Genomic DNA, 144179 nt, shown 5'->3' on the forward strand with positions numbered 1-144179 from the left:
CTCATCTGACTCAGAATTTAACCAAGTTTAGCCTAGGCTAAAATTTTCCATAGTTACTTTGGCCCAAATTCCTTTCCCATTGCCTATCTATAACAAGGGGACAGGTCATTACAATTCCTTAGTTTATTTCATAAGTTTGAGTAATTCCTTATACTTAGTCTGTCAAACCTACTTAGTCCATGTGGATTGTACTCACCCTTACTTTTGTGTAACTTTTGATCTAGATTCTAGTCAATCCACAAGAAGGCAAGAAAATGCGTTCTTTCAATATCTTCGTTAGAGCTAGGGAAGTCCTTATGGAAGTTGATCACATATAGCTGACAAGCTTTTTCGCATTGGTGGTGAGATCTTGTGTTCCAGATCACTAATAGTTCCATTTTCTATTTCAGTCATTATTATTATTCAGATACTTGTGATGTGCCCATACTCCAAAGTTGTATTAGATACTCCTTATACTTAGGACACCAGGTTTTGAGAAATTTTTAGTTATAATTCTTTTCCTTTCATTTGTGGACTGACTTCCCGTTTGAAAGTCTCATATGTATTTTATTGTCCATCCTATACATCAGGTTGAGTTTTTGGATTTGTGCCATTATGACCTCAATATTTGGGTCATGACAAGGTTTGTACTATAGACTTCCTTACCAAGCCTCCACCTCAAGTCCTCCCGGTGCTAAGTGAAATCCTAACTGAATAAATAAAACATATCATTAGGAAATAAAATATTCATATACCAATCTCTGTTCATAAAATCATATAAGAGTAGCTCCTTAAATCATCATTCATAACATAATTCAAATAAACACTTACCTTTCTAACACCTAAATTATAATTTTATTCATATTGGGAGAAAATATTTCACAATTCACTAATACATGCTTGAAAACATCCTTGAAACATAACTTATAGCTTTAGTAAAAGATTCATAAATTCTTGGCCAAACCCATAGGTGACCCCTTAAAGTTGGCACCAAGTTTCACTTAGAAAACTTAAGTGGGCGATATTCACTTTAGACACCTCATGTAGGGTCCCACTGTATCATTTTAACATTTTTTGCTAACATGGAAAAGATGTGATGCAGTCAACAATAGCTCGTGAAAGGCTTTATTCAATCATTTTTTATTTTATTTTATCTTCTTCTTCTCCATTTCTCAAGCCACCATCTACCATTGTATTGCTTTTCTAAATCTACCATCACCTCCCTCCACTTTTTTCGCTGGAAAAATAGACACCAACACCCATATTTTATATTTCTTATATCTTTATTTCTTCTTCTCACTCTTTTTTTCTCACCATCGCGATTAATTTTATCACTATCGTAAGAATTTTTTATTTTTTTTCCAGATTTGAAAATCGCATCCACTATCATCTTTTTCTCCTTTTTTTTCTTTAGATCCAATAATTATAATTATGAAAAACAAGTAAAAATCTAAATCTAATGAAAATTCTAAAATTAAAATAAAGCAGAGAAGATATTGGGGGTTCAGGGAGGCGCTGGAAAAGTTTGAGAAGAAAGCAGGAATGAGGGGTGGGGTAGTTGTGGTGGGGTTTAGAAATATGTATTTTTATTATTATTATTTATGGCTTAAATTTATTTTTTCCCTATAATGTATTCTTTAAATATTATTTTGCACTCAAATTCTACATGTTCTTTTTAAATTAGTCGTAGTGACAGGTTATTTGCGAGTATGTTACACACACTGTGTAATTTTAGCTGATTGTTAAAAACATGTCAAAATGGCACAATGATACCCTACATAAGTTATCTAAAGTAAACATCACCCAGTTAAGGTGTCTAACTGAAACTTAGTACCAACTTTAAGAGGCCACCGATGGGTTTGGCCTAAATTCTTTATAAAGTTCATGATCATAATTTCATATTTCATAGAGAAAATCATAGACATAATGCATGGATCCATATGAAATCAATTGAAAATCATGTATTATGGTAAATTCATGCATAATAATATAAAACAACATCAATTGAATAGAGGTAGAAAGGACCCATGAAGAATTGATATGAAACCCTCATAGAATTAGGTGAAACTAAAATTGAAAGTTGAGATTCTTTTGGGACCAATGGATAAAAGGAATTTATTGGTGAATTCACACACGATTATATATCAAAGCCTTAAAGAGAAATGGAGATTAAAGGTCTTGAACTTTGTATAATGAATCTGAAGTTCATTTTTGGATTCTTTTATAAAATAACCATTTTACTCCTTCCTTTAGTTATCTCGAGTCATTTCTGGTTGGTTCTGGGTGTTGGTTTTAGAAAATCATATGAAAAGTTGAGTCTTTGGAAATTTTAAGTTTTCATAAGTTTTAAGTATTCAAAACTGGTATTTAGGATCAACTAGAGCTATGTGTATCAGAATGGAATTTCATCAATTCTAGCAACTCTGAAATGTGGAAATTGGCCTAGGAGGTCTTGAGTTGGGAATTTGAGAAAGTTTAGGCCAAGGTTTGACTTTGGTCAACTTTTGGGTTTTGATACTTAGAATGGAATTTTGATGAACCTATTGAATTTGGGGGATTTTTTTGGTCTACAAGAAGTACTGATTGAATTTTTAGAGGTACCGAGCACATTTTGGTATTTTGTAGGCCTAAGTTGGTTTAGTTGCAACTTTTTGAATTTCGGATCAAGAAGACCTTGAATTCAAATTTTTATGGCTCCATCAGCTTTGGAATGGCCAAATTAGACTAGAAGCATGGTCAACATGAGTATCGAAGCAATCAATACGAGTTTGGCTTTGAAAGTTAGCTTGTGGTTGACTTTGATCAACATTCTTAGAAAATGCACTCGGATAACAATTCTGAAAGTGTGGTTAGTTCTAAAATGTCGAGTTTTGTCTAAGATGACCCTTGTTCACTTCTCGGGGTTTCAAGTCTAATTTCGATGCCCATTTTAGAATTTGGCTTAAAATGAAATTTGGGTGTGGGACCCACTTTTTGTTAAAATGACCTCGTATGGGAATTTAAAATGTGTCATTGAGTTTGCAAATTCAAATTTTGTGGGGTAGCATATCTCGTTCGCATGCACGAGGTTTGTAATGAATTCCAAACACCCCGTCAAAGATTTTGGACTTTTCCAAAATTAGATATTGCAGCAAGGTGCTGGTGCAACTTTAAAATCCCCTTTTTGGGTGTTTCTCTCTACTTTAAAACCCCATAAACTTGAGTTCTAGAGATCTGAATTGGGTGATTCAAAAGGAAAACTTGTCAGTTTTTTAGGAGAACTCATTGGGGAGCTCAAGAACTGAATTTGGGCATTCGATTGAGGTAAAATTTTGATTCTAGTTGCTACAATGTCCATTTTTGGAGTGCAGTTTTGAAGAACTTTGAGAATTTATTTATTGGTCTATATAAACCCGATTTTGGTGATTCAAGGGTCTAAGTTCAAGAGAATTTCATGGGGAATTAGTTGGTGATTCAGAAACTTGAGGGGAGGCTTCGTGTGAGGTAAAATTATGAAACTAGTTGATGCCTTTAGTTATTTTTGGATTTAATTTCTATTGAATTTTGGAGGATTGTATATTGGCAATTTTAGCTCCATTTTAAGTGATTTTTGAGGCTAGTCATGGGGTTTTTCACAAGGAACATTGTAGTATATTTGGTTTGACTTGTAGGGGTTTTGTTTGTGAGAAATAACTAATCAAAGATGCTTCCATATTCATCTTTTCAACTTAAAATTTGGGAATTTATTGCGTGACCAATTCATGTTGTTTTCCAACCTCGGGTTGTGTTCAAATTCGATTGTTCAACCTCAGGTTCTGTTTTGGACTAGTTTTTGGGTCAATTCTAGAATTCCAACTGTGGGTCCCACATTTTCTATTTTAAACCCCCAAATTGGTCCGTGAACGAATATTGTAGAATTAACGTCTAAATGACTATATTGACATTATAATTCTATTTTTGATAGAGTGGAAGAGTTCCGAGGTGGTTCAAAAAGGAAATGATCCGGCATAGAGATTTGGAGCGCACGTGTTCAGCCTACAGGTAGACTACGACTTTCCTTCCTTCAGATTGAGCTGAAATGCGTGAAAGCATGTTGAGATTGCTAGATTTAGGTTGGGTAGATTATTTTTATATCTTAGGTGTTAGAAATCATATTTTAGGCTTACATTGGATTTTTTGGGTAATTGGATGTACGTGATCCTTTTCTTTATTTGTTAGTATTGTAAGTGGAGTTGAATGCATATGATGATGATATTGTGGAGAAGTTTGCCTTAGTATAAATCGTAAACTGGTGTTAGTTGCTCCTGCATCGCTCCGACATGTTTAGATCCTTGTAGAATTATATAGCAAGCTAGTGCCTGGTTGTTTGGCCTTACCTAGGCAGTAACCTTGCTCTTATGAATTCCTTTACTCATACCTCGACAAAATTATAAATTGAGATGCATTGGTGATACTAGACCTTGTGATCATTCTATTTTGGCTTTGATTCAAGCTTTGGTGGTTTATCGTTTTGATTCATTGGGGAGGAGATTCTTGGAACTTTTAGCATATAGTTGGAAAGAAGAATATTAGGAACCATAGAATAAAATATCTTTGAGCCTCCAGGTACCTAGTCCCAGCCTCTATTCTAAAATTCCATTGGGGAGCCTCTAGGTACTCAACCTCTGCCTTAGCATTGCTGATTCTTGGCATCTAGCCTCGTTAGGTGTAGCTATTTTGTGTACCTGATAGGCTTATAGGGGTTTATTTAGGTTTTTACTTAAATTTGTGCAAGAGTGTCCTAGATTGGATTATGAGGGACAGTAAGGTTAGTTGGTTGTAGTCTCTTAGATAGTACCCTATTCACTTTAGATGCTTACTACGACTCCTAGTTAGGTTTATTCCTATTTTTCATATTGTTATCACCTTTCCTGCTTAGTCGACCTATGATTCCTACTGAATACCTGTTGTCTTGGTACTCATACTCTACACTGCATCTATTTTTGTAATACAAGATCGAGTACTAGGCGCGGATATATCGAGCTTGTTGTAGTTATCTTTGAAGACTAGGGTGAGCGTTTGATGTTTTGGCATCATTTCGGTCTCTTTCAATATGAATGGCCCATCTTTTGCCTTTATAAGACTAGCCAGTTGTTGTTTATATTTTTGATCCACTTTTGAGACTTGTACTCATCTTTTATTTTATAACAGCTCTATACTTGTGACTACTAGGTTCTAAGAGGGATCTTTAGTAGTACATATCATATTTTGGTTTTGCTTCTACTTATTTATTCTATGTAGGTCAGTATTTTCCATTCATGGTTAATTTTTTCCATCAAACCCATTACTTGTTGTTTTGGTTTTATTGGTTGGCTTACCTACTTATGGGTTATAGTTGGTGATATCATGCCTGATAAATTGAGTTGTGACAAGTTAGTATCAGAGCCCAGGTTCACTAGTCTCACATATATGGAGCTAACATCTAGTAAAGTCCTACGGATCAGTGTGAAGACATCTATGGTTTATCTTTTAGAGGTTACAAGATATCTTTAGGAACGTGTCTCTTTTGTATCATTATCGTGCAGAGTGTGTCTTATCAGTTTCTAAAAATCTCACTTTACTTATTCTTATATATCTATATATTGTGGCCCTTGCCTGAGTTTGAGTCAAGAGACCTCAGTTGAGTTGTTGCGTGTTTCGACCTCAATAGGAGATTCTTTAGAATGGATCAGGTCTTTAGATCATGTGTAGTGACTATTCAGTGGCAAGGCACTAGGGTTGATCTCATTTTTCTTGATATGGTGGATTTTGACTTGATTATGGGCATGGACTGGTTTTCCCCTCACCGTGTGATCTTCTATTGCTATGCCAAGACCGTTACCTTAGCCATGCTAGGTATTTTATCGGTAGTATGGTAGGGATTTTGCAGTTGCACACCAATTGGGGTGATCTCCTTTATTTGAACTCGGAGGTTAGTGGCTGGCAGATGTTTGGCATACTTGGCTTGTGTTAGGGATGTGAGTAGGGAGGGCCATATGGTTGATTCAGTACTTATAGTCTGAGAGTTTACAGATGTCTTTCCTACCGACCTGCCTGGTATTTCTTTGGATTAAGATATTGGCTTCGCCATTAATTTAGAGCCCGTTACTCATCCTATTTCTATCCCACTGTACCATATAGCCTGTTAGAGCTCATAGAGCTTAGTATTCTGCTTCAGGATCTCTTGGATAAGGGATTCATTCAGCCTAGTATTTCTCCTTGGGATGCCCTAGTCTCATTTCTTAAGAAGAAGGACGGTACTCTGTGGATATGTATTGATTACAGGAAGTTGAACAAGGTGACGATAAAGAACCGTTACCCCATGCCTACAATTGATGACCTATTCAACTAGCTTTAGGGTGTTGCCTGATTTTCTTGTTTTTCTTTATATTGCAAATTTTGTGTGGTTTTGGGGTTTTCATACCCATACGTGTCTATTTGGCTTGTTAGTTACCTCGTGACTATTATGACTGCCTTATCTGGACTCATGTTCATGTGTCTTAACTCTGTAGCTAATTTCTTTTAGTAGTGGATCAACAATGTCGATTTCTAGTTTTGAGTTATGGTAGTTGAGGAACTCCACATGCCTTATCTTAGGGGTTTTGTTCTGAGTTTGTAGCCGGGATATCTAGCTTCCCCTTTTGTCTACATTACCATTGATTTTGCGGTGGTGTTGTTCCTTGTTAGATAGGTGGCTAGACCTACTTTATTTGGTGCTAAGAGTTGTGGTGCTGATGATTTTGGTTAGATTAGAAGGTTGCCGTAGTTAGAGGTTGTCCTATTGGGTTAGTGGTTGAATGGTTCTTCATACAATTATGCTTAACTAACTTTGATTTGATTAGTAACCACCCCCCCTCTGTCGTACTTTTCTTAGCTTAGACAGTTGTCCTCATAACTTTGCATCGATTGGTTTGTAGTTGAAAGATTGGTTGTCAAAGTAGTATGTGATGGAGGTGTAGCATCTTTAGAGTTATGAGAGATTTTGCTTGTTGATTCCTCTTTATGCCTTATTGGTATTTCCATTCCTTAGACTGTGGAGTTAAGGTTTACTCTCGTTTACCTACCTGGTGTGGAAGTTGGTTGGAAATCTCATAAATAGGATGTGGTCAAGGTAATTTGTAGAGCATGGGATTTTGAATTTGTTCAGGATGGAAAGCTTAATTTTGGCATATTCAGTAGATTTTGGTGTTTGTGAGTGGGAGTAGACGCCGTTGGACTATTACTGATTGGTTGTCCATGCTTGTGTGTCGCCTACAATCTTGGTTTCCCTTGGGCTAGGATAATTAGCTCAAACTTAAGGCGGTAGAGTATTTTGTGGGCACATAATGCTAATTTTTCATAAGTTTCTATGGTAGAAGTGATTCACTTGGGTTGAAATCAGTGCGGTCATGTCATTCACGGTACCATCGTCCTTTCAAGCAGAGTGTTAAGTTCTAGAAGGTGAGTTTTAGCTTGAGTTCTTGGATTTTCTAGTTGACATTGCGAATTTATGCTTTGCCTGGGGTGTTTCTTTATTTTGGTTGCTTTCATCCTTTGATGTTTACATAGAGTATGTAACTCCTTTGAGGCTGGTGTTTTATGGTCGGTAGGTAATTTTACGATGGCGTTAAAGGTTTTTAGGATAGCTAAGGACTAGCAGAATGCCCTTAGTGGCTTAGAGAAAAGTATTTGGAAGCATAGGACAAGTATTTAGAATTTTGAGTGAGTTGTATCTTTCATGGTCCTGTATTACTCATTTTGGTGGTTTTGGATTAGTTTGGTCAGCCTCAGTTGAAATCCGATGTTTTTGATCAAGTTCGGGCTAAGTAAGCGAGAGTTGGAGCACAAGAAAGGACTAGAGGAGTTTTTGGAGTTGGAAGTGAATTTGAAGATATTCCTCTCAGCCTGAGTCTAGTAATGGTGTTTTTCAACTCGAGAGGGTGTCCGAGGTTCTGGCAAAGCATGTGAGCCCAAAACCCTTGTCCTTTAGTGCCTCCAGGCTATGACTGTACTTTTACTTTCACGGATAAAAGTTCTTTTAGTAGTGGATGTTGTAATGACCCTGAAGATTATTTTTGGAATTATTAATAAAATGACCAGTTTACCCCTTTCTTTGGTTGTTTCGATTCATTTCTGATTGGTATCGGGTGTTGGTTATAACATAATCCTATAAAAAGTTGAATCTTTGAAATTTTTAGTTTTCATGAGCTTTAAGTTTTCAAAAGTGGTATTTGGGGTCAACCAAAACTACGGGGCTCGAAATTGAATTTCATCAATTCTAGAAGCTCCGAAATGTGGAAATTCACCTAGGAGAGTTTACAGAATAAGTGTTGGAGTTGTAATGAAGATTTGAGGTCTTGAGTTGGGAATTTGAGGAATTTTAGGCTAAGGTTTGACTTTGGTCATCTTTTGGAGTTTCGATACTTGGAATGGAATTCTGATGACTCCATTGCATTTGGGGGATGGTTTTTGGTATAGAAGAAGTGTTGGTTGAATTTTTAGAGGTCCTGAGCCTGTTTTGTAATTTTGAAGGACTAAGTTGGTTTAGTTATGACTTTTTGAGTTTCGGGTCAAGGACATCTTAAATTCAAATTCTAATTGTTCCATCAGCTCTGAAATGGCCAAATTAGTCTATAATCATGCTCGGCGTGAGTATCGAGGAAATCGATACTACTTTGGAGACATTTGGCTCTTTTGACTTTAAAGGTTAGCCTATAATTGACTTTGATTAACATTCTTGAAAAATGCGCTCGGATAAAAATTATGATAGCGTGGTTAGTTCTGAAATATTGAGTTTGGTTTAGGGCGACCCTTGGTTTGCTTCCCCAGGCTTCCAGTCTAATCTTGAGGCCTGTTGTGGAATTTTGCTTAAAATGATACTTGGGTGTGGGACCCACTTTTTATTAAAATCACCTGGTATGGGAATTTCAAATGCAACACTATATCTGGAACGTCGGATTTTATGGGGTAGCATATCTCGTTTGCATGCATGGGGTTCCGAATGAATTCCAAGCACCCTGTCAGAGATTTTAGACTTTTCCAAAATCAGATGTTGCAGCAAGGTGCTGGTGAAACTTTAAAATACCCTTTTTGGGTGTTTCTCTCTACTTTAAAACCCCATAACTTGAGTTCTAGAGCTCTAAATTGGGTGATTCAAAAGACAAACTTGTGCGATTTTTTGAGGAGAATGCATTGGGGAGCGTGAAAACTAAATTGGGGCAGTTGAGGAAGGTAAAATCTTGATTCTAGTTGCTGCAATATCTATTTTTGGAGAACTTTGATAATTTATTTCTTGGTTTATATAAACCCAATTTTGGTGATTTCAAAAACTTGAGGGGAGGCTTCGTCTAAGGTAAATTTATGAAACTCGTTGTTGCTTTTAGTTATTTTTTGATTTAATTTCTGTTGAATTTTGGAGGATTGTATCTTGGCCATTTTAGCTCCTTTTTTAGTGATGGTTGAGGCTAAGTTGTGGTTTTTTTGTAAGTAACATCATAGTATGTTTGGTTTGAGCCGTAGGGGTTTCGTTTGTGAGAAATCATTGATCAAATATGCTGCCATATTAATCTTTTTAGCTTAAAATTTGGGAATTTATTACATGACCAATTCGTGTCATTTTCCAACCCCGGGTTGTGTTCAAATTCAATTGTTCAGCTTTGGGTGCTATTTTGGACTAGTTTTTGGGTCAATTCTAGAATTTCAAATGCGGGTCCTACATTTTTCATTTTAGACCCTGAAATTGATCCGTCTCCAAAAATTATAAAATTAGCATCTATACAACCATATCGATGTTGGGATTTTGTTTTTGATAGTGTAGCAGCGTTCTGAGGACGTTCGAAAGGGAAAAGCTATGACACAGTGATTTACAACATGTATGTTCAGCATTCAAGTAGGCTATGACTTTTCTTCCTTTAGAATAAGCTGGAATGTGTTAAAGAATGTTGAAATTATTGGAATTTGCATTAGGTAGATTATTTTTATATATTAGGTGTTAAAAATCATGTTTTAGGATTTCATTGGGTTTTTCGGGTAATTGGAAGTACGTGATCCTTTTCGTTATCTGTTAGTATTGTAAGTGGAGTTGAATGCATATGATGTTGATATTGTGGAGCATGTTTTCCTTAGTGTTGGTGGTAAACTGGTATTAGTTGCTCCGGCATCGCTCCGGCGGGTTTAGATACTTGTAGAATTGTGAAGCAGGCTAGTGCTTGGTTGTTTGGCGTAAGCTAGGAGGTAACCTTGTTCTTATGAATACCCTTACTCATACCTCGACATAATTGTGAATTGAGATGCATTGGTGATACTAGACCTTGTGATCGTTCTATTTCATCTCTAGTTCAAGCTTTGGTGGTTTAACGTTTGATTCATTAGGGAGGAAATTCTCAAAACTATTAATATCTAGTTGGAAAGAAGAATATTAGGCACCATCAGATAAAATATCTGAGAGCCTCTGGATACCCATTCCCGGCCTCCATTCTAAAATTCCATCTGAGAGCATCTAGGTACTCAGTCCTGACCTCTACCGACTTGCTAGTATGGCGAGCACATAGGTATGCAGTCTCGACCTCGACCGTACTAATATATTACGATAAGCATCTGCTTTCCCATCCCCAGTCTCGACCTTACTGATGTATTATGGCAAGCATTCAGGTACTCAGTCCTCGCCTAGGCCACATTGAATATTTGGGTGAGCATCGGGGTCCCAGTCCCGGCCTCGACCACTAGATCACTCCTAGTTCGATGGTTCTTGGAGATTTTTGGCTCCTATCCTCGCTAATTGTAGCTATTATGTATACCCAGTGAGCTTATAGGGGTTCGTCCAAGTTTTTATTTAAACTTGCGCACGAGTTTCCTAGCTGGGATTATGGGGGTCCAGTTGGGTTAGTTAGCTATTGTCTCTTAGATAGTACCCTTTTCACTTAAGATGTTTACTATGATTCCTATTTAGGCTTATTTCTCTTTTTCATATTTTTGTCACCTTTCCTTCTACGTCGGCCTATGATGCCTACTGGGTACCAGTTGTCTTGGTACTCATACTAAACTTTGAATCAATTTTTGTGATGCAGAATCGAGCATTAGCTGCCGCCGCGGATAGATCGAGCCTTATGCATTTAGCTTCGGAGACTAGGGTGAGTGATTGAAATTTTTGGATCATTTTTGTCTCCTTCATTATGGATGACCCTTCTTTTGCCTTTTTAAGACTAGCCAGTTGTTGCCTATATTTCCAGTCCACTTTTGGGACTAGTACTCGTCTTTTATTTTATAGTAGATCTGTACTTGTGACTTTCAGGTTCTGGAAGGAATCCTTAGTTGTACATACCATGTTTTGGTTTTGCTTCCACTTATTTATTTTGTGTAGGTTAGGATTTTGCAATCATGGTTAGTTTCTTCCCTCAAACCCATTACTTGTCATTTTGGGTTTATGAGTTGGCTTACCTACTGATGGGTTATGATAGGTGTCATCATCACCTGAGAAATTGGGTCGTGACTCTTTGGAAACCCTAGCCTTGAATTGAAAACGAAACCTTGATGCCTTAGATGAATTTTGGAATAATAATAATAATAATAATATCAACAACAATAATAACAACAACATTAACAATAACAAAAATAATAATAACAAATAATAATAACAACAAACAACAACAACAACACCAGCAACAATAACAACAACAATAATAACAACAATAACAATAATAACAAATAATAATAATAATAATAATAATAATAATAATAATAATAATAATAATAAAAATAATAAAAATAATAATACTAAGGGAAAAGACTCAAATATGCCAGCAAACTTTGAGAAAAGGCTCTTTATTCCATTCATTAAAAGTTTGGCTAATCTATGCTATTATATTTTTACTCCAATTTTCCAAAACCACTCAAACAACTTTTAACACTTTTCTATTGGAGTTTTGAATCAAATATACTTTTTTTCTTTTTCTTCTTCAAGAACACTAAGAACATATTAAGAACTCCAAATTTCTAATTTCTTCAACATTTTATGAAATCACCTCCAATTTCAATAGTAGCATCCCTTCGAACTAGATATCAAAATCTAATATCTCTTTAGTTCAAATTTAACCAAACCCAACAAGATACACGTAAAATTTCTTCGAAGTTTCAAAACTCTAACCTCCTTTAATGATGGAATTTTTACCAAAACTCTAAATTACTTGAAATTTTGAAGACAGACTCAAAACAAATATGTTCAAGTTCACTATTTCTATGTTCAAAATTTCAAGTGATTTGGAGTTGTGGAGAAAATTCTACCATTAAAAGAGGTTAAAACTTTGAAACATTAAACAATTTTAAGTGTGTCTTGTTGAGTTAGGTTGAATTCGAGCTCAAAAGACATTGGACTTTGATATCTTGCTCGAAGGGATGTTACTATTGAAATTTGAGGTGATTTTGTGAAAAATTGAAGAAGTTGGAAATTTAGAGTTCTTGGTGTTCTTCATGTTTTCTTGAAGAAGAAGAAGAAAAAACAGTATAATTATTTCAGAACTTCAATATAAAAGTGTTAAAAGTTGTTTAAGTGGTTTTACAAAACTGTAGTTAAAAAATAATGGCATAGATGAGCCTTTTTCTTCAAACGGCAATGACATAGATGAACCAATTTTTTAACGGATGGCATAAATGAGCCTTCTATCAAAGTTCAATGATATAATTGACTCTTTTTCCTAACAACAACAACAACAATAATAATAATAATAACAACAACAACAATAACTTTTCTCTTTTCTTTATCATGCGAGATAGGGAAAGCTTTTTTTGGGTTATATTATCAGGGTAATGATGCATGAATCTGCTAGTGGTTTTTATAAGACTTATTTAAACTAAATATTCAAAATAAAAAATTTCAAACAACAACAATAACAACAACAATAATAATAATAACAATAATAACAAATAATAATATATAACGACCTATTTCCATCATTATGGGTAAGCCAATGAAGAAGAAAATTGAGCCAAAAAACTTTCAGGTATTTACTTCAAAATATGGAGATTAAGCTAGACTCTAACGCAATTTGAGTCAGGTGAGGTTTAGAGTAATCTGATAATGGATAGGGAATTAAATTGTTAGTTCAATTATTTGAGTTGAAAGCCAAGATGATACGGAGTCTGTACATCTTTACGGGATCGTATTTGGGTGATTACAACTCTCAAAATTGAGCTTGACATGAAGAGTAGATGTTACAATATCATGGGATAAGGGTGTGTTGCCAAATGGGAAGCTTGGGACTCAAACACTAACATTCTGTCTCTGTGCATCTTGCCATATCGGGTTATTCCTCCTAGGGCACAAATGCTTTAGAGGGATGGTCCCGCTGCGGCGGGACAATCGGGAATTAATACGGAAAAAAGTTCTGAAATTATTTTTAATCATCCCACTTCGTTCTTAAGAAACCAAAAGCGACCTAGACAGTTAACCTATGTATATGTATTGGTATTGTTTATGAGATGATAGGTGGTAAGGTACTCTGTATATGTGTATTTACTATGTTGTAGTTACTTGTTCATATCTCACTTATCTAAATAGCCCTTCATCCTACTAGTTGACCGTTGTTTTATGTACTAATAATGCACTTGCTCTTTTTTTGTTTAGTACAAAGCATCTTCATGTAGCTGTTGAGAGATCTCAATTAGGAGACCGCTGATTACTAAACACAAGGGTGAGTCGGCTCTTTCAGGCTACCATGATTTCCTCTCTATCTTGGTCCCTTCTTTCCTAACTTAGATTTTTAGAAACTATTTGTTTATGACTTTTCGGGGTTGTATCCCCTATCCTTTATATTTGTTATTTCACCAGAGTTTTGATACAATGACTTTAAGCTTCTAGGGATATTTCTGCATGTTTTATTTGAACTGGCTGAGTTTATGGGGACTGAACACCTTTTTCTATATTTAACCTGTTTCCACATATTAAATTTCTTATCATTTCTTTTTGCTGCTTAGTCTGGGCTGTAATAGTGGTTCTCCCAATAGTGGGTTATAGTGGGTGTCATTCATAACAGGTCAAGATCGCGAAAAAGTTGGTACCAGAGCCCTAGGTTTGTTGATCGTGTTATACAAAAATGAGTCTAGTAGAGTCTTATGGAATGGTACGGAGACGTCTGTACTTTTCTTTCAGAGGTTACACGACTTTAGGAAAAAATTCTCTATCTTCTCTTTTGTCGTGCTATAAGTTGATTCCAATTAGCATCTGGTGATCCAAATTGGCATCTAACCTCTTTCACTCTCTTGTCTCAGATGGTTAACACTCTCTAAAATGGTGTATGTCCCATAGCTACAATCGAGCCCAAAGAGGAGCTAGCTATAAAAGGATGCGATTGAGGTAGGGGTAGGATAAAGGGATGCGATAGAGGTCGGGGAAGGGCAGCACTTACTAGGGGTAAAGCTTCAATTGAGGAAATAGTGAGAGAAGATGCCCCTTCCGCACCCCAAGGTGCGATAGAGAGGAATGTAGAGGTTGAAGAAGAAGAAGAAGATGTTAAATAGGTGGAAGACGCCAAAATGGGGATTCTGGGTCAACCCCTTTTGGACCCGCTTTTAGCTCAGAAGATCATGAACTTTTTGATTGGGTTGGAAAATGCTGGAGACATTCCTACAATGCCCACAATACCATCTTCAGTTGCTCTCCTAGTTGCTGCTAAAATTCCTCGGGCAGATGGAGTGTTAGGCACCGATGCCTTCTTCTATCTACTTATAGGCTCAGTGATGACCGATACTGAGCATGATATGCTGTCTAACTTTCTGAAGCTTAAGCCTCTAGTTTTCCATAGTTCTACGAGTGAGGATGCTTATGAGTTCATCCTTTATTGTTATGAGAGGTGTCAAAAGTTGGGTATAGTCCACAAGCACGAGGATGAGTTTGTGACCTTTCAGCTGCAAGGTGAATCCAAGAAGTGGTGGAGGTTCTATATGGAGTGCCACTAACCAGTTTTACCCCTACTTACTTGGGTTCAGTTCCATCCTCTATTTATGGAAAACTATATACCCTGGACCTTAAAGGATTGTAAGAAGGATGAGTTCATGGCCTTAGAACTGGGGGTATAACTATTGTTGCATATGACTCTAAGTGCCATGCACTATCCATGTATGCTACTAAGCTGGTGACCATAGAGGAGGAGAGGATCCGACTGTTTATGAAGGTATTAAATCTCGAGTTACAGATGTTGTTTGTCCATATGAAATCTTCAGGTAAGACATTTAATGAAGTGATATACATATAAAAAATATAGAAGGTGTACGATGGTATGGGCAGGAAAATGCTTTGGCTAAGAAGCCATAAAACACAGGTAACTTTCAGGGATATTATTCTAAGAGATCATGCAAGACGACAATTTTAGCCCAGCTAATTCAGTCAACTATACCCGCTTCTACTGGTAGTTTCTTAGGTACTCCACAGCAGAATCCTGCCCAAGAGGGTCAGGGAGCATCTTTCATTCAGGAAGCAAGCCATCCTTTGAGCATAGCTATTTTAATTTTGGGGAACTGGTATGTATGAAGATAGAGTGTCCTCACCCTCATGGGAATGATTCCATGCTACAGCAAACCTAAGTAGTGGTACCGATGGGTAAAGGTAGTAATGGTGGAGGATGCCACAAACTAGGCTAGGAGGAAATATGAGAGGTTATGGAGACTGAGGTAATGGTAATGCAGGTCGAAGAACAGTGCAGCCAGGCGTAGAGGTGGCCCATCAGGATGACAAGGCTCAATTTTATGCCTTTCCGAGCAAGACCGAGGTTAAGGTGTCAGATGCAGTGATCAAAAATATGATTCTTGTCTGCGACTGGATGGCTACTATTTTGTTTGATCTTGGTTCTACTTATTCATATGTGTCGGTTTAGTTTACCTTGGGTTTTGATGCGATTTGTGATGTACTTAATGCCCCCATCCATGTTTCTACCCCTATTGGAGAGTCTGTCATAGTCACCCATGTATTTCATGGTTGTCCTGATATGTTTATGGTTTTGTAAACATAGGCTAACTTGGTAATCTTAGATATGGTTGATTTTGATGTGATCTTAGGCATACTTAGTTGTCCCCCTATTATGATGTGCTTAACTGTAATTCTAAGACCATGGCTCTAGAGATCCCAGGTAAAGAAAGGTTAAAGTGGGAAGGGGTGTACAAGCCTAAGTCATCTAAGGTCATATCCTTTCTCCAGGCTAGAAAAATAGTGGGTCGGGGTTGTTTGGCATATTTGGCTTATGTTCAGGATGTTGATTCTGGGTTTCTCTCTCTTGAGTCTATTCCAATAGTGTTTGAGTTCAAAGAAGTGTTTTCTACGGATTTTCCTAGCATGCCTCCTGATAGAGATATAAATTTATGCATTGATATGGAGAAATCTCTATTCCTCCTTACCACATGGCTCCAGCGGAATTGATAGATCTTAAGGCTCAAATCCAAGAACTTCTTGATAAATGTTTTGTCTGTCCTAGTTCTTCCTTGTGGGGTTCTCTAGTCTTGTTTTTAATGAAAAAGGGTGGGAGCATGAGAATATGTATAGACTATCAACAACTGAATAGGGTCACCATCCAAAATAAGTGTCACACCCAAGAAGGTACCCTAGGCATGGCCGGTACTTAGAGACTATTACTAGTCCCAAAGCAAATCACTTGACCTGTTCACACATTCATTCAATCACAATCTATCAGTAGAAGACTTAACTCATCCAGAAAAATAACTCATAAGATAAGTCCAAAGGCCAGCATTCTTTCTAATCAATTAAATCAACAAGACCAATATGAGTGAAACTAGCCAAAATGGCAAAACCAATAGACCACATCAACATCTAGTCTATGAAGCCTCTATAGTTTGTCTAAGTGGTGCCAACAAAAATTTAATGTCTACCTCAAATCAAAAGAAGAAAACTTAACTCAACTATATAGAAAGATAAATATGGTATCCTCCGAAAGCTGGGAGGACTCACCAATCAGCTGAATACGGATCGATCTTTAATGATACACCTATTAATGATCTCTAGTACATATCACTAAATCATAAAATGATACAAGTCCAAATGAATGTCAGTGCATGGAATGTACGAGTATGTAAAATAGTAAAATGAAATATACATCAAGGTAAAATCAAATTAGTTCAAAGATCTCAAAATAAAAGGAGAACAACTCAAATAAGATATCCTAAGTCTAAACAAAAATAATATTTAGACAGTGACCACTCATATACAATCCAATCCAATCCAATCTAATCTAATCATAGTACCATCAAGACCTATATGAGAGTTTCTCTTGTCCGAAAACCATCACTTATGAGCAAGTGATAGTATAACAAGACAAAGTTTTTGCCACATCCATTCAATACCTTGCAAGGGTAATAATAAATCAACCAATCATTGATCTAGAACTAATCAAGTCCTATCATGTCAGGACAATAAAATTAGAAAACATCCAACTTAACAGTTCAATCCTCTCATATGTTGAGCTACGTAGTTATTAGGTTTGAGTTATTACTTACTCTTACCCAATTCTGTACTCGATACTCCACCCAAGACTCAAAGCTCATAATACAATCAATCCAATCAAACCAGATCAATAAGTCTCAAAATAGACTACTATCAGTTCATCAATTCTATCAAACCTAATCCTTTCAACAAATCAATTTCCCAATCATTCACAATTATTTATTTAAGAGAAGTTTAGACAATCATTTGTGATAACCTTCGGTTGAGAACATTCACTTGGGTTAAATTACAAAAATATAAAGGAATATCAAGTTCATCAACACTATCAGCATGCTCGCATCTCAATAACAATCATACATTCACAAATTCAGGGCACTACACTCAATCCTTAACATATATATTAATCACCCATCAACCGTCTATTAGGGTCTATGAAACAAGTAAGTCAAATCATTTCTTCAAGAAACTAATTCATAGAAAAGAATGAATTTATCAATAATCAGTAAAAATATGTTAATTTTAAGAAAGAAATTCTCAAAAAACACAATTATAGGGAATCTATCCATATACAATCAATCTATCATAATCATGGGAAAGTGGAGGAACAAAATCCATATTTTAGTTCATCCTTATGTACTTAGAAGTTAGAGGAAACAATCGAACTCGAAGGGATTGCTCGAAGAACTTGAACCCTTGTATTTTTTGTTTTCTCCAATTGCTTCTATCAAGAACGTACTAGTGTAAATGAGAGAAAATACTTTTTTGGGCATGATAAAGGACTGATTGTTTTAGTACCTCAATGTACAGGGTTCAATTTGGAAAAGGTGGAAAAAAACAAAATACCCTTCATTAAAACTGGGTGGGTACACTTCACGGAAGGGCATCATGGATTGTCAAGATCACCATGGTCTGTGGTATTTTCAGGATCCTGAATTTGAGCATGGATTAGGAGGAGTTGACCTTTATGGAGGCCACCACGGTCCATTATGTCCATCATATTCCGTGTTGGCTATCATGGTCATAGACTCAGACTGGCTTGGGGGAGGTGGCCACCACGTATACCACTATGGCTCATCTTGGGCACCACGAGGCGTGGTCTTCTCTTGTGGTCCATGCATGTATCAAAGGTCCAGGGGGTCGATCTCACAGAGGGCTTCATAGACTATGATAAGCACCATGGGTTGTAGAGCCTTTTTTAGTACCTTCCTTGCCCTATGTACTACTTTCCAGGCCTCTTCACAAGCACTTTTCACAGGTTGTGAAGATCAATACGGCCTATGATGGGTCTCATGGCCAGCCTCTAATGAAATTTTTAGATCATTTAGTGTTAGTACATGCTAAGGACTTTGGGGATGTTATAATATCTCCCCCTTGGGATTATTCATCCTCGAATGACAGCCAAGCTAGGAATTCACTCATGGCATGAATGCAATCATAATTCAAATACTTAATCAATCAAACAATAACTATTCTGACTTAATAATGCATATCAAATACTTAAACTTGGGATGAACGTCAACTAAAAGACTAGAGAAAGAAACATTACCTTCAATATCATCATTATGAGGCACGAATAGATATGGGTATGTAGCTTTGATATCTTCTTCAGCTTTCTATGTGGATTTTTCAACAAATTAGTTTCGTCATAGAACTTTGATGTATGCTACTTCTTTAGTTCTCAATTTGTGAACCTGATGATTAAGAATCTGTATTCGAACCTCCTCATAAGTAAAACTCTCTTTCACTCCAATGCTCTTAGTTGGAACAACAAGTGGAGGGTCTCCCAAAAATTTCTTAAGCATAGAGATGTGAAACACGGGATGAATATTTATTAACTCTAAGAGTAACTCCAATTCATAGGTAATATTACCAACCCTCTTCATAATATGATAAGGACCAATATATAAGGGACTAATCTTCCTTTTCTTTCCAAATCTCATCACACTCTTCATGGGTGAAACTTTCAAATATATCCAATCATGCACTTCTAACTCCAAATCTCTCTCCCTAATAGTAGTGCAAGATTTCTGGCGACTCTGAGCTTTCTCAACCTCTGTTTGATAGAACTAAGGTGTCCAACAACTTTTACTGACCTGGCCCCAACAATTAGAAATCCAAACAAGTCACTAAACAACCCCTCCTTTTTGATAACACCAACCAAAACCCCTAAAATAACCAATTTCCCAACTTCAAGAAGGACCTAGTCCCTCAACCTGCTCCTTACACTGTTATCCAAACTTTTTCTACCAAACTTAGATACAACTAAGGAAAAAAATGAGGTCCCTATGGAACTATCTACACCTACGTTCACTGCCAAACAAGGACTACCTATTGTGATCTTTAAGAAAGAGGACTTTATGTTCAAGTTGGCTACAAGATATAAATACAACTTGGTAGGCTAGTTCAGTAACACTGTGCCAAAGGTGGAATTAATGAGGAGGAGCTTTATTCTTCAGACTCAGTTGTCAAGGGGGGTTAAAATTACTCATTTCAATATTAGACATGTCGACATTGACTTGGATAATAAGATGGATTACATCACAGTATGGACTAAACAGAAGATGAACATAGAATGTCAACTCATAAGGATACAAACCTGGACATCGGACTTCCAGTCTAAAGAAGAAATATCAATTGTTCCAATTAGGGTAGCTTTAGAAGCATTACCTTGGCACTTCTATAATAAGGAGTTTGTGACTGCTCTCTTCTCTCCTATAGGAAAGGTGCTATACTTGGATACTACTTCTATCCAAAAGACAAGGGACAATATAGCTAAAGTAAGAGTACAATTGGATATCACTAAGGAAAGGCCCTTTCATGTGTGGATGGGCTTTAATGAGGAAGATATCACCTTAGGGAGATGGCAACTAATTCACTATGAAAATATGCCTAAGTATTGCCTTTGTTGTAAACATCAAGGACACAAGATGCATGTTTTTACTCTCAAGAAGAGGGATGAGGAGCAAAACAAAAGAAAAGAACAAGAAACAGCAAAGAAGAATAAGAACAAGGAGGTGCTGGAAACAAAGAATCACAAAGAAACTCAACATGCTGAAACTCAAAAGAAGAAAGAGGAACCTACTATTGATGGAAATGTTCAGGTACATATTGCTAATGCTATAACCAAAATAAAGACGTGTGGAAAACTCAAAAAGAGAAACACTTCAAGGAACAAAATACTACACAACAAAAAAAAGACTCTAGATCTACTTCACCAAAAGAAAAGGTCAAAAATAACCAAAAACAGCAAAAAAAGAAGCAGACAGTTATGTACATTAGCCCCTCTATTAATTCTGATAATTATTTTCATCTTGTTACACAAGATCATCCCACTATCCAAGATGTAGGTGAACCAAATAGCAAATGATCTCCTCTCTTAGGAGATCATCAACAGATTAGGATAACAACACCTTCCAAAGATTAGGTATGACTTAATGCTCCCAAAGACCCATTCCCTTTATCAAATGGACAGGTACTACTATAAATAGTAACACTGATATGAGCAAAGTAACAAGGAGCTCAGGTATTGAATAAATGCTCCCAATACCCCTGACCCCCCTTTATATTTCTAATGTTGTTGGTTCAAAAGTTGATGGAGGTATGGAAGGAAAGGTACAAGAGAAACTCACTAACCTTCAAGATGGGGGTGTCCAAAGTGGTGAGGATTTGCCTCGTGTTTTGCATGAGAATCAAAACACTGACCCTAGGTGTGACCACAGAGCCCATGCTACCATTGAACACAATGATTAGAACAGTAAGGAAATTTTAGTAACTGCAGAGAAAAATGGAACCTTATAGAATCAGAATGATACCATGAGGAATAAGCACCTCAAGGACAACCATACTTCTCATAGAGGTTTTAGTGATCCTATTAATAGACACGTGAATCATAGAAATAAGACAATTGAGCATGCAGATATTGATAGACCTGATCATACCCTATAGACCAACAAAGGTTCAATAGCAAAAGATATGGGGTCTATGGCAAGTACTAGTGCCAAGGGTTCTACTTCTAAAAAGAATAAGTTGAGCAAGAAAAGGAGAGATACAATCAGAAAAAATTTGAAGAGAAGAAATATGCTGATAAAGATCAAACTCCTAGGGTGATAGACCGTGTGACAAAGCAACAAACTGATCCTAGATACCAATAATTTATTTTCAAAGATGATCAAGTGGGCATAGATATCACTCCCCTCTAAGTTGATTACTATCACACACCTCCTAGGAAATCAGCAGGCAAAACTTCTGAGAATCTCAAAAACAATTCTAATCCCAAATGTACTCATAACACCAACATAGAGGTCCCTCTAGAACAAGATTAATATGCAGTGATTGACTCTAAAAATGAGCTCAACAATGATGATCAACCTTTGAAGGATCAGGATGAGGATGATATTGTTTGTGAGAAGCTAATTAGAGCTTTCAGTCTATCCAACGATAAGCTTATAATGATGCGATCCAATAAGTTACTAACTCTCAGGGTTTATCTCTCATAGGTGTAAAGAAAACCAGATTTAGAATCAAACCAAGTATGTCTACTAACTCTACTCCCACAGCCAGACCAAACACTGGCTCTTTACTTCCAACATCTCCCAATGATTAGTACTCTCAGCTGAATTGTAAGGGATATTAATACCCAAAGAGTCATGGAAAGAATTAAGTCTCTAAAAATTATCCATTTGATTACCCTTATAGCTATTTTGGAGACCTTTTCTGGTAATTCTCAACTTCAGAAGTTCAGAAATCAGCTCAATATAGACTATGCTATCCATAATCCAAATGGTAAGATTTAGATCTTTTGGACCAAAGATGTGGACTGCAAAATTTTAGAGAATGATAAGTAATTAATCACTTGGGAAATTAATCATGTGATGATTCCCAATAAGTTCATCATTACCTTTGTCTATGCAAAATGCAAGGATCATCTAAGAATACCTTTATGGGATAGCTTATTACACCAGTCAAACACCCCTCTCCCTTGGTGCACTTTAGGTGATTTCAATATCATAAAGGACCCTGAAGAAAAACTTGGTGGTGTAACTTATAATATGAGAAAGAGTTTAGAATTTATCTGTATCATTGAAGCTTCTAGTTTATAGGATCTTGGTTTTAGTGGTCAAAAATGCACCTGGTCAAATTTGAAGGGTATATTTTTCAGAATCTAGAAGAGATTAGATAGGGGAATGGTCAATGAAAAATGCTTAGAAACTATTCCCCATACTTCCTTTACACACTTGCCTTCTGTGGGTTCTGATCGTTGTACTTTGCTCTTGGAAATGGTGGTACAACATCATACCCCTATCAAATCTTTAGGTTCCTAAATTGTTGGGATGAACAACACTCATTTATGGACACTGTTAACAATTGTTAGACTAGGCACATGGATGGTGTCATCAAAACATGAAGAGGTTGGCAAGAACTCTTAGTAATTGGCCCACATTGCAGTTTGGTGATATCTTTGACAAAGGGAAATAATATGAAGAGAAGTCTAGACAAGTTGAGAAAGATCTAATTAGCATGAATTCTGGTAAGAACAGGACCAAACTACATGCTATCAAAGCAGAATATATTAGATACTTGAAAATGAAGGAATCTATGCTCAAGCAAAAGACTCAACTCCATTAGTTCAAAGATGGTGATATGAATTCCAATTATTTCCATGTTATGATCAGAGGAAGGAGAAGAAAGCTCTACATTCATAAGATCCAAAATAAGGAAGTCTCATGGGTGCAAGGTAATGATGATATAGCCAAGGTTGTTTGTGAAGACTTCCTACAAATTTTTATAGGGGAGGAAAAAAACATTCAAGATCATGTGCACCATTTTATTCCAAGAATGGTTACTATTGTTAACAATAGAGACCTGCAATCGATGCCTTACTATGGAGGAATTGAAAACTGTTATTTTTTCAATGAATCCTAATCAGCAGCGGGCCTTGATGGGATGAATGGTAAGTTTTTTCAAGTATGATGGGATACCATAAAAGCTAACCTCCTTAAGGTGGTCCTTTCTATCTTTTGTGTCCAAACCATGCCTAAGTATTTCACTCATGCCTGTTTGGTTCTACTCCCAAAAGTGAACCATTATAATAAATTATCTGAGTTCAGATCAATTAGCCTTAGCAACTTCACCAACAAGATTATTTCCAAACTTTTGTGCCTCAGACTTGCCCCTATTTTACCTGAACTTATATCCCTTAACCAGTCTAGTTTTGTCAAAACAAGAAGCATTTATGAAAACATCATGTTAACCCAAGAAATTATCCACCAAATTAAGAAGCCTAATGTTGGGGTAAATGTTGTGATTAAGATTGATATGGAAAAAGCGTATGATAGGGTCTCTTGGTCCTATATTTACCTTATTTTGGGAAAAATGGGATTTGGTGAACAATTCATTGACATGGTTTAGATCATTATGTCTAATAAATGGTACTTTTTCATAATTAATGGATCAAGACATGGGTTTTTTCTATTCCACAAGGGGACTCAAACAGGGTGACCCTCTTTCCCCTGCCTTATTCATGGTACCTTCTTGTGATTTTAATTTTATTGTGCTTAGAATCAAGAAGATTAGAAGTTTTAATCGAAAGAGAAGTTCTCTCACTTACTTGGGTTGTCCACTATATACTAGCGGAAAAAGAGTTATATACTACTCAGATCTTATTGCTAAAGTAGTAGCTAGAATAGTTGGTTGGCAAGCCAAAATTCTTAGCTATGGAGGAAGAGTTACTCCGGTGAAATATTTTAGTCAAGCTCTATCTATTCATCTTCTTTCAGCTAGCTCTCCTCCTTCTACTACCATTAAAAAAATACAAAGTATCACAGCCAACTTTTTCTGGGGATGGTAGAATAACAAGTGGAAGTATCAATGGTCCTCTTGGAAGAATTTGATTATCCTTATGATGAAGGTTGCATATTAGTAAGGAAAATTGCAAATGTAACACTCTCATTTGAATATAAAAATGGTGGATATTTAGATCTATGAATACCTTATAGGGGAGTTCCTAAAAGATAAATATTGCAAGAGAGCCAATCCTATCACCAAAAAATGGCACACAAGTCAATCTTTAGTGTGGAGGCACATGATGAAGAACAAACACAAGATTGAGCCTAATATCCTCTGGAAAATTCACTTAGGTTATTGTTTATTTTGGTGGGACAATTGGTTGGGAACTGGTCCTTTGGCAAATTTCAGATCTGAGAGCAGTAGACTAAACAACACCAAAGTGTCCTCATTCCTTAAAAATAGAAACTAGAATGTGTACATGATTATACAGGAAGTTCTTCCTTAGTTTGTTCCAGTCATCCTTTATACTCACATTCAATACCAACCTCTCAACCTTTATCAACCTTGCTGGAAGCTAAATTAAAATGGGGAGTTCAGTTGTTCTTCAGCCTGGAACTAATTAGAAACAAAATGATCAAGACAATTATTAACTCCTATACTTGGTATAAATCCATCCCTTTTAAATTCTCCTTTCACTTGTGGAGAACATTTGGCGGAAAACTACCTATTAATAAAAAGCTCATCAGTTTAGGTCAAAATCTCTCTGAGTGTTCTTGCTGTTATAGACCATGCCAAGACATCACTGATCATATATTTGTTGCTGGTCACTTTGTGAGGAATATATGGAGTGAATTTGCAACTTATCTGGGCATTAGCAGGGGTTACACTCTCCTTAAAAACCTGATCATGAGATGGTGGACAGTAAAGTACAAAGATGATGCCCATAAACTCATCTTAAAGTCTACTACCATCTTAATTTGTTGGAATTTATGGAAAAATAAGTGTGCCTGCAAGTATGGAGGGAAACAAGCCAATCTCTCAAAAGGTAAATTTTCAATTTTTAAGGCCACGACCAACCTCCTCAACACTGCATTTCATTGCATTAAATGGCCAGTTAGTTGGAAGGAACTGGTCCTTATGTTAGACAATTGCTCTCATGTGATGAAGATCACTAAAGTGTATTGAATCAAACCACCAGTACATATGGTGAAATTAAATATTGATGGTAGTGCCTTGGACAACCCCAGGAAGATAGTTGTTGGTCAGATACTCTAAAATACCTAGGGTGATCTTATTTTTACTTATGAGGCCCCTATGGGAGAAGGAACTAATAACTAGGCAGAGGTGGAGGCTGCAATTTTTGGGTCATCATGGTATCTTCATTTGGGTTACAAAAGATTTATATTAGAAGTTGATTCAGAATAGCTAAGTGGATAAAATAGGAGGCTAAAACTCCTTGGTCAGCGATTCACCTATTAGATAAACTCAGCATCATCACTGATCAGTTTTTTGTTTTAAAGTGTAATCACACATTCAGATAAACCAATTGTCTAGTAGATGTTTTCTCCAAATACAGTCATAAGTGTACTTCTCCTGGGATTTACTTCACTATGCAGCAGCTTCCCAAAGAAGTTAAAGCTCACTGAGAACTTGACAAGATGGAAATGGCCAAATTTAGAAAGAAAAAACTCAAGAAAATTAAAAATCCACCATGAGGTTTTCCCTATGCTAGTCCTATTTTTTGGTGCTACTATATTTTCCTCAATATGGATGTCTCTTTTATTAGTTATAGCTTTTTTTGAAGAATTTTCTAGTTAGGATTTTGGTGTAAAGGAGAGAGTCTCCCTTGTTTATTGCTTTCCTAGTTTCTTTGTATTGAGAGGAGTCCTCTTATTAGGTGCTTAGTTTTTATGTTTTTTTCTTTATATTATTGGGGATGATTTTGTTATCCTTAGTAGGACGACTGACTTATGAACCACCATAGGACAGGAGGTAACGTTTATGACCCCCACCTTGTACTTTTGTGTTTTATTTATGTTAAGCCTTGGGGGTGTGACTCAACTCCTGACTCCACGAGGGATGAGATCCTTAGGTTAGGTCTGTTTTATTAAAAAACCTCTCTTGGGTGATCTTAACCTTTTCCATAGGATGATGAATCATGTCTGGTGCAATCAACTCAGCTTCACCAACTTCGAACTACCCAATTGGTGATTTACATCTCTTACGATACAAAGCTTCATAAGAAGCCATTTGAATGATAGAATGTAAGCTATTATTTTATGCAAACTCAATAAGAAGAAAATGATATCCCAATTACCTTTGAAGTCGATGACATAGGTTCTCAACATATCATTCAAAGTCTGAATTGTAAGCTCTACCTGGCCATCTGTCTATGGGTGGAAAGTAGTCCTAAGGTTCACTCTTGAACCCAAAGCTCTCGGGAATGACTTCCAAAACTGGGTAATGAAATAAGCTCTCCTATTTGAAATGATAGACAAGGGAACTCTATACAGTCTAACAATCTCTAAAAGATATAGTCTGGCATAATCCTATATAGTGTCCGTAGTCTTAACTGGCAAGAAATGTGCTGACTTAGTCATCCTTTATACAATCATCTAAATAGAGTCATGATGTTTGCGGGATCATAGTAAACCTATTATGAAGTCCATGTTGATCATCTCCCACTTCTATTATAGAATTTCTATGATCTGAGCCAATCCATAAGGCCTTTGGTGCTCAACTTTAACTTATTGGAAGTCTAGTCACTTAGACACAAACATACTTTTCTCAAGTCATGGTACATCTTTATAGAAATTGGATGGAGGGAGTACCTGGAGTTATCGGATTTTGCCATGATCCTCTCTTGAATACTATCAATGCTTAAAACACACAAGCTCCCTTGATACCTCAACACTCCATCTCCTTTTTTGGCAAAAGCCATAACCTTTTGCTTATGAACATCATCTTTTAGTTGGAGGAGAATGGGATTTCGATCTTTCTTTTATTTCACCTATGCAACTAGAGAGAATTTAGCCCCATTCCGAACAATGGTACCTATCATTACTTGAGTCAATAAGTTGTACTCTTAAGCATGCAAGCCTATGCACCTCTTTGGGAAAAAACTTCTTTTATTTATCTACATGGGTAGTGCTCCCCATAGATAACAGGCTAAGAGCTTCAATAACAACTTAAGCTTTACTTGGGTGATAGAGTATGCTCATGTCATAGTTCTTGAGAAGTTCAAGCCATCTCCTCTACTTTAGGTTCAACTCTTTCTGAGTGAACACATATTGCAGGCTTTTGTGGTTTGTGAATATTTCCATATACATGCTATAGAGATAATGACGCCACATCTTGAGAGCGAATACTACAGCTACTAACTCCAGGTTGTGAGTTGGCTAATTTCTCTCATGAGCCTTAAGTTGTCTGGAAGCATATGCAATAACCTTGCCCTTCTGAATTAACACAAAACCCAATCTAACTCTGGATGCATCTCAATAAATAATAAAACCATTTGTTCACTCGGGTAGGGATAGCACTTGAGCAGTAGTCAACCTTGTTTTCAATTCTTGAAAACTCTTCTCGCAATCATCTGACCATTGGAACATAGTATTATTTTGAGTTATCTTATTCAATGGTGAAGAAATGTATGAGAACCCTTTAACAAATCTACGGTCGTAGATGGCCAAACCCAAGAAACTTCTTATGTCAGTCGGGGATGTTGGCCCTGGCCAGTTCTTAACAAATTTAATATTTTGATAATCAACTCGTATGCCCTCGGCGGACACAACATGGCCTAAAAATGGCATAGAAGCAACCCAAAATTCACATTTCAAAAACTTAGCATACAACTCTCTATCTTTGAGAGTCTGGAGAATAATTCTTAGATGATTAGCATGCTCCTCCTCATTCCTCAAATAGATTAGTATGTCATCTATAAATACAATCACAAATATGTCCAAATACTGTTTGAACACTCGATTTATCAAGTTCATAAATGGTGCAGGAGCGTTGGTCAAACCAAAGGACATAACAAGAAAGTCAAAGTAACCATACTAGGTCCAGAAGACAATCTTTGGGATGTCACATTCTCTCACTTTCAACTAGTGGTAACCTGATCTGAGGTTTGTCCTTGAGAAGAAAGTGGCACCCCGAAGCTGGTCAAACAAATCATCTATCCTAAGAAGGAGATACTTATTCTTTATGATGACCTTGATTAGTTGACGATAGTTGATGCACATTCTCAATGACCCATCTTTGTTTTGCACGAATAGGATAGGAGCGCCCGAAGGTGAGACACTCAGCCTAATGAATCCCTTATCTAGAATAGAAATAGTCTTCGTATCAGGAAGGGCATTAATCCTAAAGCCAATCTTCCTACTAGAAGGGACTCCGGGAAGATCCTCAGGAAACACTTTAGGAAACTTATTTACAATTGAGATTGACTCAACAGGAGGGTACTCAACACTATCATCCTTAACTCTAACGATGTGATAGATACATCCTTTGGAGATCAACTTTCTATCCCTAAGGTAAGAGATAAACTTACCCTTAAGCACAACAAGAAAACCTTTCCATTCTATGAAAGGCTAATTCAGGAAACTGAACTTAACAATCCGAGTCCTACAATCAATAACAAGCATATAGCTAGTCCATGCCAAAAACCACATCAAAATCAACCATGTCCAACTCAACTAAGTCAGCCATAGTTTCCTTGTGATAGATAGACACATTACAAGCTCTATAGATCCTCTTATGTATGATAGAGTCACCTACAGGAGTATACACACTGAAAGGATAAAGAATACACTCAGGAATTTTATCAAACTACTAGCCACATAAGGAGATGCAAATGATAACGTGGCACCCAATTTTATAAAAACATAATAGTCAAGATTAAAGAATCGAATCATACCCATCACATCATTTGGAGAGTTCCCCTGATCTTGGAAACTACCCATGGTATATAAGTGGTTTGTACCTCTGCCCATACCTAAAATGGTACTTCTCTGATTACCTCTAGCCAGTAGTGTTGTGATAGAAGACTGGGCTCTGTTGCCCCATTTCATACACTCCCTCATAAAATGGCCTACTTGACCATATTTATAATAACCATTCTTTCCCTCTCTGCACTCTCCCAAATGGAGCTTACCACACTTGCCACAAGGTGGATTTTCTTTCAAACCTTCAGCCAAAATAGCCTAGGACGGAGAACCTGGTGACTCTGTACCTACTAATCATACCTATTATGTAGCACAGGTGCACTTACCGCTGATGGAGAAATGTTGGAAGATTTTTTTTTGGAAGAAGGGCTTGGTGCCTTTACTCTGCCTCTGCTCATTCTAATGCCCAGTTGATTTTGCCTTCTTGCTCAAATGCTCTTCCTTATTTTTCCTCTTATCATCCTCTACCGGCTGAGCATATAGCATCAACCAAGAAATATCCATGTTAGAATTTAGTAGTGATGCTTTGCACTCCTTCTTCACATATCTTCCTAATTCAGAGACAAACTTCCTCATCTTAGACTACATATCTGGGAGCATCTCCGGAGCATATCTAGAAAGCTATATAATTTAAGGTTGTTCTCCTTTACTATCAGGACCTCTTGCTTCAAATTTACGAACTCTTAGAATTTTGCTTACCTTAATTATTTGAGAAAGAAGTGATCAAGGAATGCTCTTTTGAACTCATCCCAAATAGTAGTCTCAACATCCTCACCTATACCTTCTTCCCACTGGTTATACCACACATTAGTGGCATCCTTGAGTTGATAGAAAACCAACTCAACCCCCTCAATCTCAGTGGCATACATTGCCTTCAGTATTTTCCATAATTCATCGATGAAGTTATGGGGTCCTCGTCAACCTTAGAACCCATGAAAATTAGTGGGTTCATCCTTAAGAATTCTCGAATACTCATTGAAGCTATAAGTTCTTGAGAGCTAGAGCTGGGAGATAGTGAACTCTGGTTACCCCTCTAGCTACCTATCAGTTGGGTGAGCATGGTGGTAGCACCTCTGAATTCACTTCTTTGGGGTGCCTCCATAGACCTTGTAGATCATCCCCTAATCCTCACTCTAGATGGTAGAGGTATATCAGTCTGTGGTACTTCAATATTGGCAGTGTTTGTCTAACTAGTGGTGCATTTAGGAGGCATTATTTGCCAGTGTGTAATGCATGAATTAGGAAGAAACTTTTAGAGTTAAACATTTTTGCACGAACTCAGAGTGTGATGAAGTAAAACAATTTCCTAATGTCCTATAGCCTTCTAATTATAAGTGTGGTGCACAATACACCCATAAACAAGACTCTACTAGACATACGGCTTCATAGACTCCCTAGAAATCTTGAATTCTATGCTCTGATACTTAGTTTGTCATGCTCCATAAAAATTAGTGAGTTCATCCAATTATATTCTATCAGTGGAAGACTTAACTCATCCAAATTAATAACTCATAAGATAAGGCATTGGCCAACATTATCTTTAATCAATCAAATCAACTAGACCAGTATGAATGAAACTAGCCAAAAAGGAAAAACCAATTGACTACATCAACAATCTAGTTTATGAAGCCTCTATCAACTGTCTAACTGGTGCTAATGACAACTTTATGACTACCTTAAATCAAATAAAGAAAACTAAACTCAAAAAGCTAGAAAGATAAATATGGTATCCTCTGAAAGTAGGGAGGACTCACCAATTAGCTGAATACGGATAGATCCTCAGCGATGCACCTGTTGATGATCTCTAGTACATTTTTCTACATCATAAAATGATGCAGGCCCAAATGAACATTAGTACATGGAATGTATGAGTATGTAGAATAGCAAAATAAAATATGCATCAAGGTAGAATCAAATAAATTCAGAGATCTCAAACCAGAGGGTGAACAACTAAAGCATGATGTCATAAGTCAAAAGAATAATATTTAGATAGTTACAAATCATAAACAATCCAAACAAATCCAATCAGAGTACCATCAAGACCTATATGAGAGTTTCTCTTATCCGACAACCATCACTTATAAATAGTGATAGTAAAACAAGATGACATTATTGCCACGTCCATTCAATACCTTATCAGGGTAAGAACGAATCAACAAATCATGGATCTAGAACCAATCAAGTCATATCATGCCAGGACAACAAAATTAGGAATCATCCGACTTAATGGTTCAATTCTCTCCTACGTTTGGCAACGTAGTTATTGGGTTTTAGTTATTACGTTATTACTTACTCTTACCCAATTCGGTGCTCGATACTTCTCCTAAGACTCAAAGTTTATAACACAATCAATCCAATCAAACAACATCAATAAATCTCAAAATGGACTCCTATCAGTTCATCAATTCTATCAAACCAATCATTTCAATAAATCAATTTTCCAATCATTTATTTAAGAGAAGTTTAGACAATCATTTATGACAACCTTTAATTGAGTTCATTCACTTGGGTTAAATTATGAAAATATAAAGGACTATCAAGTTTATCAACACTATCATCATACTCACATATCAATCACAATCATGCATTCCCAAATTCAATGATCTAGACTCCATCCGTAACATATACATTCAACATTCATTAAATGGCTATTAGGGTTTATAAAAAAGTAGTTCAAATCATTTGTTCAAGAAATTAATTCATAGAAAAGCATGAATTTATTAATAATCGGTAAAAAATGTTAATTTTAAGAAAGAAATTCTCAAAAAAACACAATCATGGGGACTCAATCCATTCACAATCAATCTATCACAATCATGGGCCCATGGAGGAACAAATTCCATATTTTAGTTCAGCCTTACATATCTAGAAGTTAGAGGGAATGATCGAAAATCAAAGGGATTGATCAAAGACCTTGAACACTAGCTTTCTTTCTTTTACTCCATTCGCTTCTCTAAAGAACGTACAAGTGTGAATGAGAGAAAATCCATTTTTTCATGATAAAAGACTAATTTTTTTAGTCCCTGATCGTTCAAGGTTCAATTAGGAAAAGGTGAGAAAAGACCAGAATGCCCTTAATTAAAATTAGGTGGGCACAGTTCACAGAAGGCCACCACGGTCCATGGTGGGTGTCGTGATCCTGGACTTGAGCCTTGGTCAGAAGGGGTTAACCTTTATGGAGGCCACCATGGTCCCTTATGCCCACCACGGTCCGTGGTTCATGTCGTGGTCATGGACTCAAGCTATCTTGGGGAGGCAGCCACCATGGAGACCACCACAGCTCATGGTGGTCACCATAGGGCGTGGTCCTCTCCTGTGGTCCTCGCATGTCTCAAGGGTCTAGGGGGCCAGGCTCGCGGAGGACTTCACGAACCGTGATAAACACCACGGGCCGTAGAGCCTTCTGTGGTCCCTTTATTACCCTATCTCCTACTTGTCAGGCCTCTGTACGGGCACTCTTTATGGATTATGAAGATCAATACAGCTCGTAAAGGGTCTCATAGCCAGTATCTATTAAAATTTTTAGATCATTTAGTTTTAGTCTAGGCTAAGGACTTTGGGGGTGTTATAAGAAGTACTTTTTGCCTCACATAGATGACCTCTTAGATTAGTTACAAGGTGCATAGGTCTTTTAAAAACTTGATCTCAAGTCTTGGTACCATCAACTGAATATTATACCTTAGCAGGTTCCCAAAACAGCTTTTAGAACTAAGTATAGGCATTGTGAGTTATGTGTAATGTCATTTGGGCTGACCAATGCAGCTGCAGCTTTCAAGAGTTTAATAAATGGGTTATTAATTCCATTCTTGGATTCATTCACGATCGTATTCATAGATGATATTCTATCTTACTTAAAGAGTAAGGAAGAATATGAAGACTATCTTCTTATTATTCTGGGTAACCTGGGGAAACATAAACTATATGCAAAATTCTATTAGTGTGAACTCTAGCTTACTTTGGTTTCCTATTTGGGGCATGTGGTTTCAAAATAAGTGATAATGGTACATCCCCAAAAGATTGAAGCAATCAAAAACTGGGGTTGGCCTAGCTTTGTGACTAAAGTTAGGTGTTTTGTGGGACTCACTAGTTATTATCACTGGTTCATGGGGAACTTGTAATGACCCTCCAGGTCATTTCCTTCATCTTCCGATCTTTTCAGGTTTTAGATCTTTTCTATAGTGAACCCAAGTCATTTATGACTTGTTAGCACTAACTTTTTGGTTGCTTGGTCGTTCGTTTGGGTTTTAAGCCCGTTTCCCTTTTTTGAGCTTTATAACTTAAAAAATTGACTTCGGTCATAACTTTAGGTAAATGATCTAAGAATGGGATTCTGACAGTTCCATTAACTTTAAAATGGCTTAATTCGGCTAGTATCATAGTTGACATGAGTATCGAGGCAATCGGTATATGTTTGGGGCTATTTGGAGATTTTGCCTTCGAAATTTGGCCCATGGTTGACTTTGGTTGACATTTTTTTAAAATGCACTTGTTTCATCAGTGTGGTTAGTTCTGAAATGTTAAGTTTGGTCTAAAACGACCCTTCGTTCACTTCCTAAGACTTTTAATCTATTTTGATGCTCATTGTGGAATTTATCTCAAAATGACACCTGATTTGGGACACATTTTTTGTTAAAATGACCTCGTATGGAAATTTTGAATGCTTCATGAGTTTGGAATGTTGAATTTAGTGGGGTAGCATATCTTGTTTTCACACACGGGGTTTTGAACAAATTTTGAGTACCTTGTCCGAGAATTAGACATGCTAAATTCATATTTGCACTAGCTTAGTCTACTACCATTGCTAAAGTGACCCATGGTTAGTAAAGCGACTACTGCTGAAGCAAGCAGGCACTTGGGGGTGAGGGTCACTAAAGCGATAGGTCACTTAAGTGACCTTAGATCTCTTAAGCGACCTTAGGTCTCTTAAGCGATGTCCATTTCTTGGTGGGTGTTGCTTAAGCGACCATCAAGTGTTTGTTTTTGTGACACCTGAGGCCTATTTCGGGTTCAAGATTTCAATTATTTCTTATAACTTTAAAATTTGATTACTTTCTAAAAAAATCAGTTGATTTGGGTAGTTCCAAGGCTATTTCACATGGTTTTTAGTGGGGAATCAGATGGTATGCTTAGAAGTTAGTGTAAAATAATCATTGGAGGTAATTTCTTCTGATTTCCTATGGCATTTCTTATTTTTCAGCCAAATTAAGAGTGTTGATCCATGTTGGTGTTGTGGATGTCTTGAGTAGTGAATGTGTTCCTTTTTTTAACACAATCTTGGGATAGCATTGAGGACCTATTCTTAGAGTCAATTTTGTAAATTACGGAGCGAGTCCCACAATTCCCAATTTTGACTCCGAAGTAGGCCTGTCCTTGAATTCAATAATTTTTGTCATCAAAATGATTGTATAGATGAGGTGATTAACATTTTGGTTGATGGCGGCAATTAGAGGTGATTCGGAGGTCGAGAGCTTTATCTTGGTGGATTCGAAGCAAGCATGTTCGGCTTCGAGGTAGGCTATGGTCTTCCCTTTTGATTAAGTTCTACTAGATATCGTTTAGCATGAATTGCATATAATTTAGGTTGGTATTGGCCGGGTTTAGGGCCTTCCTCCTGTTATCTCATTTCCTTTACTCTGGTTGGACCTTAGACTAGCATAGTCTCTTGAGATCTTTATTTTATGCTTGTAGTTTTGGTTTCATTATGGTTAGGTGAGATTATCCTTCTTAGGATTGGAACTGATGATGGATTTAGGCAAAGTTGGAGCCTTAGATGCTTTAGTATGTGTTCTAGTGCCCTTGTAGCTAGGTGTAGCTTTTAGTAGGGCTTGTGATGGTCGATGTGACTTAGTGCTAGTGTCGAAGACTCTTGGGGCTCATCATAGTTGTAGGTTGGGCATAGCTGTGCTTGTTGGGAGCTGAGATGCATATTTAGGAGTAAGGCATCATTCCTAGAGATATTTCTTCCCTTATTTTATACTAAGACATATCTTGATTATTTTTCTTTTGTTAAGCAGTAGGCCTATAATACCTCTATATCTATTATCTATTGATTGGGCTCGAGGCCATGGTCTAAGAGCGATTAGATCCCAAGTTAGTACCTTTTTGCCATGATAATGTGGTTTAGCTCGATGTTACTGTGGATTATTTGTTTCATGTTTGGATGCTGGTGATGGCATGCTTGCATTGATTGAGCATATTCACTCATTTTTTGGTACGATCTTGGTATTTCATTAGATTTTAACTATTATTTTTAAGAAGGATTTCTCACACTTTTACTACTTTTAAATTAGTTTTAAAGGGAGACGTACCACCTAGAATATTAGATACTATTTTTGAGATCTACGAGTCATCGAGGATGTACTTCTTTTATACTGACAATTTTAGAGACATCGAGGATGTGCTCAGTCTTTATTAATATCCAGTGCAGCATGGCCTTTTTATACTTTCGATGTATCCTGGATACCTTTAGCCTATACTTGATTATCTAGCGTGGCGTCATCCTTTTATACATCATCTTGGCCACTCACTCTCCGGTACCATGATAGAGATACTATGTCTATGTAAGACCTGGTTCGGCCCCAGGGAATGTATATAGACTTTCTGCATCCCCTACCAGTACACCACTGAACTGGATAAGAGAGTCGTATGGGTTTAATTTGGCAAGCCGAGGACCTGGGTTGGTCTATACACTTGTTGTTGTTGTTGATCTCTGAGAACCACTAATGATGTCACTGGTTTTTACTACAGACTTGTATTTATCGGTATCGCCCATCACTAGTATGGGGGTCGAGGGTCCCCTGGTTTTTACTACAGACTTATTGTTTGGTCCCCTGGTTTTATGGGGGCCGAAGTTATGTTTGTCATTATTTGTACCTTTTGGTGTATGGGCGTCTGGTCAGTCATTATTGGATCTTACTTGTTCTTACCTTTGGTTGTATTTGTAGTTGGTTTACATAGTATTTGAGTTAGATTTTTGTTGGTACTTCCTGGTAGGTTCAATCAGATAGTTCCTAGGTAATTACGTGGTTAACATTGCCTGTTAGCACTATATTCTCATTTAGTAGACTCCTATGATGCCTTCTTCTTATAATAGGTTGTTAGATTTTGTTTTAGGTTTGTTCTTTGACTCTGTTCCTTGATCTATGTCACCAGTCGCTTCATATTATTTTTTTAATTATTGTGATAATTTCTGATTAGTTACTTGTGTAGTATTTACCTGATTATATGCTATTTATACATTCTTTATCTATGGAGCTCAGTCGGCCTATGCCTAATGAGTACCATTCATTTGTTACTCATACTACACTTCTAACCCAAGCGGATCATAGTATGAGTTTTTGCCGTTGATTTGGACTGGTACAGAGCAGTTTCTGGTTTGGAGATTTGGTGAGCTCCTGGCATTCAAAGTTGCTGATTTCCATCTATGACTAGCTAGGACTACTCTTTACTTGATTTTGAAGACCTTCTGTAGTTATTTTGTATTTCAAAAAGCCTTGTGTTCGTACTTTGATTTAGATGCTCGATTAACGACTAATGCCAGGTATTGGGGGTGGTTACTTGTGGTTGATTATAGTTGTTCTCCCTTTTCGTATTATTATTTATTCTCCACTTTATTATTCATGTTCCGCTTGATAGCCTGTTGCCTCTAGTTCCGTACTATGGGTTACTGGTTAGGCTTACTGTTGGTTGGTGTTAGTAGGTACAATTACAGCCCAAGAAATTAGGTTGTGACAGGAACTTTACTTCTATCGCCGCCCATTTAACCAGGCTGACTCAGAAGGAGGTACCATTTAAGTGGACTGATAAATATGAAAAGAGCATCCAAGAGATCAAGACTCTTATGACCACGACATCTATTCTGACCCTGCTAGTTGAAGGTAAAGATTTCATTGTTTATTGTAATTCTTCACATTCAAGTTTAGCTGTTGTGTTGATACAAAATAAGAATTTTATAACTTATGCCTCACTGCAATTGAAGCTACAAGAGAGGAACTACACAACTCATGACTTGGAGTTGGTAGAAGTAGTGTTTTCTCTAATGATATGGCGGCATTATCTCTATGGTTTCAAGTGTGAAGTGTTTACTGACCATCGCCGCCTACATTATGTTTTCACTCAGAAAGGCTAAAACATGAGATAGTGAAGGTGGATGGAGTTATAATCAAGGATTATGATGTTACCATCTAGTATCATCTAGGTAAGGTTAATGTGGTGGCAGATGCATTAAATGGAAAGTTGGTTAGTATGGGCAGTCTAGCTTGTTCAGGACCCTTTAAGTTGCCCTTGACCAGAGAGATTCAGATCTTCTAGGCTAAATTTATGAGGCTAGGCATCTGAGAAAAAGTGGGGTGCTGGCTAGTGTTGAGCTAAGGTCTACTTTTATTGAAGAAATTAAGGCAAAGAAAATTGATGATACAAACTTGAATGAGATTAGAGAAAATACCTTTTTGGGAAAGGCCAAGGATGCGGTCCTTGATACAAGTGGGGTTCTAAGTTTTAGGAGGAGTATTTGTGTTCCTCGGGTATATTGTCTAATTCAGAAGGTGTTCTTCGAGTCTCATGGTTTGCGGTACTCTATTCATCAAGGTGTGACCAAGATGTACTAAGATTTAAAATGACTTCATTGGTGGCCAAGCATAAAGAAATATATATTCAAGTAAATGGCTAAGTGTCAAAACTATTAGTATGTAAAGTATGAGCACCCACTTCAGAGAATTCCCATTCTTGAATGGAAATAGGAAAGAAAAGCCATGGATGTTATGGTGGGTCTTCCCAAAACTATGGGAATTGGGGTTGACAGATTGACGAAGTCAGCCTATTTCATTCTAATCAGAGTGAACTACAATGGGCAACAGTTAATAAAGATATATGTAAAGGAGATAGTGAGGTTGCATGGGGTACCCCTTTCTACCATGTCAGACCGCGGAATGTAGTTCACATCCAAATTTTAGGGAAAGATGCATGAGAAGTTGGGCATTAAACTCACTATCAGCACAACTTTTCATCCATAGACTGATGGGAAGTCAATGAGGAACATTCAGGTGTTGGAAGACATATTGAGAGCATGTGTGATTGATTTGGGGGGATATTGGGATAAATTCCTACCCTTGTGTTAGTTCTCCTGCAATAATAGCTATCACTCTAGTATTGATATGGCACCATTTGAAGCCTTCTGTGGAAGGGGATATATGTCTCCCATAGGGTGGTTTGAGACCAGAGATGTGAAGCCCTTGGAGGTTGATTTCGTAAGACATGCTCAGGATAAGGTAAGAAGCATCCAGGCTAACCTTCTAGCAGCTCAGAGTTAAGAAAATGAGTATACTGACCGTAAGGTAATGGATATTACATTTCAAGTCAGTGAGCAAGTCCTTTTAAAAGTATTACCCATAAAAGGAGTGATGAGATTTGGTAAGAAGGGCAAGCTTAGTCCTGGCTACATTGGCCCTTTAACTGTGTAGGGCCAGTAGCTTATAGGTTTGGTTTTCTTCCTAGTCTACAAGGAGTCCATATAGTGTTCCATATGTCCATGCTGAAGAAGTATCATGGGGATTGAGATTATATCATCAAGAGGGACTCAGTCTTGTTAGACAAAAATCTTCAACATAAGGAAGAGTTAGTTGTGATTCTATATGGTAATTTTTAAAAGATAAGGACCAAGGAAATTAAATCCGTGGAGTATATGTGGAAGCATCTTAATCAAAGTCAATGTATAAGTCTCCTTTTAGGCATAAAACATGAAAATATCATATTTATATATAGGTTCCCTTAAAAAATAAGCTTCGTCCAAAAAGTGTAATCCTCGCCTCACCTTCTTTCTATTTCCAAAAGTCAAGTCAAGCCACTCACACGGGTAAATCGCACGAATGCAATCCATCAACCAAAACACAGTCCACAAGACATAGACATCACAATAGGCAGGCAAAGACCAGTCATATAGTAGCGATACTATTCTGGGACTCCCGTGAGTCCAAGCTTAAGGCCTGGGGCCCAACAATTATAACCAAACAATCCAAACACGCAAGGACTAAATTTCATACACCCTAATATCATACTAAGGAGATAAATATATAATTAAGGCAAGAATCAACCTAATTTAAGGCTAAACGGCTAAAAACTAGCTAAAATACAAGGACATGACTATTACATTAACAAGAATCATGAGAGTCCTAAAATAATAAGCTATAATCCTTCCTAACGATCAAGTACTCTTATAAATATACATAAGCTAACCATGCCAACTCTAAAAGAGAAACCATAATCTACCTCAAGAACGAAACCACACCCGAACCTCTATTCCGGAGCTTTTTCTTTCTACAGAGCCTCTGATTGGTGCCACACCATAAACTTAGCAAAGAAAATATCAAAACAAGACAATTGATACCATATTGAAATTTACAAATTCGAATTAGAAGCATGTTAAAATTTCACATTGGAACTACACAAGAAATTTAAAAACTAACTTCGTCATAAGGTCCCAAATAGCTCATGGAACATTTGTTTTCCCCAAAAATAGGCACAATCCGAGAAAGGATCAACCCAAAATAGCCCCACCACCACAAGAACCCAAAAGTGATCAAAAACTGAGTTTTAAGGGAAATTAATGAGAATTACAAAGACAAATAGAACATTCAACATGCCCAGAATGTGTCTACATGAATTTGGTCTTACATTTCTCTCAAAATAGGGTTTTCTCTAAGGATGGAATGATATTTTGCATTTTGGAAACGGGTCTTAAAGCTTTAAAATAAAGTTTGGACAGCCCCTTTTCGGGTAGAAATTACCTCCACATGATGCTTCCCGCACTTCCTTGAATACTCCAACATGTAGCCAAGCTAATTTCGGACAAACTATACTTCGAATCACCTTAATTAGAACTCCAAAGATCGAGAAAGTGTATTTTGAATATTGAAAAAAGGAGTTGATTGCATTCATGGACCAGTGAACTACCTTTCGTGAACATGGGACCTGGTCCGTGAACGTTAAAAGAAGAACATTCCTTTTGTGCGAGCGCAGAGACCTGGTCTATGAACGTGGAGGGAAATATAATTCTTCTTCGTGAACACAGGAACCTAGTCCGCAAATATGGAGGGAAATCTCCCCTTTCTCCGCGAGCACGGGACCAGGTTTGCAAATGCGGAAGGAAACACATTCCTACTTTACGAATGCGGTGAACTCTGTGAAAATAGAGGATAACATAATCCTTCTACGTGAACGCATGGACCTAGTCCGCAACTATGAAGGGAATCCTCCCCATTATCCGCAAAAATAGGGACTTGGTTCGCAATCATGGAGAGCAACAATCTCCTTCTTTGTGAACTCGGAGACCAAACCAAGATACACCAATAGGGTCCTCATCAACTGAACTTTAGGAGTTCAAATTACTTTGGTGGGGTGCTCGAGGTTTGTTCAAAACCCTGTGTATGCTAATGAACTATGCTACCCCACTAAATTTGACATTAATGGCTCAATGATGCATTTGAAATTTTCTTTTGATGTCATTTCCTAAAGAATTGGGTCCCACACCCAAGCGTCATTTTAAGTCAAAATCCACAAGGACACTCAGAACAAAAGCAAAAGCCTTGGGAACCACATGAAAGTTCATTCCGAAGCTAACCAGCTGATAGAATGTCAATCTGAGCATGTTTATCAAGACTATTGATCAAAGTCAAACTTTGGGTAAATATTAAAGACTAAAATGCCTAATGACTCAAACTTGCCCAAAAAGCCTTGGGACTCGAGCCAAACATGCTACTAGCCTAAAATGATCATTTCAGAACTGATGAAACTATTAGAATTCCATTTTGAGGTCTTTCTTGGAATTTCGACTGAAATCAACCATTTAAACTCCAAGGACTCCAAAACACATAAACGGACATAAAATCCAAACGAACGACCAGGGATCCAATTAGTGTCAGCAAGTCATAAATGACTTGAAACCCTTACAAAAAGACTCTAAACGCTGAAAAGATTTGAAAATAGCAGAAATGACCAGGAGGGTCATTACAATAAAGCATGCAATATAGGATATAAACAATGCTTTACAAAAATATAGATAATAAATGCAACTCAATATGTAAAACTTTAATATTTTACTCTTGCGGAGTTTCTATAACCGACAACCATCACTATGAATCTCATGATAATACAATGTTCTATCCAAGTTGCCAAAGCAATGATATACCTTGCTAGGGCGTAATACAATGACTCAACTATGGACCCATCTAAAAGTCCTCTTTTGGGACAGTGAGGAGTCACTCGAATGAATGGCATGATCCTATCTACGCTGACGGTGTAGGTTATGGGGTTGGAGTTATCTAAAGTTGTACCTAAATCGACGATCGATACTACTCCAAAAAATATCTTTACTCTGCTCATATTTTAAGTGAGTGTATTTAATCAATTAATTCATTGTCTCTTTTTAACATAACTCAAAATTCGAATTTTCTCAACTTATCTCTTCCCTTTAAGATAAATTTAATCTCGACTAAATAATGCATTTTAAGCATAATTTAACTTCTCAACTCAATCTGAAAATAGATGTTTAAATCTAATAATATTCAACTCATTTATACTAAAATTACTTATGCTCAAAATAATAAATAAGAGACTTCTAAAATATAACTCATGCTTAGGCTCTTTCTCATTTAAAGATAAAAATAAATCATACATTAAGCTCAATTAGGGTTCATGTGAATGTAGAGATGAACGTAAATCAAAAGAAATGAACTCATGAAAACCATCAAAGTATATTTACATATATACAAGAACTTAGATAACTCAAATATTCACTTTATCAGAAATTGAAACTCAAAACACAACTTTACTTGACTGTATAAAGATGTAGGGTACGAGGAAGAACTTAGTCCAACGTTATTATAGCCTTACATACCTGATTATGAAAAATTGGACTGAAAAGTTTGGTGGAGACTTGATTTCCCTTGAGCCTAAGCAAGAACACTAGCTTTCTTTGAGGAAATCTTTGATATTGGAATCTTGGTGCTTGATATTGAAAAAAAAACTCTTTTATGGAGTTCTTAGAGTGGAAGAACATGGGAAAACCTTGAATGGAAGTGCTTCCCTCACTTTTTTGAACACTCCAACACATAACCATGCTGTTTCCGGACAAACCACACTTCGAATCACCTTAATCAGAGCTCCCAAGAATGAGAAATTGAATTTTGAATATTGAAAGAAGAAGCCGATCAAGTCCCTGGTCAAACTTTAAAGACCAGTGAATTGCCTTTCGCGAACATGGGACCTGGTCCACGAACGCGGAAGGAATCACATTCATTCTCTGCGAACGTGGGGACCTGGTCTGTGAATATGGAGGAAACATAATCTTTCTCCACGAACATGGGCCTTTGGCTGGAATATGGGTCATAGCCCAATAAACTCCCCCTCCAGCCAAGGAGCCAAATGGACTTCAAGTAGAGGAACTCTTGACAGGCTTCATGCCTGCCGCTGTTCTACAAAACTCCTGTTTTTCTGTGATCACCACTTTAGTAAGCATATCTGAAGGATTTTCATGAGTGTGTATCTTCTCAACCTCAAATAATTTCTCTTCCACGGCCATTCTAATCCAATGATACTTTCTACTAATATGCTTGGAGTTACAATGAAAGGTGGAGTGCTTGGTGAGATAAATAGCACTCTGATTATCACAGAATAGGACGAACCTTGACTGTTCAAAGTCAAGATCTTTCATAAATTCCTTTATCCAAAGTAATTCTTTGGCACCTTCAGTGATAGCAATATATTTGGCTTCTGTGGTGGATAGAGTTATGCACTTATGTAGTCTAGATTGCCAGGAAATAGCTCCCCCTGCAAAAGTGATCAAATAACCAGAAATGGATTTTGAATTGTCAAGATTGCCTCCCAAATCAAAGTATGTGTCGCATACAAGTTCAGGCTTGCCACTACCAAAGCACAACTCCATATCTGAAGTTCCCTTCAAATATCTTAGAATCTATTTCACTGCATTCCAGTGTTGTTTTCCAGGATTAGAAAGAAATCTGCTAATAGTACCAACAGCATATGCAATATCTGGTCTAGTGCAAACCATAGCATACATCAGACTACCAACTGCAGAAGAGTATGGAATACATGACATCTCCTTCTTCTCTTCATTAGTAGATGGACTCTGGATCGTACTCAACTTAAAATGTTTAGCAAGAGGAGTACTAACCACTTTTGCTTCTGTCATATTGAATCTCTTGAGTACTTTCTCAATGTACTGCTTTTGGGATAATGATAACTCCTTCTTCTTTCTGTCTCGATGAATTTGTATGCCTAAAATTTTCTTTGCTGGCCCCAAGTCCTTCATTGCAAATGATTTGCTCTACTCCTTCTTAAGGAATACAAGTCTATATTTATTTCTGCCAACAATTAGCATATCATCCACATAAAGTAGTAAGATAATAAAATCATCATCAGAGAACTTCTGAAAGAATACACAATGATCTGAAGAAGTTTTCTTGTATCCTTGATTTTCGATGACAGATTCAAACTTTAAGTACCACTGCCTTGGAGCTTATTTCAAGCCGTACAAGCTCTTTCTTAATTTGCATACATAGTTTTCTTTTCCTTTAACCACGAAACCTTCAGGCTGCTCCATATAAATTTCTTCTTCTAAATCACCATGAAGAAAAGTAGTCTTGACATCCATCTGCTCAACCTCTAAATCTAGACTTGCATCTAAGCCTAGAACCATGCGAATAGAAGACATTTTCACAACAGGAGAGAAAATTTCATCAAAGTCAATACCCTTTCTTTGGCCAAAACCTTTGACAACTAACCTCACTTTATATCTAGGTGCAGATGTATGTTGCTCTTGCTTTACTCTGAAGATCCATTTATTTGTCAAAGCTTTCTTATCTTTCGGTAACTCCACTAACTCATATGTGTCATTCTCATGAAGTGACTTCATCTCATCTTCCATGGCTTCTATCCACTTATGTCTATGAGTATCTAGCATGACTTCATCATAATCTTCAGGTTCTCTCATATCAGTCAAAAGTTTGTACTCATTAGGAGAATAACGTGTTGACTTTTGCTTCTCCCTAGTAGATCTTCTACAAGAGGTTTCTGGAGCATCTGGAGTAGTCATTTGAACATGAGTTAGTGAATGATCAATCATAACATCATTACTAGGAGCATCTTCAAGTTCTACACTCTGATGATCATTCTGATCTTGATCCCCATCGACATTTGTATCTTGGATTTATTTATGTGCAAAACATGTGTCAGTACTAGGAACTGGATCAGTATCAACGAAGCTCTCATCAATTTGAGAATCTATTTTCTCAGTTTTGTTAATATTTTCAATTGTTTGGTCTTCAAAGAACACAGCATCACGACTTCTGATAAGCTTCTTATCAATCGGATCATAAAAGCGATATCCAAACTCATCTTGACCATAACCAATGAAGATGCACTGCTTTATTTTAACGTTCAGTTTTGATCTCTCATCTTTTGGAACATGCACACAAGCTTTACACCCAAAGACTTTCAAGTGATCATAGGAGACATCCTTTGCAAACCAAACTCTATTTGGAACATCACCATCCAAAACAACAGTGGGAGACAAATTGATAACATAAGCAACAGTATTAAGAGCTTCCGCCCAAAAGGAATTTGGAAGTTTAGCCTCTGAAACCATACATCTAACTCTCTCAACAAGAGTTCTATTCATTCTTTCTGCCAAGCCATTCAATTGAGGCGTCTTGGGAGGATTCTTCTGATGACGAATTCCTTGCGCTTTGCAGTAATTGTCAAAGGGACCAATATACTCACCACCATTGTCAGTGCGAATACATTTTAATTTCTTTCCAGTTTGTCTCTCAGATAAGGCTTGAAACTCCTTAAACACATCAAGTACTTGATCTTTAGATTTTAAAGGATATACCCACAACTTGCGAGAATGATCATCAATAAAAGTTGCAAAGTAAAGTGCACCACCTTTTGATTTTACTTTAAAAGGACCACACAGAACAGAGTGTACTAGCTCTAGTAGTTCAGACTTTCTTGAAGGAGGATGACTGTGAAAAGAAACTATTTTCTGTTTTCCAGCTAAGCAATGAACACATCTTTTCACCTTTGCTTGTTTCACACCAGCAAGCAAATTCTTCTTAGCCAAACATGTGATCCCCCTCTCGCTCATATGACTGAGTCTCTTGTGCCATAATTCTGACAAAGTCTCACTTTCTACCAAATTTATAGAGTCCCCAAGAATTGATCCTTGTGTCACGTATAAATTTGAATGCTTTCTTCCGCGAGCTACAATCAATGAGCCTTTGGTGAGCTTCCATTGGCCATTGAACAAGTCATTAGATTGCACTATGGTACGTTTTATAAATTAAAATGAGACCTTTCTTTTTCTTGAGATCCATGGTAGTAAAATAAGATTTATAAAATTATAATCTGTATATCCATTTGATACAATCATATCTCTTTTATGTTGTATTTTGATTGTTTCGGAAAAACCAATAAGTTACTTTAGTAACTCATGTGAAAACACTTCTACAAGTAGTCATAAAAGAATTTTTTTTGCGAATATACAAATAACTCACAAATATTAGTGACAGACGCAGATATTTGAGATAATATTTATGTTATTAATGTATTAGTGAAGTTAGTTAACGTTTTCAAATATATTATAACTAAAAATTTTAATATCAAAAAGTAATGAATTAATTATACTACATGTGTCATATGACTATGTTATAGGTGTACCATATTACTTTACATTTAAAATCACCCGCTATAAGCGTTATATAAATGTTGGATTAATATAATAAAATTATTAATTGAGCTAAAAACTATAAAGACTCATAAGTATTATACTTATAACTTCTTTATTAAGTGATATACTTTTAAGGTGTTATTAATAATTATTGGTTATTATGACCACTAAAAATAAGTATTTTTAAATGCTTGATACATGTATTATTGATAAATTATTCATTGTTCATAAAACAAATAGGGAAAATTACATGAGATGACAAACATTACTAGTTTATTATTCCATATGGGTATAGTTCATTTTATTATCATTCATGGTTATATTTTGCTGAGATTTTCTATAATTCGTTTGTATATTTCACTATACAATTTGTGTACTGTGTTTCTATAATTCACTATACAATAACGTTTGTATAATTTGCTATATAATTCGCAGTTTTTGCATCGCGTTTGTATAAATTCACTATACAATCTGTAATTTTTATATAGCGTTTGTATATTTTGCTATACAATTCGTGTACAACGTTTGTATAATTCGCTATACAATTCATAGTGTTTATATATTTTAGAATACAAATAATTCCTTGGCATAACATTTGTGTAATCCGCTACATCATTTGTATAATTCGGTATAATATTTGTATAATTCGCTACAACGCTTATATAATGACAAACATAAATTTGCCATTATAAGTAATTAAGGAAACTATACCTATATGAAGTTATTATGCTTAAAAGATTTGTCATATATGAAACTTTTCTTAAAAAATAAGCTTTGAAAGCCCTTATCAGGTAAGTGGCAATTAATGCTTTCAATATTATTTATTTTTAAAATGTTACATTAGAATGAATAAATTTGACTCGTGAATAGATTTTAGATCAATTATGAGAATATATAATAATATATCTAATATTCTTATAGTCTCAAACATAACTAATTTTAGAGATGACTTTAGAGACCATAGAAGTGAAGTAGATGATCATTTGTCTTTCAATATAAAGTGGACAACCATGATACGTAATAGGACTCTCTCTAAGAGTAAAACCAATGATTGTTTTTACTCTAGTCACATTGTCTTGGGGAATTTAGAGAGGGATCATAAAGTGACTTTTCTCCTTGTTGATAAGTTGTCCTAATGTTTTCTCATAGATATGAAGAGTCTTTATAATCAGGTTTTCGAAATATGCCATGATCCGATTTCTCAGTCATGATGACACTTATTATGACCCAATAGTGGACAACACAATCCATATCTCGAACTACGAATAATGTGATGTAAGGGTAGAAGACCAATATTTAGCTTAAAACAGTAATAAAATAATAGGAACACAAATGAAAGGGTGGAAGCAAACAAAAAATATATACAAATAAAAGATCTCTCTCAGAACTTGGAAGTCACATGTACAAACTACTACAAAGCGAGTACAAGGTCCAAAAATGGACCATAGAAACAAGACTATCTTAATAAGCAAAAGACAAGTCAATATATATATATATATAGAAGGAGATGGGTAAATATAGATTGTTGTGTGCTCACCCTCGCCTCCAAATAAGACTGCAACTGGCTTAAGATCAAAGCTGATAGCTAGTGCTTGAACCTGCATCAAGAAAACAGATGTTGAGTGCAGTATGAGTGCCAAAACAATTGGTACCCAGTAAACATCGTAGGTTGACTAAGCTAGAAATGCTAAAGTAATATGAATTGCGAGAATATAAAACACTACTAGAGACAAGAATAAGAGCACCAATTAGGTATGTACAGAGTACTCACACACAAACAGAAAGAGAAAAGCTAACTAAATCCTTTGGGCTTCGAAAAACCTGACGGATACGCTTGTGTATAACTTTGAAAGTAAAAACACAAACGGACTCTAAAAACCCTGATAGGAGCAAAGATAGTTGAAGTGAAATGAAAGAATCCAATGAATTACCAATAATGCTATTACAATCTACGGACTTGAATTGAAACATTCTATGAGCCTGAAGCTTTTAACCCAAAACTGGGAAGAGTTAAGGACTTGAACCGAATGAATTTAAAAGGATCAAGGACTTGAGAACTTGAACCAAGGATAAGGATAATCATGGACTTGAATGACGTCAAAATATGGCCAAGGACTTGAACGAAGGTGAAAATAGCTATGGACTTGATCCTAGGCTAAAGGTAGCTATGAAATTGAATCATGGTTGTAAACTGTGGGGGACTTGAACCACGGCTAAATAAAGCCAAAGACTTGAATCGAGGCTATAATACCAAGTCAAGGACTTGAAATATGCTTGGTGGAGTGAATTTGAGGAATTGATCCATTAATAGAGGTGAATCATTCAGAATAAGGATCAGTGGCCAACCGAGCATCAAGGGGAGTACCCCCAATGCGACTGACATCAATAAATCACTCTAGCTCGAACTACATTCAATCAGAATCAGCGAGTAGATTTCCAAACCAAGAATCAACTAATCAAGGATTGACAAAATCAGGGAATTATGGATAAGATGTCCCAAGAGCGGTGTTACTTCCTATCTAAGGCCCAGACTATCAAAATCAATTATGCTATATCAGTCTATAGGGAATTAAGCCAAAATAACGTCGGAGAATTTTTAAGGCCTAAAGGCTTGAAAAATATGTAAGTCTATGAAAATCACTAGTTTAAGCCTAGATTGAAGTGAAACATACTTCCAACGATATAAACCAATCACACAATACACACCACAAAGAATGGATGATCAACAATAACAGGAGATATGCTTCAATAACCCAAATTCTCCAAAAATAGAGCCTAAGGAATGGTTTCTATGAATTTAGCATGCTCGACCACCAATTACCCCCAATCTCTTGCAAATTAACATACAATTACTTAAACATGCTCATCTAAGGAGAAGAAAGTCGTAGTCTACCTATAGACCGACTGCACACGCTCCAATTCAAGTAGCCGAAGCTTTTCCCTTCCGTACGACCAGAGAATACTGCCACTCTATCAAAAATAAAATCAAATGTCAATGTAGTCATTTTACCACTAAAATTATCAAATTCAAAGATGGACCAATTTTTGAGTCAAAAAACAAGAATATGGGACCCGCTTTGGAAATTCCAGAATTGTCCTAAATACAACCCCCAAACTTGTGTCTCAAAATAGGAAATAATTCAGGGCTCGAAACAATCCCAAAAATGCACATGCAATATTTTTGAAATTAAGCTCAATAATACAATATTGGCAAGAGATATTTTTGAGAATTTATCTTACACAAATCCTCCATAACACGCATCACTCCTAGGCGTAGCCTCGAAGATTCGACACACCCCAAGCTTCAAATCACCTCAAACGGACTTATAACTCAAGATATCGTAGTCTAAAGTTTTCTGATTGCGTCTAGTCTCCTGCGATCGCGATGCCAATTCTAAATGTCCTCTGCAATCGCAGAGGATCATCGCGATCGCAATGAATAAATTACTGGCCCTAATAGTTGCTGCAAAAACAAGTTTTGGCCAAGACCAAACACTCCGATCGGGTGGTTGGGATTCGTTCAAAACCCCACGAGTGCAAACAAGATATGCTACCCTACAAAATTCAGTGTTTTGAAATCAATTGGTTCATTCAAAAATTCCATAGAAGATAATTTTAATGAAAAGTAGATCCCATACCCAAGTTCCATATTTAACCAATTTCAACACAAATCCTCGAGATTAGATCGGAGGCCTCGAGAAGAGAACGACGGGTCGTTCTAGACCAAACTGTACATTCCAGACCTAATTGCGGAGACGGAATTTTAGGCCATGCGCATTTTCCAAGAATGTTGACAAAGTCTACCTTAGGCCAAATTTCATAGGCTAAAATGTCAAATGACCCCTAACTTGCACTAAATGCCTCGATACTCATGCCGACCATGCTACTAGCTTAATTTGGCCATTCAGGAGTAGGTGGAACCATTAGAGTTCCATTTTGAGGTTGTTTACTTGATGTTATGACCGAGATCAACTTTTTAAGTTATAAAAGCTCCAAAATAGGAAAATAGTCTTAAAACCCAAATGAACGTCCAAACGACTGAAAAATTAGTATCAGCAAGTCATAAATGACTTGGGGTGGCTATAGGAATTCTCTAAATGAAAAAATAAATGCATTAATACATAAATGACCAGGAGGGTCATTGTAACATCCACTACTAAAAGAACTTTCAGCTGCAAAAGTAAGAGTCAAGAAGTACCTGAAGGCTCAAATAAGCTGGGAACTTCTCCTGCATCTCTTGCTCGGTCTCCTAGGTAGCCTCCTTGATCAAACGATGTCTCTGATGGACCTTAACCACAAGAATGGCTCTAGGAAATATCTTCATAGTCACCTTGTTCAGCTAGCTATAATCAACACACATATGTATAGCACCATCCTTCTTTTTGACAAACAGGACTAGGGAACCCCAAGGTGATACACTAGGCCAAATGAATCCCTTACCTAAGAGATCCTAAAGCTAATATTTGAGTTCCTTGAGCTCTGTGAGGGCCATATGGTTTGGTAGGATGGAAATAGGATGAGTACCCGACTATAATTCAATGAAATTCAATAACACAATTTCGAGGAAGGCTAGGCAGGTCGGCAGGAAACACATCTGCAAACTCTCAGACTACCGCTGCAACCTCTAAGTAATGAGTTGGGTAGTTGCACTCGTGCAACTTAAACTTCCTTAAAGCGTAAGCAATAACTCGGCCCCTTTTATTAGTAAACACTCCAAACCAATGCTGGATGTATCATAATAAACTGTGAAGCCCTCGCCCTTAACTGGAAGAGTATATATAGGAGGAGTGGTTAGCAACACTTTGAGCCTCAAAAAACTCCCCTCACTCTCCTCTGACCACTCAAAGGGGACATCTTGACAAGTCAACCAAGTTAAAAGGGTCATTATAGTAGCAAAGCCCTCAAAATAATGCTTGTAGTACCCTGCCAATTCGATGAAGCTATGAATCTCAGTCACAGAGGTGGAACTAGCCCAATCACGAATAACCTCAATCTTTGACGGATCTACCATATGCCATTCTTGGACACCACGTGCCCCCAAAATACTTAGACTCAAGCCAAAACTAGCACTTTTAGAATTTGGCAAAAAGCCACTGATGTCTCAATGGATGGAGCTCTATCATCAAATTCTGCTCATGCTTAACTCGGTTCCGCAAGTATACCAATATGTCATCAATGAACACTATGATAAATTAGTTTAAATATGGCTTAAATATATGGTTCACAAAGTCTATGAAGGCTACAAGGGAATTAGTCAACCTAAAAGACATCACTAGGAACTTATAATGGTCATAACAAGTTCTAAATGCGGTCTTCGGGATGTACGCTACCCTAATCCTCAATTGGTGGTAGCCAAACCTCAGATCAATCTTAGAAAATGTTACAGTATTGTGAAACTAGTAAAATAGATCATCAATCAAGGCATGGGGAAATTTCTTCACATTCACCTTATTCAGCTAGCTATAATCAACATGCATCTGTATAGCACCATCCTTCTTCTTGACAAACAGGACTAGGGAACCCCAAGGTGGTACACTAGGCCAAATGAATCTCTTACCTAAGAGATCCTAAAGATGAACTTTGAGCTCTTTGAGCTCTGTGAGGGCCATATGGTATGGTGGGATGGAAGTAGGATGAGTACCCAACTCTAAATTAATGAAAGTCAATAACATATTTTGGAGGAAGGCTAGGCAGGTCGGCAGGAAACACATCTGCAACTCTCGGACTACCACTACAAACTCTAAGTAATAAGTTGGGTAGTTGCACTTATACATCTTAAGCTTCCTTCATGCATAAGCAATAACCCGGCCCTTTTTATTAGTACACACTCCAAACCAACGCTGGATGCATCACAATAAATCGTAAAGCTTTCGCCCTCAACTAAAAAAGTCAATATAAGAGCAGTGGTAAGCAACTCTTTGAGCCTCAAAAATATCCCCCACTCCACCATCCACTCAAAGGGAACATCTTGACAAGTCAACCAAGTCAAAAGGGTCATTATAGTAGAAAATCGCTCAACAAAATGCTTGTACTACCCTGTCAATTAGATGAAGCTACGAATCTCAGTCATAGAGATGGGACTGGCCCAATTACGAAGAAACTCAATCTTTGACGGATCTACCATATGCCATTCTTGGACACCACATGCCCCAAAAATGCTACAGAGTCAAGCCAAAACTTGCACTTTTAGAATTTGGCATAAAGCCACTGATCTCTCAATGTATGGAGCTCTATCATCGAATTTTGCTCATGCTTAACCCGGTTCCGCGAGTATACCAATATATCATCAATAAACACTATGATAAATTAGTCCAAAGATAGCTTAAATATATGACTCATCAAGTCTATGACAGCAACAAGGGCATTAGTCAACCCGAAAGACATCACTAGGAACTTATAATGGTCGTAATGAGTCCTAAATACGGTCTTCGGGATGTACGCTACCCTAATCCTCAACTGGTGGTAGCCAGATCTCAGATCAATCTTAGAATATATTGCAGCATCGTGAAACTGGTCAAATAGATCATCAATCTAAGGCATGGGGAAATTTCTTCACAGTCACCTTGTTCAGCTAACTATAATCAACATACATCTGTATAGCACTATCCTTCTTCTTGACAAACAAGACTAGGGAACCCCAGGGTGATACACTAGGCCAAATGAATCCCTTACCTAAGAGAAACTAAAGCTGAACTTTAAGCTCCTTGAGCTCGGTAAGATCCATATGGTTTGGTGGGATGGAAATAGGATAAGCACCCGACTCTAATTCAATAAAAGTTTATAACACAATTATGAGGAAGGCTAGGCAGGTCGGTAGGAAACACATCTGTAAACTCTCAAACTACTGCTGCAAACTCTAAGTAATGAGTTGGGTAGTTGCACTCATGCAGCTTAAGCTGACTTGACGCGTAAGTAATAACCTGGCCCCCTTTATTAGTACACACTCCAAACCAACGCTGGATGCATCACAATAAACCGTGAAGCCCTCGCCCTCAACTAGAAAAGTCAATATAGGAGCAGTGGTAAGCAATTTGAGCCTAAAAAATCTCCCCTTACACTCCTCTAACCACTCAAAGGGGACATCTTGACAAGTCAACCAAGTCAAAGGTGTCATTATAGTAGAAAAGCCCTTAACAAAATGCCTGAATACCCTGCCAAGTAGATGAAGCCATGAATCTCAGTCACAAAGGTGTGACAGGCCCAATCACGAACAACCTCAGTCTTTGAAGGATCTATCATATGCCATTCTTGGAAACCACGTGACCCAAAAATGCTACAGATTCAAGCCAAAACTAGCACTTTTATATTTTGGCATAAAGCCACTGATCTCTCAATGTATGGATCTCTATTATCGAATTCTGCTCATGATTAACCTGGTTCCATGAGTATACCAATATGTCATCGATGAACACTATGATAAATTAGTCCAAAGATGTCTTAAATATATGATTCATTAAGTCTATGAAGGCAACAAGGGCATTAGTCAACACAAAAGACTTCACTAGGAACTTATAATGGTCGTAATGAGTCCTAAATGTTGTCATTGGGATATACGCTTCCCTAATCCTCAACTAGTGGTAGCCAGACCTCAGATCAATCTTAGAAAATATTACGGCATCATGGAACTAGTCAAATAGATCATCAATCTAAGGTATGGGGAAATTTCTTCACAATCACCTTGTTTAGCTAGCTATAATCAACACATATTTGTATAGCTCCATCCTTTTTCTTCACAAACAGGACTAGGGAACCCCAAGGTGATATACTAGGCCAAATGAATCCCTTACCTAAGAGATCCTAAAGCTGAACTTTTAGCTTCTTGAGCTTTGTGAGGATCATATGGTATGGTGGAATGGAAATAGAATGAGTACCGAACTCTAAAGAAATGAAAGTTAATAACACAATTTCGAGGAAGGCTAGGATGGTCGACAGGAAACACATCCACAAACTCTCAAACTACCGCTGCAAACTCTAAGTCATAAGTTGGGTAGTTGCACTCATGTAGCTTAAGCTGCCTTGACGCATAAGCAATAACCTGGAACCCTTTATTAGTACACATTCCAAACCAACGCTGGATGTATCATAATAAACCGTGAAGCCCTCACCCTCAACTGGAAGAGTCAATATAGAAGAAGTGGTAAGCAACTCTTTGAGCCTCAAAAATCTCCCCTAATACTCCTCTGACCACTCAAAGGGGACATCTTGACAAGTCAACCAAGTCAAAGGGGTCATTATAGTAGAAAATCCCTCCACAAAATACTTGTAATACCCTATCAATTTGATGAAACTATGAATTTTAGTCATAGAGGTGGGAGTAGACCAATCACGAACAATCTCAATCTTTGAAGGATGTACCATATGCCAATCTTAGATACCACGTGCCCTAAAAATGCTACAGACTCAAGCCAAAACTCGCACTTTTAGAATTTGGCATAAAGCCGCTGATCTCTCAATATATGGAGCTCTGTGGTCGATTGCTGCTCATGCTTAACCTGGTTCCACGAGTATACCTATATGTCATCGATGAACACTATGATAAATTAGTCCAAAGAAGGCTTAAATATATGATTCATCAAGTCTATGAAGGAAACAAGGGCATTAGTCAACCCAAAAGACATCACTAGGAACTTATAATGGTCGTACCGAGTCCTAAATGCGGTCGTCGGGATATACGCTGCCCTAATCCTCAACTGGTTGTAGCCAGACCTCATATCAATCTTTAAAAATGTTGCGGCATCGTGAAACTGGTCAAATAGATCATCAATCTAAGGCATAGGGAAATTTCTTCACAGTCACCTTATTCAGCTAACTATAAATAACACAAATCTGTATAGCACCATCCTTCTTCTTGACAAACAGGACTAGGGAACCCTAAGGTGATACACTAGGCCAAATGAATCCCTTACCTAAGAGATCCTAAAGCTGAACTTTGAGCTCCTTAAGCACTATGAGGGCCATATGGTATGTTGGGATGGAAATAAGATGGGTACCCAACTCTAAATCAATGAAAGTCAATAACACAATTTGGAGGAAGGCTAGCCAGGTCGGCAGGAAACATATTGGTAAATTCTCGGACTATAGGCACTAAATTAACTATAGGGCCCTTCCTATTAATATCTCTAATGTAAGCTAAGTAATCTAAGCATCCGCTAACCCCTAAACTTTGAGCTCGAATGAAAGAAATCACCCAAACCAGTATTTGTTTACAAGAGCCTTGCCATACCACTAAAAGAATATCGGGCATGGCTAAAGTAATGGTCTTGGCATAACAATCCAAGACCGTGCGGTGAGGGGATAACCATTCCATGCCTAAAATCATGTTAAAATCCAGCATATCAAGTAAAATAAGATCAGCCCTAGTTTCCCGCCTCTGAATAGCACATATAGGATCAAAAAATATGATCCACTACTAAAGAATCACCTACCAAGGTCGAATCACTCAACGACTCAGCTAAGGGCTCATACTCATTCAAGGAGCAAAAAACATAGATATATATATATATATATATATATATATATATATGAATATGTGGATCTAAGATCAAATAAAGTGGAGATGGGCTGATGGAATAAAATAATCGTACATGTGATCACATCATTAGATAACTCAGCATCTACTCTAGCTGGAGCAGTATAGAAGTGACCCTAGATGTCTCTACCCCTTACATCAACTCATCCACCTATCCTACCTCCCTGGGGAATTCTTCAAGCACCCTAGTGACCATTCTTATGGTCCTGACCCTGGCCTCTGCCTCTAATTGGAGGTGTTGTTGCTGATATATATCTAGCTGCATATGGAGATAGTCCGGCTGACCTATGGAGAGGACACTCACAGGACCAATGATCTAGCTCCCCACAATCATAGCACCTATGTGGTAGTTTTCTTACAACTGGAGGTCGACCTTCTCGAACTAAGAACCTGTATGGATACCACCTTGACCCTGACTTAGGCCATCACTAGAACTATCGTGATAATAATGGACACCCTTTATATCATATAGCGAAGCCTGAAATGATCAACTGGATGGATCCTGCTAGAACCTCTAGAGGGGCCTATCATATAAATCTTTATGCCTAAAATGAGACTCGTCCTAGCTATCATCCTATCTGGCTCTCTTATCATTGCCTTTTTGTCCTCGCGATGGAAAAGCTCACGTGTGCGGGCATTGTCCACCATATCCCAAAAGGAATGAACAGCTGAGACTAGGCAGTGAGTCTCAATCTAAAGCGGAAGTCTCAAACCTCGGATGAAACACCAAACTCTCTCCTCCTCAGTAGGCAAGATCATAGTGGAATGCTTGGAGACCTCATGGAATGTTTCCTCATACCCAACACGATCATAGAGCCTTGATCCAACCATGAAACTTGATCTCAAAACTGATCTCTGACACTCCTAAGGATGAATCTTGCCAAGAAGGACTCAGAAAACTCTGTCCATCACACTGTAGAGACCCAACTGGCCTAATCTCTAAATATGAATGCCACTAGTATCTGGCCGGTCCATTTAGCTGATATGTGGTGAAGTCAGCTCCTCATGAGTTCACTAATACCAACTCCTGCAACTGCTCTCTACAAGTAAGTATAAACTCATAGGCATCCTCATGCACAGCCCTAAAATACCTTGATGGTGTTAATCTAAGAAATACCTCAAGCATATTTTGCTCACTTAAATGCATGAAGCCTTCTAAATTATCTGGCTAGGTGGGAGGTGGTGGTGATGGCTGAACTACTAGTGCTACTGGTGCAGGATGACCCTGCAGTGCTAGAGCAGCTGGGGTTGGGGCCTACTATATATCCCCTATAATAGCTAATATCTAGGCTAGCATAGCCTATAAGTCTGAAGCTACAACTAGCATGGGCGGTGGTTGGGCTGGTCTTAGGCTTACCGGCTAATGATGTCCTAGAGCCACTTAGGGCTCTACCTCTAGATTCAGAGGCTGCTCACAGTCCTGGAATGGGGCTGCAGCCTTAGCACTATCTTGGGGTCAGCCTGTACCCCAAGTTGGGTCTCTATCACATTGCGAGCAATCCTGTAAAAGAGTGGAACAAGTGAGATTTCATAAAACTGATAAGACACACACTATACAATGGTGCTACGAAAAAAAAAAGTTCTTAAAGACACCTTATAGCCTCCCAAATATAAGTTACGGATTTCTCTCCACTAATTCGCAGGACACTACTATACATTAGCTCTGTATAAGTGAGACTAGTAAACCTAGGGATTTAATACCAAATTGTCACTATCTGATTCTTAGAGTCATAATGACGCCTACTATGACCCACCATTAGGCAAGCCAACCCATATCCTAAAACCGTGAGTAATGTGATGTAAGGGTAGAAGACCAATATTTAGCTAAAACCATTAATAAAATAATAGAAACCCAAATGAAAGGGTGGAAGCAAACCTAAAATATATGTAGATAAAATATCCCTCTCAGAACATGGAAGTCACATGTACAGATATACTATAAAATAAGTACTTGTCCTAAAACTGGACCACAGAAATAAGACTGTCTTAAAAATCAAAACATAAGTCAATATATATATCCAAAATGAGATGAGTATATTCGAAATATTGCCTGCTCATCCTTGACTCCAAACAAGACTGCAACTGGATCGAGATCAATGTTGATAGCTATTGCTCGGACCTGCATTACGAAAACAAATGCAGAGTGTAGTATGACTAACAAAATAATAGGTACCCAGTAGGAATCATAGGCAGACTGAGCTAGAAAAGCTAGAGTAATATGAATTGCGAGAATATAAAACACTGCCAGATATAAGAATAAAATAAAAAACTAGGTATGTACACGAGCATACTCACTCACAAAGAAAAAGAGAAATCTAACTAAATCTGATGGTCTCCCATAAATCCAACGGGTATGCTCGTGCACAAGTTTAAAAGTAAAAACCCAAACAGACTCCTATACGCCTGACAGGACCAAATATAGTTAAAGTGAAATTAACAAATCTGATGATGTACCAATAATGTCATAACACTTCGTGGACTTGAACCAAAGAAATTTGTGAGCCTAAAATTATTAACCCAAAGTTGGGAAGAGTTAATGACTTGACCGAAAGAATATTAAAGGATGAGGGACTTGAATAGACATTTGGAATAACCAAGGATAAGGATAATCATGGACATAAACCATGTGAAAATATGACCAAATACTTAAATCGAGGTGAAAGTAGCTATGGACTTGAACAAAGGATAAAGGTAGCTATGGACTAGAATGAAGGTTGTCAATGGTAGTGGACTTGAACCATGCTAAGTAAAGCCAAGGACTTGAATCGAAGATATCATACCAAGGCAAGGAATTAAACTGCGCCTGGTGGAGTGAATTTGGGGACTTGAACCACTAATAGAGGTGAATCATCTAGAATTAGGATCACCAGCCTACCGAGCATCACAGGGAGAACCCCAATTTGAGTGCCATCAATAAATCACTCTAAGTCAAACTACATCCAACCAGAATCGATGAATAGACTTCTAAATCAAGAACCAACTAATTCGGGATCAACAAAATCATGGAATTATGGATAAGAGGTCCCAAGAGTGGTTTTACTACTTAGCTAAGGCCCAGACTATCAGAGTCAAGTCTGCTATATCAGTCTACAGGGAGTTAATCCATCTAAAGCAACATCAGAGAAGTTTCAACGCCTAAAGGCTCAAAAAATACGCAAGTCTATGGCAATCATTAGTCTAAGCCTAGACTAAAGCCAAATATGTTTCCAATGATATAAACCAATCATAAAATACACACCATAAAGTATGGATGATTAATAATAATAAAGACATGTTTCACTAACTCAAATTCCCCTAAAATAGAGCCTAAGGCATGGTCTCTATGAATTTAGCATGCCCGAACACCAATTACCCTCAATCTTATGCAAATCAACGTACAATTGCTTAAACATGTTCATTCTAATGAGAGGAAAGTCGTAGCCTACCTGTAGGCCGACTGCATGCACTCCAAATCAAGTAGCTGGAGCTTTTCTCTTCTGTACGACCTCAGAATATTGCTATGCTATCAAAAAAAGAATTACAACGTCAATATAGTCGTTTTAACACTAAAATTATCAAATTAAGATATGGATCAATTTTGGAGTGAAAAATAGAAATGTGCGACCCACTCTTAAAAATTCATAATTTACTCCATGAAAAGGTCCTAAATACCACCTTAAACTTGTGTCCAAAAATAGGAAACCGTTTGGGACTCGGAATAGTCCCAAAAATGCACATGCAACATTTTTTAAATTAATCTCAATAGCACAACAATGGCAGTATCTATTTCGAAAATGTACCTCACACAAAGCCTCCCTAACACTTTCCGATTACTCCTATACGTAGCCTTGAAGATTCTAGACACCCAAGGCTTTGAATCAACTCAGACTTCTACTTCTTAAGATATCACAGTCTAAAGTGTTGGAAATGATCTGATCGCATCTGGTCTCTTAAATTAAAAGACCAGGCAAAATTGTTCTTCGCGATTGCAGGGACACATTTTACAATCACTACCTTCCCCTAAAATGCTAATAAAAACCATGAGGGTCAGGTTTTTTGATCGCGAAGACTAACTGAGGTCAACCCCAGTCAATGCCTCATCGCTATCATGGCTAAAGGCCTCACGATCGTGATGTTTATGCTTAGTGACCTCCACAATAGCAGAGGCTCATCGCTATTACGATGAAGAATATCACTAGAACTTATAGTTTCTTCAACAAGGAGTTTTCAGCAAGTCCAAACTCTTCGATGGGGTATTCGGGATTCGTTCGGAACCCTATGTACGGAAACAAGATATGCTACCCTACCAAATTTGACGTTCTGAACTCAATAGAGCATTCAAAATTTCTATATGAGGTCATTTTAATGAGAAGTGAGTCCCTCACCCAAGTACCAAATTTAGCTTATTTCTACAATGGGCCTCGAGATTAGAATGGAGGCCTCGATAAGTGAAAGAAGGGTCGTTCTAGACCAAATTTTCGTCCGAGCTCATTTTCCAAGAATATTGATCAAAGTCAATCTTAGGCCAAATTTCAAAGGCTAAAATGCTAAATGGCCCAAAACTTGCACCTAATGCCTCGATACTCATACCGATCATGATACTAGCCTAATTTGGTCATTTTGGAGTTGGTGGAACCATCAGAAATTTTGTTCTAAGGTCATTTACCTAATATTATGACTGAAATCAATTTTTCAAGTTATAATAGCTCTAAAATAGGGAAACGGGCTTAAAACCCAAATAAACAACTAGATGACCGAACAGTCAGTGCCAACTACTCATAAATGACTTGGGGTCTCTATAAAAATACTCTAAATGAAAAAATAAATGCATTAACTTAAAAATGACTAGGAGGGTCATTACAGAATATTTGCAGGTTGAATTACATTATTAGCAAAGCTAATGTGGTTCACCTGAGGACCCTTTTTCTCTATATAGTAGCTTTGATATAGGTAGTATAACCTAGATAACACTTCAACATCAAGGATGAAAAGTGTAGGGGATAAGGGGTCACCTTTCTTGAGGCCTCTAGTTGAGTGGAAAAAACATTGTCTAGATCCATTGACAATGATGGAATACTAATTATTGGACATGGTTATCCATGTCATATCAATAAAACTCTCCCCAAAACCCATTCTTCTCATAAAAATGCAGATATAAGCCCAAGAGACTCTATCATAAGCCTTGGCTAGGCTTGCGGTTCCTTTCAAGATCCGTTAATAGGTCTGTACAAGCCTATTTTCTATTGATATCTATCATTCTGATTTTTTAAGGTCTAATATAGGCTTCAGAACTTCTGAGAGAATATAATTATAGTTTATCGTCACATTCCCTTTCGTAGCCTAATTAATATTTATTAATTTCTTATACATCATTGCCTAATTAGTTCTATAACCTTATGAATATCATGGGGCTCTCCATTCATAACATAAGCCTAGATTAGATCTATCACCTCATGACTACTCAGTCCTTCTATTCAACACCTATACTTTGTCTTTCCTAACAGAATGAAACATCATCATAAACTTATTTCTTTGTTCGAGTATACTCTAACTCATCAAAACCAGAGGGACTTGACTTATCCCCCCCCCTATTACTTACCTTATAGATACATGACTCTAGCTACATGCTTCAATCAACCACCATTCTCACTTTTTGGTTTTTACTTCTATATTCATCTTTTAGCTCTAGGATCATTCTACAAGTTATGGTTTACAATGAACTAAATCATATTATTTTTTAGGTACAACACTACCCTGGAATTCTAAAATAATATAATTCTCTCTAATAAGGTATCACCTGAAATAAGGTTCAGAGACAAGAATCTAAGAGAATGTCTTGCTTTAGCTCAAATACATGATTTATATGAATAAGGGCGCTTTCTTTGAAATCGATAAACTTAAGCACACTAATGGGCTTCTTTTAGGAATTTGGGTAGTCTCTTTACCTTCTGAATACTTTATCTTAAGTAACTCATCAAGGATCTAAACTTTACTATTTCAACCACCTTGAGTATGAGGGGTACTCAAACGAATTTGAGAGATGCACAAGTATGAATTGGTTTCTTTTGGCACAACTCTATTGCATGATCTAATTTATGAAAGAATGAGAAACATCTTGTTATGTTGTGTAGCCTCCTGATTATAAGTGTGGTTCACAACACACCCATAAGTAAGACTCTACTATATATGACTTTATAAACACCCTAGGACACTTGAAATGTATAATTTGATATCAAGTTTTTCATGCCCTAAGCCTACACCCGAGATATGGCCAGTACTATTTCCGATCACAAGAAAACCCTTGGACTGGCTGAGGTTTATAAAGTGAATCCTTAAAAATATGTAAGTCAATCTCATCCAAAAGTTTAAATATAAATAATGGTATTAATAATGTTTACAACTTTTGAAATACAAAATATTGATCTAACACCCTAACTATGTCTATCTATGAAGCCTCTACTAACTGAAGATAGGTTTTGAGACAAGACCCACGGCTACCTGACTAAAACGAAAATAAACTAAACTAACTAAATTGGAGCCCTCTGAAAGCAATGAGGTGTCGCCAACTGGTGATGGAAAGAGATCTCACTGAAGTATCTGAGATAGTTAGTACCTAAATCTGCATTATGAAATGATGCAACATCAAATAACATCGGTACATGAAATGTACAATTTGTAATAAAGCTGAATGAAACAAATAACTAAACTAAAAGACTGCATATAACTCAATTGAAGAAAAGCATGAACATGAGGTAAAATCTTTTACACTTGACAATAAAATATGTAATGGAAGCAAAACATTAAAATATTGTACTTTACTTTATTGTGGAGTCTCTAATCGATAACCATCACTAATAAGTCCAGTGATGATACAATGTCATGCCCATGTTGCTAGATCCATCCTATACCTTGTTGGGTCATAGGACAACATTTTTAACTCATAGATTCATCTAATAGGCCTTCTCATATGAGGTGAAGAGTTGCCCATATTGCGCTACAGTCTTATATTACGGTGGCTACGTAGTTTATGAGGCTTTGATTTATCTAAACTTTTTACCTAAATTGGTGCTCAATACTACTCCAAAAAATACAAAAAATATCAATAATGCTCATATATCATTTGTGTTGAGACAATATTCAAAGATTCCTCTTTAAGGAAAACTAATCTTTACTTTACGTGACTTCACTTTACTAAAATACTTTCCCAAAACTATTTATTCTCTTTTCAAAATTGTATCTCTTTTTTCAAAGAAAAATAATACAGTTAGAACCATTTATGTTCCTTAAACTCTTTTTTCACTAAAACTTAAAAAGTATTCATGAAGTCACTTTAATTTCCAAAATCAATGCATGAAAATATTTGCACAAAGGCTTTCAATCAAATTATGAATAACTAAGATTCATGTGATCAAAAACAATAACAACATATAGTATCATAATTTCTATAAATAAGAGAATCAGAATTTAGCATGTAAAATACAAACCAAACTCGGAATTGATGAAGCTTTTGAGTAGAAATCTAGACTAATCTCTTTCCTAACTTAATTTAGATGTAGAGCGTGAGGACGAGCTTAGTCCAATACTATGATTAGCCTTACATTCCTGATTATTAAACTATTATACTGAAAAAGACACTTGATTTTCTTGAGCCTAAAGAAGAATACTCTCTTTCTTGGATGAAATCTTTGATCTTGGAATCTTGGTGTTTGATCTTGGAAAATGAAACTCTTTTATAGAGTTATTAGAGTTGAAGAACTTGTGAAAACCTTGGATGGAAGACTTCTATTGATTCTTGAATTTTTTGACTTGAAATCTTTAGGATTATTGATGAAGAAGAACCCTAGGTGAGTTTTAAGAGAATTTCTTGAGACTTGGATATTTAGATTGATGATTATGAGAGGAGAACTAGTTAGTTGTATGATATAGTCCTTTAAAAGACCCCAAAATGACTTAGAATAGGATTAAAAATCTTTGGAAAGGACCAAAATAATCCTGGAAGGTGTGCAAAAAGTGTCTAAATATTGGGAAGCAAGCCTTTCAAGAAAGGTTGTACAGTCCGTGAAGATTTTCACTGGCCGTATAGGTGTCCGTGAAGGTTTGCTTGTCTGACAAGGCTTCACAGAAATAAGCATAACTCTTTACTCCGAACTCCAAATGAGCAAACTTGATGGAGTTGTAAATAGGATTATTTAAAGTTGACACAAGTAAAATCTTATATCGAAACTCAATCATTTAGGAAGCTTTCAACTCAATTTTATGCTGGAGATTCTTGTGGCCTTAATTCATCTTCAAATCTATTCCCACACTAAAAAATTACATTAACACTATGCATAAATTAATAATCACCCAGTATGACCATATATGTATATGAATAATGGTTCGAGTCTTAGCTTAGAAATTTTTGGGTGTTACAGTTGGGTTCTAGTCGATTAATTTATGGCCTAAGACATCTGTGTATGGGTAAAATGTTGGGTTAGAGTCCTAATGCATCATAGTGATGAAATAATGATGACTACGGGAAATAATTATTTTTTTGTAAAAAGTTATGAAGCCCGCCCTATTGATTTTCTCCATTCCCTTATATGAATATGATATTAATGAATAATAAGTTTAAAGGAATATAAATAGTTAAATGTATGAATATGGAAATTAATGAACAAAATTATAATAGTAATCATTATGTTAATTATAAGGGAAGAAAATTATGGGTGCTCGGAATGATTGTAATGACCATCCAGGTCAGTTTTGAATTAAAGCATTCACTTCATCATTTAGAGTATTCATGTAGTGACTCCAAGTCATTTATGACTTTTTGGTACTAACTATTTGGTCACCTACTTGTTCATTTGTATTTTAGACTTATTTCCCTGTTATGAAGCCTTTATAACCTAAAAAGTTGATTTCGATCATTATTTTAGTTAAACAACCTTATAATGGAATTCAGATAATTTTATCATCTCTGAAATGGAAATATTAGGCTAGTAGCATGGACGGCCCATGAAAGGTGTGATGCATTTTGGCAAGTAAGGGAAGCTTAGTCCCCGCTACAGAGGTCTATATCAGATTTTGAGGCGGTTTGGCAAGGTATAGTATGAGTTGGATTTGCCATCTTAGTTTACATTAGTGTATCCGGTGACACAAGTATCGACATAATCAGTATGAGTTTGGGATCATTTGTCACTTTAGCCTTTGAAATTTGGCCCAACATTGACTTTGGTCAACATTCATGGAAAACACACTTGGATAAAAATTTCGTCAGCACGATTAGGTTTGAAATATCCAGATTGGTCTATAACAACCCTTCATTCGCATCTCGAGGCTTCCGATCTAGCCTCAATGCTCATTGTAGAATTTATCTTAAAATGACACTTGGGTGTAGGACATTTCATTTAATTAACATGACTTTGTGTGGGGATTTCAAATGTGCCATTGAGTTTGGAATGTAGAATTTTTTATGGTAGCATATCTCATTACGCTCATAAGACTTCTAACAAATTCCTAGCACCCCATTGGGGATTTTTGAACTTGGAAAAATAGGGGTTGCAATAGTTGTTGGTGCAAGCCCATTTGTGCATCGTGTTCGCGGGCTATTTGGCCGTGTTCACTAAAGCCAATGGGCTAGACCTTCGCGATCGCAGAAGCCTAGAGGAGTTCGCAGAGGCTTATGACTTTGCCTTCCATGTTCACAGAGTCTTCTTTATGTTTGCAAAGGCTAACCCCTGTGAACTCCATGGGCCATTGTGGCTGCGTTCGCGAAGGTCATTATATTGGTATTTTATGAGAGACCAAGGTCAAACTCATCTATACTTGGAAAAATTCAAGTTTCGATATTTCCTTCATCTCTCAACCAAATTATCTGATTTAAAGTCCAATCATCCGAAATTATCGTGGATACTTAGGTGAAGTGTCAAAAATGCTTCATTTGAGGTAAAATTCATGAATTACCTATCGTCCCATAAGCTTTAATGGTGGAAAATTACAATTTTTATGGATGTTATGTTTCCTACTGATTCGAGCCTTGAATTGTGGTTCATTTTGGAACACAAGTTTGGGGTAGTGTTTAGGACCCTTTTATAGAGTTGATTTCATAAATCCCTGAGCAGGTCCCATATTCCCTTTTTTACCCTCAAATTAGTTTTCCTCTAAATTTAGTAATTTTAGTGTTAAAATGATCGTATTAATGTTTTAATTCTATTTTTGATAGTGTGGCAATGTTACAAGGCCGTACAAAAGGGAAAAGCTCAGGTTACCTTAGTTGGAGCATGTACGCTTGGCCTACAGGTAAGCTACGACTTTTCTCTCTTTAGACTGATCATGTTTAAGCATTTTTTATTCAATGCTGTGAGATTGGGGGTAAATGGGTGTCGAGCATGCTAAATTCTTAGAAATCATGTTTTAGGCTCTTTTTCGAGAAATTCTGGCTATTATAACTTGTCTCCTTTTAGTGTTGATCACATGTACTTCGTGTGGTGTATTGTGTATTTGGTTATGTGGTTGGGAAGCAAGTTTGGCCTTAGTCTAGGCTAAAACTAGTGATTTTCATAGACTTGCATATTATTTTGGTGTTGCTAGGTCTTGGAACCTCTCCAACGTCGCTTCAGATCACTTAGATCCCTGTAGACTGATATAGCAGACTTAGTTTCATAGTCTAGGCATTATCTAGGCAGTAACACAAATTTGGAACCATATATCCATAATTCCCTTATTTCATCAGTCCCGTATCACTTGATTCTTGGTTCTAGTAGCTGATTTGTCAATTTTGGTTGGATGTAGTTTGGGGTGGAGTGATTTATTGATAGCACTCGAATTGGGGGTACTCCCCTTCATACTCGATTGGCAGCTGATTCTAATTCTAACCGATTTGCCTTTATTCATGGTTCAAGCCCCCAAATCCCTCCATAGGGCACGGTTCAAGTCCTTCCTTGGTATTATAACCTCTATTGAAGTTCCTAGTTTTACTTAGCCATGGTTCAATTCCATTGCCTCTCTCATCCTTATTTCAAGTCCATAGCTACTTATTAGCCTTGGCTCTTTCAATTCCATAGCTTCTATTACCTCGGTTCAAGACATTGGTCTCATCTACATATGGTTCAAGTCCATGACTATGCTTACATTCGGTTCAAGTCCTTAATCCTCTTATATTCATTCAGTTCAATTCCTTAACTCTTTCATGCATTGGGTTCAAGCTTCAGGCTCTCGAGATGGGTCGATTCAAGTCTGTGGGATATTATGAAACTATTTGTGTTACATCCGATTCCTTAATTTTATTTCAAATATCTTTGCTCTTGTCTGACTTATGGGAGTCTATTCGGGTTGTTATTATTTGAGTAGTGCATGAGCGTACCCGTCGGGTTATGGGAGCCTAGGCAAATTTAGCTAGTTTTCTCTTTCTCTTTGTATGTAATTACACTCGTGTACATACCTATTTGATTTCTTGTTTCTGTATTTAGTTGCGCTTTGTTTGTTGCATTTTAGTTTACTTGTGCTTACTTTGCTCAGTCGGCCTATGATGCCTACTGGGTACTTGTTGGTTTGGTACTCATACTACATTGTGCATCTATTTTCGTGATGTAGGTGCAAGTACTAGCTATCAGCATTGATCTCGATCTAGATATAGTCTTGATCGCAGGCGAGGGTGAGCAAACAACATTTTGGATTTACCCATCTCCCTCTATATATATATATTTGGCTTGTCTTTTACTTTTTAAGACAGTCTTGTTTTTGTGGTCCACTTTTGGGCCTTGTATTCATTTTGTTAGCAGCTCTGTAACTGTGACTTCCAGGTTCTAGGAGGGAACTTTTATTTGTATATATTTTTTATTTGCTTCTACTCATTCATTGGTGTTCCTATTATTTTATCATTGTTTTAGTTTAATTGTTGGCCTTCTGCCCTTACATTCCATTACTCGCAGTTTTGGGATATGGATTGGCTTGCTTACTGGTGGGTCGTAGTAGGCATCATCATGACTCAAGAATTTGGGTCTTGACAATGGTCCTTCAAAAATAGTGGTCCTTCAAAAGGTGAAGGTAACAATTATAATCAGTTTAGTTTGAAAGGTATTGGACACGTGATTGTCATGCAACCTAATTTGATAAGTTTTAGAATACTTCATTAAAATAATGAAATATAAAGTGGTAGTGCACTTGATCTTTCAAAATGATGTTGAGGTGTTTCATGCAAATATAATTAAGTTCAAGGCAAGACAATGAGCTTATAATAAAAAATTTATGAAGCATATAAAATAATTGTACTCCATTCTTTGAAGAGAATGGAAATTATGATAAACACGTTAATGCTCGGCCATTCTTGAAAATGAATATTTTAATAAAAGGATAGCTCGGTGCACTAAAACTCTCACTATGCACAGGATTGGGAAAGGGACCGAAAATGAATATTTTAATATGTGATAAAAATTATGAATAAATACATGTTTGTGTAGGTTGGATAAATAGCACATCTCACATATATATATATATATATATATATATATATATATATATATGAGAGATTTGATAGGGATGTTCTCTTTTCTGATATTAATGGTCAATGGTTAAGCACTTTTTGAAATCATGAATATGGTAGTATGTCTTATCATGGATTATCAAAGGGTAAAAGCAAGAAACAATTCATGCCTATAATATTTTAATTATCATGACCATAATAATATAATTTTCTCCTTGATGGAGATGTTCACCATATGAATGGTATCATGAACTATATGCTAGTACACAAAATTAATTTTAAGACTCAAAAGAGCTATTGTGTTACTAATTGGAGAACAAAATTATTTATAATTTTGAAGTTGTAGTAAGTCACGAAAGAAAATTTTAAGTTTCAGAGGAATTGGAAAAAGATTATTATACTAAGACTATAAATTATGAAAAGATTTTATATCTTCATATTACTACAATTGTAGCGGGTTATAAATATTTATATAAAATATTACCCACCTTTTTCTTCTGTTTGTAATATACAAATATAAAAATAGTGATGAAATCATATGTTATAGTAAACTCAAGTTTATAGAAAGTATATTCGTTGACATGATCGGTTAACCATTCTGATTCAAATGTCATGCAAATGCATTTGAGAATTCATATGATTATATATTGAACAAATAGTAAGTTCTTCACGAATTCTCTTGTGTTGTTTGTTTTATGATAAATTGGTCATTGTAGCAGTTAAGGTTGAAAAATATACAAAGGTTAATATTCACCCATTTACCTGCCATGTGGACCAATTATAAATATATTTTTTTAATAGTTGTATCTATAGAATGGTCACATGTACTTTGTTATCAACTTACAATTTAGTTTCTGTAAGGTTGTTTGCTCGAATTTCTAGATTAAGTGAACGATTTCCAACAATAAAATTATGTTGATAATGCTAGTTGGTTTAGCAGAAACTCTTTGCCTCCAATTATATCTAAATCATTGGTTATGAGAACACATCTCTTAAAACAAATCTAATATGAAATGTGCTATTTAAAATATAGTAGCACTTGTACGCACCAAGCCACCAAGGTTCTCCAATTAAAATTGATTCAGCATAAGGAACCAAATAATTATCATCTAAAAACTTGAGTGTACAATATAAGATACAATTACTTCACCACAATGCACAAAGATGGATACCCAAATGAGGATTGGAAGTTAATGTTTGATTTTTTAACATTAGGGGGATAAATGATTAGCGATTGAGAATTATGTGTGTTGTAGGTGCTCTTATGAAAGTTTCTTGGAGGATAAGGTCTATGACACACCTGAAACATGATAGATGAATCGGTTTCAAAGGTAAAAATCTTTAAAACAAGTGAGGACAAATAATCAAGATGGTCATAATAATTAGTCAAGTACTTTTAAAGAAAACCGTGAGATAACACTTCATAAAACCTTGGCAAAAATTCAGGGACCTAAAAAGATAAAAATGAAGAGATCCCTATATGTTATATCGCATGGAATTGATATCAATATAATGTCTCCCTCAATATTATACATGATAATGAGGATCTTGATATTAAATCTGTCAAACAGTGTGAACAAATAAATAATTGAGCACATAAATATATGTAATTGAAGTATATTTTATTCCACTTAAAAAAAGTGATATTTTAAACTTAACACTCCAAGCTACAAGTATAATGTTAGTGGGTACAAATGAATTATTGCGCGAAAAGTAAAACCATAAGATAAAAAATATGGCTCCTGCATTGGAGCATAAAGACATCTAACAAAAACAATTGACATTATTGTATGGAGATGTGCTCTTTTGTGGTAGATGCAATAAAATTTATTTTTGTAATGACCTGTTCGGTCATTTTTGAAAATTTGCATAAAACTACCATTTTACCCCTTTTGATAGTTGCCTTGAGTTGCATTTGATCAGTTTACGATGTTGGTTTTCAGAATTCATTGAAAAATTATGAGTTTTGGAAGTTTTAAGTTTTAAAAGGCTTAAATTGTGAAATAGTAGTTTTTGGTGTCTTTCAGAGTTTAGACACTTGGATCAATTTTTTGATGATTCTACTAGATCTGGGAGGTGAATTTAGGCCTAGGTGAAGTTTTGGTTGAATTCTCAGAGGTCTCGATCCTGATTTGGCATACTTGAACCTCAAGTTAGTTTAGTTGCAACTAAATAGATTCTGGGTCAAGGAGACCTCGAATTCGAATTTCGATAGTTCCATTGAGTCCAAAATGTCAAAGTTAGGGGTGGTATGTGTGGTTTGTGTTCACAGGATTTTGAACGAATCTCGTAAATTCTTTTCGAGAATGTTGAGAGGGTGTTTGTGTTGCTGTGTTTTAGGATTAATGACCCGTGATCGCGGGGTTGGTCGCAAAAGTGACCCTCGCATTAGTGAGGACCTAACCATGAGAGTGAGGGCCAATGGGATTTTTTTTGGTTCGCTAAAGAGACCAGAAGTCACGATTGTGACTGTATCAAAAGCGACCTTAGGTCACAAAAGCGAGATCTGAGAGGGCCTTGTCGGGGCTTAACCCCATTTCCTCCATTTTTGTATTTGGAAATGAACATTGAGGTGACTTTTGAAGTGTTATTTGCTATGAATTGATTGGGTAAGTATTTTTGAGGCTAAAACTTCAATCCTCTATTATCACTAATGATTTTAACATCAAAAATTGAGATTTTGATTGGCAAATTTGAGATTTACAAGAACCTAAGTTTTCAAATGAAAACAAGTGATTATGATTTGAATTCAACTCTGTTTTGAAATAATTTTAACTAATGGATTCCAAATTCTTTGAAGAAAATTTTCATTTATAAATTTCCAAATTTGAACCTCATTTTCAGAATCGAAGTTTTTATCTGGTTTGACCCTTTTATCCAAATTTTGTGAATTTGGTATCATTAGTTCTGGAATATTATTGTGAATCATTATTTGATTAAATTGTGGTGTTTTAGATACTATTTAGAAGGGGAAGGTTTAACTAGTTGATTGATCATTATTTGATTAAGGTAAGTAAACTTCTAAAACTCCGCAAATCTTATAGAATTCTTAAATTTCCTTTCGTGTATGCGTTGGGGAGTAATGGAAATGCGTTTGTGGGTGTTTTCTCACATGAGCTAACCTAAATAAATAGACGGGGTTAATAAAAAGGCAATATGTTACTAATTCTGAAAATTGAACTGTATGGGATGTATTACTCTTATTAGTGATGTGTTATTGTTGACAAAATTCTTTGATAGCTTCATTATGATTGTTAATTTATTGAACTTGTCATTTTCTCATTATTGTGTGAACATGTCGATTGCATTTTTTTCTTGAATACTGTGATGAGATTGTCATTTCCGAAGAGATTGTGTTGTCGAGGTCATTTCTAGAGAGATTGTGTTATTGAGGTCATTTCCAGCTAGATTGCATTACCGAGGTCACTTGTCATTTCCGATGGGAGTATGATGCCGAGGTCATTTCTAACGAGAGTGTGATATCGAGGTCATTACAAAAGAGGGTGACTGATGCTGAGGTCATTTTCGATAACAGTGTCATTTGGAGGTCATTTTTAGCTAGAGTGTGATGTCGAGGTCATTTTTGGCGAATGTGACTGATGCTCGATTATTGATTGTGCATGAGAATCCTTGCATATTTATGTGTGGTGTATTGACTCTTGTGTATGATTCGTGTGAAAATTGTGACTTATTTCTTGTGATGACTTAAATATAATTATGGAACTTGTTCAAACTGTGTGTTATGAACTCCAGGTTGGGATGATTGTCTGTGCAGGTTGTTATAATGGAATTTCTGTTAGGATGAAAGGAGTTTTCATGCCCCGATTCTACACCCTAGGCATGGCCGGCACTCAGAAACCACTTTTGATTCCCAAGTGAATCCTTGGCCTGGCTAACTCACTAAGAAAAAGTCTTAACAGACAATTAATGTAACTCAAATGGGCATACAAAGAAGGTAATTTATACTTCTTATAATAAGACACAAAATCTCAATAAATAGATAAAAGATGTTTTAAAACATATGCTATGAAATAACTGAAAGAAATCAAACTGTCTGTCTAGTCTTTGAAGCCTCTAAAACTGACTTTGAAAATAAGTACCGAGTTAGATCTACAGCTACCTCAAATGACTAATAAAGTAAAGACTGAAATAAAGACCCAAGAGCTTCTCTGAATGCAAAGAGGTCACTCCAAAGGCTAGATGGAAATCTGATCTTCAACAATGCGCCTATTGAGGATCTATATCCATGTCTGCATCATAAAATGAAGCAGAGCAAAATGGCGTCTTTACATGGAATGTATGGTATGTAAAATAGCTGAAAAGAAACTTACTCAAAGATACTCAATTCAACTCAACTCAATGAAATAGATCAACTCAGTAAACATATGAAATATAAGAATTATTCAATGCTTTACTAAAATTTATCTGAATAATGAAACTCAGTATAAAAATAGTATTTTTATCTTTGGGAAATTTCTCTAACCGTCAACTGTCACTATGAGCCTAGTGATAATACAATGAACTCTTATCATTGTCATAGCCGTCCAATACCTTTCCTGGGTAAGCGACACAACACATATATTGGATCCATATAAAACCACTCAATGAGGCTATGAGGAGTCGTACGAATGAATGGCACGATCTTATCCTACGCTGGCTATGTAGTTTATAGGGTTCAAGCTGTTCTATACTCTTATCCAAATTGGTGCTCAATATTACTCCCACAAATATATTTATTATGCTCATATCTCAAGTGAGTGTATGTACTCAATTAACTCATTTAGTCTCATTAGGCTTTACTCAATTAGCTCAACTCTTCTCAACTAATCTCTTCTCTTTAAATTAGTTATTTTCTCAACTCGATGAATGCATTTAAGAACATATATTAAATTCTCAATTCAATTTCAAAATACATATTTAAATGAATTAATACTCAGCTCATTTAGACTCAATAATGCTCATGCGCAAAATAGTAATTAAGAGACTTATCAAGACTCAATCTCATTCTCAAACTCTTTCTAAATTTAAAAGATGAAACATATCATTCTTTAAACTCAATCAATGCATGATATTAATAATGAAACTTTCTCAACTAGGCTTTATGTGAATGTATACATGAGCAATAATTAAAAAACTCAAATTGTGAAAATCATCACAGTGTATTTATACAGAAAAATAAGTCAACAAGGAATTACATAGATAACTCAAAAACTCAATATTTTGGGATTGAACTCAAACTTAAACTCAACTTGACTGAATGATGATGTAGGGCACAAGGAAGAACTTACTCCAGCGTTGTGATTAGCCTTACATTCCTAGAAGGACAATTATCTAAGTAAAACTTGAAGATCTTTCTTGAAAGTCTTGAGCCCTAGCTTTTCTCCTTCTCTCCAATCCATGCTTTCAAAATACTCTAAGTGTTAATGAGAGAAAAGCCTTATTAGGTACTGATAAGGGACTAATATTAATCCCAAAATGTCTTTGTTTTAGTTTGGGAAAAGACTGAAATACTCCTCATTATAACTGGGTCTGGGTAGCTACGGACCGTAGAAGGCCGATCATAGAAGCTTAAATACAAAATAGGACCTTTCTGGTTCAAGGCTAACTGGGTCTACGACCACCCTTCTATGGGTCATATACCATGAGACAAGTTGTGAAGATCACTTATGGAACTCAACTGCGGATTAGGCTTGGGGTATATGGACCCCTTTCTATGGCTCGTACAAACTCTTATGAGACGTACACCCTATCATATGACGTGAGTACACATTCCAGTAGCTACTGAAATATGTCACTAGACTCTACAATTGACCATATGGTCATAACCTTTTTAACAAGTCATAACTCATCTCATAGAAGATACCTTGAAGACTAAAATTTTGGCTAAGTGTGGAGGGGTTCTATGAGCCCCTCCTATGATCGTAGAACACTCTACTTGTGAAAGAGTGGGTCATAGACCACTGGTAGTAATCTTCTTAGGGTTCTCAGAATTAATCTAACATAAAAATAGTACGGGATGTTATAATATCTCCCCCTTGGAATTATTCATCCTCTAATGATGACCAAGCTAAGAATTTACTCAATGGACGAATACAATACAAGAACTCAAAAACTCAACTCAAGAATAACTACTTAAATAATAAAGATGGCGCTAAACTCTAAGATAGGAATGGGAATATTACCTTCAACATCTTCATTAGGAGGAACAAATAGATGTTGGTACTTGGAAACAAAATCTGCAATGTCTATCTGCACACCATTCCACCAATAGACTTCTTTCAAGTCATGGTACATATTTGTAGAACCATAGAGATTGAATATTTGGTGCTATGAGCCTCTACCATTATTCAATCTCGAAGACCATCAACACTTGGAAAACATAATCTACCTTAATACATTAACACTCCATCTCCCCCTTTTGGAAAAAGCCATCACTTTTTGTTTGTGAAATCTTCTTTCAACTGAAGTAGAATAGGGTCTTGGTCTGGCTTTTCCTTTACCTCAAAAACTAGTGAAGACTCATCCCCTTTCTGAAAAGCAACATCTCCCTCATCAGAGTCCACCAGACGAACTCCCAAGAGCGCAAGTCTATGCACTTCTTTAGCTAATTCTTTCTTTTATTCATCAACATGATTAGTACTCTCCATGGACAACCTGCTAAGATCATCATCAACAACATTAGCCTTGCATAGGTGGTAGAGAATACGCATGTCATAATCCTTGAGAAACTTGAGTCATCTCCTCTTTCTCGGGTTCATCTCTTTTTGAGTAAACACATAATGTAAGCTCTTGTGATCTTTGAACACATCTAGATGCATGATAATGATGTCAAATATTGAGAGAAATTACTATCTCTACCAACTCTAAATCATGAGCCAGATAATTCCTCTCAAGGATTTTAAGTTGTCTAGAAGAATAAGCTATAACATTACCTCTCTGCATCAAAACACAACTCAATCCAACTCTGAACGCATAACAATAAATGACAAAACCATATGTTGTAGAGATAAAATTGGAGTAGTAGTCAACCTCGTTTTCAACTCTTGAAAACTTTTCTCAAAAGTATCTGACCAGTGAAACTTAGTCATCTTTTGAGTTAACTTGGTCAATGGAGATGATATAGATGAGAATCCCTCAAAAAACCTCTGATAATCACCAGCCAAACCCAAGAAACTTTTTATGTCTGTCAGAGATGTGGATCTGGACCAATGTCACGATCCAAGCTAGGCCCTAAAGGTGATGCGAAGATTAGGATTCTGAGAAACCAGAACCAAGCCTATTGACATATCATACATGAGCATACATATGGTAAACAAGAATATAACAAATTATGAATGCAGAATAAAAGTCTCAACATGAATATCTCGATAAAAGAGAAATCAAACTCACTCCGAATAAATATGACAATATAGACATAGCTAAAATCTAACATGCCTCTACTAGTCTAGGTGGGGCGTAGGACAAGTTCCTAGCTCTCCAACATAAATAATAAAAGTCATAAGGAATATATGAAATAATAAATGTTGTTTCCTTCAAACATGAGGACTCACCAACAAACAGAAAGCTAACTCCAATATAGAGTGATGTTCGTCGGACCCTATATTATGATACAATATAGGGAAAAGGTATATGTTAATACATAAAATGGTCTACGTATGTGAGAAATATGCATGAACAATGATAATCAAACATAGTCAATATAAACATGTGATGCATGACCAATATTTTGACTATATGAATGAAACTTGAAAGCACTTGAAAATATTTCATAAGGTCAATGCATCATAAAACATCATTTAAACTTATAAATATAGTATATAGCTATGTGGGATATTAATATTAACCTATATTTAAGACCATGTGAGTTATAACATGGAATCCGATGTAACTCCCGCACCGAGAAAAGAGAGGCTACTTATCAAGGTAGACTCTGTATCATAAACATAACATGAACTATATGTGAATCTACTAGCTAGTCCATAAGGCACCTATAGTGACACATAGTTTTGGAACTAAGAGTTGCTACTAGGGTTCCCTCGTGGATCCCCACCATAAAGTTCACTCAGTGCTAAGTTAATCCAAACATAATACGTAAAACATAGTCATTATGAAAGTTAAATCAACCAATCCAACATCATGAAAGTACATCATATGAATAGCTCCTTAAAAACAATTATAATAACTTGAACATGTGGATACTTACCTTTCTAAGCATTCAAATCACGATATCTTGCATATTGTGAGAAAACCTTTCACAATTCATGGTTTTATACTTGAAAATATAATTGAATGATAATAAATATCTTTCATAAATCATACATGACAATTCATCAAATCCACAATCATAAATCCATAATTATACTTGAAATTCATGACATAATGCATGGACCCTTGTAAAATTCATTGAAATCATGCAATTGAATTGAAATCATGCATGAGTAGATCATCATAATTTAATAAAAACATAATTGAATTGAACCAATGCAAATTGATCAAAACTAGAATTTAGGAGAAATTTATAAAAGAGAGAATTGAAAAAACTTTGGGACTCCATGGATGAAAGTAAATCCATGGATGAATTCCCTTATACCTTGACTTAAAAGCTTGAGTCAACTCTTTCAATGGAATATTGAGATTTTACCCTAGTTTTAGCCTTGGAGAGAATTGAGAGAAACTTGAGAGAATTGAACTTGTGATTTGGAAAATTGAGAGTTTTTAAGGGCTAGGAGTTAGTTATAGTCTAGGAATAAATCCCCAAAAATATCCTACTACATAAATAAAATAATGGGAAAAGACTAAACTAGGCTTGACTTAAAACCTGAGAAAAGACACTGGACGACCACCTTATACGGTCCATGAAACACACTATGGACTGTATAGTGGTCCATAGAAATAAGGGTCCAACCTAAGCCAAAAAGGGAAAACTTGACGGATAAGGTAACAGGACAAAAAGTGCATGATGGACCATGAAGGCTATTATAAGAACACCCACCAATCAATCTATTGAAACAATCCTTTATACGATAGGGTCTATGGATCATCATCATCTCTACGGGTCATAAAGGCTTCGTGAAGATAGGCTTACTTAATATTGTGATATCATATCGGCTTTGGCCTCCCATGTAGCACCTTCAACCTCTTGGTTCCTCCATAACATCTTAACAGAGGCTACTTCCTTATTTCTCAACCTTCGAACATGCCAGTCTAGAATTTCTAATGGGACCATCTCATATGATAAGCTCTCCTTAACACCAATGTTGTCCAAAGGCACAAGTGAGCTAGGATCAACAACACACTTCTTCAACAATGAAACATGAAAGACCAGATGCACCAATGCTAACTCCGAAGGTATGTTTAACTCATATGCCATATTGTTAATCTGCCTTAAAATTTGATATAGGCCTACACATCGGGGACTAAGCTTTTCCTTATTGCCAAAATGCATCACACCCTTCATGGGTGAGATTTTCAAGTAACCCAATCATTAACCTCAAACTCAAGTTCCTTTCTTCTTACATTCGAATAGGACTTTTGTCGGCTCTGGGCAGTCTTCAATCTTTTTCTAATAAGTCTAACCTTATCCATGGATTCATGTACCAACTCGGGTCCTATCAAGGAAACTTTACCCACTTCAAACCAACCAATAGGAGACCTACATCTCTTACCATATAAGGCCTCAAATAGAGCCATTTGAATACTCGAGTGCTAGATACTATTATAGGAAAACTCGATCAATGGTAAATAATCATCCCAATTACCCTTAAAGTCAATGACACAAGCTCTCAACATATATTCCATGGTTTGAATGACACGTTCAGCTTGGCCATCAGTCTTAGGGTTAAAAGTTGTGCTAAGCTTAATTTGAGTACTACGACCCTTTTAGAAAGACGTCCCAAATTATAATGTGAATTGAGTACATTGGTTTGAAATGAAAGATAGCGGAACACTATAAAGCTTAGATAACTCTTGAATATAAAGTCTTAATGGGAAGAAAATGTGCCGAATTAGTCATTCGGTCAACAACCACCCAAATCAAATCATCTAGACTATAATGAAGTCCATATCAAAGTTTTCCCACTTTCAAGTAGGAATCTCAATATCTTAAGCTAAAACTCCCAATGTTTGATGCTCAACCTTCACTTGTTGACAATAAGGACACTTAGCCACAAACTCCGCAATATCCTTTTTCATGTCTCTCCACCAATATACTTCTCTCTAATTTTAATACATCTTTGTAGAACTTGGATGAATATAATATCGCAAACTATGAGCTTCAGACAATATCATTTCTCTCAAGCCATCAACATCAGAAACACATAATCGGTCTTGATATCTAAGCGCACCATCTCCCCTTTAGGAGAAAGCCTTGATGGATTTTTGGCAACTGCTTTCTTTAACTCAACCAAAGTTGGATCATTATCTTGCTTTGCCTTCACATCCGCTAGAAGGGACGATTCAGAACCATTTTGTATAACAACACCACTATTCTCCAAATCAACCAAGTGAATACCCAAATGAGCTAGTCTATGAACATCACAAACTAACTCCTTCATTTCTTCCTCAACATGGGAAATACTATTCATGGATAACCTACTAAGAGCTTCGATAACCATTTTCTTTACCAAGATGGTACAACATACTCATATTATAATCCTTCAACAACTCAAGCCAACTACTTTGCCGAAGGTTTGAGTCCTTTTGGTTGAACACATAATGCAAACTCTTATGGTCGATGAATACATCAACATGGACACCATAAAGATAGTGCCTCCAAATATTCAAGGCAAACACAACCTTTTTTAGATCCAATTCATGAGTCAAATAGTTCTTTTCATGTACCTTAAGTTGCCTAGAAGCATTGATTATCACCTTGCGATTTTGCATTAAAACACAACCTAGACCAACCTTTGAAGAATCACAATATAAAACAAACCCATCGGACCCTTCTGGCAAAGTCAAAACTGGGGCAGAAGTAAGTCTATCCTTCAACTCTTGGAAGCTTTTCTCACATGCCTCAGGCCATTGGAATTTCACCTTTTTCTTAGTCAAAGTAGTCAAGGGCGATGCAATGAAAGACAATACTTCCACAAATTGTCTATAATAATCGGCTAAGCACAAAAAATGGTCTAGACAAATCATTTACCGCCTTGGTTTTGTTTAGATCCACCATAACACCTTCACCGGAGTCAGTATGATCAATGAAAGCAATCTACCTCAACCAAAACTCACACTTACTAAACTTTGCAAGTAACTGATGATCCTTGAGAATTTGCAAGACAATCCTCAAATAATCGACATTCTCCTCCTCAGTTTGAGAATAGACCAAAATATCATTGATGAACACAATAAGGAACATGTCCAAATATTGCTTAAACACCCTATACATTGAATATATAAAAGCTCTAGGAGCATTCATTAGTCCAAAAGACATAACCAAGATTCAAAAATGACCATATTGAGTTCTAAAATCCATCTTTAGAATGTCATATTCTCTCACTCGGAGTTGATGATAATGCGATCAAAGATCAATATTTGAAAAGTAATTTGCTCATTGAAGTTGATAGAACAATTCATCAATACTTGGAATAGGATACTTATTATTAATTGTGACCTTGTTCAATTTCCATTAGTCAATACACATGCGAAGAGAACCATCCTTCTTCCTAACAAAGAGAATTAGAGCACCCCATGGAGAGATACTCGGTTTAATGAAACTCTTATCCAAAAAATCTTTCAACTGATCCTTTAATCTTTATGTTCTACCGGAGCTATTCGGTAAGGAGGAATAAAAATAGGTTGGGTATCATAGAGAAGATCAATACCAAAGTTTATCTTCCTTTTGGTAGGGATACTAGGTAGTTCATTGGGAAACACTTTCGGAAACTCATTAATAACTGAAACTGACTCAAGAGTAGAAGTTTTGGATTTTTTATCCCTAACCTGTACTACATGATAGATGCAACCCTTAGAAATTATTTTCTGAGCTTTAAGGCACGATATGAATTTTCCTTTAAATATGAAATTACTACCTTTCTATTCTAGGACTGACTTATTGGGAAACTAAATTTAAACACATGGTTTCTACAACATATGGAAGCATAACATGCATGAAACCAATCAATACCAAGGATAACATCAAAATTGGTCATATCAAGCTTTACAAGATAAACTGAGGTCATTTTCCAAAAGATTATGACTGCACAATTTCTATAGACTCTTTTAGTGAAAATTTAATCACCTACAGAAGTATAGACCAAAAAAGGCTCTAATAGGATCTTTGGATAAACAAAAAAATTCATATCAAGATAAAGAGTAACAAATAATAGAGTATCACTTGGCTCTAACAGTACAAAAATATCCAACTCAAAGACTTTCAATATACTAGTCACCACATGGGCAAATCCTCTAACTCTTGATGAATCTGTTGGGCATAAAAACTATTTTGGTGCTGACCACCACACAAAGGACTACCATGCTGAGCCGGTCAACCTGTAGTCGTCTAAATCTGAGTCTAGTGTCGACCACCTCCACCTCTAAAAGAACTTGAAGGAAAATCCTTCAGTTGGTAACCCTTCTTACCACAACCAAAGCAAGCACCCGAACCCACTAGACATTCTCCTAGATTCTTCTTCCAACACTTCTTGCATGGGGAATAGGTTGACCACTTGAAGCTCCCCCTTGAGGCTTAAGGTTTAGACACCATATCTTTATTGAAATTTGGAGGCGGAGTGTAGAAGAATTGTGGCGTATGTACTTTGGACGGAATTACGAACAACCACCATCGCCCGACTTACCATATGAGAACTCCCTACCATCAATTTGATCCCTCTTGTACTCCCTAGACCTCTCCTTCTAATTCTCCTCCTCAATTTGTTCATTATGTTTCATAAGCCTTGAGATATCAAATTCCTTGATTATCATGGTGGTTCTACATTTTTTGACCACCAAGTCTGACCACCTAAGAGGAACTTTCTCATACAAGCTCTTGGATCATCAGCCATGAAAGAAGCATATTTCGAAAATTTAGTGTACTTTAGGGAATACCCCCTTACACTCATATTACCTTGCCTCAAGTTGATAAATTCTTGACCCTTATCTTCCCGCAACTCCAATGGAAATAAATGGTCAAGGAAAACAACTTTGAACTCCTCCAACACAATGGGACAATCATCTCTACCACTTTCGCCCTTCCATTATTCATACCAAATCTGAGTGACTCCTTCAAGTTGATATGCTGCTAAGTCTGCCTTATCCACCAGACTAATGCCCATTATATTCACAATCTTGATAATATCCTTAATAAATTCTTATGGATCCTCATCAATCTTAGAGACATGAAACTCGAGAGGGTTCATACGGGTGAAATCACAAACTCGGCTAGCCACCGTATCCATATTTGGGTTCATGGGAGAAACAACTTCCCTATTAGCTTGAGCATCTACGGCTTGGGAAAGAACTTGAAATGTGGCTCAAAACTCCACATAAAAGACTTGTTCATTTAAAGGGTCATTTGGGATTTGGGGAGCTTGTTGCTTCTCATTCACATTCCTTCTCAATGAGCTCTTCTTTGAGGTTTGATTATGTAATTTCCAAGAGAAAGTATTGTAGGAAAAATCCTTAGAGTTCAACTCTATCACACGATATAAGAATGATGAAAGAAGTGATATTTTCCTAAGATACCTTATAGCCTCCCATAGATGTGGCGTGCTACACACCCATAAATAAGACTCTACTTGATGCAACATGTTAGACTCTCTAGGATACCTTAAACTTGGCTCTAATATCAAGTTTCTCACAACCCAAGCTAGACCATAGTTGTGACACGATGATCAAGATCCCAAGAGACTCCAACTAATCTTCTTGACATATCATAAATGAGAATACATAAGAAAAGTAATAATATAACAAGAGACATCATGAATATGGAATAAAAGTCTCAACATGAATATATCGATAAAGAGAAATCAAACTCAAGCTCTGAATGAATATCACAACATAGACATAGATAAAATGTAGCATGCCTCTACTAGTCTAGATGGGGCGTAGGACAAGTTTTTAACTCACCAATATAAATAATCAAAGTCATAAGGAATATATAAAATTATAAATGACGTATCCTCAAAACATGGGGACTCACCAACAAATAGAAGGCTAACTCCAATATCTAGCCACAAATAGGGTGAGCGTGATGATCGTCAGACCTTATATTTTGATACAATGTAGGCAAAAAGTATGTGTTAGTATATGGAATGTACTAAACATGTGATAAACATCCATAAACAATGATAATCATAAATAGTCAATATAAACATATGATGCATGATCAATATCTTGAAAACATGAATAAAACTTGAAAGTAGTTGAAAATATTTAATAAGGTCAATGCATCATAAAACATTATTTAAACTTGTAGATATAGCATATACCTATGTAGGATATTAACCTTAACCGGCCTTTAAGACAATGTGAGCTATAACATAGAATATGATATAACTCCCACACTGAGAAGAGAGAGGCTACTTGACTAGGTAGACTCCGTATCATAAATATAATATAAGCTATATCTGGATTCACTAGCTAAGACATAAGGCACCTACGGTGGCACGTACTTTTGGAAATAAGAATTGTTACTAGGGTTCTTCCGGATCCATACGTTAAGAAGGAATAGAAATGGGTTGAGTTATCAGGAAGGGGATCTATGTCAAAGTGAATTTTCCTTTCAGGAGGAAGATCGGGTAAATCATGGGGAAACACATCAGGAAACTCCTTAACAATAGAGATAGAATCAAGAGTAGGAGTTTTGGAATCAACATCCCTAATATATGTGATGAATCGATCCTTAAACACTGAATCATTATCCATCCATTCAAGAATAGGCCGATTAGGAAATTGAAACTTGACCTTTGAGTTTTACAATACATAAGAGGCATGTAACAAATCCACACCAGAATAATGTAAAAATCGTTCATATCTATTTTAACAAGATCACAAGGGATAAATTTTGGCAAGATCGACATGGGACAATTTTTATAAATTATCGTGGCTAGAACCGAATTACCAACGAGTCTACAAATCGAAAAGAGCTCTAACAAGACTTCAGGGGATATATCAAGTCTCATAGAATGGTAAGGAGTAACATAAGACAAGTTGTCACCCGGATCAATTAATGCGTATACATCAAAGTTAAAGATCCGTACCATACCTTCGACCACATCGGGAGACTCCTCAATATCTTGCCCAGCATGAAGAACATAGAATTAGTTATTACGTTGGCCACCCTTTAGTTGAGCTTGGGCTTCGTGTTATACTTAGACTTCTTGAGCCACTTGGACTTGAATACAACCCTCTCTACCATAAGGTCACTTGGATTGCTTGTCGCCCACCTTGCCACATCCATAGCAAGAACCCGTTCCCATCAAACATATTCCTTCATGATTTTTTCCTCATAGTACACTTAAGGAAAGTGGGGCTACTTGCACTTACACCTCCACCTTGACCCTTAGGGTATGGCACCCTATCCTTAACAAACTTCTTTTCCAAACCTTGGCCTTGTTGAGAATGGCCACTACCACCACCACCAGTTCTAGTATTTGAGAACACACCTTCATACCGGGACCTCTTAGAGTCTATCATACTCATCTGTTTGAATTTCTCTCCTTCAAATTATTTAGCAAAAGTAATATAATAGAGATATGTCCATTTCCTTGATAAGCATGGTGGTACGAAATTCATTTACAACTAAGTCGTACACCCTCGATATAACTTAACTGATCCAAGCACATGGATCGATAATCAATGAACGAGAATACTTGGATAGCTTGGTGAACTCAATGGCATAGTCCCTCATACCCATATTTCTTTGCCTAAGATTGATGAACTCCAAAATGTTTGCTTCCTTATCTTAAGAGGGAAGAAGCGATCGAAAAAACCAAGCTTGAAGGCTTTCTAATCAATAGGATCTTCATCCACTCTGTCCAACTTCCATTAAGTATACAAAACTTGAGATACACTTTTGAGTTGGTAGGCCGCCAACTCCTCTTTCTCTTCCGATGTTACCCGATAATAGTCAATATCTCATAAACCTCATTAATAAACTCTTGGGGATCCTTGTCAACTTTCAAACCATGGAATTCAGGAGGATTCATCCTTGTAAAGTCCATCTCCCTAGATGCTGGAGTATGTGTATTAGGAGGAGCCTCTACCCCTTGGTTGGAGACAACTTGGGCTAGCATGGTAATAGCGGTCTTAAACACCATATTTGTCACTTAGTGGGGTAGGGGAACATTCCTTTGAGGTACCGTAGGAGCTTGGTCTTCATTAGCACTGATCCTTCTTTGCATAGGTGCTCTTCTTAGAAGGATTTTATAAAATCTCAAAGGACAATCGTTAGGGAAAGGAAGTCTTATAGTATACTCTATCGCATGACATAGATCATGAAAGAAGTGAGTATTTCCTAAAACTACTCATAGCCTCCCATTCATAGATGTAGCGCGCTTCACATCCATTAATAAGACTCTACTTGACGTAGCATATTGGACTCCCAAAGATATCTTAAGCCATACTCTGATACCATATTTCTCACGACCCGACCTAGGGACTAGTTGTAACAAGACAATCCAAACTCTGAAGAGATCCAACCAAGACTCTTGTCATATCGTAATCATGCATAAGGTAAAGTAAGTATAAATAACATAGGATAAAAATCTAAATCATAAATAACAAAGAGAGTGTAAACTCGACTACATAGATTTGAACACATTTGTCCAATATATGCCTCACTAATCAAGAATGGCGGGGGATAAGACATGTCCTTAGCTCACCCTCAATATGAATTTAACAAAGCGTCTTTAAAATGAAACAACTCATAAATCGTCTTCCGTAAATGAGGATTCACCAAAAATTCAGCGAATGAGAACTCAAATAGCCACAGATAGAAGGAATGTGATCCACGACCCCTATATTATGAGACAATGTAGGCAAAAAACATATGTTAATACTCTTGAATGTACTAAGTATATGGGTATGCCATGCAATATAAATCATAGAATGCAATGATCAAATATCATATATGATGAAAGAGGATAAGTAAGTCATGAGGAAAACCATAATGACCAAAGCATTTGAAGACATAGTTGAAATCATAAAAGAACATAAAAAAGTGTACATATGTGGGATAGAACTATAACCAACAATAAGACCATGCGAACTATGACATGGAATCCCGATATCTCATCATAGAATGAAAGAAAGGGGAATCTACTTCCCAAGGTAGACTCTACACTCCTAGGCGGGTCATGTACATACGCTATATGTGGATCTAATATCTAGTCCAAAAGGGTAATATTATGATGAAACATAGTTATGAGACAAGAGACTTTATATAAGGACCCCATAGATCGATCTCCCACCTCAAGTCAATATTCGGTGCTTAGTCAAATCCCACGGAATATATAACATAGTAATCATACTTAACATATAATTATACACTTGTTCATAAACTTTATATTTCATAGAAAAGTTTATTTTCATATCATACTTTCAATGTGATTAAATGCCTTTAACTAAAATTAAAAGTAAAATTCCCCTTTATTAATTTCTTTATATGATAAAATAGATAAATACAAATGCAACTTTATTTAATATAATAAATAAATAAAAATAAATATATTAAAATGAAACTGGTTTAAGAATATGATATGATATTTAATATCAATAAAATTCTATTTTTTAAACAATATGGAAAAGTAATAATTTTTTTCTTATTTATAATATATGTGGTTTGAAATTGTAATGACCCTCCAGATCATTTTAGAAACAAAGCATTCATTTCATCATTTAGAACTTTTTTGTAGCGACCTCAAGTCATTTATGACCTGTTGGCACTTATTGTTCGGTCGTCTGGTTGTTCGTTTGGGATTTAGTCCCGTTTCCCTGTTTTGAAACTTTTATAACTTTAAAAGTTGACTTCAGTCATAACTTTAGAAAAAAGATATCAAAATGTAATTCTGACGGTTCCATTAGCTCTGAAATGGAAAAATTAGGCTAGTAGCATGGTCGACATGAATATCGAGACAATCTGTACAAGGTTGGAGCCATTTGGCCCTTTTACCTTTGAAACTTGGCCCATGGTTGAATTTGGTCAATTTTCTTGGACAACGCGCTCGGATGAAAATTTTGCTAGCATAATTAGTTTTGGAATGTCGATTTTGGTCAAGAATGACCCTTCCTTAACTTTTGAGGTTTTCGGTCTAATTACGAGACCCATTGTGGAATCAGGCTCAAAATGGTACTTGGGTATGGGAACCACTTTCAGTCGTAACGACCTCGTATGGAAATTTTGATTGTGCTATTGAGTTTGGAATATCAATTTTCGAGCACCCCATCGGAGACTTGGATAATGCCAAAAATTCTATGTTACAGCAGTTGCTGGAGAAGGTGGCTTTCCTCATCGCCTTCACGATGTAGTCGTCGTGATCGTGATGAAGATTTGACAAGGTGGTTGACCCAGTTGGTCTTCACGATCAGAGACCTGACCCTCATGATAGTGATGGTATTGTTGGGACTTGGTCGCGATCGTGATGCGTGTCCCTGCGATCGCAATGAGTAATTACCTGGTCTTTTAATTAAGACCAGAAAATGAGAATTATCCATTTCCAAATTTTAAAACTCAAGTTCCTCTCTTGTTTCTTTAATAATTTTTGTGATTCAAAGGTCAAACTTCAAGAGAATATTGAGGGGATTGTGTTGGAGAGCTCGAGGAGTGCATTAGGAGCTTCGTGTGAGGTAAATTCGCTAATCTAGCTGCAGCCTTTATCATCTTCTAGTTGGGTTTTTGATGAATTTTGGGGAATTGTTTCTTGGTCATTTTAGCTCCGTTTTCAATGATTCTTGAGGCTAAATTATGGGTATTTCCGCAAAGAACATCATAGTATACTTGGTTTGGGTCGTGGGTAGGGCTGGGCATTCAGTATTCGGTTCGGTATTTTCAAAGTTCAGATTCGGTAATTCAATAATCGGTAATTCAAAGTATATATCAAATACCGAACTTACAAACTTCGGTTTGGTAATTCAGTATTCGTTAAATCAAACTTCAGTTCGGTACGATATTCGATAATACCATATTTTTTTAATAGTTAATGTACAATAAAAATTTATCAGCATTTAATATTTATATTAACCTAAAGAATGCATATCTTAACTTATATTTTTATTACTACACCATAATTAAGTAATATATGCGTTTTAACTTACAGAATACCGAAACCAAAATTGCTCTGAAGCCATATTCTACGGAGGAGAAATGATACATTATAAACAAAAAAAATAATTATGAATACATACAGAATAAAAAAATATTACCATGTAATAAAAATGATAAAAAAGAGCGAAAACCAAAAATCTCTAATATATCACACATAATTTTTATACATATGTTTTTCTTTGAATTATCCAAAAACTCTACATCACTGCACTAATTATTAATTAGTTTCTGCAAAGATATGAAAAGGTTGGAATCTTTCGTTTTCAATGTAACTACCAAACAGTTTATGTAGATAACTAACGTGGTGAATCATGCAAAGTGAAATTAGAATTCTTAACCAATTGCATAAATTTGAAATTAGAATTTATAATTTTTACATGTACATGAATTTAAATTTTAGCAGTTATCCATAATGTACGTGTTTAAAAGTGTGCATATAGTATGTTGTAAATGTGGAAAAGTTGAAATGGAAATGGTAAGGGAAATAAAAAAATGGTATAGTTTCTTCTTACTAAACTCTTCTCTTTTTGGTAATTTTTCTTCTTTTTTTTCCAGTTTTTTTGTATTAATAAAAAGAAAAAAATTGGTATTCGATATTTTCCAAATACCGAAATTGAAATATTGAATATCGAAACCAAAATACCAATTTATATTTCAATATCGAATACCGAACCGAATTACCAAATTACCGAATACCGAAATAGTTAGTTTGGTTCGGTAATTCAGTTTTCGGTATTTTATGCCCAGTCCTAATCGTGGGAGCTTCATTTTTGATAAATTACTATTTATAGATGCTTCCATAGTTGTTTCTTTAAGCTTGTGTGGTTGTAGCATATTCTAGTGTATGAATTGTGCTCCTTTTTGGAACACTAGCTTGGGGTAGCGTCTAGGACCTACTTTTGCGGTCAATTTCAAAATTTCATATGCAGGTCCCACATTTCCCATTTTGGACCCTAAAATTGGTCCTTCTCCGAATTAGATAATTTTAGTGTCATAACAACCACATTAACATTGTGATTCTATTGTTGATAGTGTGGCAACATTTGGAGGGAATTCGGAAGGGGAAAACTCTGATTTCGTGAGTTGGAGCTCACGGGGTCGGCCTACAGGTGGACTATGGTTTCCTCCCTTTAGACTAAGCATGTTTAGACACATATATATTGAATTATATGAGCTTGGAGGGGTTTGGTCTTTGAGCATGCTAAATTACTAGAATCATGTCCTATATGTTATTTTTGGGGAAAGTTTCGAATGGATAAAGCATGACTCTTGTTATTGTTGATTATCCCTACCTTGTGGCATGTACTGTGCTTTTGGGTTATATATTTAAAAGCACGTTCGATCTTAATCTAGGCTTATTCTAGTGTTACCTTAGACTTACGCAATTTTGGGTGGCGTTGGGCCTTAGAACTTCTCCAACATCACTTCAGACATCTTAGCTCCCTGTAGACTAATAGAAGGCTTGAGTCTGATAGTATATGCTTTAGGTAGGAAGTAACACACTTTTGGAACCATACCTCCATAATGTCCTATTCTTCTATCAGTCCTGTATTGCTTGTTCTTGATTTTGGGAGTTATCTCAATGATTTTGGTTGAATGTGGTTCGGGATCGAGTGATGTATTGATGGCACTCATTTTGGTGGTGCTCCCCATGATGCTCAGTTGGCCGCTGATCCTAATTCTAACCAACTCGCCTCTATTAGTGGTTAGAGTCCCCAATTCACTCCACCGGGTGGGGTTCGAGCCTTTGCCTTGGTATTATTTTGTTGGTTCAATTTCGTTACTCATCACTTAGCTATGGTTCAATCCCACCACCTTTATATAGCCTCGGTTCAAGTCTGTCACTCCTTACTTTCTTTGGTTCGACTCCATAGCTACTATTACTCGATTTAAGTCTGTGGTCTCTTTACACGTGGTTCAAATCCATGCTTATCTATCACCAGGGATCAAGTCCTTAGTTGCTTTCAAATCTCAGTTTGGTTCCCTGATGAATTTTCGGTTCAAGTACTTATCTAGTCTCAGCTTGAGTTAAGGCTTTAGGCCTTCGGGATGGTTCGGTTCAAGTTTGGGCAATTGATGGTACTATTGGAACTTTGTTGGATCCATTCATTCTACTTCAATTATCCTTGCTCCTATTGTGCTTATGGGAGTTTGTTCATGTTGCTACCTTAGACTTGTGCACAAGCGTACCCGTCAGGTTTATGGGAGCCCGACAGATTTAGCTAGTTTCTTTCTCTTTGTGTGTTGAGTACGCTCATGTACATACCTACATTTACTTCTTGCCTTATCTTTAGTTGTGGTTATTTTCTCACATTTCAGTTTACTTTTTCTTATCTTGCTCAGTAGGCGTATGATGCCTACTGGGTACCTGTTATTTTGATACTCATACTACACTCTGCATCTATTTTCGTGATTTAGGTTTGAGTACTAGCTATCGGCGTTGATTTGAGCCAGCAATTGTCCTAATCGGAGGTTAGGGTGAGCATATAGCATTATGGATTTACCTGTCTCCCTATGTACATATATTTTTCCCGTCTTTTGTTTTTCGAGACTGCCCTATTTCTGTGGTTCACTTTTAGGACTTATACTCTTTCTGTAGTAGCTTTATACATGTGACTTCTAGGTTTTGGGAGGGATCTTTTTATTGTATATATTTCGTTTAGCTTTCGCCATTCAGTTATGTTCTAGTTATTTCGTTTGTGTTTTTAGTTGTATGGTTGGTCTTCTATCATGGCATCCTATTACTCACAGTTCGGGGATATGGGTTGATTTGCCTATTGGTGGGTCATAGTAGGTGTCATCATGACCTGAAAAATCGGGTCGTGACAAAAATAGTTTTTAAAAAATTATTGAAAAAGGGAATAATGTGACATGTCATCCCATTAGTAGAGAAAAAAGATGTCTTTATTATTTCAAGTATATAATGTGAATAGTTAGGAGATATTGGAGTCATAAAAGAAACAAAAGTGATATTTCTTGGCAATATTTCAAACATAAGTGACATTTAATTACTCAGGAAAGGGTTTTTGTATTGCAATAAATATATTTGTATTTAAACCAACGCTTCATGAACTCTTTTATTAGAAAATCTACACAAACTCTCTTCTTATCCCAAATATGACAAACTTCATACCCATCGTCAACATAAACATTTCCAATCCAACATTCTATATTGCTCTAAGAAGAACCTAAGCAGACCTAGACGAAATGGTAATTTATCATTGTAATATATTTCTTTCTTATTTTGTTTTTGTTTAATATATACTTACATTATTTTTTCCGTCTTCGTATTGGTTGCCGCTATTTGTTAGCCCATTTATTTCCGCACATAGTACATCCTTAATAATTAATCATGTAGTTCTTGAAGGAACTGAAGATGGCCTTGATATTTGGACATAATATTATGCAACTGTAGGTCAGAGCGGGGATAATCGATGGACGATAATTACTGGATGAAACTATTTCATTCACACTGCAGGTTTCAAGCAAGGAGACATTTTAGAAGTTGAAATCTTCCATAATTGTGCCTCTTGTGTAGCGATCACTGTTTGTAAAATCGTCCCTTCTTAAGTAGAAGGGGAAGATGGAGAAATATTTATTTATCCTGTTTATTTCATGTTTTATTTCATGTTTAGCATCGAAGTTTAATTTCTGTTTCATTTCCTTGTTTCTTCCAGTCATATTTTTTAATAAGAAATGATACATTGAAGGTCTATTTGGGTGAGTGTTGAAATAGTAAAAAATGTCATATTAAAATAAACATACATAAAATAACATATCCCAATACACTTTAAAAAAAATGGACACGCGTCTTACGCTTTTATAAATTCACACACTCAACCCTATCTCACATTCTCATATCAAAAATTTTATGTCTCCCTTCACAAAAAAAAATCTACCATGTTAACTCAAAACAATGGTCGTGTTGTGTGTTGAAGACGGTTAAACAACATATGGGAGATCGACCTATCAAAGGATGAAGTTTAGGATCTTAATGGAACTGTCATAAATTTGAAGCGTGAAAAATGTATCCCAAAGCAACTTTTTCTTGCCTTAATTCAAGAGGTTAACACTGACAGTGAAGAGGACGGTGTCAGAGGTGCTACCCGTGGCCCTGGTGGTGAGGTTATTGTTGGTGATGACGTTGTTGCCGATGCTAATGATGTTGTTTAGTTTTTTTTTATATAACTTGATCTTGTATTTTATTTTAAAATTTCAGTTATGTATTTGTTTGTTTTTAATGTTGTTAATGCATGTTTTATTTATTTTCTTAAAGTTTTTGAATTTTGTAAATGTCACGAATTTTCAATTAATAACTGCATTTGTGAAGAAACTCATTAAGTTATAATCAAGAGTTGCAACTCCTAATTTGTGAAGAGGTTTGTAGGGAAAAGATGATAATTATACTGTAATTTATACTTGATGTTTATTATGTGAAAATTCACGATGAAGCGAGATCTATTATTTATATTGTATTTGTTGCAACATATATGTCACAAGTTGCGATATTTGAGTTACATGTTAGCAACATATCGCTGATGTGTTGCAACATTTGTAAAACATGTTACAACATATTAAGAAAATGGATTTTAAAGGTCATTTGAAAGGTTTGAAGGGAAATGAAAGGATTTTTTAGTGACTTTAATTAATTTGAAAAAATAAACCGACTTTGATTCATTAAGTATCCGATTTTAAAAGTGGAAGTGGAGAAGTGCAACCATATAAAAGCACTGCAATAAATGTCTTAATTTTCAATATACAAATAACTGAACAGGACTTTCTTTAATTTTTAGGTTGAAGACACTTTATTTAAGTACAAAATTTTAGTTGCTATAATTTTATTAATAAATATATATCAAGATTTTATTTTTTAATATAAATAATATTCAATTTCTATATTTTTCAAAATATTAATATTGTAAGTACGAATTTCAACATACAGAAATAATTTTTTTAATAGTTAATTTACCTTTAATATTACTGATCCATTATACAATATATGACTAATCAATGTAAGTTGACATTCATAAGTAATTTGTATAACATTTCTTTTTAATATACGTGTTTATAAGTATTCAAACCTGATGACATTATAGTGTTCCAAATGAAATGATCAATTTGATGGAAATTGTTGTATTTAAACTTAATTTGGTGACAAAACAATGTTATAATACTAAGTATATTTGATGATTTATGTTGTTACGATTTACTCTAATATACTGATAAACAATCTTAGAATACTATGTTTGATGACTTAATATTCTCTTAATTGCAGCATCTCACACGTATGGTGTAACTTTTGAGTAAACCTATGCAATATTTCTGCCATAATTTGCAACATATAATGTTGTCGAGCATTAAAAAATTAAAAAAAGGAAAAAGAAAATGATAATTTATAGTGATTGCGATGGTGCATTATAGTGATGTGATGGCCATGGCAGCACATTTATTGCACTGACACATACATGCAATTTAGTCAAAGTCATCATCATTTGCATCGATTTGATACAATCTTATCTAGGGGGAACTTGTTTTGTGCATTTATTGCAACTTGTTTGACACATGTTGCAACATATATGGCACAGGTTGCGACATTTGTGAATATAAATGTGAACTTCCAATAAATGCTTTGATTATGCTATACAATGAATTCAAGATCTCACATCAACACTAAGTCAATTCATTTTGTTGACATATAAATGTGGGCTTCCGATAATATCTTCGATTACGCAATACAATGAAGTCATGATCTCTCATCAACAATAAGTCAATTTATTTTATTTTTTTTCAAGGGAACAGACTCTACACGAGGCTCCCACCTCTCGTGCATAGTCAGGGGTTGAGCATCACCCCCAAGCCTTATCATAAATAACAAATAGAAAAATACAAGGAGGGGAACATAAAACTTTCTTCCTCTCCTAGGTTGGTTCATAAGTCGGCTAACCTACTAAGGTCAGCTGACTCATCTCCAAATACAAAAAAAGAACTATCTAGAAACTAGGAAGTAATAAACCTATGGGAGGACTCCTCCAGGTACAAGTCGACTAAGAAAGCATAAATGAGGGAGACGCTCCCCTTCCATGAGAAAAAATAAAGTAACCTACACTAATCCTATTCAACTACGCTACGTATCATACATAGCTAAATTGAAGAAGAACAAGTATATGGAACTTCTATGTCGCATGGGGTGAGAAAATTCTTTTCATCTTTGCCCTTTTTAGTCTTGTCGTACCAAGTAAGTCCAAATGGAAGGATGTATAAACATCAAGATCATGATTATAAGAGCTAAGGTGGATGAAAAAAAGGGGGAAAAATATAGAGTTGTAGCAGGCCGCAGCTGGAGTTATTGTTGAGGATGATGTTGGGTTGAATTGTTGTAAGTTGCAGCTTGTATGTGATGCAGCTGTGTCTTGAACTACTGCTTGAAGGTTCAACTGATGGTGCTTTGCACCTTCGAGGGTGCTTATGTGCCTGCACACAAACAAATAAGCAAGTAAATAGCTTCAAGTAGCTTGGATGCAGGAGGCCTATTTCAGGTGTTGTAGCATGGTAGATGGAATGGATGAATTGTTGGCTGCCCATCCAAGTGCAACCATGCACTTTGTAATCCCTGCACAAGAGGCTCAGCAGTGTGCGTAATCTTGAGAGCTTCCAGGTTGGTGCACTCCAGTGTTGCAGTGATTGAAGTAGCCAGCAGGAAATGTAATGGAGCTCGATGGTTTCTTTGATACTTGTTTGCATTGTAGGAAGTCTAAAGGAGGCTTCAACTTCAAAGAGATGTTGCCTTTCCTTAGTGTGACTACACATAACAACTTAACAAGAAACAAATAAACAATAAATATGCTCCAAGAGTGCTTAAAAGTGTTACAGCTGTCTAGTATATCATACTTGTGCAAGCTGTAGTATCCTGCAATAGAGAGGCATGCTGATTTATGCTGCAATTCTGCAAGCTCTTGGGAAAAAGAAGATGATGAGGGACTAGTGGTAGGTTTTTGCATGTCTCTGATATTCCTGCACAAGTTGCAACAACCAATAGAGGGAAGGGGCTGCAGCTCTGTGATTATACCTGCATGACAGAAAACAAAGGGAGGGAGCTTATTCTAATTCTAGATGCAAGATTAGAGTTTATGAGACTAGAGGAGCAAGAACAAAGGGAGACTCTCCCTTTTACAGTGCCCCTAACTATGAATTCTTCAAAGACAATATAACTATGAAGTAGATACATTCAGGTTGAAGAATAAGTTAGTACACTAGGAAGTATTGCAGGGGAGAAGTTAGGGTGACTTCTTGATCCTCTTGGTTCTTCTTCTCCTGAAGTTAGCCATACCCAATTTGTCCATTTCCATATGAGCTCTGGCTTCTTTAGGTAGGTCTTACTTGGTGAAGAAGAGTTCAGGAGAAGTGCATTTGTGGCTATGTTTAGACAAGGAATCAGCTGTGTAGTTGGCTTCTCTGAAGATGTGGTTGCAGCTGAAATCTTGGAATTGGCTGGTGATGTTCTTTAAGCTGTTCAGCTGCTCCTTGATGGGCCAAGGGGGTTTTGCTTCTTGTTGCAGCCACTTGGTACGAAGCTGAGAATCCACCTCCAAGTTTACCTGTGAGTAACCAAGATAAAGGCACCGAAAGAGACCAAAGATGGCAGCCTTGATCTCTGCTTGATTGTTAGTTCCTACACCCAGGGGGGTTGCATAGGAAAAAATGAGATCACCATGAGCATTCCTAAGGAGGCCCCATCCACCAATATTGCCGGGGTTGCCAAGGGAACTGCCATTAGTGTTAAGCTTTACCTTGGGAGGATCTAGTTTCAGCCAACATGTAGGGGTTACTTTGGTATCATGAAAGCACTGCTCAACCAAAAGGACCAGGTCCTTCCAGTTATTAGGCCAGACCATATAAGGAAAAGCTGTGGTGAGAAGGTTGTAGGTGTCTTTGAAGATGGAGAACTTGAATCTAGTGAGATTAGACTGCTTCCCACCATATTTGGAAGCACATCTATTCTTCCATAGATTCCAACAAATGAAGATAGGAGTTGCATGGAGAATGAGTTTGTGGGCCTCATTCTTATGCTTTGAAGTCCACCATCTCATTAGGAGGTTTCTAAGGGGAGTGTAATCAGTATTAATGCCTAAAGATTCAAAAAATAATCTCCATACATTATGAGCAAAGGCTCTTACAACAAAGGTATGATCAATGGTATCCTGGATAGGTTTAGAACAATAATAGTATTGAGAGGGAGCTCTTCCAAAGCTGATCAGCTTCTCATTGGTAGGTAATTTCCCTCTAATGGCTCTCCAGACCAAGAAGGAGCATTTGAAAGGAATACACTTGTGCCAAGTACATGAGTTCAGCATAGTCTTTGTCCTCTTATATCTGATGATCTCCCATACAGAGGAGCAACTGAACTCCCTATTGGCACTAGGGATCCAATAAGGCAGGTCCTGATAGAGGGGGTGGTAGCTGAACTGAGTTACTAAAATATTAGGGACAAATTGAGGAGGGGCTTCTTGTATGATGAGATCCACATTCCATTGGCCATTGGTTAGGAAAGTTGAAACTTGGGTGTTGTTAAGCCTACAGCTATTAGAAGAAAAGTGTGCTAAGGGGCCAACACCTAGCCAATTGTCCCACCAGAAAAGGCAAGATCCAGACTTGATTTGCCACTGAATGTGAGGCTCAATGTTGTGCTTGTTGTTCATCAGGTGCTTCCAAGTTAGGGACTGACCAGTGTGCCATTTTTTGGAGATGATGTTGGCCCTTTGACAGTATTTGGCCTTAAGAAACTCTCCCCACAAAGTGTTCTTAGTTCTGAGGGTCCACCACTGCTTGTACTGAAAAGATTTAGCAACATCATTGATTTGTCTAACTCCTATACCCCCTTCTTCACAAGGATAGCTAAGATTCTTCCATAAGGACCAATGGTACTTTCTGTTATCATTTTTCCACCCCCAGAAGAAGTTAGCAGTGATGCTTTGGATCTGCTTGATGATGGTAAAGGGAGGGGTACTGGCTGATAACAAGTGTATTGGCATGGATTGAATAACATGCTTGACCAGAATAGCTCTTCCCCCATAGCTCAATATTTTTGCATGCCAGCCAGTGATCCTGTTAACAACCTTTGCAATAAGTTCAGAGTAATAGATAATTCTTTGCCTGCCAATGTAAATAGGACACCCCAAGTAGGTTATGGGACTACTCTTTTGGCTAAATCCAGTGATCCTCTTGATTCTCAAGACAGTAGCCTTGAAGGCATTGGATGGAACCATAAAGTGACTCTTTTGTTTGTTGATCAATTGTCCAGATACCTTTTCATAAGCATCTAAGGTCTCCATGATGAGAGTCGAGGTCTGCTTCCTTCCAGAGGCAAAGATAATAATATCATCAGTAAAGCTAAGATGGTTGATTTGAGGACCCTTTTGAGCCATGAAGAAACCATGAAACTGAGGGTGGTGATGAAGATTGTTCATGAGCCTAGAGAGAACTTCAACTCCAAAGATGAATAAGGCTGGGGATAGAGGATCACCCTTCTTGAGACCCCTTGTAGAATGAAAGAAACCATGCCTGGATCCATTAACTATAACAGAGTACCAATTGTCTGACATGATTCTACAAGCCATGTCAATAAATCTTTCACCAAATCCCATTCTTCTCAGAACCAGGCAGGTGTAGGACCATGATACCCTATCATAAGCTTTGGCCATGTCAAGATTGATCATAACATTACCCCCTATATTAGACTTTTTTATCTGGTGGATGATTTCCTCGGCCAACAAGATATTCTCAGATATGCTCCTATTCTTAACAAATCCAGATTGGTTAAGAGAGATGAGATTAGGAAGGATAGGTGCAAGTCTAAGACAAAGGAGTTTGGAAATGATTTTGTTGGTGAAATTACTCAAACTTATAGGCCTGAATTCAGAGATTTTGGTGGGTTGGTTTACCTTGGGGAAAAGAACCAAACAGGCATGAGAGAAATACTTAGGCATAGTTTGACCACAGAAGAAGGAAATGACTACACTAAGGAGGTCTTCTTTGATGATGTCCCAGCATACTTGGAAGAATTTTCCATTAATCCCATCAGGACCAGCTACTGAGTTGGGATTCATGGCAAACACCATAATTTTCAGCTCTTCCATAGAGTCAATTCATTTTGTTGAGATATAAACATAAGCTTCTGATAATATATTCGATTATGCAATACAATGAAGTCATGATCTCTCATCAACTATAAGTTAATTGATTGTATTGAATATAAATGTGAACTTTCGATAATCGCTTCGATTACGCAATACAATGAATTCATGTTCTGTCATCAATAATAAGTCAATTCATTGTGTTGATTATAAATGTGAACTTCTGATATCTTCGATTACTCATTTATGATTTTTTTAACGTATCTTTTGGTGGGAACTTCTGAATTCTAAGTAAAATTTTCAATGGTGGGAAATTGTAAAATTTGTAAAAAATTTACATGTATGAAAAGAAGAAGGCCAATAAACTCTATAAATATCACAACACCTATTTTTAAATTTGATCAAAGCTTTACAAACTCTCTCCATATCCCAAATATGGCAACCTTCACACCGGTCGACAACACTCCTTGTTCAACATTCTTAATTTCTCTCAAAAAAACGTATGTCAATCGTGATAGAGTGGTAACTTATTACCTTTTATTATAATATATTTCTTTCATATTTTGTTAATTATACACTTACATTTAATTTTTTTTGTCTTTGTAGTGGCTGTCTCTATCCGTTAGCCAATTTATCCCCTCATATACAACGATCCTAACAATGAATCATGTAGTTCCTAAAGGAACTAAAGACGACTGTGTTATTTGGACAGAATATAATGCAACTGTGGGTCAGCATGAAGGGGTTAATCGATGGGAGATAACAAATAGATGGAGCCATTTCCTTCGCAGTGCAGGTTTACAGCAAGGAGATGTTCTGGAAGTTGAACTCTTCCATAGTTTTGTATCTTGTGTAGCAATGGTTGTTTGTAAACTCCCCCTCTTTATGTTGAATAGGAAGATAGAAAAACAGTATTTGTCATTCCTAAATATATATATTTCATGTTATTTTATATCATATTTATTATCCTTTTTATTGAATTCTCATCTTTCTTATTCATGTTTCGTGCAGTCCGATTTTTTAACAAGAAATGAAAGAGGGTCTATTAGGTGAGTGTTAAAATAGTAAAAGTTGTCATGGTAAAACAAAAAAAGAAAGAAAATATATCTACTATAAATTCACGTCTCTCAATACACGTAAAACAATGTCTTCCAATACAAGTAAAAAATAAGGTCACGTGCCTTGCGCTTTATAAATTCACTCAACCCTTTGTCATTCTATTATTAATTTTACATCTTCCTTCACAATAGAAGGGAAATCTATACCATGTCTCCTCCAAATAATTCTCGTGTTGTGCATCAAAGATGGTTGAACACCATTCGGGAGATCGAGCTTTTGAAGGATGAAGTCAAGGACCTTAATTATATTATTGTAGATATGAAGCGTGAACTATGTGTCCTAAAGCATCGTTTGCTTGTATTACTTCAGGAGGTTAAGACTTACACCAAAGACGAGGGCCCGGCTAATACCGGCAGTGTAGATGCTCAATGGAGTAGTTTTTGCTATTTTAATTTTGCTAACTTTTTTAAAATTTCAATACTGTTTTAATGTTTTTATTACCATGATTTATGTTTTGTATTATATTTTGTTTGTCTTGTTGAATTTATTTATATTTTATTCACATACTTAAAACAAACATAAATTGTGATTCTAATATCTTCCAATCATAAACGTTCTTTTAGAGTAGATACAAAAGAAAAAAATAACAATACAAGGGGGGCAAGTGGAAGAGAACAGTGACTATTTCGGGCTCCCAAAATATATGGGGTGGGGAATTATGACTATCACCTCACATTAATTACACTGCATTAAAAGAAGGGAAATAAATCTCTATAGGTCTATTCAATATCTTTTACATTGAATACATCACCTTTCAAAAAAAAACTTGAAGAGGACAACTCTTCAAATTCGACCCCGCAAGCCTCTCAAATGATCTTTACCACTAAGTCAATGACTCTAAACTATATCAACGATGTACAATCTTAACAATGTATTTTACTTTTGATGAAGGTGTTCAGGAGCACACCCTTAGTTGGCAATATATGCTCTTTACCTAAAACACAATATTCTTTACAACTAGAAATCATGCCATGTCTTCCCCATCTAACGAAAATTACTATGTTCGTAGAAGACAGTTCATGTCTGTCAGATTGAACTCCTAAAGATTGAAGTAAAGGAACTAAACTATACCATCCCTACTTACATCTCTAACACATGCCAAGTATGTAAAACACCCACAAGCAACTAATCTCCGGGCCTGAACAAAAGAGATTACCCCAACCGGCGTACAAGAGCCCTGCCACACCACCGATGAAATACCAGGCATGGTTCTGGTAACGGTCTTGGCATAGAAATCCAAGATCGTACGGTGAAGGGATAACTATTCCATGCCCAGAATCAAATCAAAATCTATCATATCAAGCAAAATGAGATCAATCCTAGTGTCATGCCCCTGAATAGTCACCATACAGGATCTAAAGACCTAATCACCCAATGGCTCAACTAATGGCTTCGGGCTCATACTTAGTTGAGGGGCACAATATATAGGTATATAAGAATAATTGGAGCTGGGATCAAATAAAGCGGATGCAGGCTGATGGCCTCATAAAACCATAGTTGTGATCATATCGTTTGAGGGCTCAGCCTCTGCTCTAGTTGAAGTTGCATAAAAGTGGGCCTGGGCTCGTCTACCCTATACATCTACTCTGCCTCCTGACCTGCCTCCCCCAGGACCTCCTTATGTGCCCTGATAACTAACCTTGTAGTCTTGGACTTAGCCTCCACCTCTACATGGAGGTGCTGGTGCTGGCATAGGTCTAGCTGCTTGTGAAGTTGGTAAGGCTAGCCTGCGGTGAGGGAACTTATGGGACGAATGATCTAGTTCCTCTCACTCATAGAACCCTTGTAATGTCAGTTGAAAGTTGGAGGTTATCCTTGTCAGCCAGAAGAACCCATATGTGAAATACCTCGGCCTTAACTCAGACCGGCATTAGAGCCAACCTGACGGTGTTGATTACCATCTGAAGTCTGAAGAGAGGCCTAGAAGGGGAAGCTAGACTGATCAGACTGAAATCTCTTGTGAGATCTATAATAGGAATCCTGGGTCTATAGAGGCACCCATCATTATAGGAATCCTCACCCACAGTACCCAGAAAACCTCGGCGGTGATAGTCTAAGGAACACCCCGCATATTTTCTGCTCCCTAAGAGGTATGATGCCCTCTAAATCACTCGGATAAGCGGCGGGTGCCGATGGCTTCTGGTCAATTGGTGCAAGCTGGTCCTGTGGCATTGGAGAAGCTAGAGCTGGGGCCTCCACATAGCCCCAATGGCAGCCAAAATCAGGGCAAGCATCGCTTGTAAGTCTGGAGCTGCGACGGGCGCAGACGGTGACTAGATTGGTCCCAGGCCCACCGACTGCTGATGTATTGGAGCTACTGGTGACTCCATCTCTGGCTCTAGATTCTTCTCTCGATCTAGGGCTAGTGTTGTAGCCCTGGCATGACCCCGAGGTTGGCCTCTACCTCCAGCTCGCATTTGAACCATCCTGTAAAAGAGTGGAACAAGTAAGATTTCCAAAAACCAATAAGACACACATTGCATGAAACCTATACAAAATAGACACGTTCCTAAATACATCTTGAAGCCTCCTAAGGATAAGTCATAAAAATCTCCGCGCTGATCCGTAGAACTTTACCGGACTTTAGCTCTTAACAAGTAAGACCTGTGAACCTAGGGCTCTAATACCAACTTGCCATAGACTAATTTCTCAGGTCGTGATGGCGCTTTCTATGACCCACTAGTAGGCAAGCCAACTTATATTCCAAAACTGCGAGTAATGGGATGTCACGGGAAAAGACCAGCAATACAATCTAAAATAATAAAGAAATAATAAAAGCATACATGAATGGGCGAAAGCAACTAAATATATACAAACAAAAAGGTCCCTACCAGAACCTGGAAGTCACATATACAGATCTACTAGTAAAATAGTACAAGTCCCAAAAGTGGACTAAGGAAATAGAGCTGTCTCGAAAAGCAAAAGACAGGAACACTGTATATATAGAGGGAGACAGGTAAATCTAGGATGCTATGTTCTCACCCTCGCCTCCGATCACGATCGCATTGGCTCGAATCAATGCGGTAGCTAGTACTCAGACCTGTATTACAAAAATAGATGCAGACTATAGTATGAGCACCAAAACAACAGGTACTTAGTAGGCATCATAGGTCGACTGAGCAAGATAAACAAAAGTAAACTGAAATGCAAGAAAAAGATCACAACCAAAGACAGGACAAGAAGTAAATATAGGGATGTACATGAGCGTAATAATAAACAAAGAGAAGAAATCTAACTAAATCCGCTGGGCTCTCATAAACCCGATGGGTACTCTCGTGCAAAAATAAAAGGTAATATCCTACACGGACTCCCATAAGCCCAACAGAAGCAAGAATGCTAAAGGAAAAAGAATGGAGCCAAAAGGATTCCAATAATGTCACCATTTCCTGGACTTGAACCAAATCATTCCCAAACTCTAATACCTCAACCCAAATTTGAGAGTAGATAAAGACATTGAACTGAAGGTTCATCCGGGAATCAAGAATTTAACCATGTGTAAGTTGGACCATGGACTTCAACAGGATAACTATAGCTAATAAGTCAACACGAATAAGATAGACCACGGACCTTAACCGGGTAACTTTTTCCAAGGGTCAGACCTGGGTAATCTAGACCACAAACTTCAATCGGGTATTCTTAGCAAAGGAGCCTGATCACACGTAAGCTTGTCACACCCCAAGATCACGGGGTGCAACTAGCACCTATTGCCAAAGATTAGACCAAAGACGACCTTGCTGAGCCACTTACTAAAGGTGCGTTGCAGCCACACCTAGTCAAGAAAACAAACAAATATATCTCGGCTTAAAAATAAGCCCTCGGCCGGCAAAGACCCTATCAACAGCTCTAGAAACAAAATAACTACTCTCAATAGTTTATATAAATCAATAAGCAGGTAGCACATAAGTCCTATTTGGGCCGTCGAGGCCGCCATGATAGCTGGAAAATCATAAAAGCTATATGGGCCTTCAAGGCCACCATGATCTCTATATAATAACTAAAATAGGTATACATAATGTAAACTAGGACAATAAGCTGATAGCAGCTAACAACACAACAACAAGGCCTAATTGTCTAACAAGATATAGCTAACAAACATATAAGGCGAAGATGGCCACCATCATTGCTATACAACCCAACTGATTAATCTGTAAACCTCTATGAATACAATATTTGGTGGGATAGGGCCCCAACCTACCCAAAAACTATATATAGCAAATTGGTAAACCTCTAAGACTCTAGCGACCCCTAAAAGGAAAGGAGCCAACCAAACCACTGAAGCTCGGCAATGTTACTTGGTAGTTCTATGTGATTGTCACTCAAAACCTGCAGGCATAAATGCAGTGCCCCCCAGGCAAGGGGCATCAGTACTGAATTATGTACCGAGCATCTACGGTAAATAGAAAGCTAAAACTGAAGTATAAGTACTGAACGAAAAGGTAGGGGAGAAACATAAGTACAATGCCTTATCTCCCTATAAAAAGACAATATAACACATAATAAGTAATGACCTGACCTGGCCCACATAAGTTGGGTAGGTACAAACTGCACTTAATCACTATAAGTCTTAACGAGCACAAACAACAGCTAAATACCCATATTAGCCCCTTACCTGGATCCTAATGATAATATGATCTGAAATATCAGAATATACATGTGTCATGAATCAATGCAACTCTGTAGATCTGTGGCACAATGCATATATGCTGCCCCATAGGTACAGTCTGCCTGTACCGTAGGTTCGGTCTACCCAGCTCATAGGCTTGATCTACCCGACCCATAGGATCAGTATACCCGGCCCTTAGGCTTGGTATAACAATCAATCTATATGCTCAAGAACTCTGTAGTATCAGTGTCTGCTGAGGCCAAAACACGCTCATAGCGGCAGCTAGATGATAAAACATCACAATGATAATAAGTAATCATAATTGATCAAAATATAATCATAGCATGCTTTTGTAGGCTACTAGGAGAGGAGTAGAGTGTCGATTATAGATATTAATCATATGGTGGTAGCCAACTTAATAGTATAAGGGTATAAGTCATATAACAACTATAAATAGGCCATGCCAAGCATAGGCCTCAATAAAAATATTGTAAATAAGAAGCTTAAACGTCTATCTCCTTGAAGGAACAATAAACAAAGCTTAATTCAACAAGAAAACTATACCACAAAGGGGTTTAATCTAAGACAAAGGGGCTTCCCAAAGCCACAATATCAAAAACACCACCACATAGCTCAAAAATCAATAGAAACGATACTAGGATATGGAATTACGAAGGAGGATTGTAAAGAAAAAGTTACCTGCATAAAAATATTGTAAATAAGAAGCTTGAACATCTATCTCCTTGCAGGAACAATAAATAAAGCTTAATTTAACAAGAAAACTATACCACAATGATGAGCTCGCAACGTAGAGGAACTTCCGTTAAACTTCTGAGTTGAAAAGATCAACATCCATGGAGACTTAATAGCTTGAATTCTATTTTTCTGAGTTTTTTGATAATTTCACAAGCAAAAATATAATGAATATAGCCTTATATAAAGATAAACTGACATAGAGATATAGGGACCCACCTAGAGGTGCCTTCTTGTGCAGTCTCACAAAAATGTGAACATCTCTCAATCCTGAAGTCGTAGAGAAGCAGTTTAGTGCTTTGGAAAATACACTCGTCGAGCTTCGATTTGATATGGACATTCTAACTCCTCGTATATTAGGAGAAAAGTGTTGAGACATCTAACCCAAAATTTCAAAGAATTCCTTTCACGGCATTTACAATACCTTATTCCGAATTTTATTTCGCAACTTCCTTGACTTCCACACTTAACATATCAACTTTGTGCAATTAAAATAAATAATAAAATATCATTCCTTATGTATTAACAAGTCTTGGCCTTATTCCAAAAGTACAAGTTAATTCTAACATTCAAACGGGTGGGTTGTTACATCCTTCCCCCTTAGGATCATTCATCCTCGAATGATAATAATATTTATTGCAAAATCACAAATAATACAAGAACTCATATAGCTCATAAGTAACATACCACATATACTCAAATGCGGGACAACACTCTAAATGAACGAATAGGTGAGTATATTTAGGTTTCATGTCCTCTTTAGCTTCCCACATCAACTCTTCAGCATTTTGACTCCACCAAAATACTTTCACAGAAGCAATATCCTTATTTCATAATCTTCTTATAACGATCTACTATGGAAATAGGGACTTCTTCATAAGATAACTCCTCTGAAATTTGAACATCTGTTGTTTGTTCTATATGTGTTAGATCATCAATATACTTTTGTAACATAGAGACATGAATAACAGAGTGTGCTTCTTCTAACTCTGGAGTTAACTATAGATCATAGGAAACTCAGCCTATTTGTTGCAAGATGTAGTAAGGCTCAATGTACCTAGGACTCAACTTGCCATTTTTTCTAAACCTCATAACACCTATCATAGGTGAAACATTCAGAAGGACCCAACCTCCAATATTAGAATTTTGTCTTTCACCTAACATCCGCATATAATTTCTGATAGCTCAGAGCTTTCAACAACTGTCCTCTAATTAACTTAACTTATTTCATGGCCAACTCCAAAAAGTATGGTCCAAACAATCCTGATTCTCCACCCTAAAACCAACAAAGAGGGGATCTACATTTTCTTCCATATAAAGCCTCATATGGTGACATACCAATGCTGGTAGCTATTATTATAAGCAAACTTGATACGCGGAAAGTGATCATCCCAATTTCCTTTGAAATCTAGCTTACACAATTGTAACATATCCTCGAGCGTATGGATTGTACGCTTAGATTGGCCTTTAGTCTGAGGATGACATATTGTACTAATGTTACTTGTATCCCCAAGACATTCTGGAAGTATTTCCAAAAGTGTGTTGTAAATTTCTCCTCTGCCTGAAATAATCGATATAGGAACACCACGGGAATGCACTCGGCCTAATGAACCCCTTATATAATTAAAAATATTTAGCTTCTCCTTTAATTCTTTCAGTTATTCTGGTGCCATTCTATATAGGGGAATTGATATCGATCGAACATGAGGTATTGTATCAATAACAAAATTAATCTTTCATTATGTGGAATATTAGGTAGCTCATCCAGAAAGACATCTGGAAATTCATTAAAATCTGAAATAACTGAAGTGTCGGTGGGTCAACATCAATAGCTTGAACTCGACTGGTATGGTAAATGTAACCTTTTGTGATCATTTTCTTTGCCTGATGATAGAAAAAAAACTGTCTTTTGGCATAGTTGTATTACCCTCCTAGCCACAAGAATAACATGATGTGGAGTCCTAACAACATCCCTCGAGATGTGATCTACCATAAGTATCACAATGTGGCACAACTAATCTAGATTGCTCAGTGCAGTGATAGTTCTACAAGCCCTATATTTGTGGACTCTCCCCTGGCTTGTGTTACACCCCACACTTTTAAACTCGGAATGTCTTATAAGTTCCTTAGACATTATCATGTGAGATGGATACACTACGACACTATCAAAGAACTCTAAGGAAGGGAGAATGTGATACCCCATAGTAGAGAAGGTTGGAAATAAACTCATAAGAATCCAAAAGGAATTGGAGGCCAAGTGATGAGTCGTAGGACTCGACTTACCTACATAAGCTACTAACTTAGAAGTCTTACATACTTGAGCTACTTGAGGACATACGAAGCTTACGTAGCACGGATTACATAGGCTCCTAAAATAGGACGAGATTATGAACCCATGAGGAAGGGGAAAAGCCGACACATGGCAGCCAATGGAGGAGTGACACGTGGCAGCACCTCAAGCAAGCAGGTGACTCACCTGCTTGGGGTCAAGTAGGTGACCCACCTGCTTGGGGGAAGGTGTACCCCACGCCATATAGCAGCCCCTTATTGGCAGCATGTATGTGTTGGCCTAATGAGGGTCGAACACGTGTCACCCTTAGGGGCTGACACATGTCACCCTTAGGGGATGACATGTGTCACCCCCTAAGGCAACATATATCTAGATAAGTGACTCTTAGTCAAATTTTCTGTCCAAAACAGCAGCCAAAAAGAAATGAAAAACGTGAGAAGAGCAAAGGAGGCAGCTATGGTTTAGAAGAAACTAAGGTAGGTTTCTAACTTTCTCTCTACAAATTAATTATCTACGATATTCCTAAACCACGTGGAGATGTATAGGATATTTCTCAGGTTAAATTGACCACCTTCTCACAATTTCGTAAAGGTAAAGGAAGACATGAGATAACAACAATAAAGTGTTACTAGCTGGGGTAAGGAAAGTGTAAAATGGTTTAAGTAAGACGGGCAGAACTAGCTGGGTACTATAGGATGGCGAGCTCATATGCCAAACTTCTTCGAGACTATACCAACTGAGGATAGATAGAACTCAAAGTAGCTCTAAAGGTCACTGTATGAATGAACTTTAGTGCTACTCGGTAGACAATTCTAATGAATAGGTGCGTACAAAAAGGGGTGAATACAATAAGAGGAGTTAAACCAAAATGAACAAAAAAAAGGACATGGTCGTAGTGGAACTAAAGATCTACCCCTATACCGGTTGCAAGTTAACAGAAGGAAAGGGAAAGGCAACACATAAAGACTAGTGGAATTCCCAAGGAGGTTACCCATCCCAGTATTTCTCTCGCCCAAGCACGCTTAACTTCTAAATTCTTGTGGAATTTAGTGCGATAGTACGGGTGTGGTCGCGTGAGATAAAAGAATTTGAACTAGCGGCGGAGAAACGATATGAGATTATATACATGTAGTACTATAAGTTACGTTGAGGGTATTGTAAAAAGGACTTAAGCAAGACAAGAAGGATTAGCTAATTGCTAACTGACGACGCACTTGAATGCCATAGTTCTTCAACATAGTACCAGTTAATGAGAGGCAACCCACAGAATGGCTATATGGGCCAGTGGGCGAGGAAATTTCGACACCACTTGGCAGCCAACTCTGAGGGGCAAACAAAAGCACAACCCAAAAGGTAAGGGTACCAGTTGATGTCATTTACGAAAGACAGGAAGTAATACACGAGGTCAAAAATTCCACAATATGACCAGGGCTACAAGACTCACTTCGCACTCCATCGCCAGATGACTCTGGAGGGAATGTTACCTCTGGATTAACAATATTAGCCCATTCTCCTTCAATCAAAGGCTACCTACTCAGCCGAGAAGGTGTAAAATTATAGGGTAAAAGAGTGGTAGGACCTTACAGAGTCCCCATAGCTATTATCCTAGACAAAGGAGCCTAAGTTACAGTTAACTACCGAGAATCAATCCGCGAAGAAACTGGGAAGACACATAAGTCTTTGTATACTACTTTACCCTCAAACCTGATGAACAGACTAAAGCGTACTACTTGAACGTTAGAAGATATATCATGATCTGGTGTTGTTAACTTTAAAAGTAGCTGGGATGATTATCTATCACTTATCAAGTTGCCTACAATAATAATTACTACTCTAGTATCCTAATGGCCCCATACAAGACTGGTAGAGCAAGACGTGTAAGTCCCCTATTGGATGGGTCGATGTTAGAAAGACTAAGCTAAAAAGGCCCCAACATGATTAAGCAAGCTATTGACTAACATCCCAGAGTCGGCAAAACTGATATACAGATAATCGACATCAACATGCAGAGTTCAAATTGATAGTTGGATGTTCATAACAGGGTCACCCAAAAAAGGAAAACTTAACCCAAAATACATCAGACTGTATCAAGTTGCTCATAAAGTGGGAAAAGTGGCTGATAAGTTAAGCTTACAACCTTATTTGAAAACTATACGCCCAGTCCATTAGATAGGGATGCTTCGCAAGGGTACTGCCGAGCCACCCAAGGTAAGTTCCATAGATGATGTCCAGGAAATGGAATCCTGTGAGGAATAACCTATCGCCATCTTCAATCGGCAAACTAGAAGATTGTAGACTAAAGATGTGCCTTCCATCAAGATACTGTGGCAAAACTAAAACCAGAAAGAGAATGACCGGGGAAGTTGAAGAGAACATGAAACACAAGTATTCGCACCTATTCCCGATGTCTGCAGGTAACCCTAACTCCTAAAACTCGTATATTAAGTACTTGGTTAGAAGTATGTGTTATGGAAATAGTAAAGAATCTCCCTACAATTTGTATAAGGTGCTAAGGGAAGTTTTTTTAACATTCGGGGACGAATGTTCTAAAGGGAGGAAGGATGTTACACCCCATACTTTTAAACTCGGAATGTCTTATAAGTTCTTTAGATATTATCATGTGAGTCGGATATGCTACGACACTATCAAACGACTCTAAGGAAGGGAGAATGTGATACCCCATAGTAGAGAAGGTTGGAAATAGAGTCATAAGAATCCGAAAGGAATTTGAGGCCAAGTGATGAGCCATAGGACTCGACTTACCTACGTAAGCTACTAACTTAGAAATCTTACATACTTGAGCTACTTGAGGACATACGAAGCTTACGTAGCACGTATTACATAGGCTCCTAAAATAGGATGAGATTACGAACCCATGAGGAAGGGGAAAAGCCAACACGTGGTAGCCAATGGAGGAGTGAAATGTGGTAGCACCTCAAGCAAGAAGGTGACCCACCTTCTTGGGTTCAAGTAGGTGACCCACCTGCTTGGGGGGAGGTGGACTCCCACGCCACGTGGTAGCCCCTTATTGGCATCATGTATGTGTTGGCCCAATAGGGGCCGAACACGTGTCACCCTTAGGGGATGACACGTGTCACCCCTTAAGGGAACATATATCTATATGTTAAGTGACTCTTAGTCAAATTTTCTGTCCAAAACAGCAGCCAAAAAGAAAGGAAAAACGTGAGAAGAGCAAAGGAGGCAGCCATGGTTTAGAAGAAACTAAGGTAGGTTTCTAAGTTTCTCTCCGCAAATTAATTATCTATGGTGTTACTAAACCATGTGGAGATGTATATATGTATCTTATGATGTCTACAGAACCATAACTTCAGCTTTACACTTGGAACAAACAAGAGAAAGAAGAAAGAAAACATTGGAGATAAGGAAAGGAGGGCTACGGGTTTGGGGGCTGCCAAGGTAAGCCTATGAGTTTCGTTCCGTGAATTAATTATTTTAGGTGTCCCACGGTTATATAATAGTGTTTTATAACCAAAAATTCCAATTTGGGGAAGCGTAGAAGGGACATAAATAGCCTGCTTAATTTCAGCACATTTGGAGAAGTTCCGAGTTGCAATTTGGCAATTTTGGCCAATTTCAGGTAAGGTAAGGTTTCTCCTCTTAATTTGGAATTTATGGTATTGTTAAGAAGTGTATTATATGTTGTTTAAGTAGCTGGAAATGTGAAAACATCATGGAGATGCTTGACATTCGAAATAAACTAAGTTGGAGTCGTTATAGTTGAATTGTCGTTGAAGTAAAGGGTTGTGCTTGTGAGGTGCTGCTGCAGGGGTGTGGTGTTTTTTTCCAGGGCCTAAATTTGTTCTTAAAGAGGTAGGTATGCTTCTGGTTTCAGCCACATGACCCCTTATTTCGTATAATTAAAGGTGTTACAAAATAACGGCTAGACACCCTATTTGATATCGTAATTTTGAGTGAGTCATTTGGACCTTATTTTGTATATTATTGGTGTGAATTGCTTAAACATATGCTGCAGGTTGTTGTTTTTGGTTGGCTGTAGTGTTTATGGGTCTAATTGGAAATTTGGATAGGGCACATTATAGGGGAGGTGCTGCCCAATTTTCGTTAACGCCTTAACTAATTAAAGAACTAGTTGAGGCGAAAAACAAGGAAATAGGTTCCATGAATACTAAGGTGAAACCTAAGATGCTGGAAAGTTAAGAGTGGTTGATATTCGTATTACTTTCATGTTGAATAGGTTCAAAGGACGACGAGGTGAACGGGATAAAGAGTAACTCATAAGAGGTATGTGAGCTCTCTCTTGGCATGTTTTTGACATAGGTATGTAAAGCCTATCTTTTCTCTTCCTTTTGGCATGTCTTAGATGTAGGCTATGGATGATGAAAGCTTCGGGGCAACTTCACTCTTAGGTTTTGAATATGACTTCAGAACTCTTGATCACTTCTGGATGTTAAGACTTTTAATGTAGTTAAACTCCTACTCCTCGAGTATTCTATATAACTGTATAATGATTGATTCGACTAAGCTCTTTTTTCGTAAAAAGAAAGGCTCTAAGATAACCAATGCTCGAACTGCTATAAGATATTTCATACTAGTATATGTCTAAGATTTCCAAAACTCCCTTTTACCTAGTCCTTAGTGACATTTAGGGGGTATACGTCAGATACTTTTTGCCCTGATCTCCAGGGATGATTCACCTGATGACTTCATTGAGTCTCCCATAATGATTTAAATTTTGTTTTGTTTCTCATTACTCTACTCATGTATACTGTAACACTTATTTCATCGCGCTCGGGCCAGGAATAGTAATCGTGCACAATCCACTGTATTGTTCATCGCACCCTCACTAGAGGACTGGGTATGTATGTATATATATATGATGATATGGTGATGTGTTGTAATAAGGAGGTGATGGTACTATAGATATGATTCACCGGATCCCTGATAGGGCTGGCTATATTGAAAATCTGAGCATGCATGATTTTACTTTTCCAGGTACAGGTTTCTGAATTGATAGTTTATCCCTTGCTTCTCTATTTCAGATATACCTCTAGTCGTATTGTGTTATGTTTTACATACTCAGTACATATGTCGTACTAACCCCCCCTTTTCTCAGGGGGCTGCGTTCATGCCCATAGGTACAGATACAGGTTTTGGAGTCCGTCAGCTTAGGATTCTGCTCGGCTTAGATAGAAGAGGCTCCATTTTATCGGAGCCTAGCTTTTGGTACTGACCACTAGTGTATAGAACTGTTTTGTCTATTCAGGGGTACGACGGGGGCCCTATCCCGCCATATGTTGTCATTAATATTGTTAGAGGTCTGCAGACATGTATACATGGGTTGTGTATATCAGTTTGATTTAGCTGGGTCTACATGTTGTATGGTATATGTTATTATGTTATGGCAGCCTTGTCGGCTTGCATGCCCTTTCATGTTACAACACAAATGAAAAGGGCTACAGGTTTATGAAAATGTTATCACCCAACGGGGCTCTGTTACATGATATTGTTTTATTTACAATTCAATTTGACCACAGTTGATAGTTAGGTATATGGGGGATCCAGGTCGGACCCCAGTCACGACCTATGGGGTTGGGTCATGATAGCTTGACTGTTGCCAACAATCATATCTATTACTCTAGGAGTCCTGTGGTGGAGGCCTAGATGGACTACTAGAATACCTTGGTCTAGGAACCCTGTGAAAATCATTCCCAAATTTAGGTTGTCTGATCGCCTCTACTACTCTCTCTCAGCTAGCTCTACTCTAAATTGCCGATGTCCAAACTCCTCTAGATTCTAAGAAACCACCTATATATGGGAGATATGAATATCTTTATTTACTGGTGCTATGGTATAGGCCTCAATCTACTCTACACCCAACCCTCATATAAATCTGCATATCTTAGCTTTCATTATATCTACAATCATTAATGCATACCTAGCTAGGGAATCAAATCACAGCCCATAATATATAAAACACATACTTCCCTGGCAAAGGTTTAAGAACTGATCAACTCGAGTATCTCGAATCTCTCTAGGTAGATATTGATCAAAAGAGGCCTCAATGAAGTGATCCCAAGTGGCTAGGGGTGCATTGGCCCCTCTGGACCTCTACCAACCCTCGCATCGTAAAGTTGTTATGATTTTAATCTTGAATGCTGATAACTCAACAGACTCTATAGATGAAGCATGGATAACCTTAAAAATCCTATACAACTGATCAATAAAGTGATGTGGGTCCTCTCTATAGTCATTCCCTGTATACTAAGGAGGACTCAAAGCAAGGAACTCTCGAACCCTCAAACTTCTGGGCTCTTCAGAAATTTCGGCTACATTTGTCGCCATTGGCTGGCACTGAGTGGCTGTTAATTGAGCCAACATATAAACTCACTTTTGAATTTCTAATCTATAGGAGTAGGTGGAGCTTGAAGTGACTCTGGAGGTTATAGAGGTTCTGTAGGTCTCCATATGTAGAAGTGATACAAGGGTGAGGGTTAAAGATGTCTCCCCTACTTGCTCTGGCAGTACTGCTGCGACAGGTGGTACTCAGCCTTTACCCTTACCTATCAATACATCTGAATTCTGGCTAATTTTAATCTAACGTGTCACTAGCATTTCTCTTCTAGTACAAGAAAATAACAATCGTAAGCCGAAAAATTCAATCATTATGAAAGTTCTATAGCACAGTTTTAGAAGAAGGCAATATTCTTGAGTAATGCCTATAGCTTCTTGCTTATATAATGTGGTACACAACACATTTATAAACAAGACTCTACTATACACAGCTTGCAGACTCCCTAGGATACGATATTGCTCTAATACCAAGTTTGTCATACCCAAACTTACAGGGTGAAACTTGCACCTATTGCCACAACTTAGACCAAAGTCGATCTTGATGAGCCACTTGCTAAAGGCGCATGGAAGCCATACACATTCAAGAAAAAAAAGTATATCTCGGCTTAAAAATAAGCCATAGATCGCCAAGGCCCCTATCAACAGCTCTAGAAAGAAATCAACTACTCCCATTATTTTATATAAAGTAATAAGCAGGTAACACATAAGTCCTGTTTAGGCCATCGAGGACACAATGATATCTAGAAAAGCATAAACGCTATACAGGCCGTCAAGGCCACCATAATCTCTGTATAACAACTGAAACAGGTATACATAATGTAAACTAGGCCAATAAGCTGCTAACGGCTAACAACATAACAACAACGACTAATTAGCTAACAAGATGTAGCTAACAAACATACAAGGCGAAGATGGACACCATCATTACTATAAAATCCAACTGACTAATCTGTAAACCTCTATGAATACAATACTCGGTGGAATAGAGCCCCAACATACCCAAAAACTATAAATAGCGAAAAGGCAAACCGTTAAGACTCTGGCAACACTTGAAAGGAAACGAGCCAACCAAGCCACTGAAGCTCAGTTATGCTACTCGGCAGGTTTGTCTGATCGTTACTCAAAACCTACAAGAATGAATGCAGTGACCCCAGGCAAGGGGCATAAGTACTGAATAATGTACCAAGCATGTAAGGAAAATAGAAAGTTGAAACTGAAGTATGAGTACTGAACGAAAAAGCAAGGCTGAAACATAAGTACAATGACCTGACCTGACCCTATAAGCCCGGTAGGTACAAACAACACACAATCACTATAAGTCCTAATGAGCACAAACAATCACTAAATACCCATATTAGCCCCTTTACCTGGATCCCAATGATAATCTGATCTTCACTATCCGAATATACATGTGTCATAAATCAATGCAACTCTAAGGTACAGCCTGCCCGTCCCATAGACACATGTGTCATGAATCAATGTTCTATAGTACAATACAAATATGTTTCCTCATAGGTACAGCCTGCCTGTCCCATAGACACAGTCTACCCAACCCATAGGCTCGGTCTAACAATCAATCTATATTCTTAAGAACCCTACAATGTAGTATCTACAGAGGTCAAAACAAGCTCATAAGCGGTAGCAAGACGATTAAACATAACAATGATAAGAAGTAATCATAATTGATCAAAATATAATCATACCATGTTTTTCTAGGCTACTAGGCGAGGAGTAGAGTATTGGTTATAGAAATTAATCATATGGTTGTAGCCAACTCCTAGGATAAAGATATAAGTCATATAATGACTATAAATAGTCCATGAAAAGCATAGTCCATCACGATCACGCCAGAAGAGAAAAAAATAGCCTTAACATACCTTCCAACCAAAGCCCAAAAGATGTCTCTATGAAGCTTGGCCAACCAAAAATATTACTACAATGTGAAAATCAACAGGGCTGTAAGAACAAGCCATAACTAATTGATAAAGTGTTGGTGTCAAACTCATTACTAGACAGGTCCAATGCATAAAATTAGGCCAATAACAACAGTACACGGCAGCTAAATCCAATAAAGAAATTCCAACAATATCTCGAAGAAGTGGCAACCTCCCGAGGCAACTTAACTAGGCATTCTCCATGTCGTTCTATGTAACAACCATCCAATATGACCCGAATAAGAATCACACCAATCCCCCCATTACCTCCAATAACTTAACACCATCAATAAACAACAATAACATCCCAAATATCTAAGAAAAATGGGCTGCCCAAAGTCATAATATCAAAAACACCACCACATAACTCAAAAATCAATAAAAATGATACTAGGATATGGAATTACGAAGGAGGGTTGTAAAAAAACATTACCCCAACAAGAGTATTATAAATAAGAAGCTGGAAAATCTCTCTCTTTGTATAAATAACAAACAAAGCTTAATTCAACTAGAAAACTATACCACAATGATAAGCTCGCAATGTAGAGCAACTTCTGTTAAACTTCCGAGTTGAAAAGATCAACACCCATGAAGACTTGGTAGCTTGAATTATGTTCGTTCTGAGTTTTTTGATCATTTATCATGGAAACAAAATGATAAAGCTAGCCTTATATAATGATAAACCGACTTAGAGATAGGGGGACCCACCTAGAGGTACCTGCTTGTGCAGTCTCACAAAAATGTGAATATCTCTCAATATTGAAGTTGTATGGACAAGTGATTTAGTTCTTTGGAAACTAGACTCGTAGAGCTTCGATTTGATGTGGACATTCTAACTCCTTGTATATTAGGAGAAAAGTGCCGAGATATTTTACCCAAAATTTTAGAGAATTCCTTAATGGCATTTATAATACCTTTTGCCGAATTTTATTTCGTAACTTTCTTGACTTCCACACTTAACATACGAACTTTCTGAAATTAACATAACTCATAAAATATCTTTTTTATTGCATTAACAAGTCTTAGTCTTATTCAAAAAGTATAAGTTAATTCTAATGTTCAAATGGGTGGGTTGTTACATCCTTCCCCCATTAAGAACATTCATCCTCGAATGATAAAAATATTTGTTGCAATATTAGAAATAATACAAGAACTCATATTGCTCATAAGTAACATACCACATATACTCAAATGCGGGACTAACACTCTAAAGGAACGAACAGGTAGGGATAACTAGGTTTCATGTCCTTTTTAGCTTCCCACATCACCTATTCAACATTTCGACCCCACCACAATACTTTCACAGAAGCTATATCCTTATTTCATAATCTTCTTATAACGATCTACTATGGAAACAGGGATTTGTTCATAAGATAACTCCTCTGAAATTTGAATATCTATTGTTTGCACTATACGTTTTGGATCTTCAATATACTTTTGTATCATAGAGACATGAATAACAAAGTGTAATTCTACTAACTCTAGAGGTAACTATAGATAATAGGAAACTTGGCCTATCTGTTGCAAGATGTGGTTAGGCCCAACATACCTAGGACTCAACTTGTCCTTTTTCCCAAACCTCATAAAACCTTTTATAAGTGAAATATTAAGAAGGACCCAACCTCCAATATCAGAATTTTGTCTTTCACCTAACATTTGCATATAATTTCTGATAGCTCGTAGCTTTCAACAACTGTCCTCTAATTAACCTAACTTATTCCATGGCCTACTAAAGTAAGTTTGGTCAAAACAATCCTGATTCTCTACCCTAAAACCAAGAAAGAAGAGATCTGCACTTTCTTCCATATAAAGCCTCATATGGTGCCATACCAATACTGGAATAGTAGCTATTATTATAATCAAACTCGATAAGTGGCAAGTAATCATCCCAATTTCCTTTGAAATCTAGTATATACAGCCGTAACATAACCTCGAGCGCATGGATCGTATGCTCATCTTGGTCGTTAGTCTAAGCATGAAATGTTGTACTAATTTTACCTATATCCCCAAGCCATTCTTGAAGGATGTCCAAAGGTGTGTCGTAAAATTCTCCTCTGCCTGAAATAATCGATATAGGAACACTATGCAATCTAACAATCTCACTAATATATAGCCCTTTATAATTTTCAACTGAAAATATGGTCCTGATCGGTAAGAAATAGGCTAATTTCATCAGTTTATCAAAAATTACCCAAATGGAATCAAACTTCCATCGCGAGTGAGGAAAACCTGTAACAAAGTCCATATATATTTCCTTCTACTCCTATAATGGAATGGGTATCTCCTAAGTCAGCCCACTGTATTTCTAATGCTTGAGTTTCACTTTCTAAAAATTAGGACACTGTGATAAAAACTCACCAATGTCTTTTTTCTTCCTAGGCCACTAGTAAATAATTTTAATATCGCGACAAATCTGTGTAGAACTCGGGTGAATATAATATCGAGAATAGTATGCTTCCCTCATAATCTGTTGTCGAAGACCTATAACATATAGAACACACAATCGATGTCCATATCTACAGATTCCATCTTTTACTATATTAAAAGCTAAAGATTCCTGCTGTTGAACCTTGACTATAAGTTGCTCGAAGCTAGGATCCTTGTGTTATCGTGCCTTCACCTTCGCACCTAGAGATGATATCGCTGAGTCCCAAATTGTGACTCTATCATAAGAATCGAATAACCTAACCTTCAATTTAACTAACTGATGAAGCTCTCGGCTATCTCCTAATTCTCCACTCCCAAATACAAGATAAGCTACCCATCGATTTACATCTTAGGGCATCCGCTACTACATTTGCCTTCCCTATATGCTATAAGATTCCCACATCATAATCTTTCAGAAACTCAAGCCATCAGTGATGTCGTAGATTCAATTCCTTTTGTATGAAAATATAATAGAGGCTTTTATGTTTTGTGTAAGCATCAACATGCACGCCATCTAAGTAATGACCCCATTCTTCAAGGCATGAATAACTGCAACCAACTCTAAATCATGGGTTAGGTAGGTTTTCTCATGTTGCTTTAGATGTCTAGAAGCATAAGCAATTACCTTATCATGGTTCATCAAAATATAACCCAATCGGATGCCCAAAGCATCACAATACATCCCATAGACCTCTGGACCCTTTGACAAGGTCAAAACTAGGGTTGAAGTAAATCTATCTTTCAGCTCTTGGGTGCTCTATCCACATGTTGCGGTCTACTAAAACTTATCTGCATTTTGAGTTAGCTTATTCAAAGGTGTCAAAAGCAAAGAGAATCCCTCTACAAACCTCTTATAATAGCTTGTTCACCCCAGAAAGCTACGAACTTCTATTGGGGTCATGTGTCTAGGCCAAGTCTTCACGACCTTAATCTTTTACATGACGATATGTATACAAGCATCTGATATACAATATGGCCCAAGAAGGCTAAAAAATGCAACAAAACTCACACTTTGGGACCTTAGCATATAATTGTTAACCTCAAGTACTTGAAGCACTGCTTGAGCTCCTCTAGATTCTGAGCAACCGCATGTATACGGGAGATATAAATATCTTTATTTACTATTGCTATGGTACAAGCCTCAACATACTCTGTAGCCAACCCTTCTATAAATCTACGTATCCTAGCTTCCATTATATCTATAACCATCGATGCATACCTAGCTAGGGAATCAAATCACAGCCTATAATCTCTAACACTCACACTTCCCTAATGAAGGTTTAAGAACTAATCAACTCTAGCATCTCAAATATCTCTAGGTAGATATTGATTTAAAAAGGCCTCAATGAAGTGATCCCAAGTGGTTGGGGGTGCATTGGCCCTTGTGGAGCTCTCCCAACCCTCGTACCATAAAGTTGTTATGTCTTTAAGCCTGAATGCTGATAACTCAATAGACTTTATGGCTAGAGCATGGATAACCTTAAAAATCCTATGTAGGTGTTTAATAAAGTGTTGAGGGTCCTCTCTGCGGTCAGTCCCTATATACTAAGGAGGACTCAAAGCAAGGAACTCTCAAACCCTCAAACTTCTGGGCCGTTCAGAAAGTCTGGCTATATTAGTCGCCACTTGTTGGCGCTGTGTGGCTGTTAATTGAGCCAACATATAAACTGCACTTCTGAATTTTTGATCTATAGGAATAGGAGGAGCTGGAAGTGACTCTAAAGTTTCCGTAGGTCTCCAGATGTAAAAGTGATACAAGGGTGAGAGGTAAAGATGTCTCCCCTAATTACTCTAGCAGTAATGCCCTGATAGGTGGTACTCAGCATGTACCCTTACCTATGAGTGCGTCTAAACTCTGGCCAACTTCTCTCTGAAGTGTCACTAACATTTCTCTTTTAGTACAAGGAAAATAACAATCGTAAGTCAAAAAAACTAAATCCTTATGACTCAGCTCTACAACACGATTTTAGAAGAAGAAGGTAATATTCTTGAGTAATGCCCATAGCTTCTTGCATATATAATGTGGTGCACAACACATTTATAAACAAGACTCTACTAGACATGGCTTGTAGATTCCCTAGAATACGACGTTTCTTTGATTCCAAGTTTATCACACCCCAAACTCACAGGGTGCATTTGGCATTTATTGCCATAGCTTAGACCAAAACCGACCTTGCTGAGCCACTTGCTAAAGGCACATGGCAGCCATACACATTCAAGAAAAAAAACAAGTATATGTCGACTTAAAAACAAGCCCTCGACCAGCAAGGCCCCTATCAATAGCTCTAGAAAGAAAACAACTACTCCCAATAGTTTATATAAAGCAATAAAGAGGTAGCACATAAGTCCAGTTTAGGCCGTCAAGGCCGCCATAATATCTAGAAAAGCAGAAATGATATGCGGGCCGTCAAGGCCACTATGATCTCCTTATAACAACTGAAATAGTTATACACAACGTAAACTAGGCCAATAACGGCTAACAACACAACAACAAGGCCTAACTAGCTAACAAAATATAGCTAAATAACATATCAAGGATAAGATGGCCACCATCATTGCTATACAACCTAACTGACTAATCTGTAAGCCTCTATGAATACAATACTTGGTGGGACAGGGCCCCAAGATACCCAAAAACTATAAATAGAAAAGAGGCAAACTTCTAAAGCTTGGGTATGCTACTCGGTAGGTCTATCTGATCATCACCCAAAACCAACAACCTTGAATGCAATGCCCCTAGTCAAGGGGAATCGGTAATGAATAATGTACCGAGTATGTAAGGCAAATAGAAATCTGAAACTAATGTACTGAACGAAAATTCATGGGTGAAACACAAGTACAATGCCTTATCTCCCTATAAAAACATAATATAACACATAATAAGTAATAACCTAACCTGGCCCCTATAAGCCCGATAGGTACAAACAGCACACAATCACTATAAGTCCTAACAAGCACAAATAATCACTAAATACCCATATTAGCCCCCTTACCTAGATCTCATTGATAATCTGGTATGAATTGTTTGAATGTACATGTATCATGAATCAATGCAACTTCGAAGCTCCGTGGTACTATATATATATGTTGCCCCATAGGTAGAGCCTGCCCATCCAATAGGTATGGTTTACCCAGCCTGTAGGCTTGTTCTACCTAGCCTATAGCCTGTAGGCTGGGTCTACCTAGCCCGTAGACTCAATGTCTGCTGAGTCCAAAAAAAGCTCATAGGTGGCAGTTAGACGATAAAACATCACAATGATAACAAGTAATCATAATTGATCAAAACATAATCATAACATGCTTTTCTAGGCTACTAGGCGAGGAGTAGAGTGTCAGTTATAGGCATTAATCATACGATGGTAGCCAACTCAATAGGATAAGGCTACAAGTCATATAACGACTATAAATAGGCCATGAAAAGCTTAAGCCATAAGGATCATACCAGAATAGAAAAAAATAGCCTTAACATACCTTCCAATCAAAGCCCAAAAGATGTCGCTATAAAGCTTGGCCAACCAAAAATAGTGCTACAATGTGAAAATTAACAAGGCTACAAGAACAAGCCATAACTAATCGATAAGATGCTTATGTCAAACTCGTGACCAGCCAAGTACAATGCATAAAATTAGGCCAATAACAAATAAACAATAGCTAAATCTAATGAAGAAATTCCAACAGCATCTCGAAGAAGCAACAAGCTCCCGAGGCAACTTAACTAGGCGTTCTTCATGTCGTTCAACCTAACAACCATCCAATACGACCAAATAAGAATCACACAAATCCTCCCTCCATTACCTCTAGCACCTTAACATCATCAATAAATAACAATAATATCCCAAATATCTAAGACAAAGGGGCTTCCCAAAGCCACAATATCAAAAACACCACCACGTAGCTCAAAAATCAATAGAAACGATACTGGGATATGGAATTATGAAGGAGGGTTATGAAAATAAGGTTACCTTAATAGAAATATTGTAAATAAGAAGCTTAAAAATCCGTATCCTTGCATCAACAATGGCGATTCAAGAAATTGGACTCATTTATAGCTCAAAACGCAAGAAATTAATGTCCTCTTTGCCTTTGTTGTATCCAAAACTGACTTCAAAGTGATCATTTGTAGGTGAAAGGTGTTGAGGATCAATCATGAGTTAAACATAGAAGAAAAGAAATAAAAAATCGACAAAATTGGGCAAAATAGAAGCTAAAGCTCGCAAAAAGCTCTTTGCGAGTCACCAAAGGCCTCACTAGCTATAGCTCAACACCTACAGCAACTCCTGCAGCAGCAATGCTGCACCCCAGATGCAACTCCAACCTCAAGAATGCATTGATCCCCAACCCACCAGCAACCAACATCAACCAACTTCTGCTTCACCAATATGCAGCACACACTGTATAATTACAAGCCAATAGTAGTTGGTACAGTAGCTGGCAGGTTTGTTTTGTATATTTTTCTGGTATTGTGTGTCTGTGCAGGTGTCCCAAGGAGACAACTCTCACCACAAAGAGGACTCTACTCTTGAGTATAGCATACAACCAAAACAGCTTGCCCATAGATGCAATCGAAAGGAAACTAAAGCATGGCAGGCTAGGACCTCATCAACACCATCCAACACCCCTCATTACCTGCAGCAGCCATACTTCAGACAAAATCTTTGGAGACCCTTGTTGGTTTATTTGTGAATATAGGCACAAAAGAAGATCCTCTACTAGCTGGGCTGAACAACCACAGCATCAGTGGCCTAGGTACAAGGCAGCAACAGTTCTACTCCATAACAATAGCCACACTCAAAGCTATTGCATCTTCAATTTGCAGCAGGCAACAAGCTTTTTCAAGGACTTCCTCAACAACTCCAAGGATGTTGGTTGCTACAACTCAATATACTTCCTCTACCTTCATCCTCCTTAGCTAATATATGCTCAATCCTGAAGTGGATGCAACCTTCCATTGGGACTTACTTGGTATGACAAGACTAAAAAGGGCAAAGATGAAAAGAATTTTCCCACCCCATGCGAGATAGAAGGTTCATATACTTGTTCTTCTTCAATTTAGCTATGTATGGTACGTAGCATAGTTGAATAGGACTAGTGTAGGTTACTTTCTTGTTTTCTCATGGAAGGGGAGAGTCTCCCTCATTTATGGTTTCTTAGTCTATTTGTACTAGGAGGAGTCCTCTCATAGGTTTACTGCTTTCTAGTTATAGTTAGTCTCCTTTTTGTATCGGGGATGAGTTAGCCGACCTTAATAGGTTAGCCGACTTATCAACCACCATAGGATTGGAGGTAAGGTTTATGTCCCCCTCCTTGTATTTTTACTTTATTTATTTATGTTAAGGCTTGGGGGTGATGCTCAACCCCTGACTGTACACGAGAGGTGGGAGCCTCGTGTAGGGTCTGTTCCCATAAAAAATAAAAAAAAATAAAAAGGCCTCACTAGCTCGCTCATCTCATCAGAAATCAAGGCCTAAAGCTTGAACACTTTGGTGAGAGAAATGAAAATTCGATGATCCGCCGAATTTTTTGGGCAATTTGCATCGCAATTGCCTAATGTCATTGGAAGAAAGAGTTTGAGAGAATCATAGAAAGGCGAGAGACGAATCAACTTGGCGACTCGCGAATGGTTAAGGTGAGCAAGTCTAAACTTGCCTAAAACAACAGAGCCTCAGGGAAAGAAAGCTATTGAAGACCCATCTGAGAGGCAAAACAGGTGACTCGCCAAACTTTTTAGTGAGAGAGATCAAGCTTGCCTAACTAGAGATTGTGGACTGAAGGAGAAAAACTCCAATAGGCGAGGAAATGATCAAGTCGGTGATACGCCGACCACTTTGGTGAGCCCAACTAACGTTGTCGAAGTGGTTCTAATAAAAATTTTGCATGACATTTTGCACTCGTATAAATAAAATTTCCAAAGGCAAATGAGGATGTTTTTGACTGCTAAGACTCAGAGACAAGAACCTTGAAGCTATCTTGGGGTTTTGAATTTGTTATAGAGATCTTAGCTTTGGGCTTTGGATTTTGGATTACAAACTTTGCTGAATCAAATGGATGATAATTACTTTGGTATAATTCCTTTAATTTTTGTAATGTGTGGCTACATCTCCTACTTCTAAGGGGTGCTAATGATTTAGATTATTGTTATACATTTGGGTTTTTATTACAGCTTATCAATTGTTAATTTGTAATGGTTTTGTTAATTTGGTATGGAATCAATTATGAAATATGATTGCAAATATATTTCTATGTTAGATCTTCTTTATTAGCTAGAAATAGTGATGTGAAGTGACTAAATTATCAAATAGTTATTGATTTATGTTTATCAATTGTAATCTCTCTCTCAAGAGGAGGTTTTGCTAAGGATCAGATTGGTTTTACTAGATTGCATGTTTAGGCTCGAAAGTGTTGGCATGTAGAAATGAATAGTGATCGACAGATGCTATTTTGTGCGATTGATTAACCTTTGCCTAACCATATAGAATTAATGATGTTGAGTTGTACATTTGCCCTTATTAAAACCTCAATTTTACTTTGCACCTCCTTTAGAAGCCTTTGTTAACTTGTTACAAATCAAATTGTTGAAATCGTTCTAATATCGATTCTCAGAATTTTGATAATGAAATTTAGAAATTTAATTTATGTTGCAATTTACTTGTTTTTATACTACAAAATTCTAGAGCACGTTCTTACTTCATAATTGAAGTCTATCTTTAACTGTTCCTTGTGGGATTCGACCTTGACCTCACATATTCGGTTTATATTGCTAGCGATCACCTACACTTTGAATTGTAAGAAGTGTAATGTGAGCATTATCAAACAACAAAAAAAACTTAATTCAACAAAAACACTATACCACAATGATGATCTCACAACATAGAGCAACTTTCATTAAACTTCAGAGTTAAAAAGATCAACACCTATGGAGGCTTAAGTAGCTTGAATTCTATTTTTTCTAAGTTTTTTGATCATTTCTCATGGAAAAAAATGATGAAGATAGCCTTGTATAAAGATAAACCGACTTAGAGATAGGGGGACCCACCTAGAGGTGCCTGCTTGTGCAGTCGCACGAAAATATGAATATCTCTCAATCCTGAAGTCGTATGGACAAGAGGTTTAGTTCGTTGGAAACTAGAATCGTAGAGATTCGCTTTGATAGGTCATGGACATTCAAACTCCTCGTATATTAAGAGAAAAGTGCTGAGACATTTGACCCAAAAATTTAGAGAATTCCTTAACTACATTTACAATACCTTTTGCCGACTTTTATTTCGCAAATTCCTTGACTTCCACACTTAACATAGAAACTTTATGCAATTAAAATAACTCATAAAATATCCCTCCTTATGTATTAACAAGTCTTAGTCTTATTCCAAAAATACAAGTTAATTCTAACGTTCAAATGGGCGGGTTGTTACAAAGCTAGACCACGGACTTCAATCGGGTAACTGTAGCTAAGGAGCCGAACACAAGTAAGCTGGACCACGGAATTTAACCTAACAATTGTAGCTAGAAGAGTAAACCAAATTCGAATTAGTGATCAACCATATGCCATGGGGAGTACTCCCAAACAAAGTATCATTAATGCAAAACGCCAGCCCAAACCAAATATAACCTGAATCGTCGAAAAGACTACCAAAATCAAGAACCAAGTGATACAGGACAGATAGAAGAATAGGGTATTATGGCGTTAAGGCTACAAGATGAGTTACTACCTAGCTAAAGTTTAGACTATCAATCTCAAGTCTGCTATATCGGTCTATAGGGATCTAACCGTTCGAAACGATGTCGGAGAAGTTCTAAGGCCCAACGGCACCAAACTCGCACAAGTCTAAGGCAATCACTAATCTAAGCCTAGACTAAGGCCCAACATGCTTCCAAAAATATAACCACAGGCATGACATTCACCATAAGGCATTGATGATCAACATTAGCAGGAGTCATACTTACGCAGTCTAACAATTTCCTAAAAATAACATCTATGAAATGGAATCTAGGAATTTAACATGATCGACACCCAGAACCCCTCCAAACTCATACAATTCAATATACAATTGCCTAAACATGCTTAGTCTAATGAGGGGAAAATCGTAGCCTACCTATAGGCCGACCGCACGTACTCCAACTCATGAAACTAAAGCTTTTACCTTTTGAGTAGCCTCTGAATGCTGTCATGCTAGAATCACAACATTAATACGATCGTTATGACATTAAAATTATCAAATTTGGAGATAGGCCAATTTTGAGGTCTAAAAAGGACAATATGGGACTCGCATTCAAAATTTTAGAATTGACCCCAAAAATAAGTCCTAAACAGTACCCCAAGCTCAAGGATAAAGTTATAGCACAATTCGGGGTGGAAAAATGATGTAAGACAATCATGTAATAAAATGCTCAAAATTCAGACTAAGAAGATGAAAATGGCAGCCACTTGATCAATGATTTCCCAAAAAATGAAACTCTTCCAATCCAAATAAATTATACAATGATATTTATTGCGAAAAAACCCACAACCTAGCCTCAAAAATTACTAAAAATAGAGTTCATATGATCAAGATACAATCTCCAAAAATTCAATAAAATATCAATCCAAAAATGATCAAATCAGTAGCTAATTTCAAAATTTTACCCCACATGATGCCTTCCCCCAAGATTTTGATCTCACCACCGGATTTCTCATGAAATTCTTTTGAATCTAGACCTTTGAATCGCCTAATTTGAGCTTGTATGGAAGGAGATATCGAGGTATTAAGTTTGGAAGAAATGTAAACAATTCGTACTTGGTCTTTTATTAAAAGACCAAGATTTCGCCTTCACGAACGCAGAGAACAATTTCCGGACCTCCGCGAACATCGCTAGGGGCCCGCGATCAAGGAGAATAAATCTCCCTGCACCAGATCTCAGCTAAAAAGCTGAGTTTTCTCAAGTTCAAATATTCCAATGGGGTGCTCAAAATTCCGTGTGCGCAAATGAGCTATGCTACCCCACCAAATTCGACGTTACGGACTCAATGGCGCATTCAAAATTCTAATACAAGATCATTTTAATGAAAAATAGGTCACACACCCAAGTGTCATTTTGAACCAAAATCCACAACGGGCCTCGGGATTAGATCAGAAGCCTCGGGAAGTGAACGAAGGGTTGTTCTAGACAAAACTCGAAATTCTGAAACTAACCGCGCTGTAAGAATTTTCATCCGAGTGTATTTTCTAAGAATGTTGACCAAAGTCAACTATAGGCCAAATTTCAAAGGCAAAAGCGTAAAATGGTCCTAAACTTGCACTGATTACCTCGGTACTCATGTTGACCATGCTACTAGTGTAATTTGGACATTCTAGAGCTGATGTAACTGTCAGAATTTCGTTCTAAGGTCATTTTTCTGAATTTATGATCGAAGTCAATTTTTCAAGTTATAAAAGCTCCAAAACAGGGAGACGGGCCTAAAACCCAAACGAACGATCAGGAGACCAAATAGTCAATGCCATCAAGTCATAAATGTCTTGGGTTCGCTACAAGAATGCTCTAGATGAAGGAATAAATGATTTAATTTAAAAATGATCAGGAGGGTCATTACAATCCCATAAGAAATGTAAATGAAGGGAAAATAGAAAATTAAGGTTAATTATCAAAAAAATTATAACCACAAGAATTAAGAAAAGAAAAGTCAATATTTCTCTTACCTCACCGCCTCGAGCACATAACCATAGAAAATCAACACCAAATACTTGAGATTTATTCACAGTTTATCTTCCCAAAATATATGTGTTGTGTGTAAGGATATTTTGGGCCTATTTTGGCTATTTTGGCTCATTAGTCGTATGCATATTTCTTACCTTACCTCATTATTTTTCTCAACAATTTTATCATAGAAATATATTTGTAAAGTAAATATCGGGTCATTAATACATTATTAAAATGAGGAAAATAAATTTATTTTATTTTACATACTTCAAATAATTAAATTTGACTTTGAATTATAATTAATTATACGACTAGTCCTTTGTATCACAATAAACACATTCACCTACACATTAATTACAAGATAAGTATTGAAAGGAAGGAAACAAATCTGAATAGGTCTTTTTAATATCTTCTTGAAAAGGTAGGGTCAACAAGTGTATTCATGAACAATTAGTGTAGTTAAGGGTAATCAAACAAAATATAATCCGGTTCAATCATTTTGCTTCGTTTATATCAGCTGAATTTAATTTTTATTTTATTTTACGTAATGTTAGCCAGTATTTTTGTCTAAAAATTTTGGCTCCAACTTCTGCTCACCAACATTCCTAAGAACCACATTTTATAATCCATTCCACTCTCTTCTTTATAAAAATATCGACCTCAAGTCCACAAAAAACAACTCATCGCCAACTCACAGCCCCACCGGAGATTGTAGAGAAGCCCTATTACTAGAAACGAGATGCCTGTGAGTCGCTGTAGGAGAAAACACATGAGATTTTGATAAGGCTCATTCCGTGGAAGGGTAAGCATTGGACTGAGATAGTTCACTTGGACAACATCTTCTTCTTGACCCAAACATTCGATGCCTTTCAGAAAGTAGTGAAAAAGTATCCTAACATCGACTTCAATTTTGATGTTGATAGACAGACAAATTTCTCTACTAATGTAGTGCACGATATTTCAAATGAAAACACCTCTAATATCGAGCCCAAGAAGAAGAATTTCCAAAGATCACTATTGTTGTAGGTTTGTGCAACAATGTCGTTGGTAATGCAATGCACATTGGTACGGTGATGTTATAAGATATTTTATTGTCATTTTATTTGCTTTATGCTTGGGTATGTATTTTTTTTGTTGTTCTTAATGAAATCATTTTTACCTTGGTCAAGTCACCAAACAAATTCACAATCCTTCTTACTAAAAAAATCATATTGCACTAAATGGAGAAAAATAACTGACGCAAATTTACAACATATGTTATAAAAAAAATAATAGGTGATATGTTCCTTTTTGGTGACTTATCATGAGTGCTTATTTATTATTGTAGTCTCTCATATGTTAACGCATAACGCTCATATGTCGCAACATAAGACTCAAAAATTACAGCATAAGTCTCACATGTCACAACATAAAACTCATATGTTCCAACATATTACTCATGTGTAGCAACATATATCTCATATGTTGCGACTCATGGGTCTTATGTTGCGATATATGGGTCTTATGTGGAAACATATGAGACTTATGCTGCAACATTATTGTCATCTGCGGCAACTTTTGAGTCTTATGTCATAAATTGTGAGTAATTTGTTGCAACTTTTGAGTATTATGTCGCAATATAACATTCGTTTTAAGACTCCTGACTAATAAACATAACGGTGATGACTAATAAAACATAAAACAATACATGAAGTTGTCAAAGTAAAAGAAATCTAGTAAATATAAAATATTTTCATTAATTACTTACAATCTCCCAGATATCACTTTACAATCAAAACTTGATAAATGCAAACGAGTATGATTCTATCTGTATGATAACTTATCAACAAAAATAAATGTTAAATTCATGATATTTAATCTTGTGATAAATAATTTATTTCTCCCTAACAAAATTTAGACGTCACATCTAAACTTGCCTATATTTGAAGGAATGCAGCAAAATAATCAAGTCACTCAACTACCTAGAGTGTGCAATACCAATGAGATTAACAACAACGGAGCCATTGAGTCTCATTGCAATTTTATTTAACAAAGGCTTTCTTTACAATATACTTTGTGCATGCGTCCATTGGAGAACAAGTATGGCAACTGTAATGAAAAAACTAAGTACCATAAGCTATGTCTACCCCAACAACAGATATTGTCACCACCAAAAAAAAGAGCAAATGACTCAGATATGAAGTCTTGAGCATGCATCTAGCAAAGAGATCTGCAAGGAGTTTGTGAGGCATGATCAACTTGTTTCCTCCAATTCCGCTTCTACTGAGGAAAAAGGAAAGTCAGTACTGGAAAATAATGATTAAAAGCAGAAGGGAATCTTATCTAGTTCTTCAAAGCATGAATACAGGACTCGAGCTCTCAATTACATCATCACAGGAAAACATCTTTATATGGAGGGTTAACAATATTGATCACCCACAGGAGAACGAGGATAAGATTAGAGTTCGGAGAAACAAAACAAAGGACCAAACAAAACATTTTCGGCCAAGGCAAGAAAAAGTTGGGAAAAAGAGCTTAGTGAGAAATTACTTAGGAAGAATATTTTTTATGCTTTAAGTTTGGGATTTTGAGATAGTTTTTAAATTAAAATCTTTTTTTGTTGGGACTTGCCAGCTCAAAGCCATGTGTCCGTGATTTAACTAAGCACGTCATAGTGCATATATTAGTTGATACTATGAGATTAATTATCAGTTTATTTTTAATAAATTTATTTATTGATATTAAAATAATAAAAATATTATTATAACGAATTTGTTCACAATTCTTACTTGTCTTACAAACAATAAGAACAAGTTTTACGCCTTATCTTAGTTGTAATTCACAACATAAGTTATTAATAGGTGAACTGTTCCTTTTTGGTGACTGATCATGACTGCTTATTTATTATAGTAGTATCTCATATGTTGCCACATAACACTCATATGTTGCAACATAAGAATCAAAAGTTGCAGCAGATGATAGTAATGTTGCAGCATACGTCTCATTTATTTTAACATAATACTTATATGTTCCACATATTACTCATGTGTAGCAACATTCGTCTCCTACGTCCAGAAAAACCATTGAAGCGACATACATAGACGATTGTGTTGCTCGCCTAACATATATTTAAAATATAACTACTATGGTCATGATGATTGTATCGGTTTGCTTCAATTGGACCTTGGTATAATACATTCATTTTTAAAATATTAATTATTCTTGATCAAAATCAAATCACTATATAACGCAAATGATCATGATTTAACTACTCAAATATAATATTACTTGCTACCTCAAAACTTTCTACATCTCTTCTACAACCTCTATTTCCACCACCTCTATTGCCTCTACCAACCCTTCTACGTCTAACCCGTCTCCCATCACCCCTCTGATCTTGACTAGTCTCACCCTCTTGGGATGTATCATAATAAGATGTATTTCATTGACCATCACCTCTCTTAAATATGTTATCTCGGCCAGATCTATTTCTGTTCATCTGAGGCCTTCTACGTGAGCGCACTTCTCTTAGATTTCTAATCAATGCAATATTATCATCTGAGTTTGGATCACCAACGCTTGAGACAGCCATGTCATCATTCTAATCCGAGTATGCATTGTAACAACCTTTTAAAATATTTTTGAAGTCCACATATTTAGCGTTGTCGTCCAACACAAGATCACAGTTCCTATCAAACTACTTCTTCATAGAATTATACTGCTTATACTCATTCGTCATTATTGGATAGCCTTCTGAAAAACATTTGCACAAGTGAGGTCGGATTACATCTCGTCTCCACTGATGCAAAATATACGTATCGTAAAAATTGTTAATCCAATTGAGAGACATAGTCCTCAAAATATGGCAGCAAACGATACCTTCGCTTTTAAAATTCTTGCAATTGTATTCGAGATATTGGTTTTCTGGTCAATACTCCATATTGTAAGCAAAATCATTTCCATGAAAATCAATCCCAATTGAATGATCTATTACAATATACTTCTCAACTCCCTCCACTACATTCAAATCAACATGCTTTTTTATTTCGCTGCGATACAACCTTTTTAAATACTCATTGACAAAGATATAGTAAATATTTCGGGTGTAATATGTTTGAACCTTTATATCCCAATCAAATCCACTAAAAGGCCATGAATGTATCTTTTTTGAGTCAGCTTCTGCATGTAGTTCATTCTCGTATTTGTATCGCAAGACTATCTCATACTGTTCGAAAAATTGCTTTAAAGAGCTTCATCCGTTAATATAGCCATCAAAAAATACATACATTGACTCACATCTTTGGATAGACATCATGCCAGCCCAAATATAATGCTTGAGAAATACGGAAACCCAGTTTTGCTTTTCAGAATGTAGATTATGGAACCACATTCTTCCTTCAAGATCATACTTTTGGATGAATGCATCCAATTTTTCCTCGAATTCATTTATGGTGATCTGTTGAAAATATCACGACCCAACCCCGTAGGCCGCGACCGAGTTCCGACCTATACCCCCGTATACATACCTATCATATATAAAAACCATACATAAGAAACCTAATGGGTCATAACATATTCTTATACACGTAGCCTCTTTCATTTGTATCATAACATGAAAGGAAACATAAGCTGACAAGGCTGCCATAACATAACAATACTTACTATACGCCATATAGGCACAATTAAAGCAAATTACAAACAACCCAATTACATAAGTCTACAGACCTCTAAGAATGTCAACGGTAATATATGGTAAGACAGGGCCTCCGTCGTACCCCTGAACAAATAAATGTATATATAGAAGGACCGGTACCAATAAGCTAGGCTCCAGAATAGTGGAGCACTCCCAACATAGCTGAGTGGAAATCCTAAGCTGATGGATCTCCAAAATATGTACCTGTACGTGCAGGCATGAAACGCAGCCCCCCGAGAAAAGGGGGTCAGTACGATACATGTACTGAATATATAAAGCATAAAATATCATAACTGAGACAACAGCTGAAATAGGGATGCAGGAGCACAAGTATAACAGTTAACAATTACTATGCCTGCACCTTATAAAATAAGGGCATGTACATCATCCTCATATACCATACTCGGCCCACTTTGAGGCTCGGTGTTATCATATCATCATATACGGCATCATAACATCATATACAGCATCATCTCATATGTTACAAATACATCATTATATCATCATAAGCATATATGTACTATTAGCGTTGTAGAACATACAGCCCGATTCATGTATATAGTAAGTACACGCCGAGGAACAACGGTCCGATCCACATATCATATAATAATGCCGAGGATTGATGGCCTGATCCGTATCTTATATAATATGCCGAGGTACAATGGCCCGATCCATGTACACACATATCATATAATAAAGTTGAGGAATAACGGCCCGATCAACATATCACATAATAATATCGAGGAATGACAGCCCGATCCATATATCTCATATAGTAATATCGAGGAATGACGGCCCAATCCGTATATTGTATACATATATTATAGCCAGCCCAGGACTCAGTGAAAGATGTATTATAGTATGCGTGAGCAAAGCAACGCGTAACTATATGCAACTAAATTATCATCCGAGGCTCAATAAAGTAATCAAGTGAACCATCACTTGAAGATCAGTGTAGTAATCGTCTTAAGTACCCTCTAATGGTCAGTAGGAATCATATCAAATGAAGTCTCAAGCATCAGAGGCATGTATCAAGGTGATGCTATATAGTTTATGTAATCAGAGACTTTTACCCTTGTAGAGCCTTTAGTAAGAGGAGCTTATATCTCCACCTACTAGTCAATGTATAGGAGACTCGAGAGTAGTAGTTTAACTACTTTAAGACCCTTATTATTCAACAATGAGTAAGATTCACGAGTTATACTCGGAGCTTATGAAGGGAATTACCTCCAAATTCCTGTCATATGTCATTCTACTTATACTTAAAATATTCCAACAAGAAGAAGAGATAGGCTCTATGTATAAAACTTTTCCTCACATAGAAGACTTACAAGGTGATAACTCAACTATTGCAGGAGTTCTAATCTATAGGAAGTGAACAAGAGTCTTAATTCATACTCAGAGCTTTAAGAATGGAATAACTACTAATTTCACATATATAATACTTACATCTAAGACATGCCAAAAGAGAAGAAAGGGTAGCTTCACATACCTGTTATGGATTACTCGCATCCAAGCTCGCTTAGTTACTTTTTTAACCTATTTAACACGAAAGTAATACTAAGACTATAACCTTTCACTTTCCATCTTCTAAATCCACAACCAAGCACCCATAGGAATAAATTCCTTATTCTGCTTTCTCGACTAGTCCCAACTAGTCTATTAGCTAGTTAAGAAGTTAACGGAATTCGGGCAGCATCTCCTCTATAACTTGCCATATCTGAAATTCCAATTACATATTCAATTAGTACAGACAACCAACAACAACAATCAACATACAATACACAATTATACCACTTCAACATTACACAAAACAAGTCCCAAATAGCCCGCTCAAAACTACGACTCCAAAATAAGGTTTTCAATCGTTAATTCATAAAATCTTTAACCATGCAAAATGGAGGGTTAGGTGGATGAAACCAGAAGCACCCACACCTATTTTGACCCAATTTCCATCCCTGCAACACGCAATTAAATCATCTCCAAAGACCACACGACAATCGCAACAACACTATACAACCTTAACAACTTTAACTCAGCTTGAACGACTTTAATTTCATTTATTCACAATGTCCAGCCTTCTTATTCAATTTTTCCTACTTCCAAATTCATGTAACACAAGTAATATACTCCATAACAACTTCATTAACTCCAACTCAGAAGGGAGAACCTTACCTTGCTAAAATTTCCCTCAGAAGCTCTCTAGTGCGGCTGAAAAGTAGTGGATTGCTCGTTACCCTTCCTTGTTGCCCCAAACAAGTAATTTAAATTATTAAACACCATTCCTTACTCGAAGTATCCCTTAGATAATTAATTTATGGAATGAAAATTCAAGGTTTACCTTGGAGGAGCTTGGCAGTAGCTTCTCTTTCTTTCTCTCTAGGTTTTTCTCTAAATATTTCCAAGTATAAGATGCTGAAAATGAGGGTTTGTTCATAAGATTAGGCATATATACCTTTCTTTGTAAAGTGACACATGGCATCCCCTAGGGGTGACACGTGTCCAGCCCCTAGAAGTGATACGTGTCCAGCCTCTAAGGTGCCACCTCACGCCATGCACCCAATCCTTGGCTGCCATGTGGCAACGTAGGGTCCACCCCAAGTAGGTGGGTCACCTACTTGGTCCAAGTAGGTGGGTGTCACGACCCAACCCCGTGGGCCGCGACTGGGGTCTGACCTGGACCCCCTTATGCTTATATATCAGTTACCCTTAAGTTGAACCGTGTGTGATGTGATACCATACACAAACCTCAATGGGTCAAAAACCTTTTTTCATAAACCTGTAGCCCCATTCACCTGTATCATGACAGGAAAGGGCATGCGAGCCGACGAGGCTGCCATACCACGAAAACATTTGCAATACATCGGATGAGCACAACTGAAACAAACTTACAAATAACCCACATACACATATGTCTACAGACCTCTAAGAATGGTAACAGCAACATATGGCGGGACATGGCCCCCGCCGTACCCCTGGACAAATAAATATATACATATCAAATGACTAGCATCAAAAGTTAGGCTCCGTAATAGTGGAGCGCTCCCAACATCGCTGAGTGGAAACCCTAAGCCGACGGACTTCCAAAATGAACATATATATCTACGGGTATGAAACGAAGCCCCCCAGAGAACGGGGGGTCAGTACGATATATGTACTGAGTATATAAAGCATGGACTGTAACTAGTAAAGCCATTACCAAAACAGAAAGTGCAAATATAAGCAAACTATCCAGAGTACCAAAATGTTTTTTTCATAACCACAGATAACGTATGCAGAGAAACATATGCCATATCCGGCCCCATTATGGGACTCGGTGAACAAATCGTGGTCACCGCTCCATCATTGGCGCCACAGCACATCATAACTCTAGAATAGGAAATATCTCCGTAACAAATCATATCATATCAGATGGTCATATCAGATCATATCATATCATGTGTGTACATGGCACATCATAACTCCATAATTCCCATGTACAGGTTGTACCTGCCCCCTCACGTCGGGGCATGGCGAACAAAGCAGAAAAGTATGCACGATAACAAAACTTGGCCTGGGCTCGGTGAAAGAAGTATTGAGGCATCCACGAGTGGAGTAGTGAGAAACCAAATTCAATTTAAATCATATTTGAGACTCGATGGAATAATCAAAATAAGCTATCATTCAAAATCCAGACAAGGATCATATCAAGTACCTTTTGAAAGTTACTATGGGTTATATCAAAATAGAACTTTTGGGAATTATATAAACATATCAAGGCATAACAAAATATATTTTGGAAGTCGAGAAGTTGGTCATTCTAGCGGCTTTACGAACAGGAACTTCTTTAAAATCATATGAAAGTTATATAGTTGTTTCTTAAAATCCATGCTGAAAAGGAATATTAGCTTTATATACTTATGTCAAAGAAATGCTAAAAGAAAGTATAAGCCTTACATACGTATGACAAAACATGCCAAAAGAAAGAAACGTTAACTTTACATACTTATACCAAAACATGCCAAAAGAAGGAATAACTTTACATACTTATACCAAAACATGCCAAAAGAAGGAATAACTTTACATACTTATACCAAAACAAGCCAAAAGAAAGAAACGTTAACTTTACATACTTATACCAAAACATGCTAAAAGAAGGAATAACTTTACATACTTATACCAAAACATGCCAAAAGAAGGAATAACTTTACATACTTATACCAAAATATGCCAAAAGAAAGAAACGTTAACTTTACATACTTATACCAAAATATGCCAAAAGAAGGAATAACTTTACATACCTGTTACGGGTTACTTTTTATCCCGTTCGTCTCGTCGTCCTTTAAACCTAAGTAACATAAAAGCAATATGAGTATCAACCCTTCTTAACTTTCCATCATCTTAGGTTACACCTTAGTATTAATGGAGTATATTTCCTTAGTCGTTTCCTCGACTAGTTCTGTTATTCGCTAAGGCGTCGACAAAAATTGGACAGCACCTCCCCTATAATGTGCCCTATCCGAATTTCCAATTAGGTCTCTAAGACCTACAGCCAACCAACAAAAACAACCTGCAGCAATTCATACCAACAATATACAACATAAACTCCAAACGACTTATTCAAAAATACGGTATCACAATAGGGCGTCTAGCCTTTATTTTGTAAACCCTTTAATCGTGCGGAGTGGAGGGTCGTGTGGCTGAAACCAGAATCTCACCCACCTTATTTAGAACATATTTAGACCCTGAAACACGCACCACACAACCAGCAGCAACCTCCACATACATAACGCCTCATTTCGATTACAATTCCACTATGACAACTTCAATTTTACATTGTCTTCAACGTCAAACATTTCTATCGTGTTTTTACATTTCCAGCAACTTAAACGATATATAATACCCTTATTAAAACACCATAAACTCCAAATTGAAAGGAGAAACCTTACCTTACCCGAAATTGGCCAAAACTCGCCAAAGTTGTCAAAACGTGAATTCTGCGCAGCTTACTGTCTTGTATTGTCTCTTAGTTTCGAAGGGGTAATTGATGGAAAAGGATTTGTGGCCTCAAGGAAAGTTGTAGACATGTTTCTCAAGGTCGCATACCATTTCAAATCATCCCTACAGAAATTTTGTACAAAGAGATATGCCCAAAATACCAACAGCAGTCTGTGTAGGATTTCCAAAACGAAATCTGGACAGCAGCTCCCCCAAGCTTCACCACCATTGTTGGAGTAGAGAAAAGCAAAACTGGGTTGTAGAGTCTACATGAAAGTTGTATCCATATAAAATATCTTTCCAAAACATCTTTAATCACTTGAAACGGAGCTATACAGAAGGAGTTATACTAATATTACTAACAGAAGTACCTCTTCTTTTGGACCAACCCGTAGCTCCTCCTCTTTGTTCTCTCAAGTTTTCTCTCAACTCTCTCTTATTTTTTTCTAAGTGTAAAAGGATAATAAGATGACTTAGTCATCAAAAGCAACATATATATCCTTATTAGAAGTGACACGTGTCATCCCCTAAGGGTGACATGTGTCAAACTCTCACTGGGCCACTTCATCCATGCAACCTATCCATGGTTGCCACATGGCAGGTGGGGTCCACCCCAGGGTGTGTCACCTACTGCCACGTGTCACTTTCATATGCTTCCACGTGTACCTATCACGTGCTGCCATGTGTCAAGTAGGTGAGTCACCTACTTGCTTCAAGTAGGTGCGTCGTTTCCTTATTTCCCTTCCGTGGGTTCGTAATCTCGTCGCACTTCAAGAGCTTATGTATTCCTTGCTACTTAGTCTCAACACTTACTCGAGTAGCTTAAGTACGTAAGACCTCCAAGTTGGTATCTTACGCGAGTTAATCGAGTCCTACGACTCATTTCTCGGCCTCCAACTCCTTTCGAATTCTTATAACCCTATTTCCAATCTTCCTTATTATGAAGCATTTCATTCTCCTTTCCTTGGAGTTATTTGATAGCATTATCAACTATCAGACTCACATAACGACTTTTAAGAAACTTAAGAGCCTTCCCAGAAACTTGAGAAGCTTAAGAAGCCTTCTAAGGTTCCAAAGTACGGGATGTAACATCCTTCCCCCCTTTAGAACATTCGTCCCCGAATGTTAACTAGCCTCATAAGGTCTTACGAGTGCTTCAGGATTCTTTTGTACTGGTTGCCATTCATAGGCCTTGTATTAACTCATATGGTCTATTTAGGAAGGTAGATTACCTGTAGGCATAGGGAACAGGTGATATTTCTTTTCTATTTCTTCTTTCTAGTTCCTTTACCACACATCATATTTCACCCTTTACACGAACATGTGTAGGAGCTTAAAATAGCCCGAAAGATGCTTTAGCATCACCATACTAGTCTGTACGTAAACCTGTATCATTTCTTACTTCCTTCCTCTACTTACCCTTGAGTTTCCTCATATTCCAGTATAGGAGAGATCTCTCATCCTTTCCTTGTTTTGATGCTTATACACCACAATATTAGTAGTCAGTAACTTTGTTACCAACGTCTTACCTTCAGTCGAGTATAGCCTGGCTATTCCTTATAGTATGTTTAAGTTCTCATCGTAATTCTCTTATTGTATTCATCCCCTTTGTATGCACCTATTCTTTGATGTCATACTATTCAAGTCCTTATTATTAATTCTCTGCACTGTCTCCGGTATCATGGCTTCTATCTGTTTATTGCTGGCCTTTAGATCTTATTAACTCGTGCCAGTATGGGATCTCACTTAAAGCCACTTCCCTCCTTTAGGGTGTACCATGTCACTATCTGTTGTGTTCTACCTTACGCCTTTATTTCTAATTTTCCAATACGTATGATTCTTTTCCAACACATTCGGTATACTGCACCATATCTATGCCTTCCTTTATATCTTCCATACCTTTGGTTGCCTAGGTACGACAACTTAACACAATTATGAGGTGCTAATCCAGTCTAATTATGGGTACTCGAGTCACGTAGCAATTTATTCGAAGCCACTTTCTCATAAGGCTTTACTTATTTTCATAACTATCCTCATTATATTCACATCATATCTTGTTCGCATTCTACCCCATAGTATAACACTTCTTAACCTTTTTCACGATTCTTACTGTGGGTTACTTACCCTTCTTAGCTAGTCTTATCCTTAATATATATTGTTCTATCCAGAACTACCAGTCTTTCCTAAATCATTTTCCTTTTATTTCAAGGAAAATTTAGGCAGAGTTTCCTCTGTGTTTCTTACTATCTCAACACCTGCACGCAGAAAATGCCAACAATGCCTCACAGGGGCAATACGCATAAAGATACATATATAGGTATCATATTACGTCATATCGCAGCCTCATAGGGCGCCCATAATTAACAATAGTATAACTGATGGACTTACCTCGTATGTCCAACTCGAACTGCACCTGTTTAGACTTTCCGTCTACTTTTCCTTTCAATTTTCAACTTTACATGTCAACAGTAATTCAATACCTTACCTGGCATCTATCATTCGTGCCTTGCTTACCTGCGTGCTATGTAACTTCTAATATAGGCAGTAACCTTCTTATATTGATGTTGTCCTTCTGCTGAAATCACAAGTTAGTGTGAGGAATTTCATTCCCTATGACTCGGCTCTATCGCACGATCGTAGATATGAAAGAAAGGTAACATCCTAAATGTCCTGTAGCCTCTTGTCTATAGATGTGGTGCACAACACACCGATAAACAATATTCTACTAGACACGGTCTGTAGACACTCCAAGGACGAACTGCTCTGATACCACTTCTGTCACGACCCAACCCCGTGGGCCGCGAATGGGGTCTGACCTGGACCCCCTTATGCTTATATATCAGTTACCCTTAAGTTGAACCGTGTGTGATGTGATACTATACACAAACCCCAATGGGTCAAAAACTTTTTTTCATAAACCTGTAGCCCCATTCACCTGTATCATGACAGGAAAGGGCATGCGAGCCGACGAGGCTGCCATACCACGAAAACATTTGCAATACATCGGATGAGCACAACTGAAACAAACTTACAAATAACCCACATACACATATGTCTACAGACCTCTAAGAATGGTAACAGCAACATATGGCGGGACATGGCCCCCGCCGTACCCCTGGACAAATAAATATATACATATCAAATGACTAGCATCAAAAGTTAGGCTCCGTAATATAGGAGCGCTCCCAACATCGCTAAGTGGAAACCCTAAGCCGGTGGACTTCCAAAATGAACATATGTACCTGCGGGCATGAAACGCAGCCCCCTAGAGAATGGGGGATCAGTACGATATATATACTGAGTATATAAAGCATGGACTGTAACTAGTAAAGCCATTACCAAAACAGAAAGTGCAAATATAAGCAAACTATCCAGAATACCAAAATGTTTTTTTCATAACCACAGATAACGTATGCAGAGAAACATATGTCATATCCGGCGCTATTATGGGACTCGGTGAACAAATCGTGGTCGCCGCTCCATCACTGGCGCCACAGCACATCATAACTCCAGAATAGGAAATATCTCCATAACAAATCATATCATATCAGATGGTCATATCAGATCATATCATATCATGTGTGTACATGGCACATCATAACTCCATAATTCCCATGTACAGGTTGTACCTGCCCCCTCACGTCGGGGCACGGCGAACAAAGTAGAAAAGTATGCACGATAACAAAACCTGGCTCGGGCTCGGTGAAAGAAGTATTGAGGCATCCACGAGTGGAGTAGTTAGAAACCAAATTCAATTTAAATCATATTTGAACTCGATGGAATAATCAAAATAAGCTATCATTCAAAATCCAGACAAGGATCATATCAAGTACCTTTTGAAAGTTACTATGGGTTATATCAAAATAGAACTTTTGGGAATTATATAAACATATCAAGGCATAACAAAATATATTTTGGAAGTCGAGAAGTTGGTCATTCTAGCGGCTTTACGAACAGGAACTTCTTTAAAATCATATGAAAGTTATATAGTTGTTTCTTAAAATCCATGCTGAAAAGGAATATTAGCTTTATATACTTATGTCAAAGAAATGCTAAAAGAAAGTATAAGCCTTACATACGTATGACAAAACATGCCAAAAGAAAGAAATATTAACTTTACATACTTATACCAAAACATGCCAAAAGAAGGAATAACTTTACATACTTATACCAAAACATGCCAAAAGAAGGAATAACTTTACATACTTATACCAAAACATGCCAAAAGAAAGAAACGTTAACTTTACATACTTATACCAAAACATGCCAAAAGAAGGAATAACTTTACATACTTATACCAAAACATGCCAAAAGAAGAAATAACTTTACATACTTATACCAAAATATGCCAAAAGAAAGAAACGTTAACTTTACATACTTATACCAAAATATGCCAAAAGAAGGAATAACTTTACATACCTGTTACGGGTTACTTTTTATCCCGTTCGTCTCGTCGTCCTTTAAACCTAAGTAACATAAAAGCAATATGAGTATCAACCCTTCTTAACTTTCCATCATCTTAGGTTACACCTTAGTATTAATGGAGTATATTTCCTTAGTCGTTTCCTCGACTAGTTCTGTTATTCGCTAAGGCGTCGACAAAAATTGGACAGCACCTCCCCTATAATGTGCCCTATCCGAATTTCCAATTAGGTCCCTAATACCTATAGCCAACCAACAACAACAACCTGCAGCAATTCATACCAACAATATACAATATAAACTCCAAATGACTTATTCAAAAATACGGTATCATAATAGGGCGTCTAGCCTTTATTTTGTAAAACCTTTAATCGTGCGGAGTGGAGGGTCGTGTGGATGAAACCAGAAGCTCCCCCACCTTATTTAGAACATATTTAGACCCTGAAACACGCACCACACAACCAGCAGCAACCTCCACATATATAACGCCTCATTTCGATTACAATTCCACTATGACAACTTCAATTTTACATTGTTTTCAACGTCAAACATTTCTATCGTGTTTTTACATTTCCAGCAACTTAAACGACATATAATACCCTTATTAAAACACCATAAACTCCAAATTGAAAGGATAAACCTTACCTTACCCGAAATTGGCCAAAACTCGCCAAAGTTGTCAAAACGTGAATTCTGCGCAGCTTACTGTCTTGTATTGTCTCTTAGTTTCGAAGGGATAATTGACGGAAAAGGATTTGTGGCCTCAAGTAAAGTTGTAGACATGTTTCTCAAGGTCGCATACCATTTCAAATCATCCCTACAGAAATTTTGTACAAAGAGATATGCCCAAAATACCAACAGCAGTCTGTGTAGGATTTCCAAAACGAAATCTGGACAGCAGCTCCCCCAAGCTTCACCACCATTTTTGGAGTAGATAAAAGCAAAACTGGGTTGTAGAGTCTACATGAAAGTTGTATACCTATGAAATATCTTTCCAAAACATCTTTAATCACTTGAAACGGAGCTATACAGAAGGAGTTATACTAATATTACTAACAGAAGTACCTCTTCTTTTGGACCAACCCGTAGCTCCTCCTCTTTTGTTCTCTCAAGTTTTCTCTCAACTCTCTCTTATTTTTTTCTAAGTGTAAAAGGATAATAAGATGACTTAGTCATCAAAAGCAACATATATATCCTTATTAGAAGTGACACGTGTCATCCCCTAAGGGTGACATGTGTCAAACTCTCACTGGGCCACTTCATCCATGCAACCTATCCATGGTTGCCACATGGCAGGTGGGGTCCACCCCAGGGTGTGTCACCTACTGCCACGTGTCACTTTCATATGCTTCCACGTGTACCTATCACGTGCTGCCATGTGTCAAGTAGGTGAGTCACCTACTTGCTTCAAGTAGGTGCGTCGTTTCCTTATTTCCCTTCCGTGGGTTCGTAATCTCGTCGCACTTCAAGAGCTTATGTATTCCTTGCTACTTAGTCTCAACACTTACTCGAGTAGCTTAAGTACGTAAGACCTCCAAGTTGGTATCTTACGCGAGTTAATCGAGTCCTACGACTCATTTCTCGGCCTCCAATTCCTTTCGAATTCTTATAACCCTATTTCCAATCTTCCTTATTATGAAGCATTTCATTCTCCTTTCCTTGGAGTTATTTGATAGCATTATCAACTATCAGACTCACATAACAACTTTTAAGAAACTTAAGAGCCTTCCCAGAAACTTGAGAAGCTTAAGAAGCCTTCTAAGGTTCCAAAGTACGGGATGTAACAGTGGGTCACCTACTTGGTCCAAGTAGGTGCATCACCTACTTGTCACCTACTTGCTTCTTTTTTGCGAGTTCATAATCTCGTCTCACTTTAATAGCCTATGTATTCCTTGCTACTTAAGTTTGATGTGTACTCAAGTAGTTTAGTTATGTAAGGCGTCCAAGTTGGTAGCTTACGCAAGTTAGTCGAGTCCTACGACTCATTACTTTGCCTCCAACTCCATTCAAATTCCTATAACCCTATTTCTAATCTTCCCTATTATGGGATATCACATTCTCTCTTCCTTAGAGTTGTTTAGTAACGTTATAGATAATGTGGATCACATGATATTTAGAGAAGCTAGATAGGTGTTCCCATGTACCAAAAGTGCAGGGCATAACATCCTTCCCCCCTTTAGAACATTCGTCCTTGATTTTTAATTAATCTTATAAGGGTTTACAAGGACTTTGGGAATTCTCTATAACCTTTGTCCTCCATAGGCCTCTTATTTATCAACCCAATCAATTTAGGAGTTTAGGTCACTTGTAGATGTAGGGAACCAATACAGATATTTTTTCTCTATCTTTGTATCACCACACGCTTTGATGAGAGCCACGTCCTTAGTTCTCAACCTTCCAATTTGCCAATCCAAGATGGCGATAGATTACTCCTTGTAGGATAACTCCTTTTTACGTAGATCTCCTCCACAGGAAATATTCTAGAAGGGTCACTTATATCTTTGCAAATTCTTGGCACATGGGAGACTGGGTATACTGCTTTCAAATCCGATGGTAGGTCCAACTCATAAGCAACGCTGCCTATCCTACAAATGATCGGATAAGGGCTAATGTACCTCGGGCCAAGTTTCTCTTTCTTGTCAACTCTCATTACATCTTTCACTGGTGATGCTTTTAAGAAGAGCACTTATGTCAGCCTATCTACCATAACCCCTATGAACTCATACTTCCATAGAATGCGAGGTCATCCTGTACTATAATCCATGTTAACTGCTTTTCAATTCCGAGTTAGGATTTCCATCCCCTATAATAGGCTATCAAGCTTCTGATGCTCTATTTTGTTTAAGCTATCGCACAATTTCTCTTAATTCAACTTGTAACATTTTAGGCATGTCCTACTACGCTCTTACTCAGATCTTCCTTCTAGTTCTCTTACCACCCATCACATTGCAATCATATGCTATTACCAACTTCTTTTTATCGAATAACCACTCGATCTCATTCTTAGCATACCAATATTCGTAGGTTGCATACTATTCTTGTACTATTTGTAGAAAGTACGTACAATTTTAGTAATAGTCTTTCCTGCTCTTAGCTTACTCTGCTCTACATGTGTTATTGTACTAACACGTACTTGCAGTCTCTTTTAGGTCACACTTATTTTGTTGCCTTTGCATACCCTTAAATTTCTCTTATATTCTATCATAGGAGAGATTTCTTATCCTTCCTCTTTTGCTACTTGTACATCACATTATCAGTAGCCAGTAACTCGGTTGCCAACGTCTTGACCTTTAGTCAAGTATAGCCTTGTTATCATTTACAATATCTTTAAGTTACACGTTATCATTTCTTTGTCGTATCCATCCCTTTTTGTATGTGCCCATCCTTTGACTTCATACTATTCAAGGTCCTTCCCAATAATCCTTCACACTGTCTTAAATATCATCTTGTCTTTTATCCATCTATTACTGGCTTTTAGATCTAGCTAGCTCATTCCAGCATGGGATCTCACTTCAAGTTTGAGTGTTTGCATTAACACATTGTAGTGTCGGTTGGTTTCTTCTGTCACTTATATTTCTCTTATCCACTTCCATCCTTTAAGGTGTACCCATGTACGAAACCTTAATACAATTATGAGGTGCTTAGAAACCTCGATATACAGTACCAAATCCAGTCTAAACACTGGTACTGGAATACTATCCTTAACGTAGAAGTGTATTCAAAGCCACATTTCATTCATCCCAATCAGTA

Source organism: Solanum dulcamara, chromosome 2, assembly GCF_947179165.1.
Source record: "Solanum dulcamara chromosome 2, daSolDulc1.2, whole genome shotgun sequence".
NCBI lineage: Eukaryota > Viridiplantae > Streptophyta > Magnoliopsida > Solanales > Solanaceae > Solanum > Solanum dulcamara.